The sequence below is a fragment of the Chlamydotis macqueenii genome, chromosome Z, assembly GCF_036417535.1.
Source record: "Chlamydotis macqueenii isolate bChlMac1 chromosome Z, bChlMac1.mat, whole genome shotgun sequence".
In the NCBI taxonomy this organism is placed as follows: Eukaryota; Metazoa; Chordata; class Aves; order Otidiformes; family Otididae; genus Chlamydotis; species Chlamydotis macqueenii.
Window position 1 is genome coordinate 84241864 of NC_141593.1, and position 121356 is coordinate 84363219.

The following is a 121356-nucleotide window of genomic DNA, read 5'->3' on the forward strand; positions in this document are numbered from 1 at the left end:
TATATCTTAAAATAGTTGTTACCTTAAAAAGATCGATTAACGGCACTTTGTGAGTAGGCGTAAAAGCGAAGGCAAGCCTAATACTGTTAGTAAACCTGAGTGAAAATACTGTGTAATCATCTCGCGATAGCGAGTGTAAGGCACGCTGGGCGGATGGTAAATGGGGAACGATTAGGGATAATTCTAAACAAACAGAACCTTAAAGCAATTGTCGGTGTTCCATGCGTTCCACTAACATGACGTTAACCGTCTCTAATCGGCTCTTGACAAACGACACGAGTCTGTTTAATATACAGGGTCCGAAGACCAATGCTAACACGATCATTGTGACTGGCCCTCCCAGGGTAGATACCAGGGTGGTTAACCACGGTGTGGCGAGTAAACCCTTTGTCCCCCGTCTGCCACCCGGACCGGGAACGCCAGCGTGGCTGTTGGGACCCAATCCGCACAGGCAATCTTTATTTCCCTCCAATCCGTGAGAGGAACTCCTTCCCCTCGCGATTCCTTTTTATTTTGGCTGGGGATATTTTTGCTTTTAATTTTATTTACCCTCGTGTCCTCCTCCTCTGAGTCTGAATCGGTTACGAGCCGCTCGCCCCAGCTCGCGGCTGTTCCGGAGTCGGAACTCGACTGACTGGTTACTTCCGGGTTCTGATGCCTGTTTGTTGGGCGCCGCCTACTTCCTTGGTGGGCGGGCCGTTCCCTCCCCCTTGGCTTGTCCCTCCGTTTTGGTTCGCCCCGCCTTCTGCTCGGCGGGCCGCTCTGATTGGCTGTCGGCGCTTCACTCACACTCCCCTCCCCTCCCCGGTCGCCCCCACCACTCTTCTCCTTCTTGTCCTCCTGCCCTTCACCTTTGTGTGCGCTTCTTAGCTCGAGCGCTTCTTCTTTGTTCCCACCGGGGACATCTTCGCCCCGCCCTCCCCCCGGGGTTCGGCGCCATTATGAGGCGCATAAGGTGGTGGTCTCGCCCGGGCTTCAGCGCCCCTGGCTTCCTCAGTTAACCCACCCCAGAAGGACAGTGCGCGCTTCTGTGCCTCCGTAATCGGGTCAGGGTTTGGGGACTGAGGGGGCGAGGGGTTCAGGGGTAGAGGGGGCGTGTCGCCCTCTTGTAAGTTTTTGGACTCCGTGAAATCACCGCCGTTTGGGGGGTGCGGAGTCTGCGTAGCTGCCCCGACTCCCAATTTCGGAGTGACTAACAAACAGTCCCTTGCCGCCCTCCAGGTTTCCTGCTCTTGTAAGGCCTTCTGCAGGGCCTGTACGACTTTCCCCCACGACTTAAGGTTTTTCCCGCTACCCGAGGACATCGTCTCCTCGGCTAATGCTTTAGTGCATTTATCCCACACTTCAGGGTGGAGAATATCCACCGGCTGGTCAATGACCCCAATTTGTAAAAGCCTCACAACTGCGACAGTAAAATCTTTGGGCTTACAATCAATACCCCACTGCTTATGTAATTGTGATACGACCTTCACAAGGGCTTCCATCCTCCTTGTTGGTCCGGGAGCGTCCTCCCCGCCGGGCTGGTCCTGCCGCTCCGGCCGCCGTTCACCCGTCCAGGCGACTTCCCGGGTTTCGGCACCACTTGTTGCCTTTGTTGGCGTGGCGACCTGGTTCAGGGCCTGGACTAGGCCCCACCCCCGTTGCCACGGTGCAGCCCCACGTTGCTAACGGGCGTGTCCGACCACCTCACACCTCTCTCCAGATGCGCGTTCCCATTGCCTTGGAGACCACAGTGTGAGTGGCAGCAGCCATGGTGAGAGCAGGGCCTGAGCTTGTCCTGGGCCCAGCCCTGGGGAGGGAGCCCCTCAGCGCCATGCCCAGGCCTGTGATGCTGCTCCCGAGCCCTTCTTTTGGGTACGGGCATTCTGGGCTTCGCTTTGGGCCAGCAGTGGCTGGGTATGAGCCGTGGCTGTGCTGGAGGCTGTCAGGGGCTTCCAGGCCCCTTCCACGGACCCTGGCTCCCTGTCCCCCTCCTCACCCTGTCCCAGCCATGAGAGCAGGGACATTTGGTGGCCTGGGCTGCTGTGGGAGCTCTGAGCAGCACAGTTTCTTCCCAGCACCTGAGCCATGCACACACCTCGTGTGTTTTGCTTTCTCTCCTTAGGCACCCAAAAAGAAAGGCGGGAAAAAAGGGGAAGAAAGCAAAACTCCAGCAGTGGTGGATGCTTTGTCCCCGCAGGAGATGAGCAAGGAGCAGGTGAGAGAGCCCTCATCTTCCACACCAGTCCCGCTTAGGAAGCCCAGCTCAGCACCTGGCTCCGGCAATGACAGGTGGCGGAGGGTGACAGAGACAAGCAGCTGAGGATCATTTCCCTGCCTGATGGCCAGCTGTGCTGGTGAGGGATTCTCACTGGTCCTGGAAGGAGCAGCCCCCTCGTCCCATCCTCCCTTCTGCTGGTCCGGCCCACTCTGCTCTCCAGCCCTGTGCCCTCCCTGTCTTCTCCCCGACTCCATAACTCCGGCAGCCTGCTCAGCCAGCTGATGGCTCAGCTGGGAGCTCTGTGATGGCAGCCTGCTGTGCTCTTGCTCGCGGCGCCCTCAGTTGCTCCAAGTCCCCTTGTTTTGCCCAGTGTCCTACCAACAGAGGAGCAGATGGCCCTGGGCTGGGGACCTTGCTCCTTGGGAAAGATCTTGCACATCTCAGAGCAAGCAGCATGCCCAGGTGGCCAAGAAGGCCTACAGCATCCTGGATTGTCTCAGAGAGTAGCCAGGATAATTAGGGCAGTGATCGTCCCCTGTAGTCAGCACTGGTGAGGCCGCACCTCAGTGCTGTGTTCACTTTTGGGCCCCTCACTGAAAGAAAAACATTGAGGTGCTGGAGCACACCCAAAGGAGAGCAACGACGCTGGTGAAGGGTCTGGAGCCCGAGTCCTGTGCTGGAGAAAAGGAGGCTGAGGGGAGATCTTAGTGCTCTCTACAACTACCCGAAAGGAGGTTGGAGCAGAGAGGTTGTGGGTCTCTTCTCCCAAGTAAGAAGTGGTAGGGTGAGAGGAAACCACCTTCACCCAAAGGGTTCTCAAGCATTGGAACAGGCTGCCCAGAGAAGCAGTGGAGTCACCACCCCCAGAGATATTTAAAAGGCACGCAGATGTGCTGCTTAGGGACATGGATTGGTGGTGGCCTTGGCAGTGTTGAGATAACGGTTGGACTCAGTGATATTCAAGGTCTTTTCCAACCTAAACGATTCTATGATTTGATTCTACAAATCAGTAGTATTTAGGCACCTGGGAATGGTGTTACTCCTTTTCCAGGGGCTGATGGGTTCTGTCAGGCCCTGGGCAACCCCCACAGTCCCCAGATGTCCCTGTGTCAGGGCCCGTCCCCTTCTCTCCTGCGCGCCTCCATCCCATTGATGGCCACTGTGGCCTGCCAGGTTTGTGACATGGCTTGCCACGGGTGTCTTGTGGAGGTGTCTGTCTGAGGCCTCTTTTTTCCCCTCCCTGGCTCTTCCCCTTGGCTTTGCAGCTGGAGAAGCATGTTGCGCGTCTGCGGGAGGAGCTGGACCGGGAACGGGAAGAGCGCAACTATTTCCAGCTGGAACGTGACAAGTTTCACAGCTTCTGGGAGATGACCCGCCGGCAGCTGGAGGAGCAGAAAGCAGAGTTGCGGAAGAAGGAGTGGGAGATGAAGGAGGCGGAGGAGCAGCAACAAGTGGAGCTGAAGGTGGGAGGGCAGGAGGCTGGGAGATGTTGTGAGTGCCCCAAGCTCTGTCTGAGCCTTGGGCAGCTCTGAGGAGGTGAGGGAAGGGCTAGAGGAGGAGAAGCTGGGTGAGATGCAACCCAGACGCGTCACAGATAAAAATCCCAGGTCCACATGTCTCCTGCAGAAGCCCCTCACCCAGTCTGTAGCTTGTCTTTAGGTTTACAAGCAGAAGGTGAAGCACTTGTTGCACGAACACCAAGAAAACCTCACCGAGCTGAAGGGGGAGGGCACCCTGTCCGTGAAGCGGGCCCAGAAGGATCACTGGGCCCAGGAGATGGAGCTGAGGAAGGACATGCGTTCCATGAAAATGGAGCTGAAGGAGCAGGAGCTGGCCAGTGAGGAGGCACTGAAAAACATGCACCTGGTAGGTCCCTGGCCGGGCCGGAGCCATGTATGAGCCGTGTGCATCTGCTGCAGAGGGAGGTGGTGGGGCTGCGGAGAAGGGCTTCCTGGGGCTCCCAGCTCCTGCGAAATCCCCCTCCTGCAACGGAGAGCTGTGAGAGCTGCTGGAGAACCCATGAGCTGCCGTGTGCAGAGATAACGTGGGACTGGCACCACAGCAGGGGCCTTTCCCAGGGAGCAGGAGGGAATCCTTCAGGATGCAGCTGCCTGAGGATTTGATTATGTGTCTCTGACATGTAGCTTCTCCCTAACAGAAACAAGAGGAGGAGATCACCCAGCTGCACAACAACTTTGAGAGACAGGTGAAAGGTGAGTCCGTGCGCGTAGCTCCTGCGTGACCTCCCTTTGTCAGTGTGCCAGGGGAGGCTTCTCCGAGCTCTGCTGTGCTGCCGGGCTCCGTGGCAGAGCCTCGAGCAGAAAGGGGGATGGGTTTCCCTCCAGTTCTGGCTTGTTTTCCCCGAGTTCTGGACAGTTTTCCCCAAGTTTCCAGAGGGTGCAGGCAGGGCGCCTGTTGCTCTGCTCTCCGTGGTCCCAGTGTAGCTGCTCCGCACACTGGTGGCAGCTGTGGTGACACTGCTAACAAGTGTCTTGAACTCCAGTGATGCCACAGTGGCACACGCCACTCTGGCACCTCACCTATTAATGGCACTGGGGCATGTTACGTGCGATCTCCAGGAGGTCCTCACTCAGCTCTCTGTGTGCTCCCCCAGAGATCAAGGCCAAGTACACCAACAAGATGGAAGTGCTGCGGGACGAGCTTGACTTGTGTAGAACGACCGAGGTCCACAAAGTGGAGGAGGGGAAGAACACCCAGATTGATGAGCTGATGAGGAACCACGAGAAAGCCTTCCGTGACATCAAGGACTACTACAATGATATGCGTGACAAAAACATGGCGCTCATAGACTTGCTCAAGGTACTGCCTGCCCCCCTGCCTCAGCCTGCCTGGCCTGCAGTGTCACCATTCCAGCAATGGACCGCTCCTGTGAGGATTTCACCCAGGTCTGGCCGGTTCCCAGGCGGCCGTGTGGGTGCTGCTACTCTCCCGAGGGTCTGCTACCATTCCAGGAGTGAAGCTCTTGAGCACAGGGTCTTGCTGGGCCAGCAGCAGGAGGGTGTCCGGAGGGTTGGGGAAGCCCTGAGGACCTGGGCAGCCCCCAGGAGTTGGCACTTGTGTTTCCAAGAACAGGAGCAGATGGAGGAGATGAAGAAGAAAGGGAATCGCTTGGAAAAGGAGAAGGCACGTGTGCTGCTCCAGAACAAGCAGCTGAAGGAGCCCCTGCAGCAGGCCCGCGAGCAGCTGTCTGAGCTGCAGAAGAAGTTGGCCAACTATGACAAGGACAAGGAGGCCCTGAGGGTGAGTGCCAGCCCTGTCCCCTCCCCAGTGGCCCTGGCTCTGTCCTGGAGGCAGCCGCTCAGCAGTGACCTCTGCCACTCGGCTTGGCCAGATCCCTGAGCAAAGTCCTCCGAGTTCCTTTGGGCTTCGCTGGGTGCTTGTACGATCTCAAATGGCACTCCGGTAGCGAGAAAGTAGAGTCGCCTCCACAGCAGAGAGGAAAGGGTGTTGGTGCGGGTACTGCTTCTTTTTTCTCACCCATTTCTCTTTGCTGGTCACTCTCCTGCCTTGCCCGAACGTGTCCCCCACACCTCCCAGAGAAACCTGTGCTTTTTAACTGCCCCTTCCCACTCGCAGAACATCAGAGCCCATCTGAAACTCACCCAGAAGGAACTGAAGGCTCTTCAGTGGGAACACGAGGTCCTGAAGCAGAGGTTCAGCAAGGTGAGAGCTGCAGATGGGTCTGGGCATCCCACTTCCCTCTCCAAAACCCTGGCCCCTCCGCAGAGGGCTGGTCATGGGGACTGAGCAGAGAGTTTGTGCTTAGCCAAGGGCTTTCAGAAGATCTGATCCAGAGCCCTGAGATAACTGCTACTTCCAGTGAAGCTTCTCACAGCTTTGGCATCTTCCACTCAGCTCAGCAGACAGGCCTGGCCTTGTACTTGGCTAAGCAAGCGCGCACGCTCAGGTAGTCCCCTCCCAGCCAGGGAGCCACTGGCTGCAGCAGCAGTTCTGGAGCAGAGCTGTGGCGAGGGATTGTCATGGGTCAGCACCCCCGGTGGGAGCTCGCTCCCTCCTTCTGCTGGCATTTGGGGGTTGCTTCCCTTGTTTGCCATGCGGGAGTGGCTCGGGATGAGTCCCATTGTCTGAGTTCTCCCAGACTCAGCCTCTCCCCCTCCCAGCGAAGATAAATCTCTGGAGGCAAGAAGAGAGCTTGTTTGTAATTAGCAGAAATCCTCAGGAACAGGAAGACTGGTCTGAGGCCTTGTTATCGATCCATCATGAAGGCAGCAACATATTAATTGCATTCCAAAATAAGCTGTGGTGGAGAAATTGTGTCCTAATTAGGACACTTCTTAACCAGCTGTGAGCCAGGGACTCCTGCCAGCTGCGAGGAGAGGAGAGACCCTTGTGTGCTGTGGGGCCCCCTCTGAAGTGTAAACCAGTGCCCATCCAGCCATTCTGCTGTCAGAGGTGTCTCGGGCCTGGAGGGGAGGCGAGAGCAGAAGTGTGGGTGCTGAGGGAGTGCCAGCCATGAAGGGAGGGAGGGAGAGAAGCTGTGCTCCAGCACCTGCCTTCCTGTGGGCTGCAGGTGCCATGGGGAATGGCCAGGCCGTGGCTGGAGCAGGCAGGGCCAAGCCACCAGACCTGTCTGGTGCTGGCCCGGGGTTGCCGCCAGCCCGGGTGTGAAGGCACGCTGTCTTTGGGAGCAGGTGCAGGCGGAGCGAGATGAGCTCTATCAGAAGTTCACCCAAGCCACAGAAGAGGTGCAGCAGAAGACGGGCTTCAAGAACTTGCTCCTAGAGCGCAAGCTGAAAGGGCTCCTCAGCATGGTGGAGAAAAAGGATGTGGAGCTCAGTGAGGCCTTTGCAGCCTCCAACCTCGACCCGGATGCCCTCTTCTTGGTCTCCAGCAAGCTGGAGGTACTGTGTGGGGCCCGGTGAGGGCTGGCCTTGGAGGGCAGAGGCTGCCTTATGGTGAAAGCTGACCCTGAGCCATGCAAGCCCTCGTCCTCCGTGGCTGAAGCTGCCATGTCACTCATCCATGTCCCTCACCTCTGCCTGGGGCTGGCTGTCCCTGGCAGTTCTGGCTGGAAGGACATAGAGCGGTGGCCACCTGTCAGGCTGTACTGCAAGCTAAGTCCTGCTGCCAGCTCGGCCGCTGCGCAGCAGCTCCTCTGTGCACTCTGTCACACTGCTCACAGCCGCCGTGTCCCCAGGGCCGTGTAGCTGTTGCCTGATGCACCATCTCCCTTTGCAGGACTTGGTCAGTTCGAAGAACACCACCATCAGGCAGCTGCAGCTGCAGCTAGCCCAAGTCTGCAAGGTGAGGGAAGGGGATGAAGCTTCCCTGAGCCCTGCAGGTCAGGGCTGGGGCCTGGTGGGTGCTGGCTGTGGCTTGGTGGGGTGGAAATGGGAATTTCTACTCCAAGCCTTGCACCAAGTGGATGGAAGGGAACTTCCAGCAGGCCGGCTGAGCTGCTTCATGGCCTGGGCAGGAGCCAGCCCAGGCTGCGGTTTCCCCTGCAAAGGAAGGCATTTTGGGGTCCTCTCCATGCAGGGAGGTGCAGAGCGTCCATGGCAAGGCAGGGAGGTGCTGGGCTGGAGCTCGGTATCAGGCTGAGCATGGGACGCTTCTCTTGCAGGCACACAATGACATGCTGCACACGTTGGAGGCCAAGCTGAGAGCCTTTGGGATCCCCGTGGACAACCTGGGCTTTAAGCCACTGGCGAGCCCCGTGCTGGGGCAGGTGCTGGGACAGGGCCCTGCGGGACTCATCGCTGTGCCCTCCTGGCGCCAGCTGGCGCGAAGGGACCCGCTGTGCCGTGCAGGGCCTCATTGGTGCTCCGCGACAATAAACAGAGCCCAGTGAGCCTTTGGCTCACTGTAGTCACATAGGGTAAATTTTGTATGAAATCTATGTGCCCTTAGAGGGAACACGGAGTCTCAGAACTGCTACAACATCTCGTTTGTTAGCAGTTAGCCCAGCATGTCTGGGGTGATTAAGAAGAGTGGTAGAACAAAGGCAGGCCTCAAACCCCAGCTGTGAAGATAGGCCCTGAGCCATCACTTTGGAGCCAGAAAATCAAGGAAAACGCGACCTTCCCAAGACCACGGATGGAGATTTTAAGGAAGGGTTCCGCCAGAGAATTTGAGGAGGGCCCACTCTGACAACCCCCAAGACCACCAGAAGACCCTTGACTCAAAAGACTGAGCATGCACAAGTGGGTGGGGAATATTACAATGGTTTCCAGGAAAACTGATGATTATGTATTAGTGTTCAGGGAATTATTAATGATGATGTATGAAATCACTAAATAGATTCTGTCCAGATTTTCAGACCGGCATGTATGCTGGGTGGAAGGATCCCCCGTGCATCCAGCGCTGCAACAAAGAATGCTGCTTCTTAATGCTATATTGCTGTTCAGGAGTTTGATTCCCGATTTTGGTGACACAGCTACTGGAGAAATGAGGGAAAAGGTCATGCCAGCATCAGTCCCTGCGACCACTGACTCACCAACCCTCTACTTCATTCCTACCACTGATTTAAAAGAAATGGGGGGAGTAACAGGACTGAGTGCGCGTAGGAATTGACGGGCCGGGCGAGGAGACTGGAACCAATCATTCTATAGAATAGTAATGCACATGTATTCGAAAGCTGAATCTGTAAAGGCTTTTTGTTCAAATACACTGCAGAGGGTCCCACTTGGTGTGATCCATTTGTGGGAGACTGTAGTGGATGGGAATATGAGCAAGTGTATCGATGTAAGCAAATGCAGCAAAGTGAGTAATGCGGATGGGAATAGGGGTGAATGTATCAAAGCAAACAGGACCTGAGCACAATGGGCAAAGCGAGAGTACATGCTGAGAAGCAACGGTGTGAAGAAGTACGTGATGAAGAACAATGCTACAACGTCAATCAAAAGCGTGAAGCAAATTGGACAAATAGTGGGGTGGTAGAGATCGTGCTAATAGTTGCCCTATAGGAATAGAGATCGTAGACAAAGAGCATCCAGGTAAAGAGTATAAAACACTGCTGTAAAAATAAACTTTGGCCTTTTGGGCTCACTTGCTGTCTTGCCCGTTACTCTGTCCCACCAATATGCCACAGATGGCGCCCAAACAGGGACGCACTTAAACTTCAAAAGGAACAAGGACGGAAACTCTGAAGAGGCTTGAACAAAGCCTGCACTGGTGGCATAGCCCAGTTGAACCAGAGGCCGGAATCCAGAAACCGGGATTGAGGATCCACACATCAGAAAGCGCGCTCATCACTTGCATACAGGTGAGCAACTGGGAATCATGGGAGGGAAAATATCCTCAGATGAGATGCAAAGCATTGATGTAATGGGAAAAATGCTGAAAACGCAGGGCAGGACTGTTACCAGCCCACAGTTAATGACTTTATTAGAGTGGATTCGTGAAAATCATCCGCAATTTCCTGCAGACGGGACTTTTCAAATAGAGGCTTGGGAGAAAGTGGGCACAAGCCTTCAAAAAATCGCTGCAGCAGCTTTTTGCAGCCAAGCTTGCAAAAACTTAGCCACTTGGGTACAAATCATGCTAACCCTCGACAATGTTTCAACAGAGTCTACTAATTCTTCTTTGCCTGAGGCGTCGGCATCTCCATTACCAGACCCTCAACCTGTAAGCGTGTCCCCCTGTAACAATGGCATCTCCCCAGAAACTGGTTGGGGGGAGGGATTAGCACAGAGAACTCCGTGCCGCGGGTCGGGGCAGAAAACTCCGTGCTGTATTCCTGTTCCCCTGCAACCTGCACTTGTACACCCTGCTTCCACGCTTTTACCGTCGCTGTCGTCACCACAGTCTCGCGTGCCAGATTTGCCTCGGGTTTCACCTATCAATTCTTTTCCTGATACTGCGCTTGCTAATAACGAAACCTCTCTGGAGGTAGATGTATTTAATGTGGGTTCAAAAGACTTTGAAAAGAAACCTGATCTGTTCCCTCCTCCGTGAAATGTGAATGTTAGTCATGCAGCTGTGAATGTTGAAATGTGTGGTATCTGGGAAGAGCGTAAAAAAGAGGCAATGCAGAATGGTGACTGGCAAACTGTTTTAGCCTGTCCAGTTATGTATCAAGCTAATCAGCAGCTGGTTTCGCAGCCTCTCAGTTATGATGCTATAAAGGAGCTGCGACGGACAGTAAAGAAGGGAGGGATACATTCTTCTTTTACTACACCCTTACTTGAGGCAAAAGCAGAGTCGTATACTCTGGATCCACATGATTGGAAATTGTTAATGAAAATGGTGTTAACACCTACACAGTCCATGATTTTAAAGAAGGATGTACTGTGCAAAGTATTACAAAATTTAAATCAACAGATTCCAATAGGATATGAACAACTGGCAGGAGAAAATGCTTATAGTAACTCGCTCCTGCAGGCACAGTTCCCGAGAGAAGCGTATGCTCAAATTAGACATATTGCTCTTAGGGCAGTGAGAAAAATCCCAGCATCAAAAGGCGAAGGACCTCAATCTTTTGTTAAGGTGCTGCAAGGAGCTAATGAGCCATATGCAGATTTCATAGATCGTCTGCAAGCTACTTTCGAGCAGCAGTTCGACAATGATGATGCAAGAGGGATGTTGCTATTACAACTGGCTGTTGAAAATGCTAACAATGATTGTAAGCATGTACTGCAACCTATGAAAAACCATAATCCCTCTTTGGCTGTGTAGTAGTTCAGCCCCGATCGGGACCAGACTACGCAGTCTCTCTCTCATTCCCCCCACCCTCCGAGAGAATAGGGAGAGATAATATAAGGAAAAACAGCTCGAGGTTTGAGATAAGGACAGGGAGAAATCCTTAAAGTTACCGTTACGGGCAAAACAGACTCGACTTGGGGAAAAACACTCATTTATTTCTAAAACTAGCAGGAGAATGAGACAGGGAACAAGATAACCTCCCCCCACCCCTCCCTCTTCCCGGGCTTAACATTTTCTCTACTACCTCCTGTTGCCTTTGTTGGCGTGGCGACCTGGTTCAGGAACGGCACGGCGACCAACCCCAGGCCGCTCGGTCCATCAGCTCGCTGACACCAGTGTGGTGGACGGCAAATGGCGTTTATTGAGGGGTAACACGACCTTATATAGCTTAGGTTTACAACGTTATTTCCGTCTGCTTGCATCACAAACTGACCGCTATTGGTCATCAGGAGAGAGACCCTATCTTTCCGTACAGCGCGATATCTTCCGGTCGCCAGACCCTAGCTACCCACATTTCCCCCCTCCCTATGCGTAATTAAATTGATCAAAATATCACAGTCTTTTCCCATTCGAATGCAAACGATTTTGACTGGCCTCATGGAGAGGGAGGCAAAAGAAAAAAAGCGTCCTTTCAAATCCGGAGCAGCAAGCCAAAGTGGTTCAGGTGTCATCACAGTCAGCAGGGCGTATGGATCCGCCACTGCTGGGTAGAGGTCTTCTTACTTTCCGTACGTCCAGTCCCAACGATATCTTTCCAGTGAGCAAGTACACAACCTAAAGGGCTTTTCTTTAATGTTCCTCCACTCTGACCTCCTCCCATATTTACTGATTCATTCTCTGATCCTGTCTTTACTCCGTGTCCAGCAACTCAGTTGCTGTACCACCCCTTCCCCAGAGTTTGAGGGGTGCTGCCACTCCCCCAGAATCCGACTGGGCGACTACTTCCTCTCTTCCCTCAGCCCGACTTCCTCTTTCCAGCGTACACATACACAACCCTCTCTTTACTCACCTAGAACACTCGAAATTCCAGCTAAACACTGCTCACAACTTTTCATTGCAGCACTTACTTGCACTCTGGAACAAACACAGGTTTACAAGAGGTATCGCGGTGTAAAGGATACCATTCAGGGCCATCGGGGTCCCACTACAAGGGAACAAAGAAATCTACAATGACAGAACACAATAAATTCGTACCGCAACTACAAAGACGCACTTTGGATCCAGTTCAAGAATACGTACACCGTGATCTCGGATAAAAACATACTAAACGTATAGTTAAGTTAGTTCAAATATTCTGTTCTTGTTCTACGTTTTACAGCAATCGTAAAGAATATATATATCTTAAAATAGTTGTTACCTTAAAAAGATCGATTAACGGCACTTTGTGAGTAGGCGTAAAAGCGAAGGCAAGCCTAATACTGTTAGTAAACCTGAGTGAAAATACTGTGTAATCATCTCGCGATAGCGAGTGTAAGGCACGCTGGGCGGATGGTAAATGGGGAACGATTAGGGATAATTCTAAACAAACAGAACCTTAAAGCAATTGTCGGTGTTCCATGCGTTCCACTAACATGACGTTAACCGTCTCTAATCGGCTCTTGACAAACGACACGAGTCTGTTTAATATACAGGGTCCGAAGACCAATGCTAACACGATCATTGTGACTGGCCCTCCCAGGGTAGATACCAGGGTGGTTAACCACGGTGTGGCGAGTAAACCCTTTGTCCCCCGTCTGCCACCCGGACCGGGAATGCCAGCGTGGCTGTTGGGACCCAATCCGCACAGGCAATCTTTATTTCCCTCCAATCCGTGAGAGGAACTCCTTCCCCTCGCGATTCCTTTTTATTTTGGCTGGGGATATTTTTGCTTTTAATTTTATTTACCCTCGTGTCCTCCTCCTCTGAGTCTGAATCGGTTACGAGCCGCTCGCCCCAGCTCGCGGCTGTTCCGGAGTCGGAACTCGACTGACTGGTTACTTCCGGGTTCTGATGCCTGTTTGTTGGGCGCCGCCTACTTCCTTGGTGGGCGGGCCGTTCCCTCCCCCTTGGCTTGTCCCTCCGTTTTGGTTCGCCCCGCCTTCTGCTCGGCGGGCCGCTCTGATTGGCTGTCGGCGCTTCACTCACACTCCCCTCCCCTCCCCGGTCGCCCCCACCACTCTTCTCCTTCTTGTCCTCCTGCCCTTCACCTTTGTGTGCGCTTCTTAGCTCGAGCGCTTCTTCTTTGTTCCCACCGGGGACATCTTCGCCCCGCCCTCCCCCCGGGGTTCGGCGCCATTATGAGGCGCATAAGGTGGTGGTCTCGCCCGGGCTTCAGCGCCCCTGGCTTCCTCAGTTAACCCACCCCAGAAGGACAGTGCGCGCTTCTGTGCCTCCGTAATCGGGTCAGGGTTTGGGGACTGAGGGGGCGAGGGGTTCAGGGGTAGAGGGGGCGTGTCGCCCTCTTGTAAGTTTTTGGACTCCGTGGAATCACCGCCGTTTGGGGGGTGCGGAGTCTGCGTAGCTGCCCCGACTCCCAATTTCGGAGTGACTAACAAACAGTCCCTTGCCGCCCTCCAGGTTTCCTGCTCTTGTAAGGCCTTCTGCAGGGCCTGTACGACTTTCCCCCACGACTTAAGGTTTTTCCCGCTACCCGAGGACATCGTCTCCTCGGCTAATGCTTTAGTGCATTTATCCCACACTTCAGGGTGGAGAATATCCACCGGCTGGTCAATGACCCCAATTTGTAAAAGCCTCGCAACTGCGACAGTAAAATCTTTGGGCTTACAATCAATACCCCACTGCTTATGTAATTGTGATACGACCTTCACAAGGGCTTCCATCCTCCTTGTTGGTCCGGGAGCGTCCTCCCCGCCGGGCTGGTCCTGCCGCTCCGGCCGCCGTTCACCCGTCCAGGCGACTTCCCGGGTTTCGGCACCACTTGTTGCCTTTGTTGGCGTGGCGACCTGGTTCAGGGCCTGGACTAGGCCCCACCCCCGTTGCCACGGTGCAGCCCCACGTTGCTAACGGGCGTGTCCGACCACCTCACACCTCTCTCCAGATGCGCGTTCCCATTGCCTTGGAGACCACAGTGTGAGTGGCAGCAGCCATGGTGAGAGCAGGGCCTGAGCTTGTCCTGGGCCCAGCCCTGGGGAGGGAGCCCCTCAGCGCCATGCCCAGGCCTGTGATGCTGCTCCCGAGCCCTTCTTTTGGGTACGGGCATTCTGGGCTTCGCTTTGGGCCAGCAGTGGCTGGGTATGAGCCGTGGCTGTGCTGGAGGCTGTCAGGGGCTTCCAGGCCCCTTCCACGGACCCTGGCTCCCTGTCCCCCTCCTCACCCTGTCCCAGCCATGACAGCAGGGACATTTGGTGGCCTGGGCTGCTGTGGGAGCTCTGAGCAGCACAGTTTCTTCCCAGCACCTGAGCCATGCACACACCTCGTGTGTTTTGCTTTCTCTCCTTAGGCACCCAAAAAGAAAGGCGGGAAAAAAGGGGAAGAAAGCAAAACTCCAGCAGTGGTGGATGCTTTGTCCCCGCAGGAGATGAGCAAGGAGCAGGTGAGAGAGCCCTCATCTTCCACACCAGTCCCGCTTAGGAAGCCCAGCTCAGCACCTGGCTCCGGCAATGACAGGTGGCGGAGGGTGACAGAGACAAGCAGCTGAGGATCATTTCCCTGCCTGATGGCCAGCTGTGCTGGTGAGGGATTCTCACTGGTCCTGGAAGGAGCAGCCCCCTCGTCCCATCCTCCCTTCTGCTGGTCCGGCCCACTCTGCTCTCCAGCCCTGTGCCCTCCCTGTCTTCTCCCCGACTCCATAACTCCGGCAGCCTGCTCAGCCAGCTGATGGCTCAGCTGGGAGCTCTGTGATGGCAGCCTGCTGTGCTCTTGCTCGCGGCGCCCTCAGTTGCTCCAAGTCCCCTTGTTTTGCCCAGTGTCCTACCAACAGAGGAGCAGATGGCCCTGGGCTGGGGACCTTGCTCCTTGGGAAAGATCTTGCACATCTCAGAGCAAGCAGCATGCCCAGGTGGCCAAGAAGGCCTACAGCATCCTGGATTGTCTCAGAGAGTAGCCAGGATAATTAGGGCAGTGATCGTCCCCTGTAGTCAGCACTGGTGAGGCCGCACCTCCAGTGCTGTGTTCACTTTTGGGCCCCTCACTGAAAGAAAAACATTGAGGTGCTGGAGCACACCCAAAGGAGAGCAACGACGCTGGTGAAGGGTCTGGAGCCCGAGTCCTGTGCTGGAGAAAAGGAGGCTGAGGGGAGATCTTAGTGCTCTCTACAACTACCCGAAAGGAGGTTGGAGCAGAGAGGTTGTGGGTCTCTTCTCCCAAGTAAGAAGTGGTAGGGTGAGAGGAAACCACCTTCACCCAAAGGGTTCTCAAGCATTGGAACAGGCTGCCCAGAGAAGCAGTGGAGTCACCACCCCCAGAGATATTTAAAAGGCACGCAGATGTGCTGCTTAGGGACATGGATTGGTGGTGGCCTTGGCAGTGTTGAGATAACGGTTGGACTCAGTGATATTCAAGGTCTTTTCCAACCTAAACGATTCTATGATTTGATTCTACAAATCAGTAGTATTTAGGCACCTGGGAATGGTGTTACTCCTTTTCCAGGGGCTGATGGGTTCTGTCAGGCCCTGGGCAACCCCCACAGTCCCCAGATGTCCCTGTGTCAGGGCCCGTCCCCTTCTCTCCTGCGCGCCTCCATCCCATTGATGGCCACTGTGGCCTGCCAGGTTTGTGACATGGCTTGCCACGGGTGTCTTGTGGAGGTGTCTGTCTGAGGCCTCTTTTTTCCCCTCCCTGGCTCTTCCCCTTGGCTTTGCAGCTGGAGAAGCATGTTGCGCGTCTGCGGGAGGAGCTGGACCGGGAACGGGAAGAGCGCAACTATTTCCAGCTGGAACGTGACAAGTTTCACAGCTTCTGGGAGATGACCCGCCGGCAGCTGGAGGAGCAGAAAGCAGAGTTGCGGAAGAAGGAGTGGGAGATGAAGGAGGCGGAGGAGCAGCAACAAGTGGAGCTGAAGGTGGGAGGGCAGGAGGCTGGGAGATGTTGTGAGTGCCCCAAGCTCTGTCTGAGCCTTGGGCAGCTCTGAGGAGGTGAGGGAAGGGCTAGAGGAGGAGAAGCTGGGTGAGATGCAACCCAGACGCGTCACAGATAAAAATCCCAGGTCCACATGTCTCCTGCAGAAGCCCCTCACCCAGTCTGTAGCTTGTCTTTAGGTTTACAAGCAGAAGGTGAAGCACTTGTTGCACGAACACCAAGAAAACCTCACCGAGCTGAAGGGGGAGGGCACCCTGTCCGTGAAGCGGGCCCAGAAGGATCACTGGGCCCAGGAGATGGAGCTGAGGAAGGACATGCGTTCCATGAAAATGGAGCTGAAGGAGCAGGAGCTGGCCAGTGAGGAGGCACTGAAAAACATGCACCTGGTAGGTCCCTGGCCGGGCCGGAGCCATGTATGAGCCGTGTGCATCTGCTGCAGAGGGAGGTGGTGGGGCTGCGGAGAAGGGCTTCCTGGGGCTCCCAGCTCCTGCGAAATCCCCCTCCTGCAACGGAGAGCTGTGAGAGCTGCTGGAGAACCCATGAGCTGCCGTGTGCAGAGATAACGTGGGACTGGCACCACAGCAGGGGCCTTTCCCAGGGAGCAGGAGGGAATCCTTCAGGATGCAGCTGCCTGAGGATTTGATTATGTGTCTCTGACATGTAGCTTCTCCCTAACAGAAACAAGAGGAGGAGATCACCCAGCTGCACAACAACTTTGAGAGACAGGTGAAAGGTGAGTCCGTGCGCGTAGCTCCTGCGTGACCTCCCTTTGTCAGTGTGCCAGGGGAGGCTTCTCCGAGCTCTGCTGTGCTGCCGGGCTCCGTGGCAGAGCCTCGAGCAGAAAGGGGGATGGGTTTCCCTCCAGTTCTGGCTTGTTTTCCCCGAGTTCTGGACAGTTTTCCCCAAGTTTCCAGAGGGTGCAGGCAGGGCGCCTGTTGCTCTGCTCTCCGTGGTCCCAGTGTAGCTGCTCCGCACACTGGTGGCAGCTGTGGTGACACTGCTAACAAGTGTCTTGAACTCCAGTGATGCCACAGTGGCACACGCCACTCTGGCACCTCACCTATTAATGGCACTGGGGCATGTTACGTGCGATCTCCAGGAGGTCCTCACTCAGCTCTCTGTGTGCTCCCCCAGAGATCAAGGCCAAGTACACCAACAAGATGGAAGTGCTGCGGGACGAGCTTGACTTGTGTAGAACGACCGAGGTCCACAAAGTGGAGGAGGGGAAGAACACCCAGATTGATGAGCTGATGAGGAACCACGAGAAAGCCTTCCGTGACATCAAGGACTACTACAATGATATGCGTGACAAAAACATGGCGCTCATAGACTTGCTCAAGGTACTGCCTGCCCCCCTGCCTCAGCCTGCCTGGCCTGCAGTGTCACCATTCCAGCAATGGACCGCTCCTGTGAGGATTTCACCCAGGTCTGGCCGGTTCCCAGGCGGCCGTGTGGGTGCTGCTACTCTCCCGAGGGTCTGCTACCATTCCAGGAGTGAAGCTCTTGAGCACAGGGTCTTGCTGGGCCAGCAGCAGGAGGGTGTCCGGAGGGTTGGGGAAGCCCTGAGGACCTGGGCAGCCCCCAGGAGTTGGCACTTGTGTTTCCAAGAACAGGAGCAGATGGAGGAGATGAAGAAGAAAGGGAATCGCTTGGAAAAGGAGAAGGCACGTGTGCTGCTCCAGAACAAGCAGCTGAAGGAGCCCCTGCAGCAGGCCCGCGAGCAGCTGTCTGAGCTGCAGAAGAAGTTGGCCAACTATGACAAGGACAAGGAGGCCCTGAGGGTGAGTGCCAGCCCTGTCCCCTCCCCAGTGGCCCTGGCTCTGTCCTGGAGGCAGCCGCTCAGCAGTGACCTCTGCCACTCGGCTTGGCCAGATCCCTGAGCAAAGTCCTCCGAGTTCCTTTGGGCTTCGCTGGGTGCTTGTACGATCTCAAATGGCACTCCGGTAGCGAGAAAGTAGAGTCGCCTCCACAGCAGAGAGGAAAGGGTGTTGGTGCGGGTACTGCTTCTTTTTTCTCACCCATTTCTCTTTGCTGGTCACTCTCCTGCCTTGCCCGAACGTGTCCCCGACACCTCCCAGAGAAACCTGTGCTTTTTAACTGCCCCTTCCCACTCGCAGAACATCAGAGCCCATCTGAAACTCACCCAGAAGGAACTGAAGGCTCTTCAGTGGGAACACGAGGTCCTGAAGCAGAGGTTCAGCAAGGTGAGAGCTGCAGATGGGTCTGGGCATCCCACTTCCCTCTCCAAAACCCTGGCCCCTCCGCAGAGGGCTGGTCATGGGGACTGAGCAGAGAGTTTGTGCTTAGCCAAGGGCTTTCAGAAGATCTGATCCAGAGCCCTGAGATAACTGCTACTTCCAGTGAAGCTTCTCACAGCTTTGGCATCTTCCACTCAGCTCAGCAGACAGGCCTGGCCTTGTACTTGGCTAAGCAAGCGCGCACGCTCAGGTAGTCCCCTCCCAGCCAGGGAGCCACTGGCTGCAGCAGCAGTTCTGGAGCAGAGCTGTGGCGAGGGATTGTCATGGGTCAGCACCCCCGGTGGGAGCTCGCTCCCTCCTTCTGCTGGCATTTGGGGGTTGCTTCCCTTGTTTGCCATGCGGGAGTGGCTCGGGATGAGTCCCATTGTCTGAGTTCTCCCAGACTCAGCCTCTCCCCCTCCCAGCGAAGATAAATCTCTGGAGGCAAGAAGAGAGCTTGTTTGTAATTAGCAGAAATCCTCAGGAACAGGAAGACTGGTCTGAGGCCTTGTTATCGATCCATCATGAAGGCAGCAACATATTAATTGCATTCCAAAATAAGCTGTGGTGGAGAAATTGTGTCCTAATTAGGACACTTCTTAACCAGCTGTGAGCCAGGGACTCCTGCCAGCTGCGAGGAGAGGAGAGACCCTTGTGTGCTGTGGGGCCCCCTCTGAAGTGTAAACCAGTGCCCATCCAGCCATTCTGCTGTCAGAGGTGTCTCGGGCCTGGAGGGGAGGCGAGAGCAGAAGTGTGGGTGCTGAGGGAGTGCCAGCCATGAAGGGAGGGAGGGAGAGAAGCTGTGCTCCAGCACCTGCCTTCCTGTGGGCTGCAGGTGCCATGGGGAATGGCCAGGCCGTGGCTGGAGCAGGCAGGGCCAAGCCACCAGACCTGTCTGGTGCTGGCCCGGGGTTGCCGCCAGCCCGGGTGTGAAGGCACGCTGTCTTTGGGAGCAGGTGCAGGCGGAGCGAGATGAGCTCTATCAGAAGTTCACCCAAGCCACAGAAGAGGTGCAGCAGAAGACGGGCTTCAAGAACTTGCTCCTAGAGCGCAAGCTGAAAGGGCTCCTCAGCATGGTGGAGAAAAAGGATGTGGAGCTCAGTGAGGCCTTTGCAGCCTCCAACCTCGACCCGGATGCCCTCTTCTTGGTCTCCAGCAAGCTGGAGGTACTGTGTGGGGCCCGGTGAGGGCTGGCCTTGGAGGGCAGAGGCTGCCTTATGGTGAAAGCTGACCCTGAGCCATGCAAGCCCTCGTCCTCCGTGGCTGAAGCTGCCATGTCACTCATCCATGTCCCTCACCTCTGCCTGGGGCTGGCTGTCCCTGGCAGTTCTGGCTGGAAGGACATAGAGCGGTGGCCACCTGTCAGGCTGTACTGCAAGCTAAGTCCTGCTGCCAGCTCGGCCGCTGCGCAGCAGCTCCTCTGTGCACTCTGTCACACTGCTCACAGCCGCCGTGTCCCCAGGGCCGTGTAGCTGTTGCCTGATGCACCATCTCCCTTTGCAGGACTTGGTCAGTTCGAAGAACACCACCATCAGGCAGCTGCAGCTGCAGCTAGCCCAAGTCTGCAAGGTGAGGGAAGGGGATGAAGCTTCCCTGAGCCCTGCAGGTCAGGGCTGGGGCCTGGTGGGTGCTGGCTGTGGCTTGGTGGGGTGGAAATGGGAATTTCTACTCCAAGCCTTGCACCAAGTGGATGGAAGGGAACTTCCAGCAGGCCGGCTGAGCTGCTTCATGGCCTGGGCAGGAGCCAGCCCAGGCTGCGGTTTCCCCTGCAAAGGAAGGCATTTTGGGGTCCTCTCCATGCAGGGAGGTGCAGAGCGTCCATGGCAAGGCAGGGAGGTGCTGGGCTGGAGCTCGGTATCAGGCTGAGCATGGGACGCTTCTCTTGCAGGCACACAATGACATGCTGCACACGTTGGAGGCCAAGCTGAGAGCCTTTGGGATCCCCGTGGACAACCTGGGCTTTAAGCCACTGGCGAGCCCCGTGCTGGGGCAGGTGCTGGGACAGGGCCCTGCGGGACTCATCGCTGTGCCCTCCTGGCGCCAGCTGGCGCGAAGGGACCCGCTGTGCCGTGCAGGGCCTCATTGGTGCTCCGCGACAATAAACAGAGCCCAGTGAGCCTTTGGCTCACTGTAGTCACATAGGGTAAATTTTGTATGAAATCTATGTGCCCTTAGAGGGAACACGGAGTCTCAGAACTGCTACAACATCTCGTTTGTTAGCAGTTAGCCCAGCATGTCTGGGGTGATTAAGAAGAGTGGTAGAACAAAGGCAGGCCTCAAACCCCAGCTGTGAAGATAGGCCCTGAGCCATCACTTTGGAGCCAGAAAATCAAGGAAAACGCGACCTTCCCAAGACCACGGATGGAGATTTTAAGGAAGGGTTCCGCCAGAGAATTTGAGGAGGGCCCACTCTGACAACCCCCAAGACCACCAGAAGACCCTTGACTCAAAAGACTGAGCATGCACAAGTGGGTGGGGAATATTACAATGGTTTCCAGGAAAACTGATGATTATGTATTAGTGTTCAGGGAATTATTAATGATGATGTATGAAATCACTAAATAGATTCTGTCCAGATTTTCAGACCGGCATGTATGCTGGGTGGAAGGATCCCCCGTGCATCCAGCGCTGCAACAAAGAATGCTGCTTCTTAATGCTATATTGCTGTTCAGGAGTTTGATTCCCGATTTTGGTGACACAGCTACTGGAGAAATGAGGGAAAAGGTCATGCCAGCATCAGTCCCTGCGACCACTGACTCACCAACCCTCTACTTCATTCCTACCACTGATTTAAAAGAAATGGGGGGAGTAACAGGACTGAGTGCGCGTAGGAATTGACGGGCCGGGCGAGGAGACTGGAACCAATCATTCTATAGAATAGTAATGCACATGTATTCGAAAGCTGAATCTGTAAAGGCTTTTTGTTCAAATACACTGCAGAGGGTCCCACTTGGTGTGATCCATTTGTGGGAGACTGTAGTGGATGGGAATATGAGCAAGTGTATCGATGTAAGCAAATGCAGCAAAGTGAGTAATGCGGATGGGAATAGGGGTGAATGTATCAAAGCAAACAGGACCTGAGCACAATGGGCAAAGCGAGAGTACATGCTGAGAAGCAACGGTGTGAAGAAGTACGTGATGAAGAACAATGCTACAACGTCAATCAAAAGCGTGAAGCAAATTGGACAAATAGTGGGGTGGTAGAGATCGTGCTAATAGTTGCCCTATAGGAATAGAGATCGTAGACAAAGAGCATCCAGGTAAAGAGTATAAAACACTGCTGTAAAAATAAACTTTGGCCTTTTGGGCTCACTTGCTGTCTTGCCCGTTACTCTGTCCCACCAATATGCCACAGATGGCGCCCAAACAGGGACGCACTTAAACTTCAAAAGGAACAAGGACGGAAACTCTGAAGAGGCTTGAACAAAGCCTGCACTGGTGGCATAGCCCAGTTGAACCAGAGGCCGGAATCCAGAAACCGGGATTGAGGATCCACACATCAGAAAGCGCGCTCATCACTTGCATACAGGTGAGCAACTGGGAATCATGGGAGGGAAAATATCCTCAGATGAGATGCAAAGCATTGATGTAATGGGAAAAATGCTGAAAACGCAGGGCAGGACTGTTACCAGCCCACAGTTAATGACTTTATTAGAGTGGATTCGTGAAAATCATCCGCAATTTCCTGCAGACGGGACTTTTCAAATAGAGGCTTGGGAGAAAGTGGGCACAAGCCTTCAAAAAATCGCTGCAGCAGCTTTTTGCAGCCAAGCTTGCAAAAACTTAGCCACTTGGGTACAAATCATGCTAACCCTCGACAATGTTTCAACAGAGTCTACTAATTCTTCTTTGCCTGAGGCGTCGGCATCTCCATTACCAGACCCTCAACCTGTAAGCGTGTCCCCCTGTAACAATGGCATCTCCCCAGAAACTGGTTGGGGGGAGGGATTAGCACAGAGAACTCCGTGCCGCGGGTCGGGGCAGAAAACTCCGTGCTGTATTCCTGTTCCCCTGCAACCTGCACTTGTACACCCTGCTTCCACGCTTTTACCGTCGCTGTCGTCACCACAGTCTCGCGTGCCAGATTTGCCTCGGGTTTCACCTATCAATTCTTTTCCTGATACTGCGCTTGCTAATAACGAAACCTCTCTGGAGGTAGATGTATTTAATGTGGGTTCAAAAGACTTTGAAAAGAAACCTGATCTGTTCCCTCCTCCGTGAAATGTGAATGTTAGTCATGCAGCTGTGAATGTTGAAATGTGTGGTATCTGGGAAGAGCGTAAAAAAGAGGCAATGCAGAATGGTGACTGGCAAACTGTTTTAGCCTGTCCAGTTATGTATCAAGCTAATCAGCAGCTGGTTTCGCAGCCTCTCAGTTATGATGCTATAAAGGAGCTGCGACGGACAGTAAAGAAGGGAGGGATACATTCTTCTTTTACTACACCCTTACTTGAGGCAAAAGCAGAGTCGTATACTCTGGATCCACATGATTGGAAATTGTTAATGAAAATGGTGTTAACACCTACACAGTCCATGATTTTAAAGAAGGATGTACTGTGCAAAGTATTACAAAATTTAAATCAACAGATTCCAATAGGATATGAACAACTGGCAGGAGAAAATGCTTATAGTAACTCGCTCCTGCAGGCACAGTTCCCGAGAGAAGCGTATGCTCAAATTAGACATATTGCTCTTAGGGCAGTGAGAAAAATCCCAGCATCAAAAGGCGAAGGACCTCAATCTTTTGTTAAGGTGCTGCAAGGAGCTAATGAGCCATATGCAGATTTCATAGATCGTCTGCAAGCTACTTTCGAGCAGCAGTTCGACAATGATGATGCAAGAGGGATGTTGCTATTACAACTGGCTGTTGAAAATGCTAACAATGATTGTAAGCATGTACTGCAACCTATGAAAAACCATAATCCCTCTTTGGCTGTGTAGTAGTTCAGCCCCGATCGGGACCAGACTACGCAGTCTCTCTCTCATTCCCCCCACCCTCCGAGAGAATAGGGAGAGATAATATAAGGAAAAACAGCTCGAGGTTTGAGATAAGGACAGGGAGAAATCCTTAAAGTTACCGTTACGGGCAAAACAGACTCGACTTGGGGAAAAACACTCATTTATTTCTAAAACTAGCAGGAGAATGAGACAGGGAACAAGATAACCTCCCCCCACCCCTCCCTCTTCCCGGGCTTAACATTTTCTCTACTACCTCCTGTTGCCTTTGTTGGCGTGGCGACCTGGTTCAGGAACGGCACGGCGACCAACCCCAGGCCGCTCGGTCCATCAGCTCGCTGACACCAGTGTGGTGGACGGCAAATGGCGTTTATTGAGGGGTAACACGACCTTATATAGCTTAGGTTTACAACGTTATTTCCGTCTGCTTGCATCACAAACTGACCGCTATTGGTCATCAGGAGAGAGACCCTATCTTTCCGTACAGCGCGATATCTTCCGGTCGCCAGACCCTAGCTACCCACATTTCCCCCCTCCCTATGCGTAATTAAATTGATCAAAATATCACAGTCTTTTCCCATTCGAATGCAAACGATTTTGACTGGCCTCATGGAGAGGGAGGCAAAAGAAAAAAAGCGTCCTTTCAAATCCGGAGCAGCAAGCCAAAGTGGTTCAGGTGTCATCACAGTCAGCAGGGCGTATGGATCCGCCACTGCTGGGTAGAGGTCTTCTTACTTTCCGTACGTCCAGTCCCAACGATATCTTTCCAGTGAGCAAGTACACAACCTAAAGGGCTTTTCTTTAATGTTCCTCCACTCTGACCTCCTCCCATATTTACTGATTCATTCTCTGATCCTGTCTTTACTCCGTGTCCAGCAACTCAGTTGCTGTACCACCCCTTCCCCAGAGTTTGAGGGGTGCTGCCACTCCCCCAGAATCCGACTGGGCGACTACTTCCTCTCTTCCCTCAGCCCGACTTCCTCTTTCCAGCGTACACATACACAACCCTCTCTTTACTCACCTAGAACACTCGAAATTCCAGCTAAACACTGCTCACAACTTTTCATTGCAGCACTTACTTGCACTCTGGAACAAACACAGGTTTACAAGAGGTATCGCGGTGTAAAGGATACCATTCAGGGCCATCGGGGTCCCACTACAAGGGAACAAAGAAATCTACAATGACAGAACACAATAAATTCGTACCGCAACTACAAAGACGCACTTTGGATCCAGTTCAAGAATACGTACACCGTGATCTCGGATAAAAACATACTAAACGTATAGTTAAGTTAGTTCAAATATTCTGTTCTTGTTCTACGTTTTACAGCAATCGTAAAGAATATATATATCTTAAAATAGTTGTTACCTTAAAAAGATCGATTAACGGCACTTTGTGAGTAGGCGTAAAAGCGAAGGCAAGCCTAATACTGTTAGTAAACCTGAGTGAAAATACTGTGTAATCATCTCGCGATAGCGAGTGTAAGGCACGCTGGGCGGATGGTAAATGGGGAACGATTAGGGATAATTCTAAACAAACAGAACCTTAAAGCAATTGTCGGTGTTCCATGCGTTCCACTAACATGACGTTAACCGTCTCTAATCGGCTCTTGACAAACGACACGAGTCTGTTTAATATACAGGGTCCGAAGACCAATGCTAACACGATCATTGTGACTGGCCCTCCCAGGGTAGATACCAGGGTGGTTAACCACGGTGTGGCGAGTAAACCCTTTGTCCCCCGTCTGCCACCCGGACCGGGAACGCCAGCGTGGCTGTTGGGACCCAATCCGCACAGGCAATCTTTATTTCCCTCCAATCCGTGAGAGGAACTCCTTCCCCTCGCGATTCCTTTTTATTTTGGCTGGGGATATTTTTGCTTTTAATTTTATTTACCCTCGTGTCCTCCTCCTCTGAGTCTGAATCGGTTACGAGCCGCTCGCCCCAGCTCGCGGCTGTTCCGGAGTCGGAACTCGACTGACTGGTTACTTCCGGGTTCTGATGCCTGTTTGTTGGGCGCCGCCTACTTCCTTGGTGGGCGGGCCGTTCCCTCCCCCTTGGCTTGTCCCTCCGTTTTGGTTCGCCCCGCCTTCTGCTCGGCGGGCCGCTCTGATTGGCTGTCGGCGCTTCACTCACACTCCCCTCCCCTCCCCGGTCGCCCCCACCACTCTTCTCCTTCTTGTCCTCCTGCCCTTCACCTTTGTGTGCGCTTCTTAGCTCGAGCGCTTCTTCTTTGTTCCCACCGGGGACATCTTCGCCCCGCCCTCCCCCCGGGGTTCGGCGCCATTATGAGGCGCATAAGGTGGTGGTCTCGCCCGGGCTTCAGCGCCCCTGGCTTCCTCAGTTAACCCACCCCAGAAGGACAGTGCGCGCTTCTGTGCCTCCGTAATCGGGTCAGGGTTTGGGGACTGAGGGGGCGAGGGGTTCAGGGGTAGAGGGGGCGTGTCGCCCTCTTGTAAGTTTTTGGACTCCGTGGAATCACCGCCGTTTGGGGGGTGCGGAGTCTGCGTAGCTGCCCCGACTCCCAATTTCGGAGTGACTAACAAACAGTCCCTTGCCGCCCTCCAGGTTTCCTGCTCTTGTAAGGCCTTCTGCAGGGCCTGTACGACTTTCCCCCACGACTTAAGGTTTTTCCCGCTACCCGAGGACATCGTCTCCTCGGCTAATGCTTTAGTGCATTTATCCCACACTTCAGGGTGGAGAATATCCACCGGCTGGTCAATGACCCCAATTTGTAAAAGCCTCGCAACTGCGACAGTAAAATCTTTGGGCTTACAATCAATACCCCACTGCTTATGTAATTGTGATACGACCTTCACAAGGGCTTCCATCCTCCTTGTTGGTCCGGGAGCGTCCTCCCCGCCGGGCTGGTCCTGCCGCTCCGGCCGCCGTTCACCCGTCCAGGCGACTTCCCGGGTTTCGGCACCACTTGTTGCCTTTGTTGGCGTGGCGACCTGGTTCAGGGCCTGGACTAGGCCCCACCCCCGTTGCCACGGTGCAGCCCCACGTTGCTAACGGGCGTGTCCGACCACCTCACACCTCTCTCCAGATGCGCGTTCCCATTGCCTTGGAGACCACAGTGTGAGTGGCAGCAGCCATGGTGAGAGCAGGGCCTGAGCTTGTCCTGGGCCCAGCCCTGGGGAGGGAGCCCCTCAGCGCCATGCCCAGGCCTGTGATGCTGCTCCCGAGCCCTTCTTTTGGGTACGGGCATTCTGGGCTTCGCTTTGGGCCAGCAGTGGCTGGGTATGAGCCGTGGCTGTGCTGGAGGCTGTCAGGGGCTTCCAGGCCCCTTCCACGGACCCTGGCTCCCTGTCCCCCTCCTCACCCTGTCCCAGCCATGAGAGCAGGGACATTTGGTGGCCTGGGCTGCTGTGGGAGCTCTGAGCAGCACAGTTTCTTCCCAGCACCTGAGCCATGCACACACCTCGTGTGTTTTGCTTTCTCTCCTTAGGCACCCAAAAAGAAAGGCGGGAAAAAAGGGGAAGAAAGCAAAACTCCAGCAGTGGTGGATGCTTTGTCCCCGCAGGAGATGAGCAAGGAGCAGGTGAGAGAGCCCTCATCTTCCACACCAGTCCCGCTTAGGAAGCCCAGCTCAGCACCTGGCTCCGGCAATGACAGGTGGCGGAGGGTGACAGAGACAAGCAGCTGAGGATCATTTCCCTGCCTGATGGCCAGCTGTGCTGGTGAGGGATTCTCACTGGTCCTGGAAGGAGCAGCCCCCTCGTCCCATCCTCCCTTCTGCTGGTCCGGCCCACTCTGCTCTCCAGCCCTGTGCCCTCCCTGTCTTCTCCCCGACTCCATAACTCCGGCAGCCTGCTCAGCCAGCTGATGGCTCAGCTGGGAGCTCTGTGATGGCAGCCTGCTGTGCTCTTGCTCGCGGCGCCCTCAGTTGCTCCAAGTCCCCTTGTTTTGCCCAGTGTCCTACCAACAGAGGAGCAGATGGCCCTGGGCTGGGGACCTTGCTCCTTGGGAAAGATCTTGCACATCTCAGAGCAAGCAGCATGCCCAGGTGGCCAAGAAGGCCTACAGCATCCTGGATTGTCTCAGAGAGTAGCCAGGATAATTAGGGCAGTGATCGTCCCCTGTAGTCAGCACTGGTGAGGCCGCACCTCCAGTGCTGTGTTCACTTTTGGGCCCCTCACTGAAAGAAAAACATTGAGGTGCTGGAGCACACCCAAAGGAGAGCAACGACGCTGGTGAAGGGTCTGGAGCCCGAGTCCTGTGCTGGAGAAAAGGAGGCTGAGGGGAGATCTTAGTGCTCTCTACAACTACCCGAAAGGAGGTTGGAGCAGAGAGGTTGTGGGTCTCTTCTCCCAAGTAAGAAGTGGTAGGGTGAGAGGAAACCACCTTCACCCAAAGGGTTCTCAAGCATTGGAACAGGCTGCCCAGAGAAGCAGTGGAGTCACCACCCCCAGAGATATTTAAAAGGCACGCAGATGTGCTGCTTAGGGACATGGATTGGTGGTGGCCTTGGCAGTGTTGAGATAACGGTTGGACTCAGTGATATTCAAGGTCTTTTCCAACCTAAACGATTCTATGATTTGATTCTACAAATCAGTAGTATTTAGGCACCTGGGAATGGTGTTACTCCTTTTCCAGGGGCTGATGGGTTCTGTCAGGCCCTGGGCAACCCCCACAGTCCCCAGATGTCCCTGTGTCAGGGCCCGTCCCCTTCTCTCCTGCGCGCCTCCATCCCATTGATGGCCACTGTGGCCTGCCAGGTTTGTGACATGGCTTGCCACGGGTGTCTTGTGGAGGTGTCTGTCTGAGGCCTCTTTTTTCCCCTCCCTGGCTCTTCCCCTTGGCTTTGCAGCTGGAGAAGCATGTTGCGCGTCTGCGGGAGGAGCTGGACCGGGAACGGGAAGAGCGCAACTATTTCCAGCTGGAACGTGACAAGTTTCACAGCTTCTGGGAGATGACCCGCCGGCAGCTGGAGGAGCAGAAAGCAGAGTTGCGGAAGAAGGAGTGGGAGATGAAGGAGGCGGAGGAGCAGCAACAAGTGGAGCTGAAGGTGGGAGGGCAGGAGGCTGGGAGATGTTGTGAGTGCCCCAAGCTCTGTCTGAGCCTTGGGCAGCTCTGAGGAGGTGAGGGAAGGGCTAGAGGAGGAGAAGCTGGGTGAGATGCAACCCAGACGCGTCACAGATAAAAATCCCAGGTCCACATGTCTCCTGCAGAAGCCCCTCACCCAGTCTGTAGCTTGTCTTTAGGTTTACAAGCAGAAGGTGAAGCACTTGTTGCACGAACACCAAGAAAACCTCACCGAGCTGAAGGGGGAGGGCACCCTGTCCGTGAAGCGGGCCCAGAAGGATCACTGGGCCCAGGAGATGGAGCTGAGGAAGGACATGCGTTCCATGAAAATGGAGCTGAAGGAGCAGGAGCTGGCCAGTGAGGAGGCACTGAAAAACATGCACCTGGTAGGTCCCTGGCCGGGCCGGAGCCATGTATGAGCCGTGTGCATCTGCTGCAGAGGGAGGTGGTGGGGCTGCGGAGAAGGGCTTCCTGGGGCTCCCAGCTCCTGCGAAATCCCCCTCCTGCAACGGAGAGCTGTGAGAGCTGCTGGAGAACCCATGAGCTGCCGTGTGCAGAGATAACGTGGGACTGGCACCACAGCAGGGGCCTTTCCCAGGGAGCAGGAGGGAATCCTTCAGGATGCAGCTGCCTGAGGATTTGATTATGTGTCTCTGACATGTAGCTTCTCCCTAACAGAAACAAGAGGAGGAGATCACCCAGCTGCACAACAACTTTGAGAGACAGGTGAAAGGTGAGTCCGTGCGCGTAGCTCCTGCGTGACCTCCCTTTGTCAGTGTGCCAGGGGAGGCTTCTCCGAGCTCTGCTGTGCTGCCGGGCTCCGTGGCAGAGCCTCGAGCAGAAAGGGGGATGGGTTTCCCTCCAGTTCTGGCTTGTTTTCCCCGAGTTCTGGACAGTTTTCCCCAAGTTTCCAGAGGGTGCAGGCAGGGCGCCTGTTGCTCTGCTCTCCGTGGTCCCAGTGTAGCTGCTCCGCACACTGGTGGCAGCTGTGGTGACACTGCTAACAAGTGTCTTGAACTCCAGTGATGCCACAGTGGCACACGCCACTCTGGCACCTCACCTATTAATGGCACTGGGGCATGTTACGTGCGATCTCCAGGAGGTCCTCACTCAGCTCTCTGTGTGCTCCCCCAGAGATCAAGGCCAAGTACACCAACAAGATGGAAGTGCTGCGGGACGAGCTTGACTTGTGTAGAACGACCGAGGTCCACAAAGTGGAGGAGGGGAAGAACACCCAGATTGATGAGCTGATGAGGAACCACGAGAAAGCCTTCCGTGACATCAAGGACTACTACAATGATATGCGTGACAAAAACATGGCGCTCATAGACTTGCTCAAGGTACTGCCTGCCCCCCTGCCTCAGCCTGCCTGGCCTGCAGTGTCACCATTCCAGCAATGGACCGCTCCTGTGAGGATTTCACCCAGGTCTGGCCGGTTCCCAGGCGGCCGTGTGGGTGCTGCTACTCTCCCGAGGGTCTGCTGCCATTCCAGGAGTGAAGCTCTTGAGCACAGGGTCTTGCTGGGCCAGCAGCAGGAGGGTGTCCGGAGGGTTGGGGAAGCCCTGAGGACCTGGGCAGCCCCCAGGAGTTGGCACTTGTGTTTCCAAGAACAGGAGCAGATGGAGGAGATGAAGAAGAAAGGGAATCGCTTGGAAAAGGAGAAGGCACGTGTGCTGCTCCAGAACAAGCAGCTGAAGGAGCCCCTGCAGCAGGCCCGCGAGCAGCTGTCTGAGCTGCAGAAGAAGTTGGCCAACTATGACAAGGACAAGGAGGCCCTGAGGGTGAGTGCCAGCCCTGTCCTCTCCCCAGTGGCCCTGGCTCTGTCCTGGAGGCAGCCGCTCAGCAGTGACCTCTGCCACTCGGCTTGGCCAGATCCCTGAGCAAAGTCCTCCGAGTTCCTTTGGGCTTCGCTGGGTGCTTGTACGATCTCAAATGGCACTCCGGTAGCGAGAAAGTAGAGTCGCCTCCACAGCAGAGAGGAAAGGGTGTTGGTGCGGGTACTGCTTCTTTTTTCTCACCCATTTCTCTTTGCTGGTCACTCTCCTGCCTTGCCCGAACGTGTCCCCGACACCTCCCAGAGAAACCTGTGCTTTTTAACTGCCCCTTCCCACTCGCAGAACATCAGAGCCCATCTGAAACTCACCCAGAAGGAACTGAAGGCTCTTCAGTGGGAACACGAGGTCCTGAAGCAGAGGTTCAGCAAGGTGAGAGCTGCAGATGGGTCTGGGCATCCCACTTCCCTCTCCAAAACCCTGGCCCCTCCGCAGAGGGCTGGTCATGGGGACTGAGCAGAGAGTTTGTGCTTAGCCAAGGGCTTTCAGAAGATCTGATCCAGAGCCCTGAGATAACTGCTACTTCCAGTGAAGCTTCTCACAGCTTTGGCATCTTCCACTCAGCTCAGCAGACAGGCCTGGCCTTGTACTTGGCTAAGCAAGCGCGCACGCTCAGGTAGTCCCCTCCCAGCCAGGGAGCCACTGGCTGCAGCAGCAGTTCTGGAGCAGAGCTGTGGCGAGGGATTGTCATGGGTCAGCACCCCCGGTGGGAGCTCGCTCCCTCCTTCTGCTGGCATTTGGGGGTTGCTTCCCTTGTTTGCCATGCGGGAGTGGCTCGGGATGAGTCCCATTGTCTGAGTTCTCCCAGACTCAGCCTCTCCCCCTCCCAGCGAAGATAAATCTCTGGAGGCAAGAAGAGAGCTTGTTTGTAATTAGCAGAAATCCTCAGGAACAGGAAGACTGGTCTGAGGCCTTGTTATCGATCCATCATGAAGGCAGCAACATATTAATTGCATTCCAAAATAAGCTGTGGTGGAGAAATTGTGTCCTAATTAGGACACTTCTTAACCAGCTGTGAGCCAGGGACTCCTGCCAGCTGCGAGGAGAGGAGAGACCCTTGTGTGCTGTGGGGCCCCCTCTGAAGTGTAAACCAGTGCCCATCCAGCCATTCTGCTGTCAGAGGTGTCTCGGGCCTGGAGGGGAGGCGAGAGCAGAAGTGTGGGTGCTGAGGGAGTGCCAGCCATGAAGGGAGGGAGGGAGAGAAGCTGTGCTCCAGCACCTGCCTTCCTGTGGGCTGCAGGTGCCATGGGGAATGGCCAGGCCGTGGCTGGAGCAGGCAGGGCCAAGCCACCAGACCTGTCTGGTGCTGGCCCGGGGTTGCCGCCAGCCCGGGTGTGAAGGCACGCTGTCTTTGGGAGCAGGTGCAGGCGGAGCGAGATGAGCTCTATCAGAAGTTCACCCAAGCCACAGAAGAGGTGCAGCAGAAGACGGGCTTCAAGAACTTGCTCCTAGAGCGCAAGCTGAAAGGGCTCCTCAGCATGGTGGAGAAAAAGGATGTGGAGCTCAGTGAGGCCTTTGCAGCCTCCAACCTCGACCCGGATGCCCTCTTCTTGGTCTCCAGCAAGCTGGAGGTACTGTGTGGGGCCCGGTGAGGGCTGGCCTTGGAGGGCAGAGGCTGCCTTATGGTGAAAGCTGACCCTGAGCCATGCAAGCCCTCGTCCTCCGTGGCTGAAGCTGCCATGTCACTCATCCATGTCCCTCACCTCTGCCTGGGGCTGGCTGTCCCTGGCAGTTCTGGCTGGAAGGACATAGAGCGGTGGCCACCTGTCAGGCTGTACTGCAAGCTAAGTCCTGCTGCCAGCTCGGCCGCTGCGCAGCAGCTCCTCTGTGCACTCTGTCACACTGCTCACACCTGTGGCACAGCCGCCGTGTCCCCAGGGCCGTGTAGCTGTTGCCTGATGCACCATCTCCCTTTGCAGGACTTGGTCAGTTCGAAGAACACCACCATCAGGCAGCTGCAGCTGCAGCTAGCCCAAGTCTGCAAGGTGAGGGAAGGGGATGAAGCTTCCCTGAGCCCTGCAGGTCAGGGCTGGGGCCTGGTGGGTGCTGGCTGTGGCTTGGTGGGGTGGAAATGGGAATTTCTACTCCAAGCCTTGCACCAAGTGGATGGAAGGGAACTTCCAGCAGGCCGGCTGAGCTGCTTCATGGCCTGGGCAGGAGCCAGCCCAGGCTGCGGTTTCCCCTGCAAAGGAAGGCATTTTGGGGTCCTCTCCATGCAGGGAGGTGCAGAGCGTCCATGGCAAGGCAGGGAGGTGCTGGGCTGGAGCTCGGTATCAGGCTGAGCATGGGACGCTTCTCTTGCAGGCACACAATGACATGCTGCACACGTTGGAGGCCAAGCTGAGAGCCTTTGGGATCCCCGTGGACAACCTGGGCTTTAAGCCACTGGCGAGCCCCGTGCTGGGGCAGGTGCTGGGACAGGGCCCTGCGGGACTCATCGCTGTGCCCTCCTGGCGCCAGCTGGCGCGAAGGGACCCGCTGTGCCGTGCAGGGCCTCATTGGTGCTCCGCGACAATAAACAGAGCCCAGTGAGCCTTTGGCTCACTGTAGTCACATAGGGTAAATTTTGTATGAAATCTATGTGCCCTTAGAGGGAACACGGAGTCTCAGAACTGCTACAACATCTCGTTTGTTAGCAGTTAGCCCAGCATGTCTGGGGTGATTAAGAAGAGTGGTAGAACAAAGGCAGGCCTCAAACCCCAGCTGTGAAGATAGGCCCTGAGCCATCACTTTGGAGCCAGAAAATCAAGGAAAACGCGACCTTCCCAAGACCACGGATGGAGATTTTAAGGAAGGGTTCCGCCAGAGAATTTGAGGAGGGCCCACTCTGACAACCCCCAAGACCACCAGAAGACCCTTGACTCAAAAGACTGAGCATGCACAAGTGGGTGGGGAATATTACAATGGTTTCCAGGAAAACTGATGATTATGTATTAGTGTTCAGGGAATTATTAATGATGATGTATGAAATCACTAAATAGATTCTGTCCAGATTTTCAGACCGGCATGTATGCTGGGTGGAAGGATCCCCCGTGCATCCAGCGCTGCAACAAAGAATGCTGCTTCTTAATGCTATATTGCTGTTCAGGAGTTTGATTCCCGATTTTGGTGACACAGCTACTGGAGAAATGAGGGAAAAGGTCATGCCAGCATCAGTCCCTGCGACCACTGACTCACCAACCCTCTACTTCATTCCTACCACTGATTTAAAAGAAATGGGGGGAGTAACAGGACTGAGTGCGCGTAGGAATTGACGGGCCGGGCGAGGAGACTGGAACCAATCATTCTATAGAATAGTAATGCACATGTATTCGAAAGCTGAATCTGTAAAGGCTTTTTGTTCAAATACACTGCAGAGGGTCCCACTTGGTGTGATCCATTTGTGGGAGACTGTAGTGGATGGGAATATGAGCAAGTGTATCGATGTAAGCAAATGCAGCAAAGTGAGTAATGCGGATGGGAATAGGGGTGAATGTATCAAAGCAAACAGGACCTGAGCACAATGGGCAAAGCGAGAGTACATGCTGAGAAGCAACGGTGTGAAGAAGTACGTGATGAAGAACAATGCTACAACGTCAATCAAAAGCGTGAAGCAAATTGGACAAATAGTGGGGTGGTAGAGATCGTGCTAATAGTTGCCCTATAGGAATAGAGATCGTAGACAAAGAGCATCCAGGTAAAGAGTATAAAACACTGCTGTAAAAATAAACTTTGGCCTTTTGGGCTCACTTGCTGTCTTGCCCGTTACTCTGTCCCACCAATATGCCACAGATGGCGCCCAAACAGGGACGCACTTAAACTTCAAAAGGAACAAGGACGGAAACTCTGAAGAGGCTTGAACAAAGCCTGCACTGGTGGCATAGCCCAGTTGAACCAGAGGCCGGAATCCAGAAACCGGGATTGAGGATCCACACATCAGAAAGCGCGCTCATCACTTGCATACAGGTGAGCAACTGGGAATCATGGGAGGGAAAATATCCTCAGATGAGATGCAAAGCATTGATGTAATGGGAAAAATGCTGAAAACGCAGGGCAGGACTGTTACCAGCCCACAGTTAATGACTTTATTAGAGTGGATTCGTGAAAATCATCCGCAATTTCCTGCAGACGGGACTTTTCAAATAGAGGCTTGGGAGAAAGTGGGCACAAGCCTTCAAAAAATCGCTGCAGCAGCTTTTTGCAGCCAAGCTTGCAAAAACTTAGCCACTTGGGTACAAATCATGCTAACCCTCGACAATGTTTCAACAGAGTCTACTAATTCTTCTTTGCCTGAGGCGTCGGCATCTCCATTACCAGACCCTCAACCTGTAAGCGTGTCCCCCTGTAACAATGGCATCTCCCCAGAAACTGGTTGGGGGGAGGGATTAGCACAGAGAACTCCGTGCCGCGGGTCGGGGCAGAAAACTCCGTGCTGTATTCCTGTTCCCCTGCAACCTGCACTTGTACACCCTGCTTCCACGCTTTTACCGTCGCTGTCGTCACCACAGTCTCGCGTGCCAGATTTGCCTCGGGTTTCACCTATCAATTCTTTTCCTGATACTGCGCTTGCTAATAACGAAACCTCTCTGGAGGTAGATGTATTTAATGTGGGTTCAAAAGACTTTGAAAAGAAACCTGATCTGTTCCCTCCTCCGTGAAATGTGAATGTTAGTCATGCAGCTGTGAATGTTGAAATGTGTGGTATCTGGGAAGAGCGTAAAAAAGAGGCAATGCAGAATGGTGACTGGCAAACTGTTTTAGCCTGTCCAGTTATGTATCAAGCTAATCAGCAGCTGGTTTCGCAGCCTCTCAGTTATGATGCTATAAAGGAGCTGCGACGGACAGTAAAGAAGGGAGGGATACATTCTTCTTTTACTACACCCTTACTTGAGGCAAAAGCAGAGTCGTATACTCTGGATCCACATGATTGGAAATTGTTAATGAAAATGGTGTTAACACCTACACAGTCCATGATTTTAAAGAAGGATGTACTGTGCAAAGTATTACAAAATTTAAATCAACAGATTCCAATAGGATATGAACAACTGGCAGGAGAAAATGCTTATAGTAACTCGCTCCTGCAGGCACAGTTCCCGAGAGAAGCGTATGCTCAAATTAGACATATTGCTCTTAGGGCAGTGAGAAAAATCCCAGCATCAAAAGGCGAAGGACCTCAATCTTTTGTTAAGGTGCTGCAAGGAGCTAATGAGCCATATGCAGATTTCATAGATCGTCTGCAAGCTACTTTCGAGCAGCAGTTCGACAATGATGATGCAAGAGGGATGTTGCTATTACAACTGGCTGTTGAAAATGCTAACAATGATTGTAAGCATGTACTGCAACCTATGAAAAACCATAATCCCTCTTTGGCTGTGTAGTAGTTCAGCCCCGATCGGGACCAGACTACGCAGTCTCTCTCTCATTCCCCCCACCCTCCGAGAGAATAGGGAGAGATAATATAAGGAAAAACAGCTCGAGGTTTGAGATAAGGACAGGGAGAAATCCTTAAAGTTACCGTTACGGGCAAAACAGACTCGACTTGGGGAAAAACACTCATTTATTTCTAAAACTAGCAGGAGAATGAGACAGGGAACAAGATAACCTCCCCCCACCCCTCCCTCTTCCCGGGCTTAACATTTTCTCTACTACCTCCTGTTGCCTTTGTTGGCGTGGCGACCTGGTTCAGGAACGGCACGGCGACCAACCCCAGGCCGCTCGGTCCATCAGCTCGCTGACACCAGTGTGGTGGACGGCAAATGGCGTTTATTGAGGGGTAACACGACCTTATATAGCTTAGGTTTACAACGTTATTTCCGTCTGCTTGCATCACAAACTGACCGCTATTGGTCATCAGGAGAGAGACCCTATCTTTCCGTACAGCGCGATATCTTCCGGTCGCCAGACCCTAGCTACCCACATTTCCCCCCTCCCTATGCGTAATTAAATTGATCAAAATATCACAGTCTTTTCCCATTCGAATGCAAACGATTTTGACTGGCCTCATGGAGAGGGAGGCAAAAGAAAAAAAGCGTCCTTTCAAATCCGGAGCAGCAAGCCAAAGTGGTTCAGGTGTCATCACAGTCAGCAGGGCGTATGGATCCGCCACTGCTGGGTAGAGGTCTTCTTACTTTCCGTACGTCCAGTCCCAACGATATCTTTCCAGTGAGCAAGTACACAACCTAAAGGGCTTTTCTTTAATGTTCCTCCACTCTGACCTCCTCCCATATTTACTGATTCATTCTCTGATCCTGTCTTTACTCCGTGTCCAGCAACTCAGTTGCTGTACCACCCCTTCCCCAGAGTTTGAGGGGTGCTGCCACTCCCCCAGAATCCGACTGGGCGACTACTTCCTCTCTTCCCTCAGCCCGACTTCCTCTTTCCAGCGTACACATACACAACCCTCTCTTTACTCACCTAGAACACTCGAAATTCCAGCTAAACACTGCTCACAACTTTTCATTGCAGCACTTACTTGCACTCTGGAACAAACACAGGTTTACAAGAGGTATCGCGGTGTAAAGGATACCATTCAGGGCCATCGGGGTCCCACTACAAGGGAACAAAGAAATCTACAATGACAGAACACAATAAATTCGTACCGCAACTACAAAGACGCACTTTGGATCCAGTTCAAGAATACGTACACCGTGATCTCGGATAAAAACATACTAAACGTATAGTTAAGTTAGTTCAAATATTCTGTTCTTGTTCTACGTTTTACAGCAATCGTAAAGAATATATATATCTTAAAATAGTTGTTACCTTAAAAAGATCGATTAACGGCACTTTGTGAGTAGGCGTAAAAGCGAAGGCAAGCCTAATACTGTTAGTAAACCTGAGTGAAAATACTGTGTAATCATCTCGCGATAGCGAGTGTAAGGCACGCTGGGCGGATGGTAAATGGGGAACGATTAGGGATAATTCTAAACAAACAGAACCTTAAAGCAATTGTCGGTGTTCCATGCGTTCCACTAACATGACGTTAACCGTCTCTAATCGGCTCTTGACAAACGACACGAGTCTGTTTAATATACAGGGTCCGAAGACCAATGCTAACACGATCATTGTGACTGGCCCTCCCAGGGTAGATACCAGGGTGGTTAACCACGGTGTGGCGAGTAAACCCTTTGTCCCCCGTCTGCCACCCGGACCGGGAACGCCAGCGTGGCTGTTGGGACCCAATCCGCACAGGCAATCTTTATTTCCCTCCAATCCGTGAGAGGAACTCCTTCCCCTCGCGATTCCTTTTTATTTTGGCTGGGGATATTTTTGCTTTTAATTTTATTTACCCTCGTGTCCTCCTCCTCTGAGTCTGAATCGGTTACGAGCCGCTCGCCCCAGCTCGCGGCTGTTCCGGAGTCGGAACTCGACTGACTGGTTACTTCCGGGTTCTGATGCCTGTTTGTTGGGCGCCGCCTACTTCCTTGGTGGGCGGGCCGTTCCCTCCCCCTTGGCTTGCCCCTCCGTTTTGGTTCGCCCCGCCTTCTGCTCAGCGGGCCGCTCTGATTGGCTGTCGGCGCTTCACTCACACTCCCCTCCCCTCCCCGGTCGCCCCCACCACTCTTCTCCTTCTTGTCCTCCTGCCCTTCACCTTTGTGTGCGCTTCTTAGCTCGAGCGCTTCTTCTTTGTTCCCACCGGGGACATCTTCGCCCCGCCCTCCCCCCGGGGTTCGGCGCCATTATGAGGCGCATAAGGTGGTGGTCTCGCCCGGGCTTCAGCGCCCCTGGCTTCCTCAGTTAACCCACCCCAGAAGGACAGTGCGCGCTTCTGTGCCTCCGTAATCGGGTCAGGGTTTGGGGACTGAGGGGGCGAGGGGTTCAGGGGTAGAGGGGGCGTGTCGCCCTCTTGTAAGTTTTTGGACTCCGTGGAATCACCGCCGTTTGGGGGGTGCGGAGTCTGCGTAGCTGCCCCGACTCCCAATTTCGGAGTGACTAACAAACAGTCCCTTGCCGCCCTCCAGGTTTCCTGCTCTTGTAAGGCCTTCTGCAGGGCCTGTACGACTTTCCCCCACGACTTAAGGTTTTTCCCGCTACCCGAGGACATCGTCTCCTCGGCTAATGCTTTAGTGCATTTATCCCACACTTCAGGGTGGAGAATATCCACCGGCTGGTCAATGACCCCAATTTGTAAAAGCCTCGCAACTGCGACAGTAAAATCTTTGGGCTTACAATCAATCCCCCACTGCTTATGTAATTGTGATACGACCTTCACAAGGGCTTCCATCCTCCTTGTTGGTCCGGGAGCGTCCTCCCCGCCGGGCTGGTCCTGCCGCTCCGGCCGCCGTTCACCCGTCCAGGCGACTTCCCGGGTTTCGGCACCACTTGTTGCCTTTGTTGGCGTGGCGACCTGGTTCAGGGCCTGGACTAGGCCCCACCCCCGTTGCCACGGTGCAGCCCCACGTTGCTAACGGGCGTGTCCGACCACCTCACACCTCTCTCCAGATGCGCGTTCCCATTGCCTTGGAGACCACAGTGTGAGTGGCAGCAGCCATGGTGAGAGCAGGGCCTGAGCTTGTCCTGGGCCCAGCCCTGGGGAGGGAGCCCCTCAGCGCCATGCCCAGGCCTGTGATGCTGCTCCCGAGCCCTTCTTTTGGGTACGGGCATTCTGGGCTTCGCTTTGGGCCAGCAGTGGCTGGGTATGAGCCGTGGCTGTGCTGGAGGCTGTCAGGGGCTTCCAGGCCCCTTCCACGGACCCTGGCTCCCTGTCCCCCTCCTCACCCTGTCCCAGCCATGAGAGCAGGGACATTTGGTGGCCTGGGCTGCTGTGGGAGCTCTGAGCAGCACAGTTTCTTCCCAGCACCTGAGCCATGCACACACCTCGTGTGTTTTGCTTTCTCTCCTTAGGCACCCAAAAAGAAAGGCGGGAAAAAAGGGGAAGAAAGCAAAACTCCAGCAGTGGTGGATGCTTTGTCCCCGCAGGAGATGAGCAAGGAGCAGGTGAGAGAGCCCTCATCTTCCACACCAGTCCCGCTTAGGAAGCCCAGCTCAGCACCTGGCTCCGGCAATGACAGGTGGCGGAGGGTGACAGAGACAAGCAGCTGAGGATCATTTCCCTGCCTGATGGCCAGCTGTGCTGGTGAGGGATTCTCACTGGTCCTGGAAGGAGCAGCCCCCTCGTCCCATCCTCCCTTCTGCTGGTCCGGCCCACTCTGCTCTCCAGCCCTGTGCCCTCCCTGTCTTCTCCCCGACTCCATAACTCCGGCAGCCTGCTCAGCCAGCTGATGGCTCAGCTGGGAGCTCTGTGATGGCAGCCTGCTGTGCTCTTGCTCGCGGCGCCCTCAGTTGCTCCAAGTCCCCTTGTTTTGCCCAGTGTCCTACCAACAGAGGAGCAGATGGCCCTGGGCTGGGGACCTTGCTCCTTGGGAAAGATCTTGCACATCTCAGAGCAAGCAGCATGCCCAGGTGGCCAAGAAGGCCTACAGCATCCTGGATTGTCTCAGAGAGTAGCCAGGATAATTAGGGCAGTGATCGTCCCCTGTAGTCAGCACTGGTGAGGCCGCACCTCCAGTGCTGTGTTCACTTTTGGGCCCCTCACTGAAAGAAAAACATTGAGGTGCTGGAGCACACCCAAAGGAGAGCAACGACGCTGGTGAAGGGTCTGGAGCCCGAGTCCTGTGCTGGAGAAAAGGAGGCTGAGGGGAGATCTTAGTGCTCTCTACAACTACCCGAAAGGAGGTTGGAGCAGAGAGGTTGTGGGTCTCTTCTCCCAAGTAAGAAGTGGTAGGGTGAGAGGAAACCACCTTCACCCAAAGGGTTCTCAAGCATTGGAACAGGCTGCCCAGAGAAGCAGTGGAGTCACCACCCCCAGAGATATTTAAAAGGCACGCAGATGTGCTGCTTAGGGACATGGATTGGTGGTGGCCTTGGCAGTGTTGAGATAACGGTTGGACTCAGTGATATTCAAGGTCTTTTCCAACCTAAACGATTCTATGATTTGATTCTACAAATCAGTAGTATTTAGGCACCTGGGAATGGTGTTACTCCTTTTCCAGGGGCTGATGGGTTCTGTCAGGCCCTGGGCAACCCCCACAGTCCCCAGATGTCCCTGTGTCAGGGCCCGTCCCCTTCTCTCCTGCGCGCCTCCATCCCATTGATGGCCACTGTGGCCTGCCAGGTTTGTGACATGGCTTGCCACGGGTGTCTTGTGGAGGTGTCTGTCTGAGGCCTCTTTTTTCCCCTCCCTGGCTCTTCCCCTTGGCTTTGCAGCTGGAGAAGCATGTTGCGCGTCTGCGGGAGGAGCTGGACCGGGAACGGGAAGAGCGCAACTATTTCCAGCTGGAACGTGACAAGTTTCACAGCTTCTGGGAGATGACCCGCCGGCAGCTGGAGGAGCAGAAAGCAGAGTTGCGGAAGAAGGAGTGGGAGATGAAGGAGGCGGAGGAGCAGCAACAAGTGGAGCTGAAGGTGGGAGGGCAGGAGGCTGGGAGATGTTGTGAGTGCCCCAAGCTCTGTCTGAGCCTTGGGCAGCTCTGAGGAGGTGAGGGAAGGGCTAGAGGAGGAGAAGCTGGGTGAGATGCAACCCAGACGCGTCACAGATAAAAATCCCAGGTCCACATGTCTCCTGCAGAAGCCCCTCACCCAGTCTGTAGCTTGTCTTTAGGTTTACAAGCAGAAGGTGAAGCACTTGTTGCACGAACACCAAGAAAACCTCACCGAGCTGAAGGGGGAGGGCACCCTGTCCGTGAAGCGGGCCCAGAAGGATCACTGGGCCCAGGAGATGGAGCTGAGGAAGGACATGCGTTCCATGAAAATGGAGCTGAAGGAGCAGGAGCTGGCCAGTGAGGAGGCACTGAAAAACATGCACCTGGTAGGTCCCTGGCCGGGCCGGAGCCATGTATGAGCCGTGTGCATCTGCTGCAGAGGGAGGTGGTGGGGCTGCGGAGAAGGGCTTCCTGGGGCTCCCAGCTCCTGCGAAATCCCCCTCCTGCAACGGAGAGCTGTGAGAGCTGCTGGAGAACCCATGAGCTGCCGTGTGCAGAGATAACGTGGGACTGGCACCACAGCAGGGGCCTTTCCCAGGGAGCAGGAGGGAATCCTTCAGGATGCAGCTGCCTGAGGATTTGATTATGTGTCTCTGACATGTAGCTTCTCCCTAACAGAAACAAGAGGAGGAGATCACCCAGCTGCACAACAACTTTGAGAGACAGGTGAAAGGTGAGTCCGTGCGCGTAGCTCCTGCGTGACCTCCCTTTGTCAGTGTGCCAGGGGAGGCTTCTCCGAGCTCTGCTGTGCTGCCGGGCTCCGTGGCAGAGCCTCGAGCAGAAAGGGGGATGGGTTTCCCTCCAGTTCTGGCTTGTTTTCCCCGAGTTCTGGCTTGTTTTCCCCAAGTTTCCAGAGGGTGCAGGCAGGGCGCCTGTTGCTCTGCTCTCCGTGGTCCCAGTGTAGCTGCTCCGCACACTGGTGGCAGCTGTGGTGACACTGCTAACAAGTGTCTTGAACTCCAGTGATGCCACAGTGGCACACGCCACTCTGGCACCTCACCTATTAATGGCACTGGGGCATGTTACGTGCGATCTCCAGGAGGTCCTCACTCAGCTCTCTGTGTGCTCCCCCAGAGATCAAGGCCAAGTACACCAACAAGATGGAAGTGCTGCGGGACGAGCTTGACTTGTGTAGAACGACCGAGGTCCACAAAGTGGAGGAGGGGAAGAACACCCAGATTGATGAGCTGATGAGGAACCACGAGAAAGCCTTCCGTGACATCAAGGACTACTACAATGATATGCGTGACAAAAACATGGCGCTCATAGACTTGCTCAAGGTACTGCCTGCCCCCCTGCCTCAGCCTGCCTGGCCTGCAGTGTCACCATTCCAGCAATGGACCGCTCCTGTGAGGATTTCACCCAGGTCTGGCCGGTTCCCAGGCGGCCGTGTGGGTGCTGCTACTCTCCCGAGGGTCTGCTGCCATTCCAGGAGTGAAGCTCTTGAGCACAGGGTCTTGCTGGGCCAGCAGCAGGAGGGTGTCCGGAGGGTTGGGGAAGCCCTGAGGACCTGGGCAGCCCCCAGGAGTTGGCACTTGTGTTTCCAAGAACAGGAGCAGATGGAGGAGATGAAGAAGAAAGGGAATCGCTTGGAAAAGGAGAAGGCACGTGTGCTGCTCCAGAACAAGCAGCTGAAGGAGCCCCTGCAGCAGGCCCGCGAGCAGCTGTCTGAGCTGCAGAAGAAGTTGGCCAACTATGACAAGGACAAGGAGGCCCTGAGGGTGAGTGCCAGCCCTGTCCTCTCCCCAGTGGCCCTGGCTCTGTCCTGGAGGCAGCCGCTCAGCAGTGACCTCTGCCACTCGGCTTGGCCAGATCCCTGAGCAAAGTCCTCCGAGTTCCTTTGGGCTTCGCTGGGTGCTTGTACGATCTCAAATGGCATTCCGGTAGCGAGAAAGTAGAGTCGCCTCCACAGCAGAGAGGAAAGGGTGTTGGTGCGGGTACTGCTTCTTTTTTCTCACCCATTTCTCTTTGCTGGTCACTCTCCTGCCTTGCCCGAACGTGTCCCCGACACCTCCCAGAGAAACCTGTGCTTTTTAACTGCCCCTTCCCACTCGCAGAACATCAGAGCCCATCTGAAACTCACCCAGAAGGAACTGAAGGCTCTTCAGTGGGAACACGAGGTCCTGAAGCAGAGGTTCAGCAAGGTGAGAGCTGCAGATGGGTCTGGGCATCCCACTTCCCTCTCCAAAACCCTGGCCCCTCCGCAGAGGGCTGGTCATGGGGACTGAGCAGAGAGTTTGTGCTTAGCCAAGGGCTTTCAGAAGATCTGATCCAGAGCCCTGAGATAACTGCTACTTCCAGTGAAGCTTCTCACAGCTTTGGCATCTTCCACTCAGCTCAGCAGACAGGCCTGGCCTTGTACTTGGCTAAGCAAGCGCGCACGCTCAGGTAGTCCCCTCCCAGCCAGGGAGCCACTGGCTGCAGCAGCAGTTCTGGAGCAGAGCTGTGGCGAGGGATTGTCATGGGTCAGCACCCCCGGTGGGAGCTCGCTCCCTCCTTCTGCTGGCATTTGGGGGTTGCTTCCCTTGTTTGCCATGCGGGAGTGGCTCGGGATGAGTCCCATTGTCTGAGTTCTCCCAGACTCAGCCTCTCCCCCTCCCAGCGAAGATAAATCTCTGGAGGCAAGAAGAGAGCTTGTTTGTAATTAGCAGAAATCCTCAGGAACAGGAAGACTGGTCTGAGGCCTTGTTATCGATCCATCATGAAGGCAGCAACATATTAATTGCATTCCAAAATAAGCTGTGGTGGAGAAATTGTGTCCTAATTAGGACACTTCTTAACCAGCTGTGAGCCAGGGACTCCTGCCAGCTGCGAGGAGAGGAGAGACCCTTGTGTGCTGTGGGGCCCCCTCTGAAGTGTAAACCAGTGCCCATCCAGCCATTCTGCTGTCAGAGGTGTCTCGGGCCTGGAGGGGAGGCGAGAGCAGAAGTGTGGGTGCTGAGGGAGTGCCAGCCATGAAGGGAGGGAGGGAGAGAAGCTGTGCTCCAGCACCTGCCTTCCTGTGGGCTGCAGGTGCCATGGGGAATGGCCAGGCCGTGGCTGGAGCAGGCAGGGCCAAGCCACCAGACCTGTCTGGTGCTGGCCCGGGGTTGCCGCCAGCCCGGGTGTGAAGGCACGCTGTCTTTGGGAGCAGGTGCAGGCGGAGCGAGATGAGCTCTATCAGAAGTTCACCCAAGCCACAGAAGAGGTGCAGCAGAAGACGGGCTTCAAGAACTTGCTCCTAGAGCGCAAGCTGAAAGGGCTCCTCAGCATGGTGGAGAAAAAGGATGTGGAGCTCAGTGAGGCCTTTGCAGCCTCCAACCTCGACCCGGATGCCCTCTTCTTGGTCTCCAGCAAGCTGGAGGTACTGTGTGGGGCCCGGTGAGGGCTGGCCTTGGAGGGCAGAGGCTGCCTTATGGTGAAAGCTGACCCTGAGCCATGCAAGCCCTCGTCCTCCGTGGCTGAAGCTGCCATGTCACTCATCCATGTCCCTCACCTCTGCCTGGGGCTGGCTGTCCCTGGCAGTTCTGGCTGGAAGGACATAGAGCGGTGGCCACCTGTCAGGCTGTACTGCAAGCTAAGTCCTGCTGCCAGCTCGGCCGCTGCGCAGCAGCTCCTCTGTGCACTCTGTCACACTGCTCACACCTGTGGCACAGCCGCCGTGTCCCCAGGGCCGTGTAGCTGTTGCCTGATGCACCATCTCCCTTTGCAGGACTTGGTCAGTTCGAAGAACACCACCATCAGGCAGCTGCAGCTGCAGCTAGCCCAAGTCTGCAAGGTGAGGGAAGGGGATGAAGCTTCCCTGAGCCCTGCAGGTCAGGGCTGGGGCCTGGTGGGTGCTGGCTGTGGCTTGGTGGGGTGGAAATGGGAATTTCTACTCCAAGCCTTGCACCAAGTGGATGGAAGGGAACTTCCAGCAGGCCGGCTGAGCTGCTTCATGGCCTGGGCAGGAGCCAGCCCAGGCTGCGGTTTCCCCTGCAAAGGAAGGCATTTTGGGGTCCTCTCCATGCAGGGAGGTGCAGAGCGTCCATGGCAAGGCAGGGAGGTGCTGGGCTGGAGCTCGGTATCAGGCTGAGCATGGGACGCTTCTCTTGCAGGCACACAATGACATGCTGCACACGTTGGAGGCCAAGCTGAGAGCCTTTGGGATCCCCGTGGACAACCTGGGCTTTAAGCCACTGGCGAGCCCCGTGCTGGGGCAGGTGCTGGGACAGGGCCCTGCGGGACTCATCGCTGTGCCCTCCTGGCGCCAGCTGGCGCGAAGGGACCCGCTGTGCCGTGCAGGGCCTCATTGGTGCTCCGCGACAATAAACAGAGCCCAGTGAGCCTTTGGCTCACTGTAGTCACATAGGGTAAATTTTGTATGAAATCTATGTGCCCTTAGAGGGAACACGGAGTCTCAGAACTGCTACAACATCTCGTTTGTTAGCAGTTAGCCCAGCATGTCTGGGGTGATTAAGAAGAGTGGTAGAACAAAGGCAGGCCTCAAACCCCAGCTGTGAAGATAGGCCCTGAGCCATCACTTTGGAGCCAGAAAATCAAGGAAAACGCGACCTGTTCCCAAGACCACGGATGGAGATTTTAAGGAAGGGTTCCGCCAGAGAATTTGAGGAGGGCCCACTCTGACAACCCCCAAGACCACCAGAAGACCCTTGACTCAAAAGACTGAGCATGCACAAGTGGGTGGGGAATATTACAATGGTTTCCAGGAAAACTGATGATTATGTATTAGTGTTCAGGGAATTATTAATGATGATGTATGAAATCACTAAATAGATTCTGTCCAGATTTTCAGACCGGCATGTATGCTGGGTGGAAGGATCCCCCGTGCATCCAGCGCTGCAACAAAGAATGCTGCTTCTTAATGCTATATTGCTGTTCAGGAGTTTGATTCCCGATTTTGGTGACACAGCTACTGGAGAAATGAGGGAAAAGGTCATGCCAGCATCAGTCCCTGCGACCACTGACTCACCAACCCTCTACTTCATTCCTACCACTGATTTAAAAGAAATGGGGGGAGTAACAGGACTGAGTGCGCGTAGGAATTGACGGGCCGGGCGAGGAGACTGGAACCAATCATTCTATAGAATAGTAATGCACATGTATTCGAAAGCTGAATCTGTAAAGGCTTTTTGTTCAAATACACTGCAGAGGGTCCCACTTGGTGTGATCCATTTGTGGGAGACTGTAGTGGATGGGAATATGAGCAAGTGTATCGATGTAAGCAAATGCAGCAAAGTGAGTAATGCGGATGGGAATAGGGGTGAATGTATCAAAGCAAACAGGACCTGAGCACAATGGGCAAAGCGAGAGTACATGCTGAGAAGCAACGGTGTGAAGAAGTACGTGATGAAGAACAATGCTACAACGTCAATCAAAAGCGTGAAGCAAATTGGACAAATAGTGGGGTGGTAGAGATCGTGCTAATAGTTGCCCTATAGGAATAGAGATCGTAGACAAAGAGCATCCAGGTAAAGAGTATAAAACACTGCTGTAAAAATAAACTTTGGCCTTTTGGGCTCACTTGCTGTCTTGCCCGTTACTCTGTCCCACCAATATGCCACAGATGGCGCCCAAACAGGGACGCACTTAAACTTCAAAAGGAACAAGGACGGAAACTCTGAAGAGGCTTGAACAAAGCCTGCACTGGTGGCATAGCCCAGTTGAACCAGAGGCCGGAATCCAGAAACCGGGATTGAGGATCCACACATCAGAAAGCGCGCTCATCACTTGCATACAGGTGAGCAACTGGGAATCATGGGAGGGAAAATATCCTCAGATGAGATGCAAAGCATTGATGTAATGGGAAAAATGCTGAAAACGCAGGGCAGGACTGTTACCAGCCCACAGTTAATGACTTTATTAGAGTGGATTCGTGAAAATCATCCGCAATTTCCTGCAGACGGGACTTTTCAAATAGAGGCTTGGGAGAAAGTGGGCACAAGCCTTCAAAAAATCGCTGCAGCAGCTTTTTGCAGCCAAGCTTGCAAAAACTTAGCCACTTGGGTACAAATCATGCTAACCCTCGACAATGTTTCAACAGAGTCTACTAATTCTTCTTTGCCTGAGGCGTCGGCATCTCCATTACCAGACCCTCAACCTGTAAGCGTGTCCCCCTGTAACAATGGCATCTCCCCAGAAACTGGTTGGGGGGAGGGATTAGCACAGAGAACTCCGTGCCGCGGGTCGGGGCAGAAAACTCCGTGCTGTATTCCTGTTCCCCTGCAACCTGCACTTGTACACCCTGCTTCCACGCTTTTACCGTCGCTGTCGTCACCACAGTCTCGCGTGCCAGATTTGCCTCGGGTTTCACCTATCAATTCTTTTCCTGATACTGCGCTTGCTAATAACGAAACCTCTCTGGAGGTAGATGTATTTAATGTGGGTTCAAAAGACTTTGAAAAGAAACCTGATCTGTTCCCTCCTCCGTGAAATGTGAATGTTAGTCATGCAGCTGTGAATGTTGAAATGTGTGGTATCTGGGAAGAGCGTAAAAAAGAGGCAATGCAGAATGGTGACTGGCAAACTGTTTTAGCCTGTCCAGTTATGTATCAAGCTAATCAGCAGCTGGTTTCGCAGCCTCTCAGTTATGATGCTATAAAGGAGCTGCGACGGACAGTAAAGAAGGGAGGGATACATTCTTCTTTTACTACACCCTTACTTGAGGCAAAAGCAGAGTCGTATACTCTGGATCCACATGATTGGAAATTGTTAATGAAAATGGTGTTAACACCTACACAGTCCATGATTTTAAAGAAGGATGTACTGTGCAAAGTATTACAAAATTTAAATCAACAGATTCCAATAGGATATGAACAACTGGCAGGAGAAAATGCTTATAGTAACTCGCTCCTGCAGGCACAGTTCCCGAGAGAAGCGTATGCTCAAATTAGACATATTGCTCTTAGGGCAGTGAGAAAAATCCCAGCATCAAAAGGCGAAGGACCTCAATCTTTTGTTAAGGTGCTGCAAGGAGCTAATGAGCCATATGCAGATTTCATAGATCGTCTGCAAGCTACTTTCGAGCAGCAGTTCGACAATGATGATGCAAGAGGGATGTTGCTATTACAACTGGCTGTTGAAAATGCTAACAATGATTGTAAGCATGTACTGCAACCTATGAAAAACCATAATCCCTCTTTGGCTGTGTAGTAGTTCAGCCCCGATCGGGACCAGACTACGCAGTCTCTCTCTCATTCCCCCCACCCTCCGAGAGAATAGGGAGAGATAATATAAGGAAAAACAGCTCGAGGTTTGAGATAAGGACAGGGAGAAATCCTTAAAGTTACCGTTACGGGCAAAACAGACTCGACTTGGGGAAAAACACTCATTTATTTCTAAAACTAGCAGGAGAATGAGACAGGGAACAAGATAACCTCCCCCCACCCCTCCCTCTTCCCGGGCTTAACATTTTCTCTACTACCTCCTGTTGCCTTTGTTGGCGTGGCGACCTGGTTCAGGAACGGCACGGCGACCAACCCCAGGCCGCTCGGTCCATCAGCTCGCTGACACCAGTGTGGTGGACGGCAAATGGCGTTTATTGAGGGGTAACACGACCTTATATAGCTTAGGTTTACAACGTTATTTCCGTCTGCTTGCATCACAAACTGACCGCTATTGGTCATCAGGAGAGAGACCCTATCTTTCCGTACAGCGCGATATCTTCCGGTCGCCAGACCCTAGCTACCCACATTTCCCCCCTCCCTATGCGTAATTAAATTGATCAAAATATCACAGTCTTTTCCCATTCGAATGCAAACGATTTTGACTGGCCTCATGGAGAGGGAGGCAAAAGAAAAAAAGCGTCCTTTCAAATCCGGAGCAGCAAGCCAAAGTGGTTCAGGTGTCATCACAGTCAGCAGGGCGTATGGATCCGCCACTGCTGGGTAGAGGTCTTCTTACTTTCCGTACGTCCAGTCCCAACGATATCTTTCCAGTGAGCAAGTACACAACCTAAAGGGCTTTTCTTTAATGTTCCTCCACTCTGACCTCCTCCCATATTTACTGATTCATTCTCTGATCCTGTCTTTACTCCGTGTCCAGCAACTCAGTTGCTGTACCACCCCTTCCCCAGAGTTTGAGGGGTGCTGCCACTCCCCCAGAATCCGACTGGGCGACTACTTCCTCTCTTCCCTCAGCCCGACTTCCTCTTTCCAGCGTACACATACACAACCCTCTCTTTACTCACCTAGAACACTCGAAATTCCAGCTAAACACTGCTCACAACTTTTCATTGCAGCACTTACTTGCACTCTGGAACAAACACAGGTTTACAAGAGGTATCGCGGTGTAAAGGATACCATTCAGGGCCATCGGGGTCCCACTACAAGGGAACAAAGAAATCTACAATGACAGAACACAATAAATTCGTACCGCAACTACAAAGACGCACTTTGGATCCAGTTCAAGAATACGTACACCGTGATCTCGGATAAAAACATACTAAACGTATAGTTAAGTTAGTTCAAATATTCTGTTCTTGTTCTACGTTTTACAGCAATCGTAAAGAATATATATATCTTAAAATAGTTGTTACCTTAAAAAGATCGATTAACGGCACTTTGTGAGTAGGCGTAAAAGCGAAGGCAAGCCTAATACTGTTAGTAAACCTGAGTGAAAATACTGTGTAATCATCTCGCGATAGCGAGTGTAAGGCACGCTGGGCGGATGGTAAATGGGGAACGATTAGGGATAATTCTAAACAAACAGAACCTTAAAGCAATTGTCGGTGTTCCATGCGTTCCACTAACATGACGTTAACCGTCTCTAATCGGCTCTTGACAAACGACACGAGTCTGTTTAATATACAGGGTCCGAAGACCAATGCTAACACGATCATTGTGACTGGCCCTCCCAGGGTAGATACCAGGGTGGTTAACCACGGTGTGGCGAGTAAACCCTTTGTCCCCCGTCTGCCACCCGGACCGGGAACGCCAGCGTGGCTGTTGGGACCCAATCCGCACAGGCAATCTTTATTTCCCTCCAATCCGTGAGAGGAACTCCTTCCCCTCGCGATTCCTTTTTATTTTGGCTGGGGATATTTTTGCTTTTAATTTTATTTACCCTCGTGTCCTCCTCCTCTGAGTCTGAATCGGTTACGAGCCGCTCGCCCCAGCTCGCGGCTGTTCCGGAGTCGGAACTCGACTGACTGGTTACTTCCGGGTTCTGATGCCTGTTTGTTGGGCGCCGCCTACTTCCTTGGTGGGCGGGCCGTTCCCTCCCCCTTGGCTTGTCCCTCCGTTTTGGTTCGCCCCGCCTTCTGCTCGGCGGGCCGCTCTGATTGGCTGTCGGCGCTTCACTCACACTCCCCTCCCCTCCCCGGTCGCCCCCACCACTCTTCTCCTTCTTGTCCTCCTGCCCTTCACCTTTGTGTGCGCTTCTTAGCTCGAGCGCTTCTTCTTTGTTCCCACCGGGGACATCTTCGCCCCGCCCTCCCCCCGGGGTTCGGCGCCATTATGAGGCGCATAAGGTGGTGGTCTCGCCCGGGCTTCAGCGCCCCTGGCTTCCTCAGTTAACCCACCCCAGAAGGACAGTGCGCGCTTCTGTGCCTCCGTAATCGGGTCAGGGTTTGGGGACTGAGGGGGCGAGGGGTTCAGGGGTAGAGGGGGCGTGTCGCCCTCTTGTAAGTTTTTGGACTCCGTGGAATCACCGCCGTTTGGGGGGTGCGGAGTCTGCGTAGCTGCCCCGACTCCCAATTTCGGAGTGACTAACAAACAGTCCCTTGCCGCCCTCCAGGTTTCCTGCTCTTGTAAGGCCTTCTGCAGGGCCTGTACGACTTTCCCCCACGACTTAAGGTTTTTCCCGCTACCCGAGGACATCGTCTCCTCGGCTAATGCTTTAGTGCATTTATCCCACACTTCAGGGTGGAGAATATCCACCGGCTGGTCAATGACCCCAATTTGTAAAAGCCTCGCAACTGCGACAGTAAAATCTTTGGGCTTACAATCAATACCCCACTGCTTATGTAATTGTGATACGACCTTCACAAGGGCTTCCATCCTCCTTGTTGGTCCGGGAGCGTCCTCCCCGCCGGGCTGGTCCTGCCGCTCCGGCCGCCGTTCACCCGTCCAGGCGACTTCCCGGGTTTCGGCACCACTTGTTGCCTTTGTTGGCGTGGCGACCTGGTTCAGGGCCTGGACTAGGCCCCACCCCCGTTGCCAAGGTGCAGCCCCACGTTGCTAACGGGCGTGTCCGACCACCTCACACCTCTCTCCAGATGCGCGTTCCCATTGCCTTGGAGACCACAGTGTGAGTGGCAGCAGCCATGGTGAGAGCAGGGCCTGAGCTTGTCCTGGGCCCAGCCCTGGGGAGGGAGCCCCTCAGCGCCATGCCCAGGCCTGTGATGCTGCTCCCGAGCCCTTCTTTTGGGTACGGGCATTCTGGGCTTCGCTTTGGGCCAGCAGTGGCTGGGTATGAGCCGTGGCTGTGCTGGAGGCTGTCAGGGGCTTCCAGGCCCCTTCCACGGACCCTGGCTCCCTGTCCCCCTCCTCACCCTGTCCCAGCCATGACAGCAGGGACATTTGGTGGCCTGGGCTGCTGTGGGAGCTCTGAGCAGCACAGTTTCTTCCCAGCACCTGAGCCATGCACACACCTCGTGTGTTTTGCTTTCTCTCCTTAGGCACCCAAAAAGAAAGGCGGGAAAAAAGGGGAAGAAAGCAAAACTCCAGCAGTGGTGGATGCTTTGTCCCCGCAGGAGATGAGCAAGGAGCAGGTGAGAGAGCCCTCATCTTCCACACCAGTCCCGCTTAGGAAGCCCAGCTCAGCACCTGGCTCCGGCAATGACAGGTGGCGGAGGGTGACAGAGACAAGCAGCTGAGGATCATTTCCCTGCCTGATGGCCAGCTGTGCTGGTGAGGGATTCTCACTGGTCCTGGAAGGAGCAGCCCCCTCGTCCCATCCTCCCTTCTGCTGGTCCGGCCCACTCTGCTCTCCAGCCCTGTGCCCTCCCTGTCTTCTCCCCGACTCCATAACTCCGGCAGCCTGCTCAGCCAGCTGATGGCTCAGCTGGGAGCTCTGTGATGGCAGCCTGCTGTGCTCTTGCTCGCGGTGCCCTCAGTTGCTCCAAGTCCCCTTGTTTTGCCCAGTGTCCTACCAACAGAGGAGCAGATGGCCCTGGGCTGGGGACCTTGCTCCTTGGGAAAGATCTTGCACATCTCAGAGCAAGCAGCATGCCCAGGTGGCCAAGAAGGCCTACAGCATCCTGGATTGTCTCAGAGAGTAGCCAGGATAATTAGGGCAGTGATCGTCCCCTGTAGTCAGCACTGGTGAGGCCGCACCTCCAGTGCTGTGTTCACTTTTGGGCCCCTCACTGAAAGAAAAACATTGAGGTGCTGGAGCACACCCAAAGGAGAGCAACGACGCTGGTGAAGGGTCTGGAGCCCGAGTCCTGTGCTGGAGAAAAGGAGGCTGAGGGGAGATCTTAGTGCTCTCTACAACTACCCGAAAGGAGGTTGGAGCAGAGAGGTTGTGGGTCTCTTCTCCCAAGTAAGAAGTGGTAGGGTGAGAGGAAACCACCTTCACCCAAAGGGTTCTCAAGCATTGGAACAGGCTGCCCAGAGAAGCAGTGGAGTCACCACCCCCAGAGATATTTAAAAGGCACGCAGATGTGCTGCTTAGGGACATGGATTGGTGGTGGCCTTGGCAGTGTTGAGATAACGGTTGGACTCAGTGATATTCAAGGTCTTTTCCAACCTAAACGATTCTATGATTTGATTCTACAAATCAGTAGTATTTAGGCACCTGGGAATGGTGTTACTCCTTTTCCAGGGGCTGATGGGTTCTGTCAGGCCCTGGGCAACCCCCACAGTCCCCAGATGTCCCTGTGTCAGGGCCCGTCCCCTTCTCTCCTGCGCGCCTCCATCCCATTGATGGCCACTGTGGCCTGCCAGGTTTGTGACATGGCTTGCCACGGGTGTCTTGTGGAGGTGTCTGTCTGAGGCCTCTTTTTTCCCCTCCCTGGCTCTTCCCCTTGGCTTTGCAGCTGGAGAAGCATGTTGCGCGTCTGCGGGAGGAGCTGGACCGGGAACGGGAAGAGCGCAACTATTTCCAGCTGGAACGTGACAAGTTTCACAGCTTCTGGGAGATGACCCGCCGGCAGCTGGAGGAGCAGAAAGCAGAGTTGCGGAAGAAGGAGTGGGAGATGAAGGAGGCGGAGGAGCAGCAACAAGTGGAGCTGAAGGTGGGAGGGCAGGAGGCTGGGAGATGTTGTGAGTGCCCCAAGCTCTGTCTGAGCCTTGGGCAGCTCTGAGGAGGTGAGGGAAGGGCTAGAGGAGGAGAAGCTGGGTGAGATGCAACCCAGACGCGTCACAGATAAAAATCCCAGGTCCACATGTCTCCTGCAGAAGCCCCTCACCCAGTCTGTAGCTTGTCTTTAGGTTTACAAGCAGAAGGTGAAGCACTTGTTGCACGAACACCAAGAAAACCTCACCGAGCTGAAGGGGGAGGGCACCCTGTCCGTGAAACGGGCCCAGAAGGATCACTGGGCCCAGGAGATGGAGCTGAGGAAGGACATGCGTTCCATGAAAATGGAGCTGAAGGAGCAGGAGCTGGCCAGTGAGGAGGCACTGAAAAACATGCACCTGGTAGGTCCCTGGCCGGGCCGGAGCCATGTATGAGCCGTGTGCATCTGCTGCAGAGGGAGGTGGTGGGGCTGCGGAGAAGGGCTTCCTGGGGCTCCCAGCTCCTGCGAAATCCCCCTCCTGCAACGGAGAGCTGTGAGAGCTGCTGGAGAACCCATGAGCTGCCGTGTGCAGAGATAACGTGGGACTGGCACCACAGCAGGGGCCTTTCCCAGGGAGCAGGAGGGAATCCTTCAGGATGCAGCTGCCTGAGGATTTGATTATGTGTCTCTGACATGTAGCTTCTCCCTAACAGAAACAAGAGGAGGAGATCACCCAGCTGCACAACAACTTTGAGAGACAGGTGAAAGGTGAGTCCGTGCGCGTAGCTCCTGCGTGACCTCCCTTTGTCAGTGTGCCAGGGGAGGCTTCTCCGAGCTCTGCTGTGCTGCCGGGCTCCGTGGCAGAGCCTCGAGCAGAAAGGGGGATGGGTTTCCCTCCAGTTCTGGCTTGTTTTCCCCGAGTTCTGGACAGTTTTCCCCAAGTTTCCAGAGGGTGCAGGCAGGGCGCCTGTTGCTCTGCTCTCCGTGGTCCCAGTGTAGCTGCTCCGCACACTGGTGGCAGCTGTGGTGACACTGCTAACAAGTGTCTTGAACTCCAGTGATGCCACAGTGGCACACGCCACTCTGGCACCTCACCTATTAATGGCACTGGGGCATGTTACGTGCGATCTCCAGGAGGTCCTCACTCAGCTCTCTGTGTGCTCCCCCAGAGATCAAGGCCAAGTACACCAACAAGATGGAAGTGCTGCGGGACGAGCTTGACTTGTGTAGAACGACCGAGGTCCACAAAGTGGAGGAGGGGAAGAACACCCAGATTGATGAGCTGATGAGGAACCACGAGAAAGCCTTCCGTGACATCAAGGACTACTACAATGATATGCGTGACAAAAACATGGCGCTCATAGACTTGCTCAAGGTACTGCCTGCCCCCCTGCCTCAGCCTGCCTGGCCTGCAGTGTCACCATTCCAGCAATGGACCGCTCCTGTGAGGATTTCACCCAGGTCTGGCCGGTTCCCAGGCGGCCGTGTGGGTGCTGCTACTCTCCCGAGGGTCTGCTGCCATTCCAGGAGTGAAGCTCTTGAGCACAGGGTCTTGCTGGGCCAGCAGCAGGAGGGTGTCCGGAGGGTTGGGGAAGCCCTGAGGACCTGGGCAGCCCCCAGGAGTTGGCACTTGTGTTTCCAAGAACAGGAGCAGATGGAGGAGATGAAGAAGAAAGGGAATCGCTTGGAAAAGGAGAAGGCACGTGTGCTGCTCCAGAACAAGCAGCTGAAGGAGCCCCTGCAGCAGGCCCGCGAGCAGCTGTCTGAGCTGCAGAAGAAGTTGGCCAACTATGACAAGGACAAGGAGGCCCTGAGGGTGAGTGCCAGCCCTGTCCTCTCCCCAGTGGCCCTGGCTCTGTCCTGGAGGCAGCCGCTCAGCAGTGACCTCTGCCACTCGGCTTGGCCAGATCCCTGAGCAAAGTCCTCTGAGTTCCTTTGGGCTTCGCTGGGTGCTTGTACGATCTCAAATGGCACTCCGGTAGCGAGAAAGTAGAGTCGCCTCCACAGCAGAGAGGAAAGGGTGTTGGTGCGGGTACTGCTTCTTTTTTCTCACCCATTTCTCTTTGCTGGTCACTCTCCTGCCTTGCCCGAACGTGTCCCCGACACCTCCCAGAGAAACCTGTGCTTTTTAACTGCCCCTTCCCACTCGCAGAACATCAGAGCCCATCTGAAACTCACCCAGAAGGAACTGAAGGCTCTTCAGTGGGAACACGAGGTCCTGGAGCAGAGGTTCAGCAAGGTGAGAGCTGCAGATGGGTCTGGGCATCCCACTTCCCTCTCCAAAACCCTGGCCCCTCCGCAGAGGGCTGGTCATGGGGACTGAGCAGAGAGTTTGTGCTTAGCCAAGGGCTTTCAGAAGATCTGATCCAGAGCCCTGAGATAACTGCTACTTCCAGTGAAGCTTCTCACAGCTTTGGCATCTTCCACTCAGCTCAGCAGACAGGCCTGGCCTTGTACTTGGCTAAGCAAGCGCGCACGCTCAGGTAGTCCCCTCCCAGCCAGGGAGCCACTGGCTGCAGCAGCAGTTCTGGAGCAGAGCTGTGGCGAGGGATTGTCATGGGTCAGCACCCCCGGTGGGAGCTCGCTCCCTCCTTCTGCTGGCATTTGGGGGTTGCTTCCCTTGTTTGCCATGCGGGAGTGGCTCGGGATGAGTCCCATTGTCTGAGTTCTCCCAGACTCAGCCTCTCCCCCTCCCAGCGAAGATAAATCTCTGGAGGCAAGAAGAGAGCTTGTTTGTAATTAGCAGAAATCCTCAGGAACAGGAAGACTGGTCTGAGGCCTTGTTATCGATCCATCATGAAGGCAGCAACATATTAATTGCATTCCAAAATAAGCTGTGGTGGAGAAATTGTGTCCTAATTAGGACACTTCTTAACCAGCTGTGAGCCAGGGACTCCTGCCAGCTGCGAGGAGAGGAGAGACCCTTGTGTGCTGTGGGGCCCCCTCTGAAGTGTAAACCAGTGCCCATCCAGCCATTCTGCTGTCAGAGGTGTCTCGGGCCTGGAGGGGAGGCGAGAGCAGAAGTGTGGGTGCTGAGGGAGTGCCAGCCATGAAGGGAGGGAGGGAGAGAAGCTGTGCTCCAGCACCTGCCTTCCTGTGGGCTGCAGGTGCCATGGGGAATGGCCAGGCCGTGGCTGGAGCAGGCAGGGCCAAGCCACCAGACCTGTCTGGTGCTGGCCCGGGGTTGCCGCCAGCCCGGGTGTGAAGGCACGCTGTCTTTGGGAGCAGGTGCAGGCGGAGCGAGATGAGCTCTATCAGAAGTTCACCCAAGCCACAGAAGAGGTGCAGCAGAAGACGGGCTTCAAGAACTTGCTCCTAGAGCGCAAGCTGAAAGGGCTCCTCAGCATGGTGGAGAAAAAGGATGTGGAGCTCAGTGAGGCCTTTGCAGCCTCCAACCTCGACCCGGATGCCCTCTTCTTGGTCTCCAGCAAGCTGGAGGTACTGTGTGGGGCCCGGTGAGGGCTGGCCTTGGAGGGCAGAGGCTGCCTTATGGTGAAAGCTGACCCTGAGCCATGCAAGCCCTCGTCCTCCGTGGCTGAAGCTGCCATGTCACTCATCCATGTCCCTCACCTTTGCCTGGGGCTGGCTGTCCCTGGCAGTTCTGGCTGGAAGGACATAGAGCGGTGGCCACCTGTCAGGCTGTACTGCAAGCTAAGTCCTGCTGCCAGCTCGGCCGCTGCGCAGCAGCTCCTCTGTGCACTCTGTCACACTGCTCACAGCCGCCGTGTCCCCAGGGCCGTGTAGCTGTTGCCTGATGCACCATCTCCCTTTGCAGGACTTGGTCAGTTCGAAGAACACCACCATCAGGCAGCTGCAGCTGCAGCTAGCCCAAGTCTGCAAGGTGAGGGAAGGGGATGAAGCTTCCCTGAGCCCTGCAGGTCAGGGCTGGGGCCTGGTGGGTGCTGGCTGTGGCTTGGTGGGGTGGAAATGGGAATTTCTACTCCAAGCCTTGCACCAAGTGGATGGAAGGGAACTTCCAGCAGGCCGGCTGAGCTGCTTCATGGCCTGGGCAGGAGCCAGCCCAGGCTGCGGTTTCCCCTGCAAAGGAAGGCATTTTGGGGTCCTCTCCATGCAGGGAGGTGCAGAGCGTCCATGGCAAGGCAGGGAGGTGCTGGGCTGGAGCTCGGTATCAGGCTGAGCATGGGACGCTTCTCTTGCAGGCACACAATGACATGCTGCACACGTTGGAGGCCAAGCTGAGAGCCTTTGGGATCCCCGTGGACAACCTGGGCTTTAAGCCACTGGCGAGCCCCGTGCTGGGGCAGGTGCTGGGACAGGGCCCTGCGGGACTCATCGCTGTGCCCTCCTGGCGCCAGCTGGCGCGAAGGGACCCGCTGTGCCGTGCAGGGCCTCATTGGTGCTCCGCGACAATAAACAGAGCCCAGTGAGCCTTTGGCTCACTGTAGTCACATAGGGTAAATTTTGTATGAAATCTATGTGCCCTTAGAGGGAACACGGAGTCTCAGAACTGCTACAACATCTCGTTTGTTAGCAGTTAGCCCAGCATGTCTGGGGTGATTAAGAAGAGTGGTAGAACAAAGGCAGGCCTCAAACCCCAGCTGTGAAGATAGGCCCTGAGCCATCACTTTGGAGCCAGAAAATCAAGGAAAACGCGACCTTCCCAAGACCACGGATGGAGATTTTAAGGAAGGGTTCCGCCAGAGAATTTGAGGAGGGCCCACTCTGACAACCCCCAAGACCACCAGAAGACCCTTGACTCAAAAGACTGAGCATGCACAAGTGGGTGGGGAATATTACAATGGTTTCCAGGAAAACTGATGATTATGTATTAGTGTTCAGGGAATTATTAATGATGATGTATGAAATCACTAAATAGATTCTGTCCAGATTTTCAGACCGGCATGTATGCTGGGTGGAAGGATCCCCCGTGCATCCAGCGCTGCAACAAAGAATGCTGCTTCTTAATGCTATATTGCTGTTCAGGAGTTTGATTCCCGATTTTGGTGACACAGCTACTGGAGAAATGAGGGAAAAGGTCATGCCAGCATCAGTCCCTGCGACCACTGACTCACCAACCCTCTACTTCATTCCTACCACTGATTTAAAAGAAATGGGGGGAGTAACAGGACTGAGTGCGCGTAGGAATTGACGGGCCGGGCGAGGAGACTGGAACCAATCATTCTATAGAATAGTAATGCACATGTATTCGAAAGCTGAATCTGTAAAGGCTTTTTGTTCAAATACACTGCAGAGGGTCCCACTTGGTGTGATCCATTTGTGGGAGACTGTAGTGGATGGGAATATGAGCAAGTGTATCGATGTAAGCAAATGCAGCAAAGTGAGTAATGCGGATGGGAATAGGGGTGAATGTATCAAAGCAAACAGGACCTGAGCACAATGGGCAAAGCGAGAGTACATGCTGAGAAGCAACGGTGTGAAGAAGTACGTGATGAAGAACAATGCTACAACGTCAATCAAAAGCGTGAAGCAAATTGGACAAATAGTGGGGTGGTAGAGATCGTGCTAATAGTTGCCCTATAGGAATAGAGATCGTAGACAAAGAGCATCCAGGTAAAGAGTATAAAACACTGCTGTAAAAATAAACTTTGGCCTTTTGGGCTCACTTGCTGTCTTGCCCGTTACTCTGTCCCACCAATATGCCACAGATGGCGCCCAAACAGGGACGCACTTAAACTTCAAAAGGAACAAGGACGGAAACTCTGAAGAGGCTTGAACAAAGCCTGCACTGGTGGCATAGCCCAGTTGAACCAGAGGCCGGAATCCAGAAACCGGGATTGAGGATCCACACATCAGAAAGCGCGCTCATCACTTGCATACAGGTGAGCAACTGGGAATCATGGGAGGGAAAATATCCTCAGATGAGATGCAAAGCATTGATGTAATGGGAAAAATGCTGAAAACGCAGGGCAGGACTGTTACCAGCCCACAGTTAATGACTTTATTAGAGTGGATTCGTGAAAATCATCCGCAATTTCCTGCAGACGGGACTTTTCAAATAGAGGCTTGGGAGAAAGTGGGCACAAGCCTTCAAAAAATCGCTGCAGCAGCTTTTTGCAGCCAAGCTTGCAAAAACTTAGCCACTTGGGTACAAATCATGCTAACCCTCGACAATGTTTCAACAGAGTCTACTAATTCTTCTTTGCCTGAGGCGTCGGCATCTCCATTACCAGACCCTCAACCTGTAAGCGTGTCCCCCTGTAACAATGGCATCTCCCCAGAAACTGGTTGGGGGGAGGGATTAGCACAGAGAACTCCGTGCCGCGGGTCGGGGCAGAAAACTCCGTGCTGTATTCCTGTTCCCCTGCAACCTGCACTTGTACACCCTGCTTCCACGCTTTTACCGTCGCTGTCGTCACCACAGTCTCGCGTGCCAGATTTGCCTCGGGTTTCACCTATCAATTCTTTTCCTGATACTGCGCTTGCTAATAACGAAACCTCTCTGGAGGTAGATGTATTTAATGTGGGTTCAAAAGACTTTGAAAAGAAACCTGATCTGTTCCCTCCTCCGTGAAATGTGAATGTTAGTCATGCAGCTGTGAATGTTGAAATGTGTGGTATCTGGGAAGAGCGTAAAAAAGAGGCAATGCAGAATGGTGACTGGCAAACTGTTTTAGCCTGTCCAGTTATGTATCAAGCTAATCAGCAGCTGGTTTCGCAGCCTCTCAGTTATGATGCTATAAAGGAGCTGCGACGGACAGTAAAGAAGGGAGGGATACATTCTTCTTTTACTACACCCTTACTTGAGGCAAAAGCAGAGTCGTATACTCTGGATCCACATGATTGGAAATTGTTAATGAAAATGGTGTTAACACCTACACAGTCCATGATTTTAAAGAAGGATGTACTGTGCAAAGTATTACAAAATTTAAATCAACAGATTCCAATAGGATATGAACAACTGGCAGGAGAAAATGCTTATAGTAACTCGCTCCTGCAGGCACAGTTCCCGAGAGAAGCGTATGCTCAAATTAGACATATTGCTCTTAGGGCAGTGAGAAAAATCCCAGCATCAAAAGGCGAAGGACCTCAATCTTTTGTTAAGGTGCTGCAAGGAGCTAATGAGCCATATGCAGATTTCATAGATCGTCTGCAAGCTACTTTCGAGCAGCAGTTCGACAATGATGATGCAAGAGGGATGTTGCTATTACAACTGGCTGTTGAAAATGCTAACAATGATTGTAAGCATGTACTGCAACCTATGAAAAACCATAATCCCTCTTTGGCTGTGTAGTAGTTCAGCCCCGATCGGGACCAGACTACGCAGTCTCTCTCTCATTCCCCCCACCCTCCGAGAGAATAGGGAGAGATAATATAAGGAAAAACAGCTCGAGGTTTGAGATAAGGACAGGGAGAAATCCTTAAAGTTACCGTTACGGGCAAAACAGACTCGACTTGGGGAAAAACACTCATTTATTTCTAAAACTAGCAGGAGAATGAGACAGGGAACAAGATAACCTCCCCCCACCCCTCCCTCTTCCCGGGCTTAACATTTTCTCTACTACCTCCTGTTGCCTTTGTTGGCGTGGCGACCTGGTTCAGGAACGGCACGGCGACCAACCCCAGGCCGCTCGGTCCATCAGCTCGCTGACACCAGTGTGGTGGACGGCAAATGGCGTTTATTGAGGGGTAACACGACCTTATATAGCTTAGGTTTACAACGTTATTTCCGTCTGCTTGCATCACAAACTGACCGCTATTGGTCATCAGGAGAGAGACCCTATCTTTCCGTACAGCGCGATATCTTCCGGTCGCCAGACCCTAGCTACCCACATTTCCCCCCTCCCTATGCGTAATTAAATTGATCAAAATATCACAGTCTTTTCCCATTCGAATGCAAACGATTTTGACTGGCCTCATGGAGAGGGAGGCAAAAGAAAAAAAGCGTCCTTTCAAATCCGGAGCAGCAAGCCAAAGTGGTTCAGGTGTCATCACAGTCAGCAGGGCGTATGGATCCGCCACTGCTGGGTAGAGGTCTTCTTACTTTCCGTACGTCCAGTCCCAACGATATCTTTCCAGTGAGCAAGTACACAACCTAAAGGGCTTTTCTTTAATGTTCCTCCACTCTGACCTCCTCCCATATTTACTGATTCATTCTCTGATCCTGTCTTTACTCCGTGTCCAGCAACTCAGTTGCTGTACCACCCCTTCCCCAGAGTTTGAGGGGTGCTGCCACTCCCCCAGAATCCGACTGGGCGACTACTTCCTCTCTTCCCTCAGCCCGACTTCCTCTTTCCAGCGTACACATACACAACCCTCTCTTTACTCACCTAGAACACTCGAAATTCCAGCTAAACACTGCTCACAACTTTTCATTGCAGCACTTACTTGCACTCTGGAACAAACACAGGTTTACAAGAGGTATCGCGGTGTAAAGGATACCATTCAGGGCCATCGGGGTCCCACTACAAGGGAACAAAGAAATCTACAATGACAGAACACAATAAATTGGTACCGCAACTACAAAGACGCACTTTGGATCCAGTTCAAGAATACGTACACCGTGATCTCGGATAAAAACATACTAAACGTATAGTTAAGTTAGTTCAAATATTCTGTTCTTGTTCTACGTTTTACAGCAATCGTAAAGAATATATATATCTTAAAATAGTTGTTACCTTAAAAAGATCGATTAACGGCACTTTGTGAGTAGGCGTAAAAGCGAAGGCAAGCCTAATACTGTTAGTAAACCTGAGTGAAAATACTGTGTAATCATCTCGCGATAGCGAGTGTAAGGCACGCTGGGCGGATGGTAAATGGGGAACGATTAGGGATAATTCTAAACAAACAGAACCTTAAAGCAATTGTCGGTGTTCCATGCGTTCCACTAACATGACGTTAACCGTCTCTAATCGGCTCTTGACAAACGACACGAGTCTGTTTAATATACAGGGTCCGAAGACCAATGCTAACACGATCATTGTGACTGGCCCTCCCAGGGTAGATACCAGGGTGGTTAACCACGGTGTGGCGAGTAAACCCTTTGTCCCCCGTCTGCCACCCGGACCGGGAACGCCAGCGTGGCTGTTGGGACCCAATCCGCACAGGCAATCTTTATTTCCCTCCAATCCGTGAGAGGAACTCCTTCCCCTCGCGATTCCTTTTTATTTTGGCTGGGGATATTTTTGCTTTTAATTTTATTTACCCTCGTGTCCTCCTCCTCTGAGTCTGAATCGGTTACGAGCCGCTCGCCCCAGCTCGCGGCTGTTCCGGAGTCGGAACTCGACTGACTGGTTACTTCCGGGTTCTGATGCCTGTTTGTTGGGCGCCGCCTACTTCCTTGGTGGGCGGGCCGTTCCCTCCCCCTTGGCTTGTCCCTCCGTTTTGGTTCGCCCCGCCTTCTGCTCAGCGGGCCGCTCTGATTGGCTGTCGGCGCTTCACTCACACTCCCCTCCCCTCCCCGGTCGCCCCCACCACTCTTCTCCTTCTTGTCCTCCTGCCCTTCACCTTTGTGTGCGCTTCTTAGCTCGAGCGCTTCTTCTTTGTTCCCACCGGGGACATCTTCGCCCCGCCCTCCCCCCGGGGTTCGGCGCCATTATGAGGCGCATAAGGTGGTGGTCTCGCCCGGGCTTCAGCGCCCCTGGCTTCCTCAGTTAACCCACCCCAGAAGGACAGTGCGCGCTTCTGTGCCTCCGTAATCGGGTCAGGGTTTGGGGACTGAGGGGGCGAGGGGTTCAGGGGTAGAGGGGGCGTGTCGCCCTCTTGTAAGTTTTTGGACTCCGTGGAATCACCGCCGTTTGGGGGGTGCGGAGTCTGCGTAGCTGCCCCGACTCCCAATTTCGGAGTGACTAACAAACAGTCCCTTGCCGCCCTCCAGGTTTCCTGCTCTTGTAAGGCCTTCTGCAGGGCCTGTACGACTTTCCCCCACGACTTAAGGTTTTTCCCGCTACCCGAGGACATCGTCTCCTCGGCTAATGCTTTAGTGCATTTATCCCACACTTCAGGGTGGAGAATATCCACCGGCTGGTCAATGACCCCAATTTGTAAAAGCCTCGCAACTGCGACAGTAAAATCTTTGGGCTTACAATCAATACCCCACTGCTTATGTAATTGTGATACGACCTTCACAAGGGCTTCCATCCTCCTTGTTGGTCCGGGAGCGTCCTCCCCGCCGGGCTGGTCCTGCCGCTCCGGCCGCCGTTCACCCGTCCAGGCGACTTCCCGGGTTTCGGCACCACTTGTTGCCTTTGTTGGCGTGGCGACCTGGTTCAGGGCCTGGACTAGGCCCCACCCCCGTTGCCACGGTGCAGCCCCACGTTGCTAACGGGCGTGTCCGACCACCTCACACCTCTCTCCAGATGCGCGTTCCCATTGCCTTGGAGACCACAGTGTGAGTGGCAGCAGCCATGGTGAGAGCAGGGCCTGAGCTTGTCCTGGGCCCAGCCCTGGGGAGGGAGCCCCTCAGCGCCATGCCCAGGCCTGTGATGCTGCTCCCGAGCCCTTCTTTTGGGTACGGGCATTCTGGGCTTCGCTTTGGGCCAGCAGTGGCTGGGTATGAGCCGTGGCTGTGCTGGAGGCTGTCAGGGGCTTCCAGGCCCCTTCCACGGACCCTGGCTCCCTGTCCCCCTCCTCACCCTGTCCCAGCCATGAGAGCAGGGACATTTGGTGGCCTGGGCTGCTGTGGGAGCTCTGAGCAGCACAGTTTCTTCCCAGCACCTGAGCCATGCACACACCTCGTGTGTTTTGCTTTCTCTCCTTAGGCACCCAAAAAGAAAGGCGGGAAAAAAGGGGAAGAAAGCAAAACTCCAGCAGTGGTGGATGCTTTGTCCCCGCAGGAGATGAGCAAGGAGCAGGTGAGAGAGCCCTCATCTTCCACACCAGTCCCGCTTAGGAAGCCCAGCTCAGCACCTGGCTCCGGCAATGACAGGTGGCGGAGGGTGACAGAGACAAGCAGCTGAGGATCATTTCCCTGCCTGATGGCCAGCTGTGCTGGTGAGGGATTCTCACTGGTCCTGGAAGGAGCAGCCCCCTCGTCCCATCCTCCCTTCTGCTGGTCCGGCCCACTCTGCTCTCCAGCCCTGTGCCCTCCCTGTCTTCTCCCCGACTCCATAACTCCGGCAGCCTGCTCAGCCAGCTGATGGCTCAGCTGGGAGCTCTGTGATGGCAGCCTGCTGTGCTCTTGCTCGCGGCGCCCTCAGTTGCTCCAAGTCCCCTTGTTTTGCCCAGTGTCCTACCAACAGAGGAGCAGATGGCCCTGGGCTGGGGACCTTGCTCCTTGGGAAAGATCTTGCACATCTCAGAGCAAGCAGCATGCCCAGGTGGCCAAGAAGGCCTACAGCATCCTGGATTGTCTCAGAGAGTAGCCAGGATAATTAGGGCAGTGATCGTCCCCTGTAGTCAGCACTGGTGAGGCCGCACCTCCAGTGCTGTGTTCACTTTTGGGCCCCTCACTGAAAGAAAAACATTGAGGTGCTGGAGCACACCCAAAGGAGAGCAACGACGCTGGTGAAGGGTCTGGAGCCCGAGTCCTGTGCTGGAGAAAAGGAGGCTGAGGGGAGATCTTAGTGCTCTCTACAACTACCCGAAAGGAGGTTGGAGCAGAGAGGTTGTGGGTCTCTTCTCCCAAGTAAGAAGTGGTAGGGTGAGAGGAAACCACCTTCACCCAAAGGGTTCTCAAGCATTGGAACAGGCTGCCCAGAGAAGCAGTGGAGTCACCACCCCCAGAGATATTTAAAAGGCACGCAGATGTGCTGCTTAGGGACATGGATTGGTGGTGGCCTTGGCAGTGTTGAGATAACGGTTGGACTCAGTGATATTCAAGGTCTTTTCCAACCTAAACGATTCTATGATTTGATTCTACAAATCAGTAGTATTTAGGCACCTGGGAATGGTGTTACTCCTTTTCCAGGGGCTGATGGGTTCTGTCAGGCCCTGGGCAACCCCCACAGTCCCCAGATGTCCCTGTGTCAGGGCCCGTCCCCTTCTCTCCTGCGCGCCTCCATCCCATTGATGGCCACTGTGGCCTGCCAGGTTTGTGACATGGCTTGCCACGGGTGTCTTGTGGAGGTGTCTGTCTGAGGCCTCTTTTTTCCCCTCCCTGGCTCTTCCCCTTGGCTTTGCAGCTGGAGAAGCATGTTGCGCGTCTGCGGGAGGAGCTGGACCGGGAACGGGAAGAGCGCAACTATTTCCAGCTGGAACGTGACAAGTTTCACAGCTTCTGGGAGATGACCCGCCGGCAGCTGGAGGAGCAGAAAGCAGAGTTGCGGAAGAAGGAGTGGGAGATGAAGGAGGCGGAGGAGCAGCAACAAGTGGAGCTGAAGGTGGGAGGGCAGGAGGCTGGGAGATGTTGTGAGTGCCCCAAGCTCTGTCTGAGCCTTGGGCAGCTCTGAGGAGGTGAGGGAAGGGCTAGAGGAGGAGAAGCTGGGTGAGATGCAACCCAGACGCGTCACAGATAAAAATCCCAGGTCCACATGTCTCCTGCAGAAGCCCCTCACCCAGTCTGTAGCTTGTCTTTAGGTTTACAAGCAGAAGGTGAAGCACTTGTTGCACGAACACCAAGAAAACCTCACCGAGCTGAAGGGGGAGGGCACCCTGTCCGTGAAGCGGGCCCAGAAGGATCACTGGGCCCAGGAGATGGAGCTGAGGAAGGACATGCGTTCCATGAAAATGGAGCTGAAGGAGCAGGAGCTGGCCAGTGAGGAGGCACTGAAAAACATGCACCTGGTAGGTCCCTGGCCGGGCCGGAGCCATGTATGAGCCGTGTGCATCTGCTGCAGAGGGAGGTGGTGGGGCTGCGGAGAAGGGCTTCCTGGGGCTCCCAGCTCCTGCGAAATCCCCCTCCTGCAACGGAGAGCTGTGAGAGCTGCTGGAGAACCCATGAGCTGCCGTGTGCAGAGATAACGTGGGACTGGCACCACAGCAGGGGCCTTTCCCAGGGAGCAGGAGGGAATCCTTCAGGATGCAGCTGCCTGAGGATTTGATTATGTGTCTCTGACATGTAGCTTCTCCCTAACAGAAACAAGAGGAGGAGATCACCCAGCTGCACAACAACTTTGAGAGACAGGTGAAAGGTGAGTCCGTGCGCGTAGCTCCTGCGTGACCTCCCTTTGTCAGTGTGCCAGGGGAGGCTTCTCCGAGCTCTGCTGTGCTGCCGGGCTCCGTGGCAGAGCCTCGAGCAGAAAGGGGGATGGGTTTCCCTCCAGTTCTGGCTTGTTTTCCCCGAGTTCTGGACAGTTTTCCCCAAGTTTCCAGAGGGTGCAGGCAGGGCGCCTGTTGCTCTGCTCTCCGTGGTCCCAGTGTAGCTGCTCCGCACACTGGTGGCAGCTGTGGTGACACTGCTAACAAGTGTCTTGAACTCCAGTGATGCCACAGTGGCACACGCCACTCTGGCACCTCACCTATTAATGGCACTGGGGCATGTTACGTGCGATCTCCAGGAGGTCCTCACTCAGCTCTCTGTGTGCTCCCCCAGAGATCAAGGCCAAGTACACCAACAAGATGGAAGTGCTGCGGGACGAGCTTGACTTGTGTAGAACGACCGAGGTCCACAAAGTGGAGGAGGGGAAGAACACCCAGATTGATGAGCTGATGAGGAACCACGAGAAAGCCTTCCGTGACATCAAGGACTACTACAATGATATGCGTGACAAAAACATGGCGCTCATAGACTTGCTCAAGGTACTGCCTGCCCCCCTGCCTCAGCCTGCCTGGCCTGCAGTGTCACCATTCCAGCAATGGACCGCTCCTGTGAGGATTTCACCCAGGTCTGGCCGGTTCCCAGGCGGCCGTGTGGGTGCTGCTACTCTCCCGAGGGTCTGCTGCCATTCCAGGAGTGAAGCTCTTGAGCACAGGGTCTTGCTGGGCCAGCAGCAGGAGGGTGTCCGGAGGGTTGGGGAAGCCCTGAGGACCTGGGCAGCCCCCAGGAGTTGGCACTTGTGTTTCCAAGAACAGGAGCAGATGGAGGAGATGAAGAAGAAAGGGAATCGCTTGGAAAAGGAGAAGGCACGTGTGCTGCTCCAGAACAAGCAGCTGAAGGAGCCCCTGCAGCAGGCCCGCGAGCAGCTGTCTGAGCTGCAGAAGAAGTTGGCCAACTATGACAAGGACAAGGAGGCCCTGAGGGTGAGTGCCAGCCCTGTCCTCTCCCCAGTGGCCCTGGCTCTGTCCTGGAGGCAGCCGCTCAGCAGTGACCTCTGCCACTCGGCTTGGCCAGATCCCTGAGCAAAGTCCTCCGAGTTCCTTTGGGCTTCGCTGGGTGCTTGTACGATCTCAAATGGCATTCCGGTAGCGAGAAAGTAGAGTCGCCTCCACAGCAGAGAGGAAAGGGTGTTGGTGCGGGTACTGCTTCTTTTTTCTCACCCATTTCTCTTTGCTGGTCACTCTCCTGCCTTGCCCGAACGTGTCCCCGACACCTCCCAGAGAAACCTGTGCTTTTTAACTGCCCCTTCCCACTCGCAGAACATCAGAGCCCATCTGAAACTCACCCAGAAGGAACTGAAGGCTCTTCAGTGGGAACACGAGGTCCTGAAGCAGAGGTTCAGCAAGGTGAGAGCTGCAGATGGGTCTGGGCATCCCACTTCCCTCTCCAAAACCCTGGCCCCTCCGCAGAGGGCTGGTCATGGGGACTGAGCAGAGAGTTTGTGCTTAGCCAAGGGCTTTCAGAAGATCTGATCCAGAGCCCTGAGATAACTGCTACTTCCAGTGAAGCTTCTCACAGCTTTGGCATCTTCCACTCAGCTCAGCAGACAGGCCTGGCCTTGTACTTGGCTAAGCAAGCGCGCACGCTCAGGTAGTCCCCTCCCAGCCAGGGAGCCACTGGCTGCAGCAGCAGTTCTGGAGCAGAGCTGTGGCGAGGGATTGTCATGGGTCAGCACCCCCGGTGGGAGCTCGCTCCCTCCTTCTGCTGGCATTTGGGGGTTGCTTCCCTTGTTTGCCATGCGGGAGTGGCTCGGGATGAGTCCCATTGTCTGAGTTCTCCCAGACTCAGCCTCTCCCCCTCCCAGCGAAGATAAATCTCTGGAGGCAAGAAGAGAGCTTGTTTGTAATTAGCAGAAATCCTCAGGAACAGGAAGACTGGTCTGAGGCCTTGTTATCGATCCATCATGAAGGCAGCAACATATTAATTGCATTCCAAAATAAGCTGTGGTGGAGAAATTGTGTCCTAATTAGGACACTTCTTAACCAGCTGTGAGCCAGGGACTCCTGCCAGCTGCGAGGAGAGGAGAGACCCTTGTGTGCTGTGGGGCCCCCTCTGAAGTGTAAACCAGTGCCCATCCAGCCATTCTGCTGTCAGAGGTGTCTCGGGCCTGGAGGGGAGGCGAGAGCAGAAGTGTGGGTGCTGAGGGAGTGCCAGCCATGAAGGGAGGGAGGGAGAGAAGCTGTGCTCCAGCACCTGCCTTCCTGTGGGCTGCAGGTGCCATGGGGAATGGCCAGGCCGTGGCTGGAGCAGGCAGGGCCAAGCCACCAGACCTGTCTGGTGCTGGCCCGGGGTTGCCGCCAGCCCGGGTGTGAAGGCACGCTGTCTTTGGGAGCAGGTGCAGGCGGAGCGAGATGAGCTCTATCAGAAGTTCACCCAAGCCACAGAAGAGGTGCAGCAGAAGACGGGCTTCAAGAACTTGCTCCTAGAGCGCAAGCTGAAAGGGCTCCTCAGCATGGTGGAGAAAAAGGATGTGGAGCTCAGTGAGGCCTTTGCAGCCTCCAACCTCGACCCGGATGCCCTCTTCTTGGTCTCCAGCAAGCTGGAGGTACTGTGTGGGGCCCGGTGAGGGCTGGCCTTGGAGGGCAGAGGCTGCCTTATGGTGAAAGCTGACCCTGAGCCATGCAAGCCCTCGTCCTCCGTGGCTGAAGCTGCCATGTCACTCATCCATGTCCCTCACCTCTGCCTGGGGCTGGCTGTCCCTGGCAGTTCTGGCTGGAAGGACATAGAGCGGTGGCCACCTGTCAGGCTGTACTGCAAGCTAAGTCCTGCTGCCAGCTCGGCCGCTGCGCAGCAGCTCCTCTGTGCACTCTGTCACACTGCTCACACCTGTGGCACAGCCGCCGTGTCCCCAGGGCCGTGTAGCTGTTGCCTGATGCACCATCTCCCTTTGCAGGACTTGGTCAGTTCGAAGAACACCACCATCAGGCAGCTGCAGCTGCAGCTAGCCCAAGTCTGCAAGGTGAGGGAAGGGGATGAAGCTTCCCTGAGCCCTGCAGGTCAGGGCTGGGGCCTGGTGGGTGCTGGCTGTGGCTTGGTGGGGTGGAAATGGGAATTTCTACTCCAAGCCTTGCACCAAGTGGATGGAAGGGAACTTCCAGCAGGCCGGCTGAGCTGCTTCATGGCCTGGGCAGGAGCCAGCCCAGGCTGCGGTTTCCCCTGCAAAGGAAGGCATTTTGGGGTCCTCTCCATGCAGGGAGGTGCAGAGCGTCCATGGCAAGGCAGGGAGGTGCTGGGCTGGAGCTCGGTATCAGGCTGAGCATGGGACGCTTCTCTTGCAGGCACACAATGACATGCTGCACACGTTGGAGGCCAAGCTGAGAGCCTTTGGGATCCCCGTGGACAACCTGGGCTTTAAGCCACTGGCGAGCCCCGTGCTGGGGCAGGTGCTGGGACAGGGCCCTGCGGGACTCATCGCTGTGCCCTCCTGGCGCCAGCTGGCGCGAAGGGACCCGCTGTGCCGTGCAGGGCCTCATTGGTGCTCCGCGACAATAAACAGAGCCCAGTGAGCCTTTGGCTCACTGTAGTCACATAGGGTAAATTTTGTATGAAATCTATGTGCCCTTAGAGGGAACACGGAGTCTCAGAACTGCTACAACATCTCGTTTGTTAGCAGTTAGCCCAGCATGTCTGGGGTGATTAAGAAGAGTGGTAGAACAAAGGCAGGCCTCAAACCCCAGCTGTGAAGATAGGCCCTGAGCCATCACTTTGGAGCCAGAAAATCAAGGAAAACGCGACCTGTTCCCAAGACCACGGATGGAGATTTTAAGGAAGGGTTCCGCCAGAGAATTTGAGGAGGGCCCACTCTGACAACCCCCAAGACCACCAGAAGACCCTTGACTCAAAAGACTGAGCATGCACAAGTGGGTGGGGAATATTACAATGGTTTCCAGGAAAACTGATGATTATGTATTAGTGTTCAGGGAATTATTAATGATGATGTATGAAATCACTAAATAGATTCTGTCCAGATTTTCAGACCGGCATGTATGCTGGGTGGAAGGATCCCCCGTGCATCCAGCGCTGCAACAAAGAATGCTGCTTCTTAATGCTATATTGCTGTTCAGGAGTTTGATTCCCGATTTTGGTGACACAGCTACTGGAGAAATGAGGGAAAAGGTCATGCCAGCATCAGTCCCTGCGACCACTGACTCACCAACCCTCTACTTCATTCCTACCACTGATTTAAAAGAAATGGGGGGAGTAACAGGACTGAGTGCGCGTAGGAATTGACGGGCCGGGCGAGGAGACTGGAACCAATCATTCTATAGAATAGTAATGCACATGTATTCGAAAGCTGAATCTGTAAAGGCTTTTTGTTCAAATACACTGCAGAGGGTCCCACTTGGTGTGATCCATTTGTGGGAGACTGTAGTGGATGGGAATATGAGCAAGTGTATCGATGTAAGCAAATGCAGCAAAGTGAGTAATGCGGATGGGAATAGGGGTGAATGTATCAAAGCAAACAGGACCTGAGCACAATGGGCAAAGCGAGAGTACATGCTGAGAAGCAACGGTGTGAAGAAGTACGTGATGAAGAACAATGCTACAACGTCAATCAAAAGCGTGAAGCAAATTGGACAAATAGTGGGGTGGTAGAGATCGTGCTAATAGTTGCCCTATAGGAATAGAGATCGTAGACAAAGAGCATCCAGGTAAAGAGTATAAAACACTGCTGTAAAAATAAACTTTGGCCTTTTGGGCTCACTTGCTGTCTTGCCCGTTACTCTGTCCCACCAATATGCCACAGATGGCGCCCAAACAGGGACGCACTTAAACTTCAAAAGGAACAAGGACGGAAACTCTGAAGAGGCTTGAACAAAGCCTGCACTGGTGGCATAGCCCAGTTGAACCAGAGGCCGGAATCCAGAAACCGGGATTGAGGATCCACACATCAGAAAGCGCGCTCATCACTTGCATACAGGTGAGCAACTGGGAATCATGGGAGGGAAAATATCCTCAGATGAGATGCAAAGCATTGATGTAATGGGAAAAATGCTGAAAACGCAGGGCAGGACTGTTACCAGCCCACAGTTAATGACTTTATTAGAGTGGATTCGTGAAAATCATCCGCAATTTCCTGCAGACGGGACTTTTCAAATAGAGGCTTGGGAGAAAGTGGGCACAAGCCTTCAAAAAATCGCTGCAGCAGCTTTTTGCAGCCAAGCTTGCAAAAACTTAGCCACTTGGGTACAAATCATGCTAACCCTCGACAATGTTTCAACAGAGTCTACTAATTCTTCTTTGCCTGAGGCGTCGGCATCTCCATTACCAGACCCTCAACCTGTAAGCGTGTCCCCCTGTAACAATGGCATCTCCCCAGAAACTGGTTGGGGGGAGGGATTAGCACAGAGAACTCCGTGCCGCGGGTCGGGGCAGAAAACTCCGTGCTGTATTCCTGTTCCCCTGCAACCTGCACTTGTACACCCTGCTTCCACGCTTTTACCGTCGCTGTCGTCACCACAGTCTCGCGTGCCAGATTTGCCTCGGGTTTCACCTATCAATTCTTTTCCTGATACTGCGCTTGCTAATAACGAAACCTCTCTGGAGGTAGATGTATTTAATGTGGGTTCAAAAGACTTTGAAAAGAAACCTGATCTGTTCCCTCCTCCGTGAAATGTGAATGTTAGTCATGCAGCTGTGAATGTTGAAATGTGTGGTATCTGGGAAGAGCGTAAAAAAGAGGCAATGCAGAATGGTGACTGGCAAACTGTTTTAGCCTGTCCAGTTATGTATCAAGCTAATCAGCAGCTGGTTTCGCAGCCTCTCAGTTATGATGCTATAAAGGAGCTGCGACGGACAGTAAAGAAGGGAGGGATACATTCTTCTTTTACTACACCCTTACTTGAGGCAAAAGCAGAGTCGTATACTCTGGATCCACATGATTGGAAATTGTTAATGAAAATGGTGTTAACACCTACACAGTCCATGATTTTAAAGAAGGATGTACTGTGCAAAGTATTACAAAATTTAAATCAACAGATTCCAATAGGATATGAACAACTGGCAGGAGAAAATGCTTATAGTAACTCGCTCCTGCAGGCACAGTTCCCGAGAGAAGCGTATGCTCAAATTAGACATATTGCTCTTAGGGCAGTGAGAAAAATCCCAGCATCAAAAGGCGAAGGACCTCAATCTTTTGTTAAGGTGCTGCAAGGAGCTAATGAGCCATATGCAGATTTCATAGATCGTCTGCAAGCTACTTTCGAGCAGCAGTTCGACAATGATGATGCAAGAGGGATGTTGCTATTACAACTGGCTGTTGAAAATGCTAACAATGATTGTAAGCATGTACTGCAACCTATGAAAAACCATAATCCCTCTTTGGCTGTGTAGTAGTTCAGCCCCGATCGGGACCAGACTACGCAGTCTCTCTCTCATTCCCCCCACCCTCCGAGAGAATAGGGAGAGATAATATAAGGAAAAACAGCTCGAGGTTTGAGATAAGGACAGGGAGAAATCCTTAAAGTTACCGTTACGGGCAAAACAGACTCGACTTGGGGAAAAACACTCATTTATTTCTAAAACTAGCAGGAGAATGAGACAGGGAACAAGATAACCTCCCCCCACCCCTCCCTCTTCCCGGGCTTAACATTTTCTCTACTACCTCCTGTTGCCTTTGTTGGCGTGGCGACCTGGTTCAGGAACGGCACGGCGACCAACCCCAGGCCGCTCGGTCCATCAGCTCGCTGACACCAGTGTGGTGGACGGCAAATGGCGTTTATTGAGGGGTAACACGACCTTATATAGCTTAGGTTTACAACGTTATTTCCGTCTGCTTGCATCACAAACTGACCGCTATTGGTCATCAGGAGAGAGACCCTATCTTTCCGTACAGCGCGATATCTTCCGGTCGCCAGACCCTAGCTACCCACATTTCCCCCCTCCCTATGCGTAATTAAATTGATCAAAATATCACAGTCTTTTCCCATTCGAATGCAAACGATTTTGACTGGCCTCATGGAGAGGGAGGCAAAAGAAAAAAAGCGTCCTTTCAAATCCGGAGCAGCAAGCCAAAGTGGTTCAGGTGTCATCACAGTCAGCAGGGCGTATGGATCCGCCACTGCTGGGTAGAGGTCTTCTTACTTTCCGTACGTCCAGTCCCAACGATATCTTTCCAGTGAGCAAGTACACAACCTAAAGGGCTTTTCTTTAATGTTCCTCCACTCTGACCTCCTCCCATATTTACTGATTCATTCTCTGATCCTGTCTTTACTCCGTGTCCAGCAACTCAGTTGCTGTACCACCCCTTCCCCAGAGTTTGAGGGGTGCTGCCACTCCCCCAGAATCCGACTGGGCGACTACTTCCTCTCTTCCCTCAGCCCGACTTCCTCTTTCCAGCGTACACATACACAACCCTCTCTTTACTCACCTAGAACACTCGAAATTCCAGCTAAACACTGCTCACAACTTTTCATTGCAGCACTTACTTGCACTCTGGAACAAACACAGGTTTACAAGAGGTATCGCGGTGTAAAGGATACCATTCAGGGCCATCGGGGTCCCACTACAAGGGAACAAAGAAATCTACAATGACAGAACACAATAAATTCGTACCGCAACTACAAAGACGCACTTTGGATCCAGTTCAAGAATACGTACACCGTGATCTCGGATAAAAACATACTAAACGTATAGTTAAGTTAGTTCAAATATTCTGTTCTTGTTCTACGTTTTACAGCAATCGTAAAGAATATATATATCTTAAAATAGTTGTTACCTTAAAAAGATCGATTAACGGCACTTTGTGAGTAGGCGTAAAAGCGAAGGCAAGCCTAATACTGTTAGTAAACCTGAGTGAAAATACTGTGTAATCATCTCGCGATAGCGAGTGTAAGGCACGCTGGGCGGATGGTAAATGGGGAACGATTAGGGATAATTCTAAACAAACAGAACCTTAAAGCAATTGTCGGTGTTCCATGCGTTCCACTAACATGACGTTAACCGTCTCTAATCGGCTCTTGACAAACGACACGAGTCTGTTTAATATACAGGGTCCGAAGACCAATGCTAACACGATCATTGTGACTGGCCCTCCCAGGGTAGATACCAGGGTGGTTAACCACGGTGTGGCGAGTAAACCCTTTGTCCCCCGTCTGCCACCCGGACCGGGAACGCCAGCGTGGCTGTTGGGACCCAATCCGCACAGGCAATCTTTATTTCCCTCCAATCCGTGAGAGGAACTCCTTCCCCTCGCGATTCCTTTTTATTTTGGCTGGGGATATTTTTGCTTTTAATTTTATTTACCCTCGTGTCCTCCTCCTCTGAGTCTGAATCGGTTACGAGCCGCTCGCCCCAGCTCGCGGCTGTTCCGGAGTCGGAACTCCACTGACTGGTTACTTCCGGGTTCTGATGCCTGTTTGTTGGGCGCCGCCTACTTCCTTGGTGGGCGGGCCGTTCCCTCCCCCTTGGCTTGTCCCTCCGTTTTGGTTCGCCCCGCCTTCTGCTCGGCGGGCCGCTCTGATTGGCTGTCGGCGCTTCACTCACACTCCCCTCCCCTCCCCGGTCGCCCCCACCACTCTTCTCCTTCTTGTCCTCCTGCCCTTCACCTTTGTGTGCGCTTCTTAGCTCGAGCGCTTCTTCTTTGTTCCCACCGGGGACATCTTCGCTCCGCCCTCCCCCCGGGGTTCGGCGCCATTATGAGGCGCATAAGGTGGTGGTCTCGCCCGGGCTTCAGCGCCCCTGGCTTCCTCAGTTAACCCACCCCAGAAGGACAGTGCGCGCTTCTGTGCCTCCGTAATCGGGTCAGGGTTTGGGGACTGAGGGGGCGAGGGGTTCAGGGGTAGAGGGGGCGTGTCGCCCTCTTGTAAGTTTTTGGACTCCGTGGAATCCCCGCCGTTTGGGGGGTGCGGAGTCTGCGTAGCTGCCCCGACTCCCAATTTCGGAGTGACTAACAAACAGTCCCTTGCCGCCCTCCAGGTTTCCTGCTCTTGTAAGGCCTTCTGCAGGGCCTGTACGACTTTCCCCCACGACTTAAGGTTTTTCCCGCTACCCGAGGACATCGTCTCCTCGGCTAATGCTTTAGTGCATTTATCCCACACTTCAGGGTGGAGAATATCCACCGGCTGGTCAATGACCCCAATTTGTAAAAGCCTCGCAACTGCGACAGTAAAATCTTTGGGCTTACAATCAATACCCCACTGCTTATGTAATTGTGATACGACCTTCACAAGGGCTTCCATCCTCCTTGTTGGTCCGGGAGCGTCCTCCCCGCCGGGCTGGTCCTGCCGCTCCGGCCGCCGTTCACCCGTCCAGGCGACTTCCCGGGTTTCGGCACCACTTGTTGCCTTTGTTGGCGTGGCGACCTGGTTCAGGGCCTGGACTAGGCCCCACCCCCGTTGCCAAGGTGCAGCCCCACGTTGCTAACAGGCGTGTCCGACCACCTCACACCTCTCTCCAGATGCGCGTTCCCATTGCCTTGGAGACCACAGTGTGAGTGGCAGCAGCCATGGTGAGAGCAGGGCCTGAGCTTGTCCTGGGCCCAGCCCTGGGGAGGGAGCCCCTCAGCGCCATGCCCAGGCCTGTGATGCTGCTCCCGAGCCCTTCTTTTGGGTACGGGCATTCTGGGCTTCGCTTTGGGCCAGCAGTGGCTGGGTATGAGCCGTGGCTGTGCTGGAGGCTGTCAGGGGCTTCCAGGCCCCTTCCACGGACCCTGGCTCCCTGTCCCCCTCCTCACCCTGTCCCAGCCATGAGAGCAGGGAAATGTCCTGGTGGCCTGGGCTGCTGTGGGAGCTCTGAGCAGCACAGTTTCTTCCCAGCACCTGAGCCATGCACACACCTCGTGTGTTTTGCTTTCTCTCCTTAGGCACCCAAAAAGAAAGGCGGGAAAAAAGGGGAAGAAAGCAAAACTCCAGCAGTGGTGGATGCTTTGTCCCCGCAGGAGATGAGCAAGGAGCAGGTGAGAGAGCCCTCATCTTCCACACCAGTCCCGCTTAGGAAGCCCAGCTCAGCACCTGGCTCCGGCAATGACAGGTGGCGGAGGGTGACAGAGACAAGCAGCTGAGGATCATTTCCCTGCCTGATGGCCAGCTGTGCTGGTGAGGGATTCTCACTGGTCCTGGAAGGAGCAGCCCCCTCGTCCCATCCTCCCTTCTGCTGGTCCGGCCCACTCTGCTCTCCAGCCCTGTGCCCTCCCTGTCTTCTCCCCGACTCCATAACTCCGGCAGCCTGCTCAGCCAGCTGATGGCTCAGCTGGGAGCTCTGTGATGGCAGCCTGCTGTGCTCTTGCTCGCGGCGCCCTCAGTTGCTCCAAGTCCCCTTGTTTTGCCCAGTGTCCTACCAACAGAGGAGCAGATGGCCCTGGGCTGGGGACCTTGCTCCTTGAGAAAGATCTTGCACATCTCAGAGCAAGCAGCATGCCCAGGTGGCCAAGAAGGCCTACAGCATCCTGGATTGTCTCAGAGAGTAGCCAGGATAATTAGGGCAGTGATCGTCCCCTGTAGTCAGCACTGGTGAGGCCGCACCTCCAGTGCTGTGTTCACTTTTGGGCCCCTCACTGAAAGAAAAACATTGAGGTGCTGGAGCACACCCAAAGGAGAGCAACGATGCTGGTGAAGGGTCTGGAGCCCGAGTCCTGTGCTGGAGAAAAGGAGGCTGAGGGGAGATCTTAGTGCTCTCTACAACTACCCGAAAGGAGGTTGGAGCAGAGAGGTTGTGGGTCTCTTCTCCCAAGTAAGAAGTGGTAGGGTGAGAGGAAACCACCTTCACCCAAAGGGTTCTCAAGCATTGGAACAGGCTGCCCAGAGAAGCAGTGGAGTCACCACCCCCAGAGATATTTAAAAGGCACGCAGATGTGCTGCTTAGGGACATGGATTGGTGGTGGCCTTGGCAGTGTTGAGATAACGGTTGGACTCAGTGATATTCAAGGTCTTTTCCAACCTAAACGATTCTATGATTTGATTCTACAAATCAGTAGTATTTAGGCACCTGGGAATGGTGTTACTCCTTTTCCAGGGGCTGATGGGTTCTGTCAGGCCCTGGGCAACCCCCACAGTCCCCAGATGTCCCTGTGTCAGGGCCCGTCCCCTTCTCTCCTGCGCGCCTCCATCCCATTGATGGCCACTGTGGCCTGCCAGGTTTGTGACATGGCTTGCCACGGGTGTCTTGTGGAGGTGTCTGTCTGAGGCCTCTTTTTTCCCCTCCCTGGCTCTTCCCCTTGGCTTTGCAGCTGGAGAAGCATGTTGCGCGTCTGCGGGAGGAGCTGGACCGGGAACGGGAAGAGCGCAACTATTTCCAGCTGGAACGTGACAAGTTTCACAGCTTCTGGGAGATGACCCGCCGGCAGCTGGAGGAGCAGAAAGCAGAGTTGCGGAAGAAGGAGTGGGAGATGAAGGAGGCGGAGGAGCAGCAACAAGTGGAGCTGAAGGTGGGAGGGCAGGAGGCTGGGAGATGTTGTGAGTGCCCCAAGCTCTGTCTGAGCCTTGGGCAGCTCTGAGGAGGTGAGGGAAGGGCTAGAGGAGGAGAAGCTGGGTGAGATGCAACCCAGACGCGTCACAGATAAAAATCCCAGGTCCACATGTCTCCTGCAGAAGCCCCTCACCCAGTCTGTAGCTTGTCTTTAGGTTTACAAGCAGAAGGTGAAGCACTTGTTGCACGAACACCAAGAAAACCTCACCGAGCTGAAGGGGGAGGGCACCCTGTCCGTGAAGCGGGCCCAGAAGGATCACTGGGCCCAGGAGATGGAGCTGAGGAAGGACATGCGTTCCATGAAAATGGAGCTGAAGGAGCAGGAGCTGGCCAGTGAGGAGGCACTGAAAAACATGCACCTGGTAGGTCCCTGGCCGGGCCGGAGCCATGTATGAGCCGTGTGCATCTGCTGCAGAGGGAGGTGGTGGGGCTGCGGAGAAGGGCTTCCTGGGGCTCCCAGCTCCTGCGAAATCCCCCTCCTGCAACGGAGAGCTGTGAGAGCTGCTGGAGAACCCATGAGCTGCCGTGTGCAGAGATAACGTGGGACTGGCACCACAGCAGGGGCCTTTCCCAGGGAGCAGGAGGGAATCCTTCAGGATGCAGCTGCCTGAGGATTTGATTATGTGTCTCTGACATGTAGCTTCTCCCTAACAGAAACAAGAGGAGGAGATCACCCAGCTGCACAACAACTTTGAGAGACAGGTGAAAGGTGAGTCCGTGCGCGTAGCTCCTGCGTGACCTCCCTTTGTCAGTGTGCCAGGGGAGGCTTCTCCGAGCTCTGCTGTGCTGCCGGGCTCCGTGGCAGAGCCTCGAGCAGAAAGGGGGATGGGTTTCCCTCCAGTTCTGGCTTGTTTTCCCCGAGTTCTGGACAGTTTTCCCCAAGTTTCCAGAGGGTGCAGGCAGGGCGCCTGTTGCTCTGCTCTCCGTGGTCCCAGTGTAGCTGCTCTGCACACTGGTGGCAGCTGTGGTGACACTGCTAACAAGTGTCTTGAACTCCAGTGATGCCACAGTGGCACACGCCACTCTGGCACCTCACCTATTAATGGCACTGGGGCATGTTACGTGCGATCTCCAGGAGGTCCTCACTCAGCTCTCTGTGTGCTCCCCCAGAGATCAAGGCCAAGTACACCAACAAGATGGAAGTGCTGCGGGACGAGCTTGACTTGTGTAGAACGACCGAGGTCCACAAAGTGGAGGAGGGGAAGAACACCCAGATTGATGAGCTGATGAGGAACCACGAGAAAGCCTTCCGTGACATCAAGGACTACTACAATGATATGCGTGACAAAAACATGGCGCTCATAGACTTGCTCAAGGTACTGCCTGCCCCCCTGCCTCAGCCTGCCTGGCCTGCAGTGTCACCATTCCAGCAATGGACCGCTCCTGTGAGGATTTCACCCAGGTCTGGCCGGTTCCCAGGCGGCCGTGTGGGTGCTGCTACTCTCCCGAGGGTCTGCTACCATTCCAGGAGTGAAGCTCTTGAGCACAGGGTCTTGCTGGGCCAGCAGCAGGAGGGTGTCCGGAGGGTTGGGGAAGCCCTGAGGACCTGGGCAGCCCCCAGGAGTTGGCACTTGTGTTTCCAAGAACAGGAGCAGATGGAGGAGATGAAGAAGAAAGGGAATCGCTTGGAAAAGGAGAAGGCACGTGTGCTGCTCCAGAACAAGCAGCTGAAGGAGCCCCTGCAGCAGGCCCGCGAGCAGCTGTCTGAGCTGCAGAAGAAGTTGGCCAACTATGACAAGGACAAGGAGGCCCTGAGGGTGAGTGCCAGCCCTGTCCCCTCCCCAGTGGCCCTGGCTCTGTCCTGGAGGCAGCCGCTCAGCAGTGACCTCTGCCACTCGGCTTGGCCAGATCCCTGAGCAAAGTCCTCCGAGTTCCTTTGGGCTTCGCTGGGTGCTTGTACGATCTCAAATGGCACTCCGGTAGCGAGAAAGTAGAGTCGCCTCCACAGCAGAGAGGAAAGGGTGTTGGTGCGGGTACTGCTTCTTTTTTCTCACCCATTTCTCTTTGCTGGTCACTCTCCTGCCTTGCCCGAACGTGTCCCCGACACCTCCCAGAGAAACCTGTGCTTTTTAACTGCCCCTTCCCACTCGCAGAACATCAGAGCCCATCTGAAACTCACCCAGAAGGAACTGAAGGCTCTTCAGTGGGAACACGAGGTCCTGGAGCAGAGGTTCAGCAAGGTGAGAGCTGCAGATGGGTCTGGGCATCCCACTTCCCTCTCCAAAACCCTGGCCCCTCCGCAGAGGGCTGGTCATGGGGACTGAGCAGAGAGTTTGTGCTTAGCCAAGGGCTTTCAGAAGATCTGATCCAGAGCCCTGAGATAACTGCTACTTCCAGTGAAGCTTCTCACAGCTTTGGCATCTTCCACTCAGCTCAGCAGACAGGCCTGGCCTTGTACTTGGCTAAGCAAGCGCGCACGCTCAGGTAGTCCCCTCCCAGCCAGGGAGCCACTGGCTGCAGCAGCAGTTCTGGAGCAGAGCTGTGGCGAGGGATTGTCATGGGTCAGCACCCCCGGTGGGAGCTCGCTCCCTCCTTCTGCTGGCATTTGGGGGTTGCTTCCCTTGTTTGCCATGCGGGAGTGGCTCGGGATGAGTCCCATTGTCTGAGTTCTCCCAGACTCAGCCTCTCCCCCTCCCAGCGAAGATAAATCTCTGGAGGCAAGAAGAGAGCTTGTTTGTAATTAGCAGAAATCCTCAGGAACAGGAAGACTGGTCTGAGGCCTTGTTATCGATCCATCATGAAGGCAGCAACATATTAATTGCATTCCAAAATAAGCTGTGGTGGAGAAATTGTGTCCTAATTAGGACACTTCTTAACCAGCTGTGAGCCAGGGACTCCTGCCAGCTGCGAGGAGAGGAGAGACCCTTGTGTGCTGTGGGGCCCCCTCTGAAGTGTAAACCAGTGCCCATCCAGCCATTCTGCTGTCAGAGGTGTCTCGGGCCTGGAGGGGAGGCGAGAGCAGAAGTGTGGGTGCTGAGGGAGTGCCAGCCATGAAGGGAGGGAGGGAGAGAAGCTGTGCTCCAGCACCTGCCTTCCTGTGGGCTGCAGGTGCCATGGGGAATGGCCAGGCCGTGGCTGGAGCAGGCAGGGCCAAGCCACCAGACCTGTCTGGTGCTGGCCCGGGGTTGCCGCCAGCCCGGGTGTGAAGGCACGCTGTCTTTGGGAGCAGGTGCAGGCGGAGCGAGATGAGCTCTATCAGAAGTTCACCCAAGCCACAGAAGAGGTGCAGCAGAAGACGGGCTTCAAGAACTTGCTCCTAGAGCGCAAGCTGAAAGGGCTCCTCAGCATGGTGGAGAAAAAGGATGTGGAGCTCAGTGAGGCCTTTGCAGCCTCCAACCTCGACCCGGATGCCCTCTTCTTGGTCTCCAGCAAGCTGGAGGTACTGTGTGGGGCCCGGTGAGGGCTGGCCTTGGAGGGCAGAGGCTGCCTTATGGTGAAAGCTGACCCTGAGCCATGCAAGCCCTCGTCCTCCGTGGCTGAAGCTGCCATGTCACTCATCCATGTCCCTCACCTCTGCCTGGGGCTGGCTGTCCCTGGCAGTTCTGGCTGGAAGGACATAGAGCGGTGGCCACCTGTCAGGCTGTACTGCAAGCTAAGTCCTGCTGCCAGCTCGGCCGCTGCGCAGCAGCTCCTCTGTGCACTCTGTCACACTGCTCACAGCCGCCGTGTCCCCAGGGCCGTGTAGCTGTTGCCTGATGCACCATCTCCCTTTGCAGGACTTGGTCAGTTCGAAGAACACCACCATCAGGCAGCTGCAGCTGCAGCTAGCCCAAGTCTGCAAGGTGAGGGAAGGGGATGAAGCTTCCCTGAGCCCTGCAGGTCAGGGCTGGGGCCTGGTGGGTGCTGGCTGTGGCTTGGTGGGGTGGAAATGGGAATTTCTACTCCAAGCCTTGCACCAAGTGGATGGAAGGGAACTTCCAGCAGGCCGGCTGAGCTGCTTCATGGCCTGGGCAGGAGCCAGCCCAGGCTGCGGTTTCCCCTGCAAAGGAAGGCATTTTGGGGTCCTCTCCATGCAGGGAGGTGCAGAGCGTCCATGGCAAGGCAGGGAGGTGCTGGGCTGGAGCTCGGTATCAGGCTGAGCATGGGACGCTTCTCTTGCAGGCACACAATGACATGCTGCACACGTTGGAGGCCAAGCTGAGAGCCTTTGGGATCCCCGTGGACAACCTGGGCTTTAAGCCACTGGCGAGCCCCGTGCTGGGGCAGGTGCTGGGACAGGGCCCTGCGGGACTCATCGCTGTGCCCTCCTGGCGCCAGCTGGCGCGAAGGGACCCGCTGTGCCGTGCAGGGCCTCATTGGTGCTCCGCGACAATAAACAGAGCCCAGTGAGCCTTTGGCTCACTGTAGTCACATAGGGTAAATTTTGTATGAAATCTATGTGCCCTTAGAGGGAACACGGAGTCTCAGAACTGCTACAACATCTCGTTTGTTAGCAGTTAGCCCAGCATGTCTGGGGTGATTAAGAAGAGTGGTAGAACAAAGGCAGGCCTCAAACCCCAGCTGTGAAGATAGGCCCTGAGCCATCACTTTGGAGCCAGAAAATCAAGGAAAACGCGACCTTCCCAAGACCACGGATGGAGATTTTAAGGAAGGGTTCCGCCAGAGAATTTGAGGAGGGCCCACTCTGACAACCCCCAAGACCACCAGAAGACCCTTGACTCAAAAGACTGAGCATGCACAAGTGGGTGGGGAATATTACAATGGTTTCCAGGAAAACTGATGATTATGTATTAGTGTTCAGGGAATTATTAATGATGATGTATGAAATCACTAAATAGATTCTGTCCAGATTTTCAGACCGGCATGTATGCTGGGTGGAAGGATCCCCCGTGCATCCAGCGCTGCAACAAAGAATGCTGCTTCTTAATGCTATATTGCTGTTCAGGAGTTTGATTCCCGATTTTGGTGACACAGCTACTGGAGAAATGAGGGAAAAGGTCATGCCAGCATCAGTCCCTGCGACCACTGACTCACCAACCCTCTACTTCATTCCTACCACTGATTTAAAAGAAATGGGGGGAGTAACAGGACTGAGTGCGCGTAGGAATTGACGGGCCGGGCGAGGAGACTGGAACCAATCATTCTATAGAATAGTAATGCACATGTATTCGAAAGCTGAATCTGTAAAGGCTTTTTGTTCAAATACACTGCAGAGGGTCCCACTTGGTGTGATCCATTTGTGGGAGACTGTAGTGGATGGGAATATGAGCAAGTGTATCGATGTAAGCAAATGCAGCAAAGTGAGTAATGCGGATGGGAATAGGGGTGAATGTATCAAAGCAAACAGGACCTGAGCACAATGGGCAAAGCGAGAGTACATGCTGAGAAGCAACGGTGTGAAGAAGTACGTGATGAAGAACAATGCTACAACGTCAATCAAAAGCGTGAAGCAAATTGGACAAATAGTGGGGTGGTAGAGATCGTGCTAATAGTTGCCCTATAGGAATAGAGATCGTAGACAAAGAGCATCCAGGTAAAGAGTATAAAACACTGCTGTAAAAATAAACTTTGGCCTTTTGGGCTCACTTGCTGTCTTGCCCGTTACTCTGTCCCACCAATATGCCACAGATGGCGCCCAAACAGGGACGCACTTAAACTTCAAAAGGAACAAGGACGGAAACTCTGAAGAGGCTTGAACAAAGCCTGCACTGGTGGCATAGCCCAGTTGAACCAGAGGCCGGAATCCAGAAACCGGGATTGAGGATCCACACATCAGAAAGCGCGCTCATCACTTGCATACAGGTGAGCAACTGGGAATCATGGGAGGGAAAATATCCTCAGATGAGATGCAAAGCATTGATGTAATGGGAAAAATGCTGAAAACGCAGGGCAGGACTGTTACCAGCCCACAGTTAATGACTTTATTAGAGTGGATTCGTGAAAATCATCCGCAATTTCCTGCAGACGGGACTTTTCAAATAGAGGCTTGGGAGAAAGTGGGCACAAGCCTTCAAAAAATCGCTGCAGCAGCTTTTTGCAGCCAAGCTTGCAAAAACTTAGCCACTTGGGTACAAATCATGCTAACCCTCGACAATGTTTCAACAGAGTCTACTAATTCTTCTTTGCCTGAGGCGTCGGCATCTCCATTACCAGACCCTCAACCTGTAAGCGTGTCCCCCTGTAACAATGGCATCTCCCCAGAAACTGGTTGGGGGGAGGGATTAGCACAGAGAACTCCGTGCCGCGGGTCGGGGCAGAAAACTCCGTGCTGTATTCCTGTTCCCCTGCAACCTGCACTTGTACACCCTGCTTCCACGCTTTTACCGTCGCTGTCGTCACCACAGTCTCGCGTGCCAGATTTGCCTCGGGTTTCACCTATCAATTCTTTTCCTGATACTGCGCTTGCTAATAACGAAACCTCTCTGGAGGTAGATGTATTTAATGTGGGTTCAAAAGACTTTGAAAAGAAACCTGATCTGTTCCCTCCTCCGTGAAATGTGAATGTTAGTCATGCAGCTGTGAATGTTGAAATGTGTGGTATCTGGGAAGAGCGTAAAAAAGAGGCAATGCAGAATGGTGACTGGCAAACTGTTTTAGCCTGTCCAGTTATGTATCAAGCTAATCAGCAGCTGGTTTCGCAGCCTCTCAGTTATGATGCTATAAAGGAGCTGCGACGGACAGTAAAGAAGGGAGGGATACATTCTTCTTTTACTACACCCTTACTTGAGGCAAAAGCAGAGTCGTATACTCTGGATCCACATGATTGGAAATTGTTAATGAAAATGGTGTTAACACCTACACAGTCCATGATTTTAAAGAAGGATGTACTGTGCAAAGTATTACAAAATTTAAATCAACAGATTCCAATAGGATATGAACAACTGGCAGGAGAAAATGCTTATAGTAACTCGCTCCTGCAGGCACAGTTCCCGAGAGAAGCGTATGCTCAAATTAGACATATTGCTCTTAGGGCAGTGAGAAAAATCCCAGCATCAAAAGGCGAAGGACCTCAATCTTTTGTTAAGGTGCTGCAAGGAGCTAATGAGCCATATGCAGATTTCATAGATCGTCTGCAAGCTACTTTCGAGCAGCAGTTCGACAATGATGATGCAAGAGGGATGTTGCTATTACAACTGGCTGTTGAAAATGCTAACAATGATTGTAAGCATGTACTGCAACCTATGAAAAACCATAATCCCTCTTTGGCTGTGTAGTAGTTCAGCCCCGATCGGGACCAGACTACGCAGTCTCTCTCTCATTCCCCCCACCCTCCGAGAGAATAGGGAGAGATAATATAAGGAAAAACAGCTCGAGGTTTGAGATAAGGACAGGGAGAAATCCTTAAAGTTACCGTTACGGGCAAAACAGACTCGACTTGGGGAAAAACACTCATTTATTTCTAAAACTAGCAGGAGAATGAGACAGGGAACAAGATAACCTCCCCCCACCCCTCCCTCTTCCCGGGCTTAACATTTTCTCTACTACCTCCTGTTGCCTTTGTTGGCGTGGCGACCTGGTTCAGGAACGGCACGGCGACCAATCCCAGGCCGCTCGGTCCATCAGCTCGCTGACACCAGTGTGGTGGACGGCAAATGGCGTTTATTGAGGGGTAACACGACCTTATATAGCTTAGGTTTACAACGTTATTTCCGTCTGCTTGCATCACAAACTGACCGCTATTGGTCATCAGGAGAGAGACCCTATCTTTCCGTACAGCGCGATATCTTCCGGTCGCCAGACCCTAGCTACCCACATTTCCCCCCTCCCTATGCGTAATTAAATTGATCAAAATATCACAGTCTTTTCCCATTCGAATGCAAACGATTTTGACTGGCCTCATGGAGAGGGAGGCAAAAGAAAAAAAGCGTCCTTTCAAATCCGGAGCAGCAAGCCAAAGTGGTTCAGGTGTCATCACAGTCAGCAGGGCGTATGGATCCGCCACTGCTGGGTAGAGGTCTTCTTACTTTCCGTACGTCCAGTCCCAACGATATCTTTCCAGTGAGCAAGTACACAACCTAAAGGGCTTTTCTTTAATGTTCCTCCACTCTGACCTCCTCCCATATTTACTGATTCATTCTCTGATCCTGTCTTTACTCCGTGTCCAGCAACTCAGTTGCTGTACCACCCCTTCCCCAGAGTTTGAGGGGTGCTGCCACTCCCCCAGAATCCGACTGGGCGACTACTTCCTCTCTTCCCTCAGCCCGACTTCCTCTTTCCAGCGTACACATACACAACCCTCTCTTTACTCACCTAGAACACTCGAAATTCCAGCTAAACACTGCTCACAACTTTTCATTGCAGCACTTACTTGCACTCTGGAACAAACACAGGTTTACAAGAGGTATCGCGGTGTAAAGGATACCATTCAGGGCCATCGGGGTCCCACTACAAGGGAACAAAGAAATCTACAATGACAGAACACAATAAATTCGTACCGCAACTACAAAGACGCACTTTGGATCCAGTTCAAGAATACGTACACCGTGATCTCGGATAAAAACATACTAAACGTATAGTTAAGTTAGTTCAAATATTCTGTTCTTGTTCTACGTTTTACAGCAATCGTAAAGAATATATATATCTTAAAATAGTTGTTACCTTAAAAAGATCGATTAACGGCACTTTGTGAGTAGGCGTAAAAGCGAAGGCAAGCCTAATACTGTTAGTAAACCTGAGTGAAAATACTGTGTAATCATCTCGCGATAGCGAGTGTAAGGCACGCTGGGCGGATGGTAAATGGGGAACGATTAGGGATAATTCTAAACAAACAGAACCTTAAAGCAATTGTCGGTGTTCCATGCGTTCCACTAACATGACGTTAACCGTCTCTAATCGGCTCTTGACAAACGACACGAGTCTGTTTAGTATACAGGGTCCGAAGACCAATGCTAACACGATCATTGTGACTGGCCCTCCCAGGGTAGATACCAGGGTGGTTAACCACGGTGTGGCGAGTAAACCCTTTGTCCCCCGTCTGCCACCCGGACCGGGAATGCCAGCGTGGCTGTTGGGACCCAATCCGCACAGGCAATCTTTATTTCCCTCCAATCCGTGAGAGGAACTCCTTCCCCTCGCGATTCCTTTTTATTTTGGCTGGGGATATTTTTGCTTTTAATTTTATTTACCCTCGTGTCCTCCTCCTCTGAGTCTGAATCGGTTACGAGCCGCTCGCCCCAGCTCGCGGCTGTTCCGGAGTCGGAACTCCACTGACTGGTTACTTCCGGGTTCTGATGCCTTTTGTTGGGCGCCGCCTACTTCCTTGGTGGGCGGGCCGTTCCCTCCCCCTTGGCTTGTCCCTCCGTTTTGGTTCGCCCCGCCTTCTGCTCGGCGGGCCGCTCTGATTGGCTGTCGGCGCTTCACTCACACTCCCCTCCCCTCCCCGGTCGCCCCCACCACTCTTCTCCTTCTTGTCCTCCTGCCCTTCACCTTTGTGTGCGCTTCTTAGCTCGAGCGCTTCTTCTTTGTTCCCACCGGGGACATCTTCGCCCCGCCCTCCCCCCGGGGTTCGGCGCCATTATGAGGCGCATAAGGTGGTGGTCTCGCCCGGGCTTCAGCGCCCCTGGCTTCCTCAGTTAACCCACCCCAGAAGGACAGTGCGCGCTTCTGTGCCTCCGTAATCGGGTCAGGGTTTGGGGACTGAGGGGGCGAGGGGTTCAGGGGTAGAGGGGGCGTGTCGCCCTCTTGTAAGTTTTTGGACTCCGTGGAATCACCGCCGTTTGGGGGGTGCGGAGTCTGCGTAGCTGCCCCGACTCCCAATTTCGGAGTGACTAACAAACAGTCCCTTGCCGCCCTCCAGGTTTCCTGCTCTTGTAAGGCCTTCTGCAGGGCCTGTACGACTTTCCCCCACGACTTAAGGTTTTTCCCGCTACCCGAGGACATCGTCTCCTCGGCTAATGCTTTAGTGCATTTATCCCACACTTCAGGGTGGAGAATATCCACCGGCTGGTCAATGACCCCAATTTGTAAAAGCCTCGCAACTGCGACAGTAAAATCTTTGGGCTTACAATCAATACCCCACTGCTTATGTAATTGTGATACGACCTTCACAAGGGCTTCCATCCTCCTTGTTGGTCCGGGAGCGTCCTCCCCGCCGGGCTGGTCCTGCCGCTCCGGCCGCCGTTCACCCGTCCAGGCGACTTCCCGGGTTTCGGCACCACTTGTTGCCTTTGTTGGCGTGGCGACCTGGTTCAGGGCCTGGACTAGGCCCCACCCCCGTTGCCAAGGTGCAGCCCCACGTTGCTAACAGGCGTGTCCGACCACCTCACACCTCTCTCCAGATGCGCGTTCCCATTGCCTTGGAGACCACAGTGTGAGTGGCAGCAGCCATGGTGAGAGCAGGGCCTGAGCTTGTCCTGGGCCCAGCCCTGGGGAGGGAGCCCCTCAGCGCCATGCCCAGGCCTGTGATGCTGCTCCCGAGCCCTTCTTTTGGGTACGGGCATTCTGGGCTTCGCTTTGGGCCAGCAGTGGCTGGGTATGAGCCGTGGCTGTGCTGGAGGCTGTCAGGGGCTTCCAGGCCCCTTCCACGGACCCTGGCTCCCTGTCCCCCTCCTCACCCTGTCCCAGCCATGACAGCAGGGACATTTGGTGGCCTGGGCTGCTGTGGGAGCTCTGAGCAGCACAGTTTCTTCCCAGCACCTGAGCCATGCACACACCTCGTGTGTTTTGCTTTCTCTCCTTAGGCACCCAAAAAGAAAGGCGGGAAAAAAGGGGAAGAAAGCAAAACTCCAGCAGTGGTGGATGCTTTGTCCCCGCAGGAGATGAGCAAGGAGCAGGTGAGAGAGCCCTCATCTTCCACACCAGTCCCGCTTAGGAAGCCCAGCTCAGCACCTGGCTCCGGCAATGACAGGTGGCGGAGGGTGACAGAGACAAGCAGCTGAGGATCATTTCCCTGCCTGATGGCCAGCTGTGCTGGTGAGGGATTCTCACTGGTCCTGGAAGGAGCAGCCCCCTCGTCCCATCCTCCCTTCTGCTGGTCCGGCCCACTCTGCTCTCCAGCCCTGTGCCCTCCCTGTCTTCTCCCCGACTCCATAACTCCGGCAGCCTGCTCAGCCAGCTGATGGCTCAGCTGGGAGCTCTGTGATGGCAGCCTGCTGTGCTCTTGCTCGCGGCGCCCTCAGTTGCTCCAAGTCCCCTTGTTTTGCCCAGTGTCCTACCAACAGAGGAGCAGATGGCCCTGGGCTGGGGACCTTGCTCCTTGGGAAAGATCTTGCACATCTCAGAGCAAGCAGCATGCCCAGGTGGCCAAGAAGGCCTACAGCATCCTGGATTGTCTCAGAGAGTAGCCAGGATAATTAGGGCAGTGATCGTCCCCTGTAGTCAGCACTGGTGAGGCCGCACCTCCAGTGCTGTGTTCACTTTTGGGCCCCTCACTGAAAGAAAAACATTGAGGTGCTGGAGCACACCCAAAGGAGAGCAACGATGCTGGTGAAGGGTCTGGAGCCCGAGTCCTGTGCTGGAGAAAAGGAGGCTGAGGGGAGATCTTAGTGCTCTCTACAACTACCCGAAAGGAGGTTGGAGCAGAGAGGTTGTGGGTCTCTTCTCCCAAGTAAGAAGTGGTAGGGTGAGAGGAAACCACCTTCACCCAAAGGGTTCTCAAGCATTGGAACAGGCTGCCCAGAGAAGCAGTGGAGTCACCACCCCCAGAGATATTTAAAAGGCACGCAGATGTGCTGCTTAGGGACATGGATTGGTGGTGGCCTTGGCAGTGTTGAGATAACGGTTGGACTCAGTGATATTCAAGGTCTTTTCCAACCTAAACGATTCTATGATTTGATTCTACAAATCAGTAGTATTTAGGCACCTGGGAATGGTGTTACTCCTTTTCCAGGGGCTGATGGGTTCTGTCAGGCCCTGGGCAACCCCCACAGTCCCCAGATGTCCCTGTGTCAGGGCCCGTCCCCTTCTCTCCTGCGCGCCTCCATCCCATTGATGGCCACTGTGGCCTGCCAGGTTTGTGACATGGCTTGCCACGGGTGTCTTGTGGAGGTGTCTGTCTGAGGCCTCTTTTTTCCCCTCCCTGGCTCTTCCCCTTGGCTTTGCAGCTGGAGAAGCATGTTGCGCGTCTGCGGGAGGAGCTGGACCGGGAACGGGAAGAGCGCAACTATTTCCAGCTGGAACGTGACAAGTTTCACAGCTTCTGGGAGATGACCCGCCGGCAGCTGGAGGAGCAGAAAGCAGAGTTGCGGAAGAAGGAGTGGGAGATGAAGGAGGCGGAGGAGCAGCAACAAGTGGAGCTGAAGGTGGGAGGGCAGGAGGCTGGGAGATGTTGTGAGTGCCCCAAGCTCTGTCTGAGCCTTGGGCAGCTCTGAGGAGGTGAGGGAAGGGCTAGAGGAGGAGAAGCTGGGTGAGATGCAACCCAGACGCGTCACAGATAAAAATCCCAGGTCCACATGTCTCCTGCAGAAGCCCCTCACCCAGTCTGTAGCTTGTCTTTAGGTTTACAAGCAGAAGGTGAAGCACTTGTTGCACGAACACCAAGAAAACCTCACCGAGCTGAAGGGGGAGGGCACCCTGTCCATGAAGCGGGCCCAGAAGGATCACTGGGCCCAGGAGATGGAGCTGAGGAAGGACATGCGTTCCATGAAAATGGAGCTGAAGGAGCAGGAGCTGGCCAGTGAGGAGGCACTGAAAAACATGCACCTGGTAGGTCCCTGGCCGGGCCGGAGCCATGTATGAGCCGTGTGCATCTGCTGCAGAGGGAGGTGGTGGGGCTGCGGAGAAGGGCTTCCTGGGGCTCCCAGCTCCTGCGAAATCCCCCTCCTGCAACGGAGAGCTGTGAGAGCTGCTGGAGAACCCATGAGCTGCCGTGTGCAGAGATAACGTGGGACTGGCACCACAGCAGGGGCCTTTCCCAGGGAGCAGGAGGGAATCCTTCAGGATGCAGCTGCCTGAGGATTTGATTATGTGTCTCTGACATGTAGCTTCTCCCTAACAGAAACAAGAGGAGGAGATCACCCAGCTGCACAACAACTTTGAGAGACAGGTGAAAGGTGAGTCTGTGCGCGTAGCTCCTGCGTGACCTCCCTTTGTCAGTGTGCCAGGGGAGGCTTCTCCGAGCTCTGCTGTGCTGCCGGGCTCCGTGGCAGAGCCTCGAGCAGAAAGGGGGATGGGTTTCCCTCCAGTTCTGGCTTGTTTTCCCCGAGTTCTGGACAGTTTTCCCCAAGTTTCCAGAGGGTGCAGGCAGGGCGCCTGTTGCTCTGCTCTCCGTGGTCCCAGTGTAGCTGCTCCGCACACTGGTGGCAGCTGTGGTGACACTGCTAACAAGTGTCTTGAACTCCAGTGATGCCACAGTGGCACACGCCACTCTGGCACCTCACCTATTAATGGCACTGGGGCATGTTACGTGCGATCTCCAGGAGGTCCTCACTCAGCTCTCTGTGTGCTCCCCCAGAGATCAAGGCCAAGTACACCAACAAGATGGAAGTGCTGCGGGACGAGCTTGACTTGTGTAGAACGACCGAGGTCCACAAAGTGGAGGAGGGGAAGAACACCCAGATTGATGAGCTGATGAGGAACCACGAGAAAGCCTTCCGTGACATCAAGGACTACTACAATGATATGCGTGACAAAAACATGGCGCTCATAGACTTGCTCAAGGTACTGCCTGCCCCCCTGCCTCAGCCTGCCTGGCCTGCAGTGTCACCATTCCAGCAATGGACCGCTCCTGTGAGGATTTCACCCAGGTCTGGCCGGTTCCCAGGCGGCCGTGTGGGTGCTGCTACTCTCCCGAGGGTCTGCTACCATTCCAGGAGTGAAGCTCTTGAGCACAGGGTCTTGCTGGGCCAGCAGCAGGAGGGTGTCCGGAGGGTTGGGGAAGCCCTGAGGACCTGGGCAGCCCCCAGGAGTTGGCACTTGTGTTTCCAAGAACAGGAGCAGATGGAGGAGATGAAGAAGAAAGGGAATCGCTTGGAAAAGGAGAAGGCACGTGTGCTGCTCCAGAACAAGCAGCTGAAGGAGCCCCTGCAGCAGGCCCGCGAGCAGCTGTCTGAGCTGCAGAAGAAGTTGGCCAACTATGACAAGGACAAGGAGGCCCTGAGGGTGAGTGCCAGCCCTGTCCCCTCCCCAGTGGCCCTGGCTCTGTCCTGGAGGCAGCCGCTCAGCAGTGACCTCTGCCACTCGGCTTGGCCAGATCCCTGAGCAAAGTCCTCCGAGTTCCTTTGGGCTTCGCTGGGTGCTTGTACGATCTCAAATGGCACTCCGGTAGCGAGAAAGTAGAGTCGCCTCCACAGCAGAGAGGAAAGGGTGTTGGTGCGGGTACTGCTTCTTTTTTCTCACCCATTTCTCTTTGCTGGTCACTCTCCTGCCTTGCCCGAACGTGTCCCCCACACCTCCCAGAGAAACCTGTGCTTTTTAACTGCCCCTTCCCACTCGCAGAACATCAGAGCCCATCTGAAACTCACCCAGAAGGAACTGAAGGCTCTTCAGTGGGAACACGAGGTCCTGAAGCAGAGGTTCAGCAAGGTGAGAGCTGCAGATGGGTCTGGGCATCCCACTTCCCTCTCCAAAACCCTGGCCCCTCCGCAGAGGGCTGGTCATGGGGACTGAGCAGAGAGTTTGTGCTTAGCCAAGGGCTTTCAGAAGATCTGATCCAGAGCCCTGAGATAACTGCTACTTCCAGTGAAGCTTCTCACAGCTTTGGCATCTTCCACTCAGCTCAGCAGACAGGCCTGGCCTTGTACTTGGCTAAGCAAGCGCGCACGCTCAGGTAGTCCCCTCCCAGCCAGGGAGCCACTGGCTGCAGCAGCAGTTCTGGAGCAGAGCTGTGGCGAGGGATTGTCATGGGTCAGCACCCCCGGTGGGAGCTCGCTCCCTCCTTCTGCTGGCATTTGGGGGTTGCTTCCCTTGTTTGCCATGCGGGAGTGGCTCGGGATGAGTCCCATTGTCTGAGTTCTCCCAGACTCAGCCTCTCCCCCTCCCAGCGAAGATAAATCTCTGGAGGCAAGAAGAGAGCTTGTTTGTAATTAGCAGAAATCCTCAGGAACAGGAAGACTGGTCTGAGGCCTTGTTATCGATCCATCATGAAGGCAGCAACATATTAATTGCATTCCAAAATAAGCTGTGGTGGAGAAATTGTGTCCTAATTAGGACACTTCTTAACCAGCTGTGAGCCAGGGACTCCTGCCAGCTGCGAGGAGAGGAGAGACCCTTGTGTGCTGTGGGGCCCCCTCTGAAGTGTAAACCAGTGCCCATCCAGCCATTCTGCTGTCAGAGGTGTCTCGGGCCTGGAGGGGAGGCGAGAGCAGAAGTGTGGGTGCTGAGGGAGTGCCAGCCATGAAGGGAGGGAGGGAGAGAAGCTGTGCTCCAGCACCTGCCTTCCTGTGGGCTGCAGGTGCCATGGGGAATGGCCAGGCCGTGGCTGGAGCAGGCAGGGCCAAGCCACCAGACCTGTCTGGTGCTGGCCCGGGGTTGCCGCCAGCCCGGGTGTGAAGGCACGCTGTCTTTGGGAGCAGGTGCAGGCGGAGCGAGATGAGCTCTATCAGAAGTTCACCCAAGCCACAGAAGAGGTGCAGCAGAAGACGGGCTTCAAGAACTTGCTCCTAGAGCGCAAGCTGAAAGGGCTCCTCAGCATGGTGGAGAAAAAGGATGTGGAGCTCAGTGAGGCCTTTGCAGCCTCCAACCTCGACCCGGATGCCCTCTTCTTGGTCTCCAGCAAGCTGGAGGTACTGTGTGGGGCCCGGTGAGGGCTGGCCTTGGAGGGCAGAGGCTGCCTTATGGTGAAAGCTGACCCTGAGCCATGCAAGCCCTCGTCCTCCGTGGCTGAAGCTGCCATGTCACTCATCCATGTCCCTCACCTCTGCCTGGGGCTGGCTGTCCCTGGCAGTTCTGGCTGGAAGGACATAGAGCGGTGGCCACCTGTCAGGCTGTACTGCAAGCTAAGTCCTGCTGCCAGCTCGGCCGCTGCGCAGCAGCTCCTCTGTGCACTCTGTCACACTGCTCACAGCCGCCGTGTCCCCAGGGCCGTGTAGCTGTTGCCTGATGCACCATCTCCCTTTGCAGGACTTGGTCAGTTCGAAGAACACCACCATCAGGCAGCTGCAGCTGCAGCTAGCCCAAGTCTGCAAGGTGAGGGAAGGGGATGAAGCTTCCCTGAGCCCTGCAGGTCAGGGCTGGGGCCTGGTGGGTGCTGGCTGTGGCTTGGTGGGGTGGAAATGGGAATTTCTACTCCAAGCCTTGCACCAAGTGGATGGAAGGGAACTTCCAGCAGGCCGGCTGAGCTGCTTCATGGCCTGGGCAGGAGCCAGCCCAGGCTGCGGTTTCCCCTGCAAAGGAAGGCATTTTGGGGTCCTCTCCATGCAGGGAGGTGCAGAGCGTCCATGGCAAGGCAGGGAGGTGCTGGGCTGGAGCTCGGTATCAGGCTGAGCATGGGACGCTTCTCTTGCAGGCACACAATGACATGCTGCACACGTTGGAGGCCAAGCTGAGAGCCTTTGGGATCCCCGTGGACAACCTGGGCTTTAAGCCACTGGCGAGCCCCGTGCTGGGGCAGGTGCTGGGACAGGGCCCTGCGGGACTCATCGCTGTGCCCTCCTGGCGCCAGCTGGCGCGAAGGGACCCGCTGTGCCGTGCAGGGCCTCATTGGTGCTCCGCGACAATAAACAGAGCCCAGTGAGCCTTTGGCTCACTGTAGTCACATAGGGTAAATTTTGTATGAAATCTATGTGCCCTTAGAGGGAACACGGAGTCTCAGAACTGCTACAACATCTCGTTTGTTAGCAGTTAGCCCAGCATGTCTGGGGTGATTAAGAAGAGTGGTAGAACAAAGGCAGGCCTCAAACCCCAGCTGTGAAGATAGGCCCTGAGCCATCACTTTGGAGCCAGAAAATCAAGGAAAACGCGACCTTCCCAAGACCACGGATGGAGATTTTAAGGAAGGGTTCCGCCAGAGAATTTGAGGAGGGCCCACTCTGACAACCCCCAAGACCACCAGAAGACCCTTGACTCAAAAGACTGAGCATGCACAAGTGGGTGGGGAATATTACAATGGTTTCCAGGAAAACTGATGATTATGTATTAGTGTTCAGGGAATTATTAATGATGATGTATGAAATCACTAAATAGATTCTGTCCAGATTTTCAGACCGGCATGTATGCTGGGTGGAAGGATCCCCCGTGCATCCAGCGCTGCAACAAAGAATGCTGCTTCTTAATGCTATATTGCTGTTCAGGAGTTTGATTCCCGATTTTGGTGACACAGCTACTGGAGAAATGAGGGAAAAGGTCATGCCAGCATCAGTCCCTGCGACCACTGACTCACCAACCCTCTACTTCATTCCTACCACTGATTTAAAAGAAATGGGGGGAGTAACAGGACTGAGTGCGCGTAGGAATTGACGGGCCGGGCGAGGAGACTGGAACCAATCATTCTATAGAATAGTAATGCACATGTATTCGAAAGCTGAATCTGTAAAGGCTTTTTGTTCAAATACACTGCAGAGGGTCCCACTTGGTGTGATCCATTTGTGGGAGACTGTAGTGGATGGGAATATGAGCAAGTGTATCGATGTAAGCAAATGCAGCAAAGTGAGTAATGCGGATGGGAATAGGGGTGAATGTATCAAAGCAAACAGGACCTGAGCACAATGGGCAAAGCGAGAGTACATGCTGAGAAGCAACGGTGTGAAGAAGTACGTGATGAAGAACAATGCTACAACGTCAATCAAAAGCGTGAAGCAAATTGGACAAATAGTGGGGTGGTAGAGATCGTGCTAATAGTTGCCCTATAGGAATAGAGATCGTAGACAAAGAGCATCCAGGTAAAGAGTATAAAACACTGCTGTAAAAATAAACTTTGGCCTTTTGGGCTCACTTGCTGTCTTGCCCGTTACTCTGTCCCACCAATATGCCACAGATGGCGCCCAAACAGGGACGCACTTAAACTTCAAAAGGAACAAGGACGGAAACTCTGAAGAGGCTTGAACAAAGCCTGCACTGGTGGCATAGCCCAGTTGAACCAGAGGCCGGAATCCAGAAACCGGGATTGAGGATCCACACATCAGAAAGCGCGCTCATCACTTGCATACAGGTGAGCAACTGGGAATCATGGGAGGGAAAATATCCTCAGATGAGATGCAAAGCATTGATGTAATGGGAAAAATGCTGAAAACGCAGGGCAGGACTGTTACCAGCCCACAGTTAATGACTTTATTAGAGTGGATTCGTGAAAATCATCCGCAATTTCCTGCAGACGGGACTTTTCAAATAGAGGCTTGGGAGAAAGTGGGCACAAGCCTTCAAAAAATCGCTGCAGCAGCTTTTTGCAGCCAAGCTTGCAAAAACTTAGCCACTTGGGTACAAATCATGCTAACCCTCGACAATGTTTCAACAGAGTCTACTAATTCTTCTTTGCCTGAGGCGTCGGCATCTCCATTACCAGACCCTCAACCTGTAAGCGTGTCCCCCTGTAACAATGGCATCTCCCCAGAAACTGGTTGGGGGGAGGGATTAGCACAGAGAACTCCGTGCCGCGGGTCGGGGCAGAAAACTCCGTGCTGTATTCCTGTTCCCCTGCAACCTGCACTTGTACACCCTGCTTCCACGCTTTTACCGTCGCTGTCGTCACCACAGTCTCGCGTGCCAGATTTGCCTCGGGTTTCACCTATCAATTCTTTTCCTGATACTGCGCTTGCTAATAACGAAACCTCTCTGGAGGTAGATGTATTTAATGTGGGTTCAAAAGACTTTGAAAAGAAACCTGATCTGTTCCCTCCTCCGTGAAATGTGAATGTTAGTCATGCAGCTGTGAATGTTGAAATGTGTGGTATCTGGGAAGAGCGTAAAAAAGAGGCAATGCAGAATGGTGACTGGCAAACTGTTTTAGCCTGTCCAGTTATGTATCAAGCTAATCAGCAGCTGGTTTCGCAGCCTCTCAGTTATGATGCTATAAAGGAGCTGCGACGGACAGTAAAGAAGGGAGGGATACATTCTTCTTTTACTACACCCTTACTTGAGGCAAAAGCAGAGTCGTATACTCTGGATCCACATGATTGGAAATTGTTAATGAAAATGGTGTTAACACCTACACAGTCCATGATTTTAAAGAAGGATGTACTGTGCAAAGTATTACAAAATTTAAATCAACAGATTCCAATAGGATATGAACAACTGGCAGGAGAAAATGCTTATAGTAACTCGCTCCTGCAGGCACAGTTCCCGAGAGAAGCGTATGCTCAAATTAGACATATTGCTCTTAGGGCAGTGAGAAAAATCCCAGCATCAAAAGGCGAAGGACCTCAATCTTTTGTTAAGGTGCTGCAAGGAGCTAATGAGCCATATGCAGATTTCATAGATCGTCTGCAAGCTACTTTCGAGCAGCAGTTCGACAATGATGATGCAAGAGGGATGTTGCTATTACAACTGGCTGTTGAAAATGCTAACAATGATTGTAAGCATGTACTGCAACCTATGAAAAACCATAATCCCTCTTTGGCTGTGTAGTAGTTCAGCCCCGATCGGGACCAGACTACGCAGTCTCTCTCTCATTCCCCCCACCCTCCGAGAGAATAGGGAGAGATAATATAAGGAAAAACAGCTCGAGGTTTGAGATAAGGACAGGGAGAAATCCTTAAAGTTACCGTTACGGGCAAAACAGACTCGACTTGGGGAAAAACACTCATTTATTTCTAAAACTAGCAGGAGAATGAGACAGGGAACAAGATAACCTCCCCCCACCCCTCCCTCTTCCCGGGCTTAACATTTTCTCTACTACCTCCTGTTGCCTTTGTTGGCGTGGCGACCTGGTTCAGGAACGGCACGGCGACCAATCCCAGGCCGCTCGGTCCATCAGCTCGCTGACACCAGTGTGGTGGACGGCAAATGGCGTTTATTGAGGGGTAACACGACCTTATATAGCTTAGGTTTACAACGTTATTTCCGTCTGCTTGCATCACAAACTGACCGCTATTGGTCATCAGGAGAGAGACCCTATCTTTCCGTACAGCGCGATATCTTCCGGTCGCCAGACCCTAGCTACCCACATTTCCCCCCTCCCTATGCGTAATTAAATTGATCAAAATATCACAGTCTTTTCCCATTCGAATGCAAACGATTTTGACTGGCCTCATGGAGAGGGAGGCAAAAGAAAAAAAGCGTCCTTTCAAATCCGGAGCAGCAAGCCAAAGTGGTTCAGGTGTCATCACAGTCAGCAGGGCGTATGGATCCGCCACTGCTGGGTAGAGGTCTTCTTACTTTCCGTACGTCCAGTCCCAACGATATCTTTCCAGTGAGCAAGTACACAACCTAAAGGGCTTTTCTTTAATGTTCCTCCACTCTGACCTCCTCCCATATTTACTGATTCATTCTCTGATCCTGTCTTTACTCCGTGTCCAGCAACTCAGTTGCTGTACCACCCCTTCCCCAGAGTTTGAGGGGTGCTGCCACTCCCCCAGAATCCGACTGGGCGACTACTTCCTCTCTTCCCTCAGCCCGACTTCCTCTTTCCAGCGTACACATACACAACCCTCTCTTTACTCACCTAGAACACTCGAAATTCCAGCTAAACACTGCTCACAACTTTTCATTGCAGCACTTACTTGCACTCTGGAACAAACACAGGTTTACAAGAGGTATCGCGGTGTAAAGGATACCATTCAGGGCCATCGGGGTCCCACTACAAGGGAACAAAGAAATCTACAATGACAGAACACAATAAATTCGTACCGCAACTACAAAGACGCACTTTGGATCCAGTTCAAGAATACGTACACCGTGATCTCGGATAAAAACATACTAAACGTATAGTTAAGTTAGTTCAAATATTCTGTTCTTGTTCTACGTTTTACAGCAATCGTAAAGAATATATATATCTTAAAATAGTTGTTACCTTAAAAAGATCGATTAACGGCACTTTGTGAGTAGGCGTAAAAGCGAAGGCAAGCCTAATACTGTTAGTAAACCTGAGTGAAAATACTGTGTAATCATCTCGCGATAGCGAGTGTAAGGCACGCTGGGCGGATGGTAAATGGGGAACGATTAGGGATAATTCTAAACAAACAGAACCTTAAAGCAATTGTCGGTGTTCCATGCGTTCCACTAACATGACGTTAACCGTCTCTAATCGGCTCTTGACAAACGACACGAGTCTGTTTAGTATACAGGGTCCGAAGACCAATGCTAACACGATCATTGTGACTGGCCCTCCCAGGGTAGATACCAGGGTGGTTAACCACGGTGTGGCGAGTAAACCCTTTGTCCCCCGTCTGCCACCCGGACCGGGAATGCCAGCGTGGCTGTTGGGACCCAATCCGCACAGGCAATCTTTATTTCCCTCCAATCCGTGAGAGGAACTCCTTCCCCTCGCGATTCCTTTTTATTTTGGCTGGGGATATTTTTGCTTTTAATTTTATTTACCCTCGTGTCCTCCTCCTCTGAGTCTGAATCGGTTACGAGCCGCTCGCCCCAGCTCGCGGCTGTTCCGGAGTCGGAACTCCACTGACTGGTTACTTCCGGGTTCTGATGCCTTTTGTTGGGCGCCGCCTACTTCCTTGGTGGGCGGGCCGTTCCCTCCCCCTTGGCTTGTCCCTCCGTTTTGGTTCGCCCCGCCTTCTGCTCGGCGGGCCGCTCTGATTGGCTGTCGGCGCTTCACTCACACTCCCCTCCCCTCCCCGGTCGCCCCCACCACTCTTCTCCTTCTTGTCCTCCTGCCCTTCACCTTTGTGTGCGCTTCTTAGCTCGAGCGCTTCTTCTTTGTTCCCACCGGGGACATCTTCGCCCCGCCCTCCCCCCGGGGTTCGGCGCCATTATGAGGCGCATAAGGTGGTGGTCTCGCCCGGGCTTCAGCGCCCCTGGCTTCCTCAGTTAACCCACCCCAGAAGGACAGTGCGCGCTTCTGTGCCTCCGTAATCGGGTCAGGGTTTGGGGACTGAGGGGGCGAGGGGTTCAGGGGTAGAGGGGGCATGTCGCCCTCTTGTAAGTTTTTGGACTCCGTGGAATCACCGCCGTTTGGGGGGTGCGGAGTCTGCGTAGCTGCCCCGACTCCCAATTTCGGAGTGACTAACAAACAGTCCCTTGCCGCCCTCCAGGTTTCCTGCTCTTGTAAGGCCTTCTGCAGGGCCTGTACGACTTTCCCCCACGACTTAAGGTTTTTCCCGCTACCCGAGGACATCGTCTCCTCGGCTAATGCTTTAGTGCATTTATCCCACACTTCAGGGTGGAGAATATCCACCGGCTGGTCAATGACCCCAATTTGTAAAAGCCTCGCAACTGCGACAGTAAAATCTTTGGGCTTACAATCAATACCCCACTGCTTATGTAATTGTGATACGACCTTCACAAGGGCTTCCATCCTCCTTGTTGGTCCGGGAGCGTCCTCCCCGCCGGGCTGGTCCTGCCGCTCCGGCCGCCGTTCACCCGTCCAGGCGACTTCCCGGGTTTCGGCACCACTTGTTGCCTTTGTTGGCGTGGCGACCTGGTTCAGGGCCTGGACTAGGCCCCACCCCCGTTGCCAAGGTGCAGCCCCACGTTGCTAACAGGCGTGTCCGACCACCTCACACCTCTCTCCAGATGCGCGTTCCCATTGCCTTGGAGACCACAGTGTGAGTGGCAGCAGCCATGGTGAGAGCAGGGCCTGAGCTTGTCCTGGGCCCAGCCCTGGGGAGGGAGCCCCTCAGCGCCATGCCCAGGCCTGTGATGCTGCTCCCGAGCCCTTCTTTTGGGTACGGGCATTCTGGGCTTCGCTTTGGGCCAGCAGTGGCTGGGTATGAGCCGTGGCTGTGCTGGAGGCTGTCAGGGGCTTCCAGGCCCCTTCCACGGACCCTGGCTCCCTGTCCCCCTCCTCACCCTGTCCCAGCCATGACAGCAGGGACATTTGGTGGCCTGGGCTGCTGTGGGAGCTCTGAGCAGCACAGTTTCTTCCCAGCACCTGAGCCATGCACACACCTCGTGTGTTTTGCTTTCTCTCCTTAGGCACCCAAAAAGAAAGGCGGGAAAAAAGGGGAAGAAAGCAAAACTCCAGCAGTGGTGGATGCTTTGTCCCCGCAGGAGATGAGCAAGGAGCAGGTGAGAGAGCCCTCATCTTCCACACCAGTCCCGCTTAGGAAGCCCAGCTCAGCACCTGGCTCCGGCAATGACAGGTGGCGGAGGGTGACAGAGACAAGCAGCTGAGGATCATTTCCCTGCCTGATGGCCAGCTGTGCTGGTGAGGGATTCTCACTGGTCCTGGAAGGAGCAGCCCCCTCGTCCCATCCTCCCTTCTGCTGGTCCGGCCCACTCTGCTCTCCAGCCCTGTGCCCTCCCTGTCTTCTCCCCGACTCCATAACTCCGGCAGCCTGCTCAGCCAGCTGATGGCTCAGCTGGGAGCTCTGTGATGGCAGCCTGCTGTGCTCTTGCTCGCGGCGCCCTCAGTTGCTCCAAGTCCCCTTGTTTTGCCCAGTGTCCTACCAACAGAGGAGCAGATGGCCCTGGGCTGGGGACCTTGCTCCTTGGGAAAGATCTTGCACATCTCAGAGCAAGCAGCATGCCCAGGTGGCCAAGAAGGCCTACAGCATCCTGGATTGTCTCAGAGAGTAGCCAGGATAATTAGGGCAGTGATCGTCCCCTGTAGTCAGCACTGGTGAGGCCGCACCTCCAGTGCTGTGTTCACTTTTGGGCCCCTCACTGAAAGAAAAACATTGAGGTGCTGGAGCACACCCAAAGGAGAGCAACGATGCTGGTGAAGGGTCTGGAGCCCGAGTCCTGTGCTGGAGAAAAGGAGGCTGAGGGGAGATCTTAGTGCTCTCTACAACTACCCGAAAGGAGGTTGGAGCAGAGAGGTTGTGGGTCTCTTCTCCCAAGTAAGAAGTGGTAGGGTGAGAGGAAACCACCTTCACCCAAAGGGTTCTCAAGCATTGGAACAGGCTGCCCAGAGAAGCAGTGGAGTCACCACCCCCAGAGATATTTAAAAGGCACGCAGATGTGCTGCTTAGGGACATGGATTGGTGGTGGCCTTGGCAGTGTTGAGATAACGGTTGGACTCAGTGATATTCAAGGTCTTTTCCAACCTAAACGATTCTATGATTTGATTCTACAAATCAGTAGTATTTAGGCACCTGGGAATGGTGTTACTCCTTTTCCAGGGGCTGATGGGTTCTGTCAGGCCCTGGGCAACCCCCACAGTCCCCAGATGTCCCTGTGTCAGGGCCCGTCCCCTTCTCTCCTGCGCGCCTCCATCCCATTGATGGCCACTGTGGCCTGCCAGGTTTGTGACATGGCTTGCCACGGGTGTCTTGTGGAGGTGTCTGTCTGAGGCCTCTTTTTTCCCCTCCCTGGCTCTTCCCCTTGGCTTTGCAGCTGGAGAAGCATGTTGCGCGTCTGCGGGAGGAGCTGGACCGGGAACGGGAAGAGCGCAACTATTTCCAGCTGGAACGTGACAAGTTTCACAGCTTCTGGGAGATGACCCGCCGGCAGCTGGAGGAGCAGAAAGCAGAGTTGCGGAAGAAGGAGTGGGAGATGAAGGAGGCGGAGGAGCAGCAACAAGTGGAGCTGAAGGTGGGAGGGCAGGAGGCTGGGAGATGTTGTGAGTGCCCCAAGCTCTGTCTGAGCCTTGGGCAGCTCTGAGGAGGTGAGGGAAGGGCTAGAGGAGGAGAAGCTGGGTGAGATGCAACCCAGACGCGTCACAGATAAAAATCCCAGGTCCACATGTCTCCTGCAGAAGCCCCTCACCCAGTCTGTAGCTTGTCTTTAGGTTTACAAGCAGAAGGTGAAGCACTTGTTGCACGAACACCAAGAAAACCTCACCGAGCTGAAGGGGGAGGGCACCCTGTCCATGAAGCGGGCCCAGAAGGATCACTGGGCCCAGGAGATGGAGCTGAGGAAGGACATGCGTTCCATGAAAATGGAGCTGAAGGAGCAGGAGCTGGCCAGTGAGGAGGCACTGAAAAACATGCACCTGGTAGGTCCCTGGCCGGGCCGGAGCCATGTATGAGCCGTGTGCATCTGCTGCAGAGGGAGGTGGTGGGGCTGCGGAGAAGGGCTTCCTGGGGCTCCCAGCTCCTGCGAAATCCCCCTCCTGCAACGGAGAGCTGTGAGAGCTGCTGGAGAACCCATGAGCTGCCGTGTGCAGAGATAACGTGGGACTGGCACCACAGCAGGGGCCTTTCCCAGGGAGCAGGAGGGAATCCTTCAGGATGCAGCTGCCTGAGGATTTGATTATGTGTCTCTGACATGTAGCTTCTCCCTAACAGAAACAAGAGGAGGAGATCACCCAGCTGCACAACAACTTTGAGAGACAGGTGAAAGGTGAGTCTGTGCGCGTAGCTCCTGCGTGACCTCCCTTTGTCAGTGTGCCAGGGGAGGCTTCTCCGAGCTCTGCTGTGCTGCCGGGCTCCGTGGCAGAGCCTCGAGCAGAAAGGGGGATGGGTTTCCCTCCAGTTCTGGCTTGTTTTCCCCGAGTTCTGGACAGTTTTCCCCAAGTTTCCAGAGGGTGCAGGCAGGGCGCCTGTTGCTCTGCTCTCCGTGGTCCCAGTGTAGCTGCTCCGCACACTGGTGGCAGCTGTGGTGACACTGCTAACAAGTGTCTTGAACTCCAGTGATGCCACAGTGGCACACGCCACTCTGGCACCTCACCTATTAATGGCACTGGGGCATGTTACGTGCGATCTCCAGGAGGTCCTCACTCAGCTCTCTGTGTGCTCCCCCAGAGATCAAGGCCAAGTACACCAACAAGATGGAAGTGCTGCGGGACGAGCTTGACTTGTGTAGAACGACCGAGGTCCACAAAGTGGAGGAGGGGAAGAACACCCAGATTGATGAGCTGATGAGGAACCACGAGAAAGCCTTCCGTGACATCAAGGACTACTACAATGATATGCGTGACAAAAACATGGCGCTCATAGACTTGCTCAAGGTACTGCCTGCCCCCCTGCCTCAGCCTGCCTGGCCTGCAGTGTCACCATTCCAGCAATGGACCGCTCCTGTGAGGATTTCACCCAGGTCTGGCCGGTTCCCAGGCGGCCGTGTGGGTGCTGCTACTCTCCCGAGGGTCTGCTACCATTCCAGGAGTGAAGCTCTTGAGCACAGGGTCTTGCTGGGCCAGCAGCAGGAGGGTGTCCGGAGGGTTGGGGAAGCCCTGAGGACCTAGGCAGCCCCCAGGAGTTGGCACTTGTGTTTCCAAGAACAGGAGCAGATGGAAGAGATGAAGAAGAAAGGGAATCGCTTGGAAAAGGAGAAGGCACGTGTGCTGCTCCAGAACAAGCAGCTGAAGGAGCCCCTGCAGCAGGCCCGCGAGCAGCTGTCTGAGCTGCAGAAGAAGTTGGCCAACTATGACAAGGACAAGGAGGCCCTGAGGGTGAGTGCCAGCCCTGTCCTCTCCCCAGTGGCCCTGGCTCTGTCCTGGAGGCAGCCGCTCAGCAGTGACCTCTGCCACTCGGCTTGGCCAGATCCCTGAGCAAAGTCCTCTGAGTTCCTTTGGGCTTCGCTGGGTGCTTGTACGATCTCAAATGGCACTCCGGTAGCGAGAAAGTAGAGTCGCCTCCACAGCAGAGAGGAAAGGGTGTTGGTGCGGGTACTGCTTCTTTTTTCTCACCCATTTCTCTTTGCTGGTCACTCTCCTGCCTTGCCCGAACGTGTCCCCCACACCTCCCAGAGAAACCTGTGCTTTTTAACTGCCCCTTCCCACTCGCAGAACATCAGAGCCCATCTGAAACTCACCCAGAAGGAACTGAAGGCTCTTCAGTGGGAACACGAGGTCCTGGAGCAGAGGTTCAGCAAGGTGAGAGCTGCAGATGGGTCTGGGCATCCCACTTCCCTCTCCAAAACCCTGGCCCCTCCGCAGAGGGCTGGTCATGGGGACTGAGCAGAGAGTTTGTGCTTAGCCAAGGGCTTTCAGAAGATCTGATCCAGAGCCCTGAGATAACTGCTACTTCCAGTGAAGCTTCTCACAGCTTTGGCATCTTCCACTCAGCTCAGCAGACAGGCCTGGCCTTGTACTTGGCTAAGCAATCGCGCACGCTCAGGTAGTCCCCTCCCAGCCAGGGAGCCACTGGCTGCAGCAGCAGTTCTGGAGCAGAGCTGTGGCGAGGGATTGTCATGGGTCAGCACCCCCGGTGGGAGCTCGCTCCCTCCTTCTGCTGGTATTTGGGGGTTGCTTCCCTTGTTTGCCATGCGGGAGTGGCTCGGGATGAGTCCCATTGTCTGAGTTCTCCCAGACTCAGCCTCTCCCCCTCCCAGCGAAGATAAATCTCTGGAGGCAAGAAGAGAGCTTGTTTGTAATTAGCAGAAATCCTCAGGAACAGGAAGACTGGTCTGAGGCCTTGTTATCGATCCATCATGAAGGCAGCAACATATTAATTGCATTCCAAAATAAGCTGTGGTGGAGAAATTGTGTCCTAATTAGGACACTTCTTAACCAGCTGTGAGCCAGGGACTCCTGCCAGCTGCGAGGAGAGGAGAGACCCTTGTGTGCTGTGGGGCCCCCTCTGAAGTGTAAACCAGTGCCCATCCAGCCATTCTGCTGTCAGAGGTGTCTCGGGCCTGGAGGGGAGGCGAGAGCAGAAGTGTGGGTGCTGAGGGAGTGCCAGCCATGAAGGGAGGGAGGGAGAGAAGCTGTGCTCCAGCACCTGCCTTCCTGTGGGCTGCAGGTGCCATGGGGAATGGCCAGGCCGCGGCTGGAGCAGGCAGGGCCAAGCCACCAGACCTGTCTGGTGCTGGCCCGGGGTTGCCGCCAGCCCGGGTGTGAAGGCACGCTGTCTTTGGGAGCAGGTGCAGGCGGAGCGAGATGAGCTCTATCAGAAGTTCACCCAAGCCACAGAAGAGGTGCAGCAGAAGACGGGCTTCAAGAACTTGCTCCTAGAGCGCAAGCTGAAAGGGCTCCTCAGCATGGTGGAGAAAAAGGATGTGGAGCTCAGTGAGGCCTTTGCAGCCTCCAACCTCGACCCGGATGCCCTCTTCTTGGTCTCCAGCAAGCTGGAGGTACTGTGTGGGGCCCGGTGAGGGCTGGCCTTGGAGGGCAGAGGCTGCCTTATGGTGAAAGCTGACCCTGAGCCATGCAAGCCCTCGTCCTCCGTGGCTGAAGCTGCCATGTCACTCATCCATGTCCCTCACCTCTGCCTGGGGCTGGCTGTCCCTGGCAGTTCTGGCTGGAAGGACATAGAGCGGTGGCCACCTGTCAGGCTGTACTGCAAGCTAAGTCCTGCTGCCAGCTCGGCCGCTGCGCAGCAGCTCCTCTGTGCACTCTGTCACACTGCTCACAGCCGCCGTGTCCCCAGGGCCGTGTAGCTGTTGCCTGATGCACCATCTCCCTTTGCAGGACTTGGTCAGTTCGAAGAACACCACCATCAGGCAGCTGCAGCTGCAGCTAGCCCAAGTCTGCAAGGTGAGGGAAGGGGATGAAGCTTCCCTGAGCCCTGCAGGTCAGGGCTGGGGCCTGGTGGGTGCTGGCTGTGGCTTGGTGGGGTGGAAATGGGAATTTCTACTCCAAGCCTTGCACCAAGTGGATGGAAGGGAACTTCCAGCAGGCCGGCTGAGCTGCTTCATGGCCTGGGCAGGAGCCAGCCCAGGCTGCGGTTTCCCCTGCAAAGGAAGGCATTTTGGGGTCCTCTCCATGCAGGGAGGTGCAGAGCGTCCATGGCAAGGCAGGGAGGTGCTGGGCTGGAGCTCGGTATCAGGCTGAGCATGGGACGCTTCTCTTGCAGGCACACAATGACATGCTGCACACGTTGGAGGCCAAGCTGAGAGCCTTTGGGATCCCCGTGGACAACCTGGGCTTTAAGCCACTGGCGAGCCCCGTGCTGGGGCAGGTGCTGGGACAGGGCCCTGCGGGACTCATCGCTGTGCCCTCCTGGCGCCAGCTGGCGCGAAGGGACCCGCTGTGCCGTGCAGGGCCTCATTGGTGCTCCGCGACAATAAACAGAGCCCAGTGAGCCTTTGGCTCACTGTAGTCACATAGGGTAAATTTTGTATGAAATCTATGTGCCCTTAGAGGGAACACGGAGTCTCAGAACTGCTACAACATCTTGTTTGTTAGCAGTTAGCCCAGCATGTCTGGGGTGATTAAGAAGAGTGGTAGAACAAAGGCAGGCCTCAAACCCCAGCTGTGAAGATAGGCCCTGAGCCATCACTTTGGAGCCAGAAAATCAAGGAAAACGCGACCTGTTCCCAAGACCACGGATGGAGATTTTAAGGAAGGGTTCCGCCAGAGAATTTGAGGAGGGCCCACTCTGACAACCCCCAAGACCACCAGAAGACCCTTGACTCAAAAGACTGAGCATGCACAAGTGGGTGGGGAATATTACAATGGTTTCCAGGAAAACTGATGATTATGTATTAGTGTTCAGGGAATTATTAATGTTGATGTATGAAATCACTAAATAGATTCTGTCCAGATTTTCAGACCGGCATGTATGCTGGGTGGAAGGATCCCCCGTGCATCCAGCGCTGCAACAAAGAATGCTGCTTCTTAATGCTATATTGCTGTTCAGGAGTTTGATTCCCGATTTTGGTGACACAGCTACTGGAGAAATGAGGGAAAAGGTCATGCCAGCATCAGTCCCTGCGACCACTGACTCACCAACCCTCTACTTCATTCCTACCACTGATTTAAAAGAAATGGGGGGAGTAACAGGACTGAGTGCGCGTAGGAATTGACGGGCCGGGCGAGGAGACTGGAACCAATCATTCTATAGAATAGTAATGCACATGTATTCGAAAGCTGAATCTGTAAAGGCTTTTTGTTCAAATACACTGCAGAGGGTCCCACTTGGTGTGATCCATTTGTGGGAGACTGTAGTGGATGGGAATATGAGCAAGTGTATCGATGTAAGCAAATGCAGCAAAGTGAGTAATGCGGATGGGAATAGGGGTGAATGTATCAAAGCAAACAGGACCTGAGCACAATGGGCAAAGCGAGAGTACATGCTGAGAAGCAACGGTGTGAAGAAGTACGTGATGAAGAACAATGCTACAACGTCAATCAAAAGCGTGAAGCAAATTGGACAAATAGTGGGGTGGTAGAGATCGTGCTAATAGTTGCCCTATAGGAATAGAGATCGTAGACAAAGAGCATCCAGGTAAAGAGTATAAAACACTGCTGTAAAAATAAACTTTGGCCTTTTGGGCTCACTTGCTGTCTTGCCCGTTACTCTGTCCCACCAATATGCCACAGATGGCGCCCAAACAGGGACGCACTTAAACTTCAAAAGGAACAAGGACGGAAACTCTGAAGAGGCTTGAACAAAGCCTGCACTGGTGGCATAGCCCAGTTGAACCAGAGGCCGGAATCCAGAAACCGGGATTGAGGATCCACACATCAGAAAGCGCGCTCATCACTTGCATACAGGTGAGCAACTGGGAATCATGGGAGGGAAAATATCCTCAGATGAGATGCAAAGCATTGATGTAATGGGAAAAATGCTGAAAACGCAGGGCAGGACTGTTACCAGCCCACAGTTAATGACTTTATTAGAGTGGATTCGTGAAAATCATCCGCAATTTCCTGCAGACGGGACTTTTCAAATAGAGGCTTGGGAGAAAGTGGGCACAAGCCTTCAAAAAATCGCTGCAGCAGCTTTTTGCAGCCAAGCTTGCAAAAACTTAGCCACTTGGGTACAAATCATGCTAACCCTCGACAATGTTTCAACAGAGTCTACTAATTCTTCTTTGCCTGAGGCGTCGGCATCTCCATTACCAGACCCTCAACCTGTAAGCGTGTCCCCCTGTAACAATGGCATCTCCCCAGAAACTGGTTGGGGGGAGGGATTAGCACAGAGAACTCCGTGCCGCGGGTCGGGGCAGAAAACTCCGTGCTGTATTCCTGTTCCCCTGCAACCTGCACTTGTACACCCTGCTTCCACGCTTTTACCGTCGCTGTCGTCACCACAGTCTCGCGTGCCAGATTTGCCTCGGGTTTCACCTATCAATTCTTTTCCTGATACTGCGCTTGCTAATAACGAAACCTCTCTGGAGGTAGATGTATTTAATGTGGGTTCAAAAGACTTTGAAAAGAAACCTGATCTGTTCCCTCCTCCGTGAAATGTGAATGTTAGTCATGCAGCTGTGAATGTTGAAATGTGTGGTATCTGGGAAGAGCGTAAAAAAGAGGCAATGCAGAATGGTGACTGGCAAACTGTTTTAGCCTGTCCAGTTATGTATCAAGCTAATCAGCAGCTGGTTTCGCAGCCTCTCAGTTATGATGCTATAAAGGAGCTGCGACGGACAGTAAAGAAGGGAGGGATACATTCTTCTTTTACTACACCCTTACTTGAGGCAAAAGCAGAGTCGTATACTCTGGATCCACATGATTGGAAATTGTTAATGAAAATGGTGTTAACACCTACACAGTCCATGATTTTAAAGAAGGATGTACTGTGCAAAGTATTACAAAATTTAAATCAACAGATTCCAATAGGATATGAACAACTGGCAGGAGAAAATGCTTATAGTAACTCGCTCCTGCAGGCACAGTTCCCGAGAGAAGCGTATGCTCAAATTAGACATATTGCTCTTAGGGCAGTGAGAAAAATCCCAGCATCAAAAGGCGAAGGACCTCAATCTTTTGTTAAGGTGCTGCAAGGAGCTAATGAGCCATATGCAGATTTCATAGATCGTCTGCAAGCTACTTTCGAGCAGCAGTTCGACAATGATGATGCAAGAGGGATGTTGCTATTACAACTGGCTGTTGAAAATGCTAACAATGATTGTAAGCATGTACTGCAACCTATGAAAAACCATAATCCCTCTTTGGCTGTGTAGTAGTTCAGCCCCGATCGGGACCAGACTACGCAGTCTCTCTCTCATTCCCCCCACCCTCCGAGAGAATAGGGAGAGATAATATAAGGAAAAACAGCTCAAGGTTTGAGATAAGGACAGGGAGAAATCCTTAAAGTTACCGTTACGGGCAAAACAGACTCGACTTGGGGAAAAACACTCATTTATTTCTAAAACTAGCAGGAGAATGAGACAGGGAACAAGATAACCTCCCCCCACCCCTCCCTCTTCCCGGGCTTAACATTTTCTCTACTACCTCCTGTTGCCTTTGTTGGCGTGGCGACCTGGTTCAGGAACGGCACGGCGACCAACCCCAGGCCGCTCGGTCCATCAGCTCGCTGACACCAGTGTGGTGGACGGCAAATGGCGTTTATTGAGGGGTAACACGACCTTATATAGCTTAGGTTTACAACGTTATTTCCGTCTGCTTGCATCACAAACTGACCGCTATTGGTCATCAGGAGAGAGACCCTATCTTTCCGTACAGCGCGATATCTTCCGGTCGCCAGACCCTAGCTACCCACATTTCCCCCCTCCCTATGCGTAATTAAATTGATCAAAATATCACAGTCTTTTCCCATTCGAATGCAAACGATTTTGACTGGCCTCATGGAGAGGGAGGCAAAAGAAAAAAAGCGTCCTTTCAAATCCGGAGCAGCAAGCCAAAGTGGTTCAGGTGTCATCACAGTCAGCAGGGCGTATGGATCCGCCACTGCTGGGTAGAGGTCTTCTTACTTTCCGTACGTCCAGTCCCAACGATATCTTTCCAGTGAGCAAGTACACAACCTAAAGGGCTTTTCTTTAATGTTCCTCCACTCTGACCTCCTCCCATATTTACTGATTCATTCTCTGATCCTGTCTTTACTCCGTGTCCAGCAACTCAGTTGCTGTACCACCCCTTCCCCAGAGTTTGAGGGGTGCTGCCACTCCCCCAGAATCCGACTGGGCGACTACTTCCTCTCTTCCCTCAGCCCGACTTCCTCTTTCCAGCGTACACATACACAACCCTCTCTTTACTCACCTAGAACACTCGAAATTCCAGCTAAACACTGCTCACAACTTTTCATTGCAGCACTTACTTGCACTCTGGAACAAACACAGGTTTACAAGAGGTATCGCGGTGTAAAGGATACCATTCAGGGCCATCGGGGTCCCACTACAAGGGAACAAAGAAATCTACAATGACAGAACACAATAAATTCGTACCGCAACTACAAAGACGCACTTTGGATCCAGTTCAAGAATACGTACACCGTGATCTCGGATAAAAACATACTAAACGTATAGTTAAGTTAGTTCAAATATTCTGTTCTTGTTCTACGTTTTACAGCAATCGTAAAGAATATATATATCTTAAAATAGTTGTTACCTTAAAAAGATCGATTAACGGCACTTTGTGAGTAGGCGTAAAAGCGAAGGCAAGCCTAATACTGTTAGTAAACCTGAGTGAAAATACTGTGTAATCATCTCGCGATAGCGAGTGTAAGGCACGCTGGGCGGATGGTAAATGGGGAACGATTAGGGATAATTCTAAACAAACAGAACCTTAAAGCAATTGTCGGTGTTCCATGCGTTCCACTAACATGACGTTAACCGTCTCTAATCGGCTCTTGACAAACGACACGAGTCTGTTTAGTATACAGGGTCCGAAGACCAATGCTAACACGATCATTGTGACTGGCCCTCCCAGGGTAGATACCAGGGTGGTTAACCACGGTGTGGCGAGTAAACCCTTTGTCCCCCGTCTGCCACCCGGACCGGGAACGCCAGCGTGGCTGTTGGGACCCAATCCGCACAGGCAATCTTTATTTCCCTCCAATCCGTGAGAGGAACTCCTTCCCCTCGCGATTCCTTTTTATTTTGGCTGGGGATATTTTTGCTTTTAATTTTATTTACCCTCGTGTCCTCCTCCTCTGAGTCTGAATCGGTTACGAGCCGCTCGCCCCAGCTCGCGGCTGTTCCGGAGTCGGAACTCGACTGACTGGTTACTTCCGGGTTCTGATGCCTGTTTGTTGGGCGCCGCCTACTTCCTTGGTGGGCGGGCCGTTCCCTCCCCCTTGGCTTGTCCCTCCGTTTTGGTTCGCCCCGCCTTCTGCTCGGCGGGCCGCTCTGATTGGCTGTCGGCGCTTCACTCACACTCCCCTCCCCTCCCCGGTCGCCCCCACCACTCTTCTCCTTCTTGTCCTCCTGCCCTTCACCTTTGTGTGCGCTTCTTAGCTCGAGCGCTTCTTCTTTGTTCCCACCGGGGACATCTTCGCCCCGCCCTCCCCCCGGGGTTCGGCGCCATTATGAGGCGCATAAGGTGGTGGTCTCGCCCGGGCTTCAGCGCCCCTGGCTTCCTCAGTTAACCCACCCCAGAAGGACAGTGCGCGCTTCTGTGCCTCCGTAATCGGGTCAGGGTTTGGGGACTGAGGGGGCGAGGGGTTCAGGGGTAGAGGGGGCGTGTCGCCCTCTTGTAAGTTTTTGGACTCCGTGGAATCCCCGCCGTTTGGGGGGTGCGGAGTCTGCGTAGCTGCCCCGACTCCCAATTTCGGAGTGACTAACAAACAGTCCCTTGCCGCCCTCCAGGTTTCCTGCTCTTGTAAGGCCTTCTGCAGGGCCTGTACGACTTTCCCCCACGACTTAAGGTTTTTCCCGCTACCCGAGGACATCGTCTCCTCGGCTAATGCTTTAGTGCATTTATCCCACACTTCAGGGTGGAGAATATCCACCGGCTGGTCAATGACCCCAATTTGTAAAAGCCTCGCAACTGCGACAGTAAAATCTTTGGGCTTACAATCAATACCCCACTGCTTATGTAATTGTGATACGACCTTCACAAGGGCTTCCATCCTCCTTGTTGGTCCGGGAGCGTCCTCCCCGCCGGGCTGGTCCTGCCGCTCCGGCCGCCGTTCACCCGTCCAGGCGACTTCCCGGGTTTCGGCACCACTTGTTGCCTTTGTTGGCGTGGCGACCTGGTTCAGGGCCTGGACTAGGCCCCACCCCCGTTGCCACGGTGCAGCCCCACGTTGCTAACGGGCGTGTCCGACCACCTCACACCTCTCTCCAGATGCGCGTTCCCATTGCCTTGGAGACCACAGTGTGAGTGGCAGCAGCCATGGTGAGAGCAGGGCCTGAGCTTGTCCTGGGCCCAGCCCTGGGGAGGGAGCCCCTCAGCGCCATGCCCAGGCCTGTGATGCTGCTCCCGAGCCCTTCTTTTGGGTACGGGCATTCTGGGCTTCGCTTTGGGCCAGCAGTGGCTGGGTATGAGCCGTGGCTGTGCTGGAGGCTGTCAGGGGCTTCCAGGCCCCTTCCACGGACCCTGGCTCCCTGTCCCCCTCCTCACCCTGTCCCAGCCATGAGAGCAGGGACATTTGGTGGCCTGGGCTGCTGTGGGAGCTCTGAGCAGCACAGTTTCTTCCCAGCACCTGAGCCATGCACACACCTCGTGTGTTTTGCTTTCTCTCCTTAGGCACCCAAAAAGAAAGGCGGGAAAAAAGGGGAAGAAAGCAAAACTCCAGCAGTGGTGGATGCTTTGTCCCCGCAGGAGATGAGCAAGGAGCAGGTGAGAGAGCCCTCATCTTCCACACCAGTCCCGCTTAGGAAGCCCAGCTCAGCACCTGGCTCCGGCAATGACAGGTGGCGGAGGGTGACAGAGACAAGCAGCTGAGGATCATTTCCCTGCCTGATGGCCAGCTGTGCTGGTGAGGGATTCTCACTGGTCCTGGAAGGAGCAGCCCCCTCGTCCCATCCTCCCTTCTGCTGGTCCGGCCCACTCTGCTCTCCAGCCCTGTGCCCTCCCTGTCTTCTCCCCGACTCCATAACTCCGGCAGCCTGCTCAGCCAGCTGATGGCTCAGCTGGGAGCTCTGTGATGGCAGCCTGCTGTGCTCTTGCTCGCGGCGCCCTCAGTTGCTCCAAGTCCCCTTGTTTTGCCCAGTGTCCTACCAACAGAGGAGCAGATGGCCCTGGGCTGGGGACCTTGCTCCTTGGGAAAGATCTTGCACATCTCAGAGCAAGCAGCATGCCCAGGTGGCCAAGAAGGCCTACAGCATCCTGGATTGTCTCAGAGAGTAGCCAGGATAATTAGGGCAGTGATCGTCCCCTGTAGTCAGCACTGGTGAGGCCGCACCTCCAGTGCTGTGTTCACTTTTGGGCCCCTCACTGAAAGAAAAACATTGAGGTGCTGGAGCACACCCAAAGGAGAGCAACGATGCTGGTGAAGGGTCTGGAGCCCGAGTCCTGTGCTGGAGAAAAGGAGGCTGAGGGGAGATCTTAGTGCTCTCTACAACTACCCGAAAGGAGGTTGGAGCAGAGAGGTTGTGGGTCTCTTCTCCCAAGTAAGAAGTGGTAGGGTGAGAGGAAACCACCTTCACCCAAAGGGTTCTCAAGCATTGGAACAGGCTGCCCAGAGAAGCAGTGGAGTCACCACCCCCAGAGATATTTAAAAGGCACGCAGATGTGCTGCTTAGGGACATGGATTGGTGGTGGCCTTGGCAGTGTTGAGATAACGGTTGGACTCAGTGATATTCAAGGTCTTTTCCAACCTAAACGATTCTATGATTTGATTCTACAAATCAGTAGTATTTAGGCACCTGGGAATGGTGTTACTCCTTTTCCAGGGGCTGATGGGTTCTGTCAGGCGCTGGGCAACCCCCACAGTCCCCAGATGTCCCTGTGTCAGGGCCCGTCCCCTTCTCTCCTGCGCGCCTCCATCCCATTGATGGCCACTGTGGCCTGCCAGGTTTGTGACATGGCTTGCCACGGGTGTCTTGTGGAGGTGTCTGTCTGAGGCCTCTTTTTTCCCCTCCCTGGCTCTTCCCCTTGGCTTTGCAGCTGGAGAAGCATGTTGCGCGTCTGCGGGAGGAGCTGGACCGGGAACGGGAAGAGCGCAACTATTTCCAGCTGGAACGTGACAAGTTTCACAGCTTCTGGGAGATGACCCGCCGGCAGCTGGAGGAGCAGAAAGCAGAGTTGCGGAAGAAGGAGTGGGAGATGAAGGAGGCGGAGGAGCAGCAACAAGTGGAGCTGAAGGTGGGAGGGCAGGAGGCTGGGAGATGTTGTGAGTGCCCCAAGCTCTGTCTGAGCCTTGGGCAGCTCTGAGGAGGTGAGGGAAGGGCTAGAGGAGGAGAAGCTGGGTGAGATGCAACCCAGACGCGTCACAGATAAAAATCCCAGGTCCACATGTCTCCTGCAGAAGCCCCTCACCCAGTCTGTAGCTTGTCTTTAGGTTTACAAGCAGAAGGTGAAGCACTTGTTGCACGAACACCAAGAAAACCTCACCGAGCTGAAGGGGGAGGGCACCCTGTCCATGAAGCGGGCCCAGAAGGATCACTGGGCCCAGGAGATGGAGCTGAGGAAGGACATGCGTTCCATGAAAATGGAGCTGAAGGAGCAGGAGCTGGCCAGTGAGGAGGCACTGAAAAACATGCACCTGGTAGGTCCCTGGCCGGGCCGGAGCCATGTATGAGCCGTGTGCATCTGCTGCAGAGGGAGGTGGTGGGGCTGCGGAGAAGGGCTTCCTGGGGCTCCCAGCTCCTGCGAAATCCCCCTCCTGCAACGGAGAGCTGTGAGAGCTGCTGGAGAACCCATGAGCTGCCGTGTGCAGAGATAACGTGGGACTGGCACCACAGCAGGGGCCTTTCCCAGGGAGCAGGAGGGAATCCTTCAGGATGCAGCTGCCTGAGGATTTGATTATGTGTCTCTGACATGTAGCTTCTCCCTAACAGAAACAAGAGGAGGAGATCACCCAGCTGCACAACAACTTTGAGAGACAGGTGAAAGGTGAGTCCGTGCGCGTAGCTCCTGCGTGACCTCCCTTTGTCAGTGTGCCAGGGGAGGCTTCTCCGAGCTCTGCTGTGCTGCCGGGCTCCGTGGCAGAGCCTCGAGCAGAAAGGGGGATGGGTTTCCCTCCAGTTCTGGCTTGTTTTCCCCGAGTTCTGGACAGTTTTCCCCAAGTTTCCAGAGGGTGCAGGCAGGGCGCCTGTTGCTCTGCTCTCCGTGGTCCCAGTGTAGCTGCTCCGCACACTGGTGGCACCTGTGGTGACACTGCTAACAAGTGTCTTGAACTCCAGTGATGCCACAGTGGCACATGCCACTCTGGCACCTCACCTATTAATGGCACTGGGGCATGTTACGTGCGATCTCCAGGAGGTCCTCACTCAGCTCTCTGTGTGCTCCCCCAGAGATCAAGGCCAAGTACACCAACAAGATGGAAGTGCTGCGGGACGAGCTTGACTTGTGTAGAATGACCGAGGTCCACAAAGTGGAGGAGGGGAAGAACACCCAGATTGATGAGCTGATGAGGAACCACGAGAAAGCCTTCCGTGACATCAAGGACTACTACAATGATATGCGTGACAAAAACATGGCGCTCATAGACTTGCTCAAGGTACTGCCTGCCCCCCTGCCTCAGCCTGCCTGGCCTGCAGTGTCACCATTCCAGCAATGGACCGCTCCTGTGAGGATTTCACCCAGGTCTGGCCGGTTCCCAGGCGGCCGTGTGGGTGCTGCTACTCTCCCGAGGGTCTGCTACCATTCCAGGAGTGAAGCTCTTGAGCACAGGGTCTTGCTGGGCCAGCAGCAGGAGGGTGTCCGGAGGGTTGGGGAAGCCCTGAGGACCTAGGCAGCCCCCAGGAGTTGGCACTTGTGTTTCCAAGAACAGGAGCAGATGGAGGAGATGAAGAAGAAAGGGAATCGCTTGGAAAAGGAGAAGGCACGTGTGCTGCTCCAGAACAAGCAGCTGAAGGAGCCCCTGCAGCAGGCCCGCGAGCAGCTGTCTGAGCTGCAGAAGAAGTTGGCCAACTATGACAAGGACAAGGAGGCCCTGAGGGTGAGTGCCAGCCCTGTCCTCTCCCCAGTGGCCCTGGCTCTGTCCTGGAGGCAGCCGCTCAGCAGTGACCTCTGCCACTCGGCTTGGCCAGATCCCTGAGCAAAGTCCTCTGAGTTCCTTTGGGCTTCGCTGGGTGCTTGTACGATCTCAAATGGCACTCCGGTAGCGAGAAAGTAGAGTCGCCTCCACAGCAGAGAGGAAAGGGTGTTGGTGCGGGTACTGCTTCTTTTTTCTCACCCATTTCTCTTTGCTGGTCACTCTCCTGCCTTGCCCGAACGTGTCCCCCACACCTCCCAGAGAAACCTGTGCTTTTTAACTGCCCCTTCCCACTCGCAGAACATCAGAGCCCATCTGAAACTCACCCAGAAGGAACTGAAGGCTCTTCAGTGGGAACACGAGGTCCTGGAGCAGAGGTTCAGCAAGGTGAGAGCTGCAGATGGGTCTGGGCATCCCACTTCCCTCTCCAAAACCCTGGCCCCTCCGCAGAGGGCTGGTCATGGGGACTGAGCAGAGAGTTTGTGCTTAGCCAAGGGCTTTCAGAAGATCTGATCCAGAGCCCTGAGATAACTGCTACTTCCAGTGAAGCTTCTCACAGCTTTGGCATCTTCCACTCAGCTCAGCAGACAGGCCTGGCCTTGTACTTGGCTAAGCAATCGCGCACGCTCAGGTAGTCCCCTCCCAGCCAGGGAGCCACTGGCTGCAGCAGCAGTTCTGGAGCAGAGCTGTGGCGAGGGATTGTCATGGGTCAGCACCCCCGGTGGGAGCTCGCTCCCTCCTTCTGCTGGCATTTGGGGGTTGCTTCCCTTGTTTGCCATGCGGGAGTGGCTCGGGATGAGTCCCATTGTCTGAGTTCTCCCAGACTCAGCCTCTCCCCCTCCCAGCGAAGATAAATCTCTGGAGGCAAGAAGAGAGCTTGTTTGTAATTAGCAGAAATCCTCAGGAACAGGAAGACTGGTCTGAGGCCTTGTTATCGATCCATCATGAAGGCAGCAACATATTAATTGCATTCCAAAATAAGCTGTGGTGGAGAAATTGTGTCCTAATTAGGACACTTCTTAACCAGCTGTGAGCCAGGGACTCCTGCCAGCTGCGAGGAGAGGAGAGACCCTTGTGTGCTGTGGGGCCCCCTCTGAAGTGTAAACCAGTGCCCATCCAGCCATTCTGCTGTCAGAGGTGTCTCGGGCCTGGAGGGGAGGCGAGAGCAGAAGTGTGGGTGCTGAGGGAGTGCCAGCCATGAAGGGAGGGAGGGAGAGAAGCTGTGCTCCAGCACCTGCCTTCCTGTGGGCTGCAGGTGCCATGGGGAATGGCCAGGCCGCGGCTGGAGCAGGCAGGGCCAAGCCACCAGACCTGTCTGGTGCTGGCCCGGGGTTGCCGCCAGCCCGGGTGTGAAGGCACGCTGTCTTTGGGAGCAGGTGCAGGCGGAGCGAGATGAGCTCTATCAGAAGTTCACCCAAGCCACAGAAGAGGTGCAGCAGAAGACGGGCTTCAAGAACTTGCTCCTAGAGCGCAAGCTGAAAGGGCTCCTCAGCATGGTGGAGAAAAAGGATGTGGAGCTCAGTGAGGCCTTTGCAGCCTCCAACCTCGACCCGGATGCCCTCTTCTTGGTCTCCAGCAAGCTGGAGGTACTGTGTGGGGCCCGGTGAGGGCTGGCCTTGGAGGGCAGAGGCTGCCTTATGGTGAAAGCTGACCCTGAGCCATGCAAGCCCTCGTCCTCCGTGGCTGAAGCTGCCATGTCACTCATCCATGTCCCTCACCTCTGCCTGGGGCTGGCTGTCCCTGGCAGTTCTGGCTGGAAGGACATAGAGCGGTGGCCACCTGTCAGGCTGTACTGCAAGCTAAGTCCTGCTGCCAGCTCGGCCGCTGCGCAGCAGCTCCTCTGTGCACTCTGTCACACTGCTCACAGCCGCCGTGTCCCCAGGGCCGTGTAGCTGTTGCCTGATGCACCATCTCCCTTTGCAGGACTTGGTCAGTTCGAAGAACACCACCATCAGGCAGCTGCAGCTGCAGCTAGCCCAAGTCTGCAAGGTGAGGGAAGGGGATGAAGCTTCCCTGAGCCCTGCAGGTCAGGGCTGGGGCCTGGTGGGTGCTGGCTGTGGCTTGGTGGGGTGGAAATGGGAATTTCTACTCCAAGCCTTGCACCAAGTGGATGGAAGGGAACTTCCAGCAGGCCGGCTGAGCTGCTTCATGGCCTGGGCAGGAGCCAGCCCAGGCTGCGGTTTCCCCTGCAAAGGAAGGCATTTTGGGGTCCTCTCCATGCAGGGAGGTGCAGAGCGTCCATGGCAAGGCAGGGAGGTGCTGGGCTAGAGCTCGGTATCAGGCTGAGCATGGGACGCTTCTCTTGCAGGCACACAATGACATGCTGCACACGTTGGAGGCCAAGCTGAGAGCCTTTGGGATCCCCGTGGACAACCTGGGCTTTAAGCCACTGGCGAGCCCCGTGCTGGGGCAGGTGCTGGGACAGGGCCCTGCGGGACTCATCGCTGTGCCCTCCTGGCGCCAGCTGGCGCGAAGGGACCCGCTGTGCCGTGCAGGGCCTCATTGGTGCTCCGCGACAATAAACAGAGCCCAGTGAGCCTTTGGCTCACTGTAGTCACATAGGGTAAATTTTGTATGAAATCTATGTGCCCTTAGAGGGAACACGGAGTCTCAGAACTGCTACAACATCTTGTTTGTTAGCAGTTAGCCCAGCATGTCTGGGGTGATTAAGAAGAGTGGTAGAACAAAGGCAGGCCTCAAACCCCAGCTGTGAAGATAGGCCCTGAGCCATCACTTTGGAGCCAGAAAATCAAGGAAAACGCGACCTTCCCAAGACCACGGATGGAGATTTTAAGGAAGGGTTCCGCCAGAGAATTTGAGGAGGGCCCACTCTGACAACCCCCAAGACCACCAGAAGACCCTTGACTCAAAAGACTGAGCATGCACAAGTGGGTGGGGAATATTACAATGGTTTCCAGGAAAACTGATGATTATGTATTAGTGTTCAGGGAATTATTAATGTTGATGTATGAAATCACTAAATAGATTCTGTCCAGATTTTCAGACCGGCATGTATGCTGGGTGGAAGGATCCCCCGTGCATCCAGCGCTGCAACAAAGAATGCTGCTTCTTAATGCTATATTGCTGTTCAGGAGTTTGATTCCCGATTTTGGTGACACAGCTACTGGAGAAATGAGGGAAAAGGTCATGCCAGCATCAGTCCCTGCGACCACTGACTCACCAACCCTCTACTTCATTCCTACCACTGATTTAAAAGAAATGGGGGGAGTAACAAGACTGAGTGCGCGTAGGAATTGACGGGCCGGGCGAGGAGACTGGAACCAATCATTCTATAGAATAGTAATGCACATGTATTCGAAAGCTGAATCTGTAAAGGCTTTTTGTTCAAATACACTGCAGAGGGTCCCACTTGGTGTGATCCATTTGTGGGAGACTGTAGTGGATGGGAATATGAGCAAGTGTATCGATGTAAGCAAATGCAGCAAAGTGAGTAATGCGGATGGGAATAGGGGTGAATGTATCAAAGCAAACAGGACCTGAGCACAATGGGCAAAGCGAGAGTACATGCTGAGAAGCAACGGTGTGAAGAAGTACGTGATGAAGAACAATGCTACAACGTCAATCAAAAGCGTGAAGCAAATTGGACAAATAGTGGGGTGGTAGAGATCGTGCTAATAGTTGCCCTATAGGAATAGAGATCGTAGACAAAGAGCATCCAGGTAAAGAGTATAAAACACTGCTGTAAAAATAAACTTTGGCCTTTTGGGCTCACTTGCTGTCTTGCCCGTTACTCTGTCCCACCAATATGCCACAGATGGCGCCCAAACAGGGACGCACTTAAACTTCAAAAGGAACAAGGACGGAAACTCTGAAGAGGCTTGAACAAAGCCTGCACTGGTGGCATAGCCCAGTTGAACCAGAGGCCGGAATCCAGAAACCGGGATTGAGGATCCACACATCAGAAAGCGCGCTCATCACTTGCATACAGGTGAGCAACTGGGAATCATGGGAGGGAAAATATCCTCAGATGAGATGCAAAGCATTGATGTAATGGGAAAAATGCTGAAAACGCAGGGCAGGACTGTTACCAGCCCACAGTTAATGACTTTATTAGAGTGGATTCGTGAAAATCATCCGCAATTTCCTGCAGACGGGACTTTTCAAATAGAGGCTTGGGAGAAAGTGGGCACAAGCCTTCAAAAAATCGCTGCAGCAGCTTTTTGCAGCCAAGCTTGCAAAAACTTAGCCACTTGGGTACAAATCATGCTAACCCTCGACAATGTTTCAACAGAGTCTACTAATTCTTCTTTGCCTGAGGCGTCGGCATCTCCATTACCAGACCCTCAACCTGTAAGCGTGTCCCCCTGTAACAATGGCATCTCCCCAGAAACTGGTTGGGGGGAGGGATTAGCACAGAGAACTCCGTGCCGCGGGTCGGGGCAGAAAACTCCGTGCTGTATTCCTGTTCCCCTGCAACCTGCACTTGTACACCCTGCTTCCACGCTTTTACCGTCGCTGTCGTCACCACAGTCTCGCGTGCCAGATTTGCCTCGGGTTTCACCTATCAATTCTTTTCCTGATACTGCGCTTGCTAATAACGAAACCTCTCTGGAGGTAGATGTATTTAATGTGGGTTCAAAAGACTTTGAAAAGAAACCTGATCTGTTCCCTCCTCCGTGAAATGTGAATGTTAGTCATGCAGCTGTGAATGTTGAAATGTGTGGTATCTGGGAAGAGCGTAAAAAAGAGGCAATGCAGAATGGTGACTGGCAAACTGTTTTAGCCTGTCCAGTTATGTATCAAGCTAATCAGCAGCTGGTTTCGCAGCCTCTCAGTTATGATGCTATAAAGGAGCTGCGACGGACAGTAAAGAAGGGAGGGATACATTCTTCTTTTACTACACCCTTACTTGAGGCAAAAGCAGAGTCGTATACTCTGGATCCACATGATTGGAAATTGTTAATGAAAATGGTGTTAACACCTACACAGTCCATGATTTTAAAGAAGGATGTACTGTGCAAAGTATTACAAAATTTAAATCAACAGATTCCAATAGGATATGAACAACTGGCAGGAGAAAATGCTTATAGTAACTCGCTCCTGCAGGCACAGTTCCCGAGAGAAGCGTATGCTCAAATTAGACATATTGCTCTTAGGGCAGTGAGAAAAATCCCAGCATCAAAAGGCGAAGGACCTCAATCTTTTGTTAAGGTGCTGCAAGGAGCTAATGAGCCATATGCAGATTTCATAGATCGTCTGCAAGCTACTTTCGAGCAGCAGTTCGACAATGATGATGCAAGAGGGATGTTGCTATTACAACTGGCTGTTGAAAATGCTAACAATGATTGTAAGCATGTACTGCAACCTATGAAAAACCATAATCCCTCTTTGGCTGTGTAGTAGTTCAGCCCCGATCGGGACCAGACTACGCAGTCTCTCTCTCATTCCCCCCACCCTCCGAGAGAATAGGGAGAGATAATATAAGGAAAAACAGCTCGAGGTTTGAGATAAGGACAGGGAGAAATCCTTAAAGTTACCGTTACGGGCAAAACAGACTCGACTTGGGGAAAAACACTCATTTATTTCTAAAACTAGCAGGAGAATGAGACAGGGAACAAGATAACCTCCCCCCACCCCTCCCTCTTCCCGGGCTTAACATTTTCTCTACTACCTCCTGTTGCCTTTGTTGGCGTGGCGACCTGGTTCAGGAACGGCACGGCGACCAACCCCAGGCCGCTCGGTCCATCAGCTCGCTGACACCAGTGTGGTGGACGGCAAATGGCGTTTATTGAGGGGTAACACGACCTTATATAGCTTAGGTTTACAACGTTATTTCCGTCTGCTTGCATCACAAACTGACCGCTATTGG

General features: G+C 54.1%; 9 protein-coding genes across 9 annotated transcripts; all 9 read left to right on the forward strand.

Moving 5' to 3' along the window:
* Positions 1-14033: 14033 nt before the first annotated feature.
* LOC147596488 (dynein regulatory complex subunit 4-like) lies at positions 14034-20365 on the forward strand. Its single transcript, XM_086771442.1, has 10 exons — positions 14034-14045; positions 14325-14417; positions 15687-15818; positions 16580-16634; positions 17036-17241; positions 18019-18105; positions 19095-19304; positions 19642-19707; positions 20027-20202; positions 20314-20365. The coding sequence occupies exons 1-10, from the start codon at positions 14034-14036 to the stop codon at positions 20363-20365; spliced, it is 1089 nt and encodes a 362-aa protein (XP_086627568.1).
* Positions 20366-26254: 5889 nt separating this feature from the next.
* On the forward strand, positions 26255-32597 carry LOC147596489 (dynein regulatory complex subunit 4-like). The gene is made up of 10 exons (XM_086771444.1): positions 26255-26266; positions 26546-26638; positions 27908-28039; positions 28801-28855; positions 29257-29462; positions 30240-30326; positions 31316-31525; positions 31874-31939; positions 32259-32434; positions 32546-32597. The coding sequence occupies exons 1-10, from the start codon at positions 26255-26257 to the stop codon at positions 32595-32597; spliced, it is 1089 nt and encodes a 362-aa protein (XP_086627570.1).
* A 5889-nt stretch (positions 32598-38486) lies between these two features.
* Positions 38487-44829, forward strand: LOC147596490 (dynein regulatory complex subunit 4-like). Its single transcript, XM_086771445.1, has 10 exons — positions 38487-38498; positions 38778-38870; positions 40140-40271; positions 41033-41087; positions 41489-41694; positions 42472-42558; positions 43548-43757; positions 44106-44171; positions 44491-44666; positions 44778-44829. Exons 1-10 carry the CDS (start codon positions 38487-38489, stop codon positions 44827-44829), a joined length of 1089 nt encoding a protein of 362 aa, XP_086627571.1.
* Positions 44830-51017: 6188 nt separating this feature from the next.
* On the forward strand, positions 51018-57052 carry LOC147596491 (dynein regulatory complex subunit 4-like). Its single transcript, XM_086771446.1, has 11 exons — positions 51018-51104; positions 52374-52571; positions 52768-52974; positions 53267-53321; positions 53723-53928; positions 54202-54369; positions 54706-54792; positions 55782-55991; positions 56329-56394; positions 56714-56889; positions 57001-57052. The coding sequence occupies exons 1-11, from the start codon at positions 51090-51092 to the stop codon at positions 57050-57052; spliced, it is 1440 nt and encodes a 479-aa protein (XP_086627572.1). The 5' UTR covers positions 51018-51089.
* A 5889-nt stretch (positions 57053-62941) lies between these two features.
* On the forward strand, positions 62942-69284 carry LOC147596492 (dynein regulatory complex subunit 4-like). The gene is made up of 10 exons (XM_086771447.1): positions 62942-62953; positions 63233-63325; positions 64595-64726; positions 65488-65542; positions 65944-66149; positions 66927-67013; positions 68003-68212; positions 68561-68626; positions 68946-69121; positions 69233-69284. Exons 1-10 carry the CDS (start codon positions 62942-62944, stop codon positions 69282-69284), a joined length of 1089 nt encoding a protein of 362 aa, XP_086627573.1.
* Positions 69285-75475: 6191 nt separating this feature from the next.
* On the forward strand, positions 75476-81510 carry LOC147596493 (dynein regulatory complex subunit 4-like). Its single transcript, XM_086771448.1, has 11 exons — positions 75476-75562; positions 76832-77029; positions 77226-77432; positions 77725-77779; positions 78181-78386; positions 78660-78827; positions 79164-79250; positions 80240-80449; positions 80787-80852; positions 81172-81347; positions 81459-81510. Exons 1-11 carry the CDS (start codon positions 75548-75550, stop codon positions 81508-81510), a joined length of 1440 nt encoding a protein of 479 aa, XP_086627574.1. The 5' UTR covers positions 75476-75547.
* Positions 81511-87695: 6185 nt separating this feature from the next.
* Positions 87696-93730, forward strand: LOC147596494 (dynein regulatory complex subunit 4-like). The gene is made up of 11 exons (XM_086771449.1): positions 87696-87782; positions 89052-89249; positions 89446-89652; positions 89945-89999; positions 90401-90606; positions 90880-91047; positions 91384-91470; positions 92460-92669; positions 93007-93072; positions 93392-93567; positions 93679-93730. The coding sequence occupies exons 1-11, from the start codon at positions 87768-87770 to the stop codon at positions 93728-93730; spliced, it is 1440 nt and encodes a 479-aa protein (XP_086627575.1). The 5' UTR covers positions 87696-87767.
* Positions 93731-99915: 6185 nt separating this feature from the next.
* On the forward strand, positions 99916-105950 carry LOC147596495 (dynein regulatory complex subunit 4-like). The gene is made up of 11 exons (XM_086771450.1): positions 99916-100002; positions 101272-101469; positions 101666-101872; positions 102165-102219; positions 102621-102826; positions 103100-103267; positions 103604-103690; positions 104680-104889; positions 105227-105292; positions 105612-105787; positions 105899-105950. Exons 1-11 carry the CDS (start codon positions 99988-99990, stop codon positions 105948-105950), a joined length of 1440 nt encoding a protein of 479 aa, XP_086627576.1. The 5' UTR covers positions 99916-99987.
* A 6188-nt stretch (positions 105951-112138) lies between these two features.
* On the forward strand, positions 112139-118173 carry LOC147596496 (dynein regulatory complex subunit 4-like). Its single transcript, XM_086771451.1, has 11 exons — positions 112139-112225; positions 113495-113692; positions 113889-114095; positions 114388-114442; positions 114844-115049; positions 115323-115490; positions 115827-115913; positions 116903-117112; positions 117450-117515; positions 117835-118010; positions 118122-118173. The coding sequence occupies exons 1-11, from the start codon at positions 112211-112213 to the stop codon at positions 118171-118173; spliced, it is 1440 nt and encodes a 479-aa protein (XP_086627577.1). The 5' UTR covers positions 112139-112210.
* Positions 118174-121356: the final 3183 nt, after the last annotated feature.

Bases quoted from the DNA above. Each gene is read 5' to 3' on its own strand.
- LOC147596488 (XM_086771442.1), top strand. The intron at 14,418-15,686 runs GTGAGAGAGCCC...TTGGCTTTGCAG, and splicing joins AGGAGATGAGCAAGGAGCAG to CTGGAGAAGCATGTTGCGCG. The intron at 17,242-18,018 runs GTACTGCCTGCC...TCCCACTCGCAG, and splicing joins CGCTCATAGACTTGCTCAAG to AACATCAGAGCCCATCTGAA.
- LOC147596489 (XM_086771444.1), top strand. The intron at 31,526-31,873 runs GTACTGTGTGGG...CTCCCTTTGCAG, and splicing joins TGGTCTCCAGCAAGCTGGAG to GACTTGGTCAGTTCGAAGAA. The intron at 32,435-32,545 runs GTGCCGTGCAGG...ATGTGCCCTTAG, and splicing joins CTGGCGCGAAGGGACCCGCT to AGGGAACACGGAGTCTCAGA.
- LOC147596490 (XM_086771445.1), top strand. The intron at 41,088-41,488 runs GTGAGTCCGTGC...GTGCTCCCCCAG, and splicing joins CTTTGAGAGACAGGTGAAAG to AGATCAAGGCCAAGTACACC. The intron at 44,667-44,777 runs GTGCCGTGCAGG...ATGTGCCCTTAG, and splicing joins CTGGCGCGAAGGGACCCGCT to AGGGAACACGGAGTCTCAGA.
- LOC147596491 (XM_086771446.1), top strand. The intron at 52,975-53,266 runs GTAGGTCCCTGG...TCTCCCTAACAG, and splicing joins CACTGAAAAACATGCACCTG to AAACAAGAGGAGGAGATCAC. The intron at 56,395-56,713 runs GTGAGGGAAGGG...CTTCTCTTGCAG, and splicing joins AGCTAGCCCAAGTCTGCAAG to GCACACAATGACATGCTGCA.
- LOC147596492 (XM_086771447.1), top strand. The intron at 67,014-68,002 runs GTGAGAGCTGCA...CTTTGGGAGCAG, and splicing joins TGAAGCAGAGGTTCAGCAAG to GTGCAGGCGGAGCGAGATGA. The intron at 68,213-68,560 runs GTACTGTGTGGG...CTCCCTTTGCAG, and splicing joins TGGTCTCCAGCAAGCTGGAG to GACTTGGTCAGTTCGAAGAA.
- LOC147596493 (XM_086771448.1), top strand. The intron at 79,251-80,239 runs GTGAGAGCTGCA...CTTTGGGAGCAG, and splicing joins TGGAGCAGAGGTTCAGCAAG to GTGCAGGCGGAGCGAGATGA. The intron at 81,348-81,458 runs GTGCCGTGCAGG...ATGTGCCCTTAG, and splicing joins CTGGCGCGAAGGGACCCGCT to AGGGAACACGGAGTCTCAGA.
- LOC147596494 (XM_086771449.1), top strand. The intron at 90,000-90,400 runs GTGAGTCTGTGC...GTGCTCCCCCAG, and splicing joins CTTTGAGAGACAGGTGAAAG to AGATCAAGGCCAAGTACACC. The intron at 91,048-91,383 runs GTGAGTGCCAGC...TCCCACTCGCAG, and splicing joins AGGACAAGGAGGCCCTGAGG to AACATCAGAGCCCATCTGAA.
- LOC147596495 (XM_086771450.1), top strand. The intron at 102,827-103,099 runs GTACTGCCTGCC...TTCCAAGAACAG, and splicing joins CGCTCATAGACTTGCTCAAG to GAGCAGATGGAAGAGATGAA. The intron at 105,788-105,898 runs GTGCCGTGCAGG...ATGTGCCCTTAG, and splicing joins CTGGCGCGAAGGGACCCGCT to AGGGAACACGGAGTCTCAGA.
- LOC147596496 (XM_086771451.1), top strand. The intron at 114,443-114,843 runs GTGAGTCCGTGC...GTGCTCCCCCAG, and splicing joins CTTTGAGAGACAGGTGAAAG to AGATCAAGGCCAAGTACACC. The intron at 117,516-117,834 runs GTGAGGGAAGGG...CTTCTCTTGCAG, and splicing joins AGCTAGCCCAAGTCTGCAAG to GCACACAATGACATGCTGCA.